The sequence below is a fragment of the Setaria italica genome, chromosome V, assembly GCF_000263155.2.
Source record: "Setaria italica strain Yugu1 chromosome V, Setaria_italica_v2.0, whole genome shotgun sequence".
In the NCBI taxonomy this organism is placed as follows: Eukaryota; Viridiplantae; Streptophyta; class Magnoliopsida; order Poales; family Poaceae; genus Setaria; species Setaria italica.
In genome coordinates, this window is record NC_028454.1 from 38,276,556 (window position 1) to 38,392,008 (window position 115,453).

General features: G+C 48.0%; 11 protein-coding genes across 18 annotated transcripts in view; 4 read left to right on the forward strand and 7 right to left on the reverse strand.

Moving 5' to 3' along the window:
* LOC101775557 (alpha-mannosidase I MNS4) overlaps window positions 1-6,339 on the forward strand; it is a 15,730-nt gene extending 9,391 nt beyond the window's left edge. For 6 of the 8 annotated variants that reach the window (XM_004970082.4, XM_004970083.3, XM_004970085.3 and 3 more), the window contains 10 exons: window positions 631-740; window positions 1,085-1,135; window positions 1,792-1,880; window positions 2,382-2,463; window positions 2,542-2,655; window positions 2,909-2,988; window positions 3,730-3,865; window positions 4,566-4,636; window positions 4,723-4,957; window positions 5,522-5,918. In XM_004970082.4, coding sequence (XP_004970139.1) covers window positions 631-740; window positions 1,085-1,135; window positions 1,792-1,880; window positions 2,382-2,463; window positions 2,542-2,655; window positions 2,909-2,988; window positions 3,730-3,865; window positions 4,566-4,636; window positions 4,723-4,957; window positions 5,522-5,911 — 1,358 coding nt within the window. In that variant the 3' untranslated portion in view covers window positions 5,912-5,918. Of the gene's footprint in view, window positions 1-630; window positions 741-1,084; window positions 1,136-1,791; window positions 1,881-2,381; window positions 2,464-2,541; window positions 2,656-2,908; window positions 3,008-3,729; window positions 3,867-4,565; window positions 4,637-4,722; window positions 4,958-5,521 lie in introns of those variants that run through there. The other 2 variants (XM_004970086.4, XM_004970087.4) reach the window with 2 other exon arrangements.
* A 698-nt stretch (window positions 6,340-7,037) lies between these two features.
* LOC101778150 (photosystem II reaction center W protein, chloroplastic) lies at window positions 7,038-7,888 on the reverse strand. The gene is made up of 2 exons (XM_004970088.4): window positions 7,657-7,888; window positions 7,038-7,559 (listed from the first exon to the last, which is right to left on the reverse strand). Exons 1-2 carry the CDS (start codon window positions 7,727-7,729, stop codon window positions 7,240-7,242), a joined length of 393 nt encoding a protein of 130 aa, XP_004970145.1. The 5' UTR covers window positions 7,730-7,888; the 3' UTR covers window positions 7,038-7,239.
* A 7,438-nt stretch (window positions 7,889-15,326) lies between these two features.
* On the reverse strand, window positions 15,327-16,076 carry LOC105914425 (glycine-rich cell wall structural protein 1.0-like). Its single transcript, XM_012846045.1, has one exon. The coding sequence runs from the start codon at window positions 16,074-16,076 to the stop codon at window positions 15,327-15,329; it is 750 nt and encodes a 249-aa protein (XP_012701499.1).
* A 7,163-nt stretch (window positions 16,077-23,239) lies between these two features.
* Window positions 23,240-25,178, forward strand: LOC101781517 (transcription factor BHLH148). Its single transcript, XM_012846165.2, has 3 exons — window positions 23,240-23,842; window positions 23,914-24,249; window positions 24,800-25,178. Exons 1-3 carry the CDS (start codon window positions 23,378-23,380, stop codon window positions 24,935-24,937), a joined length of 939 nt encoding a protein of 312 aa, XP_012701619.1. The 5' UTR covers window positions 23,240-23,377; the 3' UTR covers window positions 24,938-25,178.
* A 9,797-nt stretch (window positions 25,179-34,975) lies between these two features.
* On the reverse strand, window positions 34,976-38,425 carry LOC111257285 (MDIS1-interacting receptor like kinase 2-like). Its single transcript, XM_022826560.1, has 2 exons — window positions 35,524-38,425; window positions 34,976-35,426 (listed from the first exon to the last, which is right to left on the reverse strand). Exons 1-2 carry the CDS (start codon window positions 38,387-38,389, stop codon window positions 35,071-35,073), a joined length of 3,222 nt encoding a protein of 1,073 aa, XP_022682295.1. The 5' UTR covers window positions 38,390-38,425; the 3' UTR covers window positions 34,976-35,070.
* A 24,014-nt stretch (window positions 38,426-62,439) lies between these two features.
* LOC101778550 lies at window positions 62,440-64,804 on the reverse strand. The gene is made up of 7 exons (XM_004970089.3): window positions 64,636-64,804; window positions 64,194-64,417; window positions 64,042-64,100; window positions 63,710-63,937; window positions 63,463-63,592; window positions 62,888-63,373; window positions 62,440-62,795 (listed from the first exon to the last, which is right to left on the reverse strand). Exons 1-7 carry the CDS (start codon window positions 64,802-64,804, stop codon window positions 62,550-62,552), a joined length of 1,542 nt encoding a protein of 513 aa, XP_004970146.2. The 3' UTR covers window positions 62,440-62,549.
* Window positions 64,805-65,594: 790 nt separating this feature from the next.
* Window positions 65,595-71,267, reverse strand: LOC101778960. Its single transcript, XM_004970090.4, has 7 exons — window positions 70,988-71,267; window positions 70,016-70,372; window positions 69,513-69,626; window positions 67,443-69,426; window positions 66,846-66,961; window positions 66,610-66,701; window positions 65,595-66,094 (listed from the first exon to the last, which is right to left on the reverse strand). Exons 2-7 carry the CDS (start codon window positions 70,338-70,340, stop codon window positions 65,987-65,989), a joined length of 2,739 nt encoding a protein of 912 aa, XP_004970147.1. The 5' UTR covers window positions 70,341-70,372; window positions 70,988-71,267; the 3' UTR covers window positions 65,595-65,986.
* Window positions 71,268-73,884: 2,617 nt separating this feature from the next.
* Window positions 73,885-78,347, forward strand: LOC101782733 (myosin-binding protein 2). The gene is made up of 5 exons (XM_022826729.1): window positions 73,885-74,202; window positions 74,992-76,046; window positions 76,135-76,302; window positions 76,622-76,762; window positions 76,836-78,347. Exons 2-5 carry the CDS (start codon window positions 75,083-75,085, stop codon window positions 78,170-78,172), a joined length of 2,610 nt encoding a protein of 869 aa, XP_022682464.1. The 5' UTR covers window positions 73,885-74,202; window positions 74,992-75,082; the 3' UTR covers window positions 78,173-78,347.
* Window positions 78,348-78,637: 290 nt separating this feature from the next.
* LOC101779621 (MATH domain-containing protein At5g43560) lies at window positions 78,638-90,297 on the reverse strand. The gene is made up of 14 exons (XM_004970093.4): window positions 90,141-90,297; window positions 89,174-89,388; window positions 87,569-87,680; window positions 86,016-86,104; window positions 85,867-85,935; window positions 85,663-85,792; window positions 84,357-84,515; window positions 83,890-84,253; window positions 82,894-83,003; window positions 82,408-82,546; window positions 81,876-82,079; window positions 81,676-81,791; window positions 81,406-81,598; window positions 78,638-80,562 (listed from the first exon to the last, which is right to left on the reverse strand). Exons 2-14 carry the CDS (start codon window positions 89,349-89,351, stop codon window positions 78,775-78,777), a joined length of 3,651 nt encoding a protein of 1,216 aa, XP_004970150.1. The 5' UTR covers window positions 89,352-89,388; window positions 90,141-90,297; the 3' UTR covers window positions 78,638-78,774.
* Window positions 90,298-91,773: 1,476 nt separating this feature from the next.
* On the forward strand, window positions 91,774-95,726 carry LOC105914341. Its single transcript, XM_012845851.2, has 4 exons — window positions 91,774-92,182; window positions 92,922-93,140; window positions 93,764-93,875; window positions 94,221-95,726. The coding sequence occupies exons 2-4, from the start codon at window positions 93,058-93,060 to the stop codon at window positions 94,590-94,592; spliced, it is 567 nt and encodes a 188-aa protein (XP_012701305.1). The 5' UTR covers window positions 91,774-92,182; window positions 92,922-93,057; the 3' UTR covers window positions 94,593-95,726.
* Window positions 95,727-98,153: 2,427 nt separating this feature from the next.
* Window positions 98,154-102,583, reverse strand: LOC101780557 (cytokinin dehydrogenase 5). The gene is made up of 5 exons (XM_004970095.4): window positions 101,803-102,583; window positions 101,525-101,652; window positions 100,397-100,666; window positions 99,772-100,043; window positions 98,154-98,764 (listed from the first exon to the last, which is right to left on the reverse strand). Exons 1-5 carry the CDS (start codon window positions 102,407-102,409, stop codon window positions 98,425-98,427), a joined length of 1,617 nt encoding a protein of 538 aa, XP_004970152.1. The 5' UTR covers window positions 102,410-102,583; the 3' UTR covers window positions 98,154-98,424.
* Window positions 102,584-115,453: the final 12,870 nt, after the last annotated feature.

Consider the following 115,453-nt stretch of genomic DNA (forward strand, 5'->3'; position numbering starts at 1 on the left):
TGCACTGTTTTGATGAGTGCATTGATACCTTATGTTGTACATTTTCTACATGATTGTGATGTCTACCTTTTTCAAGGAATTTAGGACTGCTTTCTTTTTTGGTGGTTTATTATGTTGGCCAGTTAGTATGTAAGGTATATGTTATGCAAATTCTTCAAGCATCCCTCAACCCCAAGTGGTATGCTTTGTGATTGTCTTGTACTGTTATTTGAATAGTTCTAAAGTTTATGCAGAACGCTAATTAGCAATGGTATTGTGTGAGTGTAGGTATAGTTAAATAATGTCATCATGTAAAAAAATGTATATGTATATCTATGTTCAGAATACTCTATGTTAGATATTTAGAATAAAAAATGTTATATGTATATCTGTGTTCAGAATACTCTGTAAGATGTTTAGAACACAATAGTGCATACCAAACAAACTTTATAAGCTGAAAGTATGTTACCTTGCTTAACATAATACGCTGGTTATGCTTCTTGGTTGTTCATCTCATGCTTCATTTATATTGGTCATCTATCACACTTCTTTAGCTCTAAGAGCATTTTTTGGGCCTCTGACAGTGATTTTGGTACTCATTATTAGTCCATTATGCCATAATTTTTAAGTTTGCTACTTCTCTGGTTGCAGTTTTTGAGCGAGTTACAAAAAATTCAGTGCGTGGAATATGGTCACGCAGATCAAAACTCAACCTTGTTGGTGCCCATATAAATGTCTTTACTGGTGAATGGACACAGAAGGTTTACTTTTGTCTTCTCTGTTTTAAAGCAATTGCTAGCATTTTCTCATTAACAACTCTGTGATTTCATTGCATTTGTGGAGCCAGGCAGCATACTTTCAGTAATAATTATCATGTCGAGATAATGACCTGCTAGTTCTGTTTATTAAGTTGACGTGTAACTGAACCCCATAGAAATGTTCATTTTGTTACGGTATCAAAGAGTTCCCGATTTTCTTCCTGACTGGTTGCATGATACATAGATATATTAATATGTTTTTAAATTTGCCTTTTCTCTGCAATTCTTAATTTTTTAAATTGATTCACCATTACGAACAACTGCTAATGATGTTTTCCTCATTTCAGGATGCTGGAATTGGCACAAGCATTGATTCTTTCTATGAATACCTTCTAAAGGCAAGGAAGGCTACCCCCTTTTATTATTCTTGGTGTTTGTTTTTATCCATTCCAGTACCTGTAATCACATTTTCCATTATTCTTTTAAACAAAAAACTTTACATCTGCAAAGTATTCAAGGTACACCATACGATAATGTCATAAAATGAGCTAAGGCTACAGGTTCCTAAAACTTGTGTAGTATGCTCGAGTAAGTTCATGAGCCTGGGAGTTTCTTTTGTTTTTGGGTAAGCCTGGAGGCAATCATTTGTGAGAGGAATGGCTTGTTCGTTCTAAAAGCAATCACTGAACTGTAACTGTAAGGACCATTTTGGTCCTGATGCAGTGCAGAAGATGGGCTGGGGTGTTGCCCTGGAAGGCTGGAACTCTAAAAAAACAATTCAACACAATTCCGTGAAGCGCAGTGTACTCTAAGCAACTTTGTTGCTATAAATGCACGATTCTCAGGTTCCTAGTTGAACATAGTGTGCAAGTTTTAAGGACCTAACATAATCTAGTCTCAACAACTCCCAGAGTAGATTATTGAAGTTATTGTTAATCTATGTTCTTTGCTAGAGGATGGACAAAACTAGGCTGATCAACTAGCTGGTCCATTCTTCCTTTTCTTCTACTATCATGCATTTTAACAGTTAATTTTGTGTGTCAAAATCAAACAGGCATATTTATTGTTTGGGGACGAAGAGTACCTGTATATATTTCAGGAGGCTTACAAGGCTGCCATGCACTATCTCCATCATGATCCTTGGTAAAAGTCCTAATTCCTAACCATTACACTTGACCTTTTATTTGTTATTCAGAAGTTGGAAAAGCATGGTCATATTCATGAGCAAGCTGATATAAATCAAAGTAATTTGTACTCCCTCCCTTGTGTTTTTAAGGCATGCATGTATATCAAAATTCTACCTTCTTAATCTTTGACTGAACAATTGTAAATTATAGGACAAAAATCTGGTACCGGTGGATTTACATTTGAAAGTACTCTATGATATGAATCTTGTGGTTGTGAGCAATGTGATATAGAATATAATAATGGTCGAAGTATGGCTTTGCTGACCGCGTCGGTCAAATGGTGGCTTACATTTTGAAAAAGATGGGAGTATTTAGTATCTCTAGCACAAAAAAGGTGTAGCTACGTATATGTGATTATATTTGTTTAGTCCTTGGTGATTATCAGATAGTTCAGGTGAGAAGTTTTGGCTACCCCCCTTTCATTGTTTTAAACCCATGTTTGATAATTCCATACCAGGTATGTGGAGGTAAATATGAATTCTGGTGCTACTGTTTGGCCACTATTCAATAGCCTGCAGGCATTCTGGCCAGGACTTCAGGTTTGGATTACTTATATTTTAGAAGTATTTGTTGTGATTCTGTTGCACATACTCTTGCTTATGCTGCTTAGATTTAAGGTTTTAGCTGGAGATGTTGATCCTGCTATTCGAACGCACGCTGCCTTCTTCAGTGTCTGGAAAAAGTATGGTTTCACCCCTGAAGGTTTTAATCTTGCTACATCCACTGTCCAGGTAATGAAGCAAATTTTGTTCCCAAACCTTGTGGCAGGATGCGCTAACTCTTGAACTCCAAACTATCAACCTGACACTCTCATGTTACACCTAAATACAGAAAAAGGGTTGTAACCTGTAGCAAAGTTGCATGAATTGGTTGAAGGGTTAATTTGTTTCTTGTTGGCCTGTGACAGCGGCACTAAAGTTGAAGAGGAAAAGAGACCGACTTATTTATGCTTGTACTGACATTGCTGTTTCCAATGTTTCATAGAATGGACAAAGGAGCTATCCGCTACGGCCAGAGTTGATTGAAAGCACATATTGGTTGTTCAAGGCTACCAGAGATTATAGGTGTGTCTTTCTTTACAAGGTGAAGATAGAATTTATTGTATTGTATAAGCTATTCAATATTTTAGTTGCAATTGCCCTTACTGGTAGAAAGAAAAGTAGAGTTGCTTTTGGAGTGCGGTGATTGATGCTCGGGGACCTCTGGTGTAATTTTCTCAAAGAAGACCAAGCAGTAATAATGTCAGGAAGGGGATAAAGTGCACAGAATCACATTTATTATACATTCAACTAAATGTTCACATTTGCATTGTCAATGCAAGATTCACCATTCTTTTATATTTTTTCTTTAAACTTGGTCAAGGTTGCCCAAAGCCCCAAACCATTCGATGACAAATTTAATCCGTCATTGTCTACTTATGTCCTACTTGTACTAACCCAAGGTAATCCTGTAGTTGTGATTACCCAAGGTGTGTATGATATGTGTTGTGTCAAAATTCAACTCCAATCTAAGCACATGCTGATTAAGGTCATAGTACTTGCATTGCCAGTTCATGTGGCTGTTGTTTCAGTCAATTCTTGTGAACTGAAAATTCCTTGTGTGATTTCTTTAGTAGTATTGGTGTCTGACCAGTTTGATTTCTCCTAGAGATGCAAAATATCAATTCATTATTACGAAAAAAGTTGCAGGATCTAACACGTTTAACTGACGCTAACATGTTTAACTGACACTATCAGGATTTAATACTAATGTCATTCAATAGTATGCCCTAGCTTTAATGTTTTATCTTTATTATATTAATGCAGATACCTTGATGTTGGAAGGGACATATTAGCAAGCCTTCAATATGGTGCTAGATGCCCTTGTGGCTACTGCCACATATCAGATGTGGAAACACACAAGCAGGATGACCACATGGAGAGTTTTTTCCTTGCAGAAACGGTGAGCATCTCTACAGCAAATGCTGCTGCCAACTTTTCCTTTGCTGATATGGTGCTGGTATGCCGATGATGTTTCTGGCAGCGGGAGTGTGCGGAACATCCAGTGAGGAACTCATGATCTATTAGATCATATTTTAAAACAGATGATGGCAGTTGTATTACCCTTAGCATTTTGCACAAAGATGTTGGATGACAAAATAAGTTATTACTAAGCTCCACTCGTAACAAAAATATTTCTAGGTTTACATAATGTAACAAAGACCTGCGTTTGCCATTTTATCGTAAACTGCATAAGTATATGATTATCATGAGCGAACGGGCCTGCAGCCTAGTGGTTGCAGTGCTTTAGTAGCACTCCAGCAGCCTGGGTTTGATTTTCACCGTGGGGGTGAGTTTCAGGGCTGGGTAAAACAACACCCCTCGGCCCCTGCTGTTCCAGTGCCCGCATTTTGAGAGATATATGTGACCTGTAGCCTGTAGGCGCGTCCTGGCTGCACCTGGGCAGATATCCTTGTGTGGGTGGGGCCTTCGGGGTGTTTTCTCAGTCCGGCAGTGAGAAAATTCTTGTACTGTTAATACCAGGGGTGGTATTTCCCCCAGGGCCGGGTTTTTTTATATGATTATCATAAAAAAAGTCCTTGATTATTTCCATTTCAAGATTTATCCCCTTCTGCTGAAATCTAACTACGAGCGCATACCAGGTCAAATATCTCTGGCTTCTCTTTGATTTAGCCGCTGGCCCTGATAACATTGTTGAAAATGGACCATATAAGTAAGTATGATACCATGGATTCAGTAAGTTCAGCTGTTTATTCAGACTTAGAATTTGTACTTAACAGTGTATCATCGGCTCGACAGGTACATATTTAGTACGGAAGGTCATTTACTACCTGTTACTCCTGAGATAGTCTTGGTAGATGAGCATTGTTCTTATTTTGGAGCATTCTGTAATGGTGGTGCAGACCGTGGATATGGTATAAGTGCTAGTTCTATGAAGCATAAAAAAGCAAACTATACTCATTTAGATGATATCCAAACCCCTTCCAGTCACTATTCAGCATCCAACATGTTTGCAACAAGAGGTTACATCAAGGTAACTCTGATGTGTTCCTGATAAACAATTTTTCTTGCTCACTACACGTGTAAGCCTTGTTGGTAGAAAATGGGACACAGTGGATTATATTGCGTAAAGTTTAAGCTGTTTAAAGGGTCTATTGATGGGTTCCATGGGACATATAATGGTGTATGGGGCATCCTACAGTTAGCAGTTGTTGATTAATTAGAGTTAGGAAGAGATTAATGAGTATGTAGCTTGCTTTCTATCTCAATCTAGTGTATATGGCATCCTATCTTTAGTAATTATTAATTAGTTGGAGTTGGGAAGAGATGAATATGATATGACAGCAAGGAGCATATAGCTTGCTTTCTATATCAATGTAGTGTATTTGTTATTTGTTACATAAAAAGAATGTCCTATTTTTCTGGTTTTGTTCTATTTGAATGCCAGTCCTGCTAAGAGGATCTTCATGTTTTCGTCATTTAGATAATCTAATACTGTAAATACATTCACAAAATTCAGAGTGTGTTTCTATGTTTCTGTCCCAGAAGTTATGCATTATTTTTCTTTTTTCCAACCTTAACGTATCCTTTTTGATAGGGAGTTTGTCCAGGATTGACTCATGCACAGAAACTTGGGATATCATACTCTGATGAAGAGGGTAACGTCATAGAGCAGACTTCTGAAGGTCATGAGCATCACGATGAATCTGCAATAGAATCTAGCGTCCGAACCCAATCAAGTAATGTTATACTTATATCTCACCCAGTTGCAAGCCAACAGGATCAGGCTTTGGAGAGCAGCTCTGGAAATGGAGATCATGCTGATATTGTGGTAACTGCTGATTCTGATTCCATAAGCCATGATAATAATGATGGCTCACTCGGAGCAAACACTGAAGAACTTACTGAGGACACCGAGCGCACCTCCAAACATTCAGAAGATGAAGATATCGCTCAGAATTTGAATTTGAAGGAAGATATCAGCTGACCTTTAGTTCATATAGGGACCAATTTTTGTCACTTATCTGCAGAATCTTCAGGATCAAAGCTCGCTCAATGCAGAACAAGTTATTGAGCAAGCAAGGTTAGAGCCTGGTGGATGCTGTCAGTATGTGGCCCATTAACTAGTTGAGATGAGCTGATAAGGTCATGGGGCCATGGTTGCGTCGAGGACAGTGACCTACAACCTCCGGAATTGATATTTACTTTCAGATGTGTTCTTTCTATAGTATGATATTATAGGGTGGGAACTCACCAATTTGTTCTTTCTGTATTTGTTGCATAGGTTCTTTTGATCAATAGCAAATGTAAAGTTTTGTACACCAGAACTATATGAAGAGACAGTGGATACATGATGAGCTTTATTCAATCACAGATTATTAGGGCAATTCCAACCTAGACACCAATTACTTTAAATATTTGCTATGTCCTACGTGATATAAACACTATACATTGAAACTGGATGCTTCTTCAAAATAAATTCTCATCAGATACCCCTCCTCTCTCCTCTCACTATCCCGCCTCTACTTAACTTTGTACTTCTGGTAAGCTTGTTTTTAAAATGAGAAATGGTTTCCTTTTGTCTCCTCAACTCTTCTGCCACAACATTTTTCGTACATGAGCTCTAATTAATGTTGTATCTTTTTTCTTACAACATTTTTTCGTACATGAGCTGTAATTAATGTTGTATCTTTTTTCTTACATGCGCCCTGATTAATGACATAGAAACCATTTCTTTCTTGGAGCTACGCCTCTATGGTCTTGGAGCTGCACTTGGTGTAGAGGTTTAAACCACTTCCTTACAAATTTTAGACTCCAAAAATCGAGGAGCTGAAGCTAACAAGCTGTTATGTAAGTGTGGGGGACATGGACTGTAGAATTAATGACGTGAGTAATTAACATAAGTCATGTGGTTGTACATTTTCGGCCACGGTGGAGGACTGGGGTCTGTGGCGGTGTGGGCTGTGGGAATGGTGGCGCCACCGTGGAGGAAGCGAGTTGTGCCATTGTGTATTTGTGTGGACGAAGTTGAGCGTGGAGAGGGAGGGAGATGAATGTTTGTCCCAGGCTGATCAGGAGCTTAAAGGGCTTTGTCGCCTCTAAACAGCAAGAGCTCTACTGAAAGCTCAAATTTATGCAGAACGTTTCTCGTGAAGTTTGCTATATGCGCGTAATCTCCACGGATCACTTCACTCGACCGCTAACATCTCGCAAAAGTTGAAGCTTAGATACAAATAGCCATGCCCGAGTTTACACCGATGACCACCGCCATGTTTACATCCGGATCAACAACAACGGGAGGGGACGGGATACGATCTAGAGCGAGAGGCCGCCGGACTCCTCGTCCTCGTCGAGGTCCGAGGTGTAGACGGTGTAGAGCGACCAGATGAGGCCGAAGACCCCCAGGAGGATCCACCCCAGCAGGTTGTTGCTGAGCCCCAGGCTCAGCCCGGTGCCCTCCGTCGACATCCTCTCGTCCACGAGCGCCAGCGCCGGCCCCGCCGACGCGGTCACCGCGCCCGCCGCCGCCAGCAGCGACGCGCCCGCGCCCTTGGCGCTCACGGCGGCCGCGTTCCTGCCGTCCTTGGAGTAGCCGCACCGCACCCTCTCGCTCCTCGCCCTCAGCTGGGGCAGCCCTGCAAAGATGCATGTACACAGAGTTCGATCACCATGAGCTTGCAAAGCGAGCGAGCGTGTGCGTTAAAGGCGAGACCAACTGCAAACGATGCGTACCGAGAGCGTTGGGCCTGGCGATCGCGGCGCGGGCAACGACGGTGGTCGCCACGGCGGCGCTGATGGTGGCCATGGCTGCTGCGTATCCGGATCTCTCGCTGGCCGCTTGCTGGAGAAGTTTGGTGTGTTCGTGGCTCGCGTGCGCTAGTTGGCGGCCTTTTCCTTTTAAGGCGATATACACGAAATTATCGCGAGCCGATGTGGCTGCAAATCGTCTGCCGCCGCCAGGATTGGGTGAGGCACGGGATTGGCTATCCTGCACCCACGGCCTATCCGCTCGCGGCCAATCAGCGTGAGCCAACTGGACCCGTCGATTTCTCCCGTGTTAACGTATGGACACATCTGGACGTGGAATTTAGTCCAAAAAAAATCAAGCTTGAACCCGCAAAATGCTCAGGTCTAACGGCTGCTTCTGAACTTAATAAGGGATGTTAGCAAAACTTGAGACTCATGGGTTGCTTTTGGGTTTGGTCAAACTCAAGCACAAAATGAACAAATGAATGAAAATGAGGCGATCATCTTCGAGAGGCCTTTTGAGACTAGCCAAACTGCTCAAAGTCCACATCAGCTAGATTCATATTCTTCGGCTAGTGTATGAGTCACATTTGCATGCCCATTGCTTAAAACTTCACTATTGCTTGAGCTTATATATCATAGTTTAACTGACATTGATGCAAAACACGCCATGCAAAGATTATTGGACGTGCAGGCTACAAAATACACCGAGCATTGAATCTTCAGATGCTCCAGTTTACACAGGTCCGGCGTGTGAATGCCAATGAACGCTCACCCTGAAGGGATCTTGTCACGGCAAGCACATATTAGGTTTCCCTAGCATCGGCATGCCATGCCTTCAATCATCACTGTTGGAACCAAGGGAGTACAACAATTTAGGATTTAGAAAAGGGATAAGGGTTTGAGAGATAGAAAGTAAAGATCCTGTTTGGGAGGAAGGGGTTAAAATTTAGCCCTGGGCTAAAGCCCCCTCAAATGGAGTGCTAAATTTTAGCACTGTGGGATGTTTGGATGGGGGGCTAAACTTTAGCACTTTGATTGTCAAAAGACTCTTTTACCCTTATTTACCTCCTCTCCTTCTTCTTTTACCCTGCGTGTGGTGGCGGTGCTGGACCAGGATCTGCAGCCCGACGCCAGCATCGTCGATGGTGTCTCGCTTTCGCCGGTGCCGCCCATGGTCTAGGCGCCCTTCCTGGTGGCGAGTACTAGTATCGTCGGTGCCTTGGTGGTCATAGCCTTCACCTGCCACGCCGCCGCCTCCGCTCGCAGCCACGCGACATGGAAGGCGCCGTCGGAGGAGAAGGCGGCCGGGGAGGAGGAGGGGCTGCCGGCGGGGAAGGGAGTGCTCCAGGCGCGCGCTCCATGTCCTGTGGGCCGACGACATCGGCGAGGGTAGGGAGGAGGAGGGGAAGAGCGGCGGCGGCGGCAAGGACGGGGAGCAAGGATCCGGCTAGCCGCCTCAGATCCAGCCGGCCGCCACCGTCCTACTACTCTTCCCCGTCTCCCTTGCCGACGGGGAGGATGGGCCCGGCGGTGCCGACAGAGAGGGGGTTGCGGAGGCGGCGGGCTGAGCGGAGGAGGCGGGGCGGGCCGGAGGCCGCGGGGCTGGTCGGAGGCGGTGGGTCCGGCCGGAGGAGGCGGGGTCGCCGGAGGCCGCCAGGGCGGAGGTGGCGGGACCCAGTGGAGAGGAGGCCGACGGAGGCGGCAAGACCCGGCGGAGGGGAGGCTGGCGGAGGGAAGGCAGCGGTGGCAGGGCCGGTGAGGCGAGGTGGGGTTGGGCGAGGCGAGGTGGGGCCGGGCAGAGCGTGCGGGGATGAGAGAGAGGGGAGGGGAGTAGGGGGTGGAAATTGGTCTGGGAGGACCACTTTTAGTCCCATTTAGCCTATTTTAGCACCTCTTGGAGGGGCTAATTGATTATGGAGGGCTAAAGTTTAGCCCCTCCATTTTAGCTCTGGTGTTTGGGAGGAGAGGGCTAAAATCTAGCTAAAATGGGGGGGCTAAAGTTTAACCCCCCTCCCGAACACCCCCAAAAGATACTTCGTATTTTGATCGGTTTGATACCTTCAATTACCTGTAGCCCTTATAAGGTAGGGAGGTTTTGCCCCATTGTTATGAATTGGGACTCATGTTAGAATCTAACTCTTGGTTTGGACTTGCAGAAACCGAACATTCTAGTTTTGGAAACTGGATACTCCAGTTTCGCCAAACTTTGTAGTTTGACAAATTTTAGTCGTCAACATGCTCCCTGTTTTTTTTGTAAGCGTTACCCAACAAGAAACAATTTGTAGAATAAAATTATCTAAGGCCGATGATTAACAATAATTCATCGACCACACATATTTAAGCATCTTGTCGTACACATAAATAATACCTATGGGAAAGCACTCAACTTGTAGCATCTCCATCATATAAGAATTCTTAACAGTTAACTTCATAATCTTAGCATCTCATGACACGCCCATGCTAAATAATCAACACATTCTTTTAATAGGTAATTAACTTTGCCTTGTAATTGGTTTTCAATTTTTTGTTAAACAAAAATTGGCCTTAGAATGTTGCCATCTCCAGTATCTACTTCATCTAAAGGATCCGACGATGTAAATAATTGCCTTGACTTGTATAACCCATTAAAATTTTCAATGGATTCACTGGTTTCATTCTTATTTGACCAACATCCACACGCTACTTCAGCCACTGCACATTACCATCCATTTAATTACATAATGTGATTTATCCGATTCTTAATCACCTTGATATGTCAAAGCCATCCTTTGACACACTAAAAAAGCTAATAATATGAAAGATCTGAACCCATCAAACACTTAACTTTGTCTTGCTCCCAAATAATAGGAACACCAATCATATCATAGCAACAAGCCAACATAAGCCGATGCATCTCCATGCACTACTTTAACTTTGTAGTTTACCTACTGAATTAAGAATCGTGCGAAGTTGAAGGTACACATCTTGCATGAATCCAATGTCTCCCCCAGATCACACTATAGTTACCTTGCACCTCATTGATGAAGAAGGTTGTAGCTAGCGTCTTCCTATGAATAGTGAGTTCCAGAGAAGCAACCCCTTTAGCCCCAATGCGTTCAACTGCTCCCATGCAGTTGAGAGTCATATGTTAATCTTAATAAGCTCATCATCTAATTTACCTAACTTCTTGAATATGGATTATGGCACGAATTAATAACACCACCATCAACAAGCATTCCTAGCGTTCCATTGACGTGACCATTTACATACAATGGCGTTCCATTGACGTGACCATTTCCTTTGTAAATACAACACTCTTAGTTAAAGTCAAATTGAGAAACTTTGTCTTTCACAGCAACAATCTTAGGCATTTTTCTCAAGGATTTTTCGTACCATGTGTGCTATAGTTTCTGATCAACATTTTTCTTAGTGTTGAGTAAAGTAATTCGGCCTTAATGCAAGTGTGTATTGCTGAAGTGTTTCCTAATCTTTTCATAATTATACTCCTGAATTCATTCCTTATGAGTGCATAAGTAATAATACTTATGATGCATAAATATAGTATGGAAAATAATTTATGTTAACCTGTGCTACTGTTTGCGAAAAATATTTTGTATTTTCGTACAATATTTATTCATATCATACTTTATAGACTTATACTCCCCTGAATTCTTTGCTCACAACATGGAATTACCGAGTAGAAATAATTCCAATTTATGTTTTCGATGACCACTCATAAATATTTGTGGAACGCGTCATATAAGTGATGCATATATTTTTCAGCCTTTCTTTTTCCATGTTGGAACTTGGTTATATATACGGCCACTCATTCTATACTTGGTTATATATTTACTACACACATGGTGCATCTGTGCCACACACAGCACCCCCAGCTTGTGTGTTTCATGAATTGATGCATCGCCTAGGCAATACGATTGATGGCTACTCGGCCAGTGGCGGAGGCAAGGGGGCAGGCAGGGGCCCAGTGCCCCCATCCCCCTCCAATCCCCACAAATCTTCAATGTCCAATTAAAAATTTAAATTTGTGACTACATTTTGAAAAACTTAACACTACCTATCAGGATTTAAAATTTCGGCGGAATTTCGTTCGGAACTCTCAAATTCCGATCTTTTCAATTGTGACTAGTATAAAGCATTGTGGTGGTAAACTCGATCTATATATAGTGTAGGAGGTCCAGGGGTCAAATCCTGGCTTTATTTTTGTGGATTCAGATATATGCATCAGTAACCAATCTGATAGAAGATGTCGGTGCGGAATCTGACCGACAAGTAAATGTTAGTAGTTTTGCCGTGCGTTAGATCGGATGTGACCTAGCATACAATGACACAGGATTTATACAGGTTCGGGCAACCTGCCCTACGTCCAATTCGGGGTCGGTCGATCGACTGTATTCCTGAGCCCAGGTGCTCAAAGTTTGCAGTGGGGGTACAAACAAGTGAGGGATGAGAAGGAGGTGTCCGAGACCCAGTCATGCTCTAGTCCGAGTGGAGGGGAGAGATCGGGGCTCAAACGTGCGCTATGTGTTGGAGAAAATCAGAGTCTTCTATCGAGAGAGAAAGAGCGCACCTCCTTTTATAGTCTAAGGGGACGGCCTTACAAGAGAGAGAGGGATAGTGCGGCTGTTGTCTAGTCTTATCGAGGCCCACGTCGTCGAGTACGGTATGGCCACCATCCTCGGTCCCTGTTCATCTCGTCAGGCCACTCCGTTGTGGTGGCACTATGCAGGGCGTGCGCAGGGTGTGGTGCGGTACGGTCTTCTATACGATAGTTGATCTGAGTGCCTTTCCTTATCCGTTTCACCTACTTCTGGAGCCCGTACCGAGCGGGCGTCCTCAGTCGGTCCCGACCACGTTGGTCGGGGGAGCGGTGTGAGTCAGTCCAGCATATCCCCGGTCGGGGGAGCTCGGTCGGAGTTGGATTGTGGTCCCGGCCCCGACCAGGCCTTCTGGTCGGAGGCACGGTCGGTGGCCAGATCATGGTCTCGGCCTAGCGTTGCATATTTGGGCTGGCCTAGGTGTGCAGCATCGTTGCGTCTCTTGTTGGGCCAGGCGTTGTGTAACGACCTAGATTTAAATCAGCCGAGCTTACTCTTAAGACAAGTTCCCTAATCCAGTTGACTCAGCTTTTCTTGAGCTATACTGACTTAGTCTGGTTTTCAGGCCAACCTAGCGCCTTAGGGAGGGTTCATCCTTGGTAAGACGAGCTGAACACCCGGAATCCTTTAGTAAAAGTTGGAGAACAAAGCCCCTGCTATAACTTTGTTCAGTGGGACACTGGCTGGTGTTCTACAACTCTTGTTAAGGGCGTCAAAGTGGTGTAGTGGTGTAGTTCGGAAATAGGGAGATCAAGAGGCTGGAGGATGGACCTAGAAAAGGATTCTGTGGATCTCTCGGGCCAAGCGCGCCAGAGCGCGTGTGCCCTGTCTCAGAGCGCCGCCGCCGCGTGGCGTAACTTCACCGGCGAGCGCCGCCTTGCTCAGTCACCAGCCGCGACACGATGTATCAGCGCGCCTCCTCCCCAATCGCGCGCTGGAGCGTCCTGCGGGATTTTCCGCCCCGTCTCGTCTCGCCCAAGATCTCGCCGGCCGTGCCAGGTGCCCTGCCATCGCTGCGACCGAAGATTGGCCGCTGCCGCGCCAGTCCGCCTCACCTCCCGCGCGCATCTCCTTACCAGGATCCCCGACCGCGCCCCAACGCCTTCCGGCTTTTCCGTCGTACCTCAGTCGCGCTACCCACGCGCGCGCCCCACGATGATACCGCCTTCGCCAACCACCGCGCAGGCAGTGACAACTCCTTTTCTCCCCCGCCTCACCAGTAGCATGGCCCGGCAAAGCCGCTAGTACGCGCATGCTCGCGTCGCATCGCTCGCCTATCACCTCGCCTGCAGCGCCCTCACCTGCAATGCACTTCCCTCCCTCCTGCCGCACACTGGCTGAGCTGCCGCAACCAATCCGGCGCTTGACGCGACCAGGCACCCGCTCGACCTCGCCAATCCTTCCGTCTGGCAAAACCACGCCTGCATAGCACTGTCTTCAGTGCCCAATGCCGTAAGACCCTGTCCTCGGAGCTCCGCTTCGCTGGCCAATGGAGACGCCGACCAATTGCCGCCGCGGCAGAGCACTCCATTCTCTTCGATCTTATCCTCGCGCTGCTTGAACTCTTTCTCTTCCGCACAGCTATAAAAGGGGGTATCGAAGCCTCTTACTGGAGTTCCCTTTTGCCACCACCGCCTTGCCGCCTTGCTTGCTTGTTCTTCTCCAGCGCACTCGCAGCCGCACACTTCTCTGCTTCACACGCAAGTGCCGTCGCCTGAGCTCTCTGTGGAGCTCCCCTTCCGCCCAACACCCCACCAGCCGTTTCGCCTTCCCTCGCGCTGTGCTAGAGCTTACTTGTTGTCCACAAGAAGCACCGTTGCCGTCGGGAAAACCGCCAGACCTTGCCACCGCCCGAGCCTTAAACGCCCTTCGACATTTCGCCTGAGCTTGCTTCTTCCCGACCCCAAAGACTTTGTCAGTAGGCCCAAAGGTAAGCTGCTGACCCTTGTCCGTTTCGCCCGACCCCTATCTGTTGCACCCGACCCTTGTCCGCCTCGCCGGAGAGCTCGGCTGTATCTTTTTCTTTTGACCAAGGGTATCTATGTCAAATTTCGGAGTGATCCCCTGTCACTCGCGAGTTATAGGAGTTGCTTGTTCTCCTTTGTCACCACTATAAGGACGGTGGACGGGGCAGAGCCTTATGAACTATTTTTGGTGGTCGGTGGATTGCCTCGTTTGTCTACATAAATTGTTTAAGGTCAAAACGTGTTGGTGTTCGTGATCAAGTATTTGAAAATACTAATCTCATACCTAGTATGGGATGGGGAAGCCTAGTACCTGATTGAACTAGGGCGTGGCTTATACCCCTGCTGTCCCTGGAACGAGGTTCCCGTGGTGCATCATGTGGGTGCAAGTGTGGTGACAGTACGGCAAGAGGTCGGGACTATGGAGCATTGCATGCCAAGGGAAGTTTGGACCTGACACACGCCTGGGAATTGATGGGGACGGCCGACACAGGAAGCGACCCTCTGTGGTGCACGGATGTCGTGAGATTAGGTTCACCATGCATGGTTAAGAAATTCGAATTGATTCGTCTGCCTCTTACGGTTTGGGACTGCTTGATCACTATGCTACACTGAGTAAAGATGGAACATGATGATGATGTGAACCTTGATGCTTGTTTTTTAAATTGTTTGGAAACTATGTTTGTTTAGCATAAGTTGCTAACGTAGATCAGTTAATGAACTTAGAGCCTGAGCTAAAATATTGAAAGTAAGAACCTACTGAAATCGCTTTTGGCAAAACAAACCCTTCAGCCAAAGAGCCTTGCATGTCTAGAAGTTGGTGGAGTAGTTTTTCCACCGGTCGGTTAAGTCTTGTTGAGCTTAGGGTGCCTTTGGTTGGGCTTTCCAACCTGCTTTTGCTTTTGCAAAAGCTAAAAGCCAACCAAAGGACCTAAAAGCTCTACGTGCTTTTGCCCAAAAGCTACTTTTGCTCTAGTATAAAATCAAAAGCACCTTCCCCCCTGCTTTCAAGTGCTTTTGGGGTAAAAAATTACCCACCTGCCACTGATTATGAAAGTAACGATTCATTTTTTGCCCCCATCTATTTCTCCCATCACGTCTGTCCGCTCCTCCCGTCACCGACCCGTCGCCGCACCCCGCCGCCCGTCGCTGTCCGCCGGCCCACCATCCGCCGGCCCCGGACGCCGGTCCGCTTCCCGCCGACCCGGCGCCGCACCCCGCCGCCCGTCGCCACCGAACGCTGTCCGCCGGCCCGCCATCCGCTGTCCGTCGGCCCGCCATCCGCCGGCCCCGGACGCCGGTCCGCTTCCCGCCGACCCGGCGCCCCCGGCCGCCCGCCACACCCCCGTCCCCAGACGGCCGCCGCCTGACGACCCTGACCGCCGCCACCCGACGCCCGTCGCCCCAGGTTGCCGGCTGCTGGCCCGCCGTCCGCCATCCGCCGGCTCGCCGGCCGCCGCCCTCGGTCGCCGACCCACCTCCCGGCGCCCCTGGCCGCCCGCCACACCCCGCCCCCCGGATGGCCGCCGGCCCGATGCCCCCGGCCGCCCGCCACACCCCCACCCCAGGACGGCTGCCGCCCGATGACCCCGACCGCCGCCGCCCGCCGCCCGTCACCCCAGGTTGCCGGCTGCTGGCCAGCCGTCCGCCTTCCGTTGGTCGGCCGTCCACTGCCCTCGGTCGCTGGCCGCCTCCCGGTGCCCCGGCCGCCCACCACACCCCGCCCCCTAGACAGCCGCCGCTCGACGACCCCGCCGCCGCACCCCGCCGCCCATCGCCCCCGGTTGCTGGCCGCCGGCCAGCCGGCCGCCACTCCCTGCTCATCCATGTTGAAGGATGGCATCCTTGTATAGAACTTTTGATGGATATAATTTTATTTATGTGGACCAATCACTTTAATGGATGAAAAATATATAAAATTTATTTTGTTACGAGCAATTTGCATATAAACACACTCAGAGACCTTTAGGGGCATTACAGGTATTTCTTACACAACCTACAGTTTCACAGCTCCTCTAACCAAACGGTCCTCTGCTTTTCCCACAGCTGCTTTCTCACAGCTGCTTTTCCACAGCCCACAGCTCACAGCAGCTTTTCCAAAAGCCACAGCCCAACCAAACACACCCTTAGTAGCTCAGCCTTGCTTGTGGGACATCTTTCAGGTGATGTTGAAGCTCCTGAGTTTGCTGCTGTTGGCACTTAGCCTCCCCAGCTTCCTCCTAGGTGGACGGTCGAGTGGGATCCCTCCTTGGACAGCGTGGATAGGGACCAGTGATGTCAGGATCGGCCTCATCCGTGACATCCGACCTCGGCGCTAGCTCCCGCTGTTGTATCTTTCCGCTGCTTATGAACTCTGTAAAACTTTGAGGAATTTCGAACCTGAGTTGAAAAATTTATGTAATTGTCTAAGTTGGATGATCTGTTGTATTCTCTGAAACCACTCACCTTCGTGTGAGCTCTGCTAATCTGGTCCTGTAAAATGGTTCTATCGGATGAAATCCAACGGACTGCTGAGTTAACTTGGTTAAAGCATAAGACCGCATGTCAGGCAACTTATTGTTCTTTAGCTAAGCTAATCCGAGCGGTTCCACCACAGCTGGTACCAGAGCCAGGTTAGCAGGACAGAGAAGAAAATGGGTCCTAAACACCCTTTTCTAAAAGTAAAACTTGCAAGAAACGTGTTTGAAAAATCTCGTACGATCGTTAAGGATGACCTTAGTGCGAGAGGCCCTAGGGGAATTTTGGGGTTCTTTCAGGTGGCTACTACCTATTGGTTATTTTGCTAACTTCCAGCACTTCACCACGTGTATCATACGTGTGCCGAGTTCCGCATCACGAGTATGCGAGGGTTGATAGGGAGTTCTATTCAAAAGAACCTATCATCACAGTTGTTTTCGCCCACGTCTATCATACGTGCGCAGGTTCCATATGTTAACTCATGCGAAGGATGGTATGGTTCGATTCCAACGAACCTATCATCACGGTTGTTCGCCCACGTTTATGATACATGCGCATGATTCCGCATCACGAGTATGCGAAGGGTGATATGGTCCTATTCAAAGGTAACCTATTTCCACAGTTGTGATGCTGTCCATGCAGCATTAAACGCATGAGTGCCGTTTCTATAGTAAACGGTGATGAATGGGGACGCTTTCGTGAGTGCTGGCACGAAAGGTTCATGTGGTTGTGTTTTTCTGCAAGTACACTAACCGCGTTCGCATAAGGGAGACGATATTAGAAACCGACTAGATACTATAGGGAGTGACGTAATTGTTGCCTTGCCACTGGTGCCCAACCCCTGAGGGGGAGGACATTGCCGGTAGTCCATCTTCTGCTGGGTTCGCGCGAGCGGACCCGGTGGGTCTAGCCCCCGAGCCTACGGCCGACTGGGGAGTCTGTCGAAGGCTGAATTTTTTCCAAGGTCGCGAACTCTTGTGTCCCCACCAGTCGGTACGGGGCGATCCCTATTGAGGGTCGGGGCGTCCGTCTGTGCGTGTTCTCGACCGCGACTTGTGTCGTCGGTCATATTTCTGAGTCAGGATCTGGCGGCCCTAGCCTCTGAGCCCTGTTGGGCTTGGTATGGATCGGCCGAGTTTCATGCGTCACCCCATCCATGGTCTCCGCAACCAGAGGGGTTGAGTTGACGTCACTTGCCTCGATGGCTCGAGTGATGGGCTCGGTGAGCTCGTAACGGGCATGTCCGAGTGGAATCCGGGTCCGTTGTTCGCAACGGGGTCGGCATAGCCCTCGTGTGGCATTCTACTGCTCCTTAACCCGCCTCCTGGCAGATGCCCGACCCTTTCTATAGACCGACTCGGGTGGCCTGCTGGCCTCACTCGATGGAGATTCTATGGGCATGACTCGAGGTCAGGATCGAACGAGAAGTCAAGATGACCCTTTCCGCTTCTGAGCAGGTCAGGCGAGGTCCGCTGGGGCTCATCTGTTTTTCTTCCTGGCTCCGTTTGATGCGAGGAGCCCTCGAGCCCTTCGCGGACCGGCCTTCGAACCCCAGTCGGTCGCAGCTCATTTTGACTGAACCTCTATTGCTTTGTGACGCGATGCAAAGCAATGTAATGCAATGACTGCATGCATGAGATGAATGTATGAATGTACGAATGAATGTATGCATGCATGGAATGGATGAATGAATGAATGAAATGCAATGACCGTATGTATGAGATGAATGAATGTATGAATGAATGAATGTATGCATGCATGGGATGGATGAATGAATGAATGTAATGACCGTATGTATGAGATGAATGTATGAATGAATGTATGCATGCATGGGAAAGGAAATAGAGGGTTGGTAAAATTACCTCGATCGGGTTTTTAGGCATCACCTCATCCGCGGTTTCCGCAACCGGCGGGGTTAAGCTGATGCTGCTTACCTTGATGGCTCAAGTGACGGGGTCGGGGAGCTCCTAACGAGCGTGCTCGAGTGGAATTCGGATCTGTCATTCGTGACAGGGTCGGTGTAGCCTTCTACTAGCATTCTACTGCTTCTTACCTGTCTCTCGACAGATGCCCAAGCCGTCCGACCGGCTCGGGTGGCAGTAGTAGAATTCCATAGAAGTAGTTAGTTCTTTGTATTATGATGAATTTTGCAAGGAATTGAGAGCCCCTGAATGAACAATTTAAGTTCTTTGTGATCATATTAATCATGAAGGAGAGCTTGTCCCACCCGTCCTCATTTTTGCCCTTAAGTAATTCTGCTTTTTACCCTTTTCCTTTCAAACCTGCCCATTGACCGTAGGCTGCAACCTTTAGAACCTAGGCATAGCCCGCGAGGCTCAGCTGCTTGTAACCGTAGGTCGTGATGGGGTTTGATCGGTCGGGAGGTTGAAGCGTAAGTTACTTAGGGCAGTTAGAGGAACGGGATGCCCTTTCATTCGGGTGCGGTGTGTGATTGCACAAAAGTAAGAAGGGGTTGGTACAGCACCTCCGTGGAGCCCCCGAGCAACTCAGGCAGAGAGTGCTCGGACTGGGGCGCTGTAGGAGCGAGTGTCGAATGGAAATGACCGTTAGAAACCGAGTTAGGGAAAGAAACGACGTAACTACTCAATGTTCCGTGTGTTGGTGAGGATGTTGCCGTCGTCGTCCTTCAGTCAGATCACCTCAGCCACTGTGTACTGTCCTTCTTCTTCTTGTTGTTTTGCCGCGTGGAGGGACCCTAGTCCTGGACCTCACTATTGGCCTTGCCCTTGTCCCGACCGCTGCTAAAGATCGCCCCAACCGCCTCATCGCTGGAGGCATGGTTTGTGGCGATGTCGAGCAGGTCGCGGGTGGTACGGGGCTTCAGGCAGCCGAGCTTGTGGAGAGGAACGCGTTGATGACATCTGCGTTGACGACATCAGGAAGGGAGTTGCACTGCCTTGAGAACCTGCGGATGTAATCCCGCAGGGACTCGTTGGGCTCTTGCTTGCAGCTCTTGAGGTCCCAAGAATCCCTGGGATGGACATACGTCCCCTGGAAGTTCCCGACGAAAACCTTCTTGAGGCCCGCCTAGTCGTGGATGCTGTTGGGCGGTAGAAATTCGAGCCATGCCCGAACAAACTCTCCTACGCAGATGGGGAGGTACTGGATGACGAAGTACTCATCATCTGCTCCATCAGCTCGGTAGGCGAGCTGAAAGTCTTCGAGCCGTATACCGGGGTTCGTCTTCCCAGTGTACTTGACGATATCGGTGGGCGGTCAGAAGCGTCATAGGAATGACGCTTTTTGGATGCAACGACCAAAGGCTTGCGGTCCCGGGCCGTCCAGGCTGGGACTTCGGTCGTTGTACCGATCGCTCGGTTGGCCACCACGCCTGGGGTGTGTCTCCTCGTACTCTTTGATGGGTCTGCTGGGGCCCGTGCCACCTACGCTCGCTGTCGTTCGGTGGTCGTCGGTGTCGTGCTGAGCCTGGCGTCCAGTGTTGATGATGCTGCGAGCGTCACGATTTGGCCCGAGTCGCGCGCGGACGTGCAGACGCTGTGGAGCAGGTGCCGGGTTGGGCTGTAGCACGATTGCGGCACCCTGCCCCGCTCGAGGCGGCTGCTGTGGTGGGCGAACGGAGCGATTCGACAGGTGCGGCCCCAATGCCCCAGTCGGGCAAGAGGCTGCGTGCCGTTATCACACCACGGAGCTCTCTGCCTACTGAACGGTGGTGGTCTCTAGCAGCGCCCAGAGGTTCGGTGGATTGCCTGCTCCTGCGGGTTGGCAGGCTCTGGGAGGCTGCGCAGAAGCATCGCTGCGGTGACGATATTCTGGCCAGCCCGAGCAAACTGTGGGGTGTCATCCCCGTAGCTAGGATGTTGCGTTAGACCTAGCGGGCACGGCTTGGAGCACCGCTCGTCGGGTTGCACGCGTGCGACTCAGAGCGTGCCGCTGGGTGTGCCGGTGTGGGTGGCTGCTGGGTCGGCCTGTGCCAGGGCCTCCTTGTGGTGATCTGGTGGGGTGTGAGTCTGCTGAGACTCCACCACCTCCGGTGGCTGTCCCGGGGCGTCCACCATGGCACACTCCTAGGACAGAGGATGGCTGGACACCATGATGTCGCCGATGCTGGAGCCGTCGCTCTCTATCTCATTGTCGTAGAGATCGTGCAAGGAGGTGGGAGCGTAATCCGCCATTCTCACGAACTCGCATGGGTGAGGGGGTGACATCATGATCCTCCAGAGCCCCCGTGGGTACGCGTCTGCAGGGGACGCGAGACCATTGGGGAACCAGCCGCGTGGCGAGCACGGCGAAGACAGCGGGGTCCCTCCAGAGAGGTAGCGGAAAGTGTTGATCAGTGAGTACATGATAGCATCCACGTCACTCACCGTGGGGTTCGAGCCCAACACAGACTCGATGCAGAGCACGAGCGCCTCCACATCAAGATCATCGAGCGGCTCGCGGTCAATGGAGGGAGCTCCTCCTCCCGGGGATGCAGGGGTGGCCGCCTCCTTGCGGAGGCGGAGTACGCCGAGCTGATCGGTGACGAAGTCCAGATTTTCGAAGCGGAAGGTCTGGGATGGCGCGAAGACGGGTGAAACCTACATCCTACCGAGCATGGGTGCGGGAAACTCCAGCGAGCCGAAGCGAATCGTGTCGCTCGAGCTCATCGTGCCAAAAGTAGCGGGAAGGTGGGCCATCCAATGACCTGCAAAAACACGAACACACGACGTCGTCCCCACGGATGGCGCCAACTGTTGGTGCGAAATCTAGCCGACAAGTAAATGCTCATAGTTTTACCGTGCGTTAGATCGAATGTGGCCTAGCACACAATGACACAAGATTTATACTGGTTCGGGTAACGTACCCTACGTCCAGTTCGGGGTCTGTAGGTCAATTGTATTCCTGAGCCCAGGTGCTCGAAGTTTGCAGTAATGGTATAAGCAAGTGAGGGATGAGAAGGGGGTGTTCGAGACCCGGTCGTGCTCTGTTCCGAGTGGAGGGGAGAGACCGGGGCTGAAACGTGCTCTATGTGTTGGAGAAAATCAGAGTGTTCTATTGAGAGAGAAAGAGCGCGCTCCCTTTTATAGTCCAAGGGGACGGCCTTACAAGAGAGAGAGGGACAGTGCGGGCATTGTCTAGTCTTATCGAGGCCCACGTCATCGAGTACGGTATGGCCACCATCCTCGGTCCCTGTTCATCTCGTCAGGCCACTCCGTTGTGGCGGGTAGGTTGCGGCAGCACCTTGTGGGGCATGCGCAGTGCGTGGTGCGGTACGGTCTTCTATACTGTAGTTGACCTGCGTGCCTTTCCTTATCCGTTTCACCTACTCCCCGAGCCCGTACCGAGTGGGCGTCTGAGGTCGGTCGTCCCAGTCGGTCCCGACCACGGTCGGGGGAGCGGTGTGAGTTGGTCCGGCATATCCCCGGTCGGGGGAGCTCGGTCGAAGTCGAACTGTGGTCCGGCCCTGACCAGGCCTCCTAGTCAGAGGCGCTGGTCGGTGGCCGGTTCATGATCTCGGCTTGGCGTTGCACATCTAGGCCGGTCCAGGCGTGCAGTATCGCCGAGCCTCTTGTTAGGCCAGGCGTTGTGGGAAAGCGGGTCTATTGGGACCTGGGTCTATGGACCTGTCAGAAGAATTTTTGTGAAATTCAACACCATAAAATATATTTGTCAAATTTTGTTTGATTGGAATTCCTGAACAAAATTCGCGGAATTCACGGATTGGGTTACTTCTGTCCGTGAACGATAAAAACAGTGCTCAGCGGAATAAAAGAAGTTGCTACCAGCCCCCTCTAACATGAAAAAAAAATCAAATTCCTGGCTCCGTCCTGTTGGCTATTTCTTTTAATTCATAGCCAAACATAGGGCTCATAAAAAAATCTAGCCCACTTGTCGTTATACTACTCCCTCCGTTCCAAATTGTAGATCGTTTTGGTTTTTCCAGGTGCATAGAGTCCAAATTGTAGGTCGTTTTGACTTTTACAGGTGCATGAATATTATTATGCATCTAGATATAATAACTAAACATGCCCTATTTTTATTAGAAAACAAGGAGAGTCACGTGTAACTCATATGTATGTATGATTTATTCAATTCTGTTCTTGAACTCGTCTCGAATTGTGCAGCACTATTACATTCTTTTGGTTTAAACAAAATCGTATGTGACGAAGGGGGTGACGTGGAACCCTACTAGATTATATTTTTCCGAGGAGGAAGTCAAGGTATCGATAGTGACCGATCGAACGCAACTACGCGATATGCATAGATAATTAGATGTACACACGGCTTCGGCGACAAAGACACCCGCACGCGGCGGGCTGGTTCTCAATAAAGCCATTCTTTCATCGTGCACGTGCGGTAGTATAACGCGCGTGGGTGTCACTTTGCATATTGTTTTCCGTTTCAAAAAATAAACGCGCCACGTGCGTTAGTACAATATCAATATCGTACCCGCACGGTGCTTTCGAGTACTTATACTAGTCCGCTTCTCGAGGTAACAGTGTAGATAGACAAGTAGAGGAGGCGCACTGCGGCGCGTGCGCTTTCAACGTGGCCGCGTCGCTCGGGGACCGGTCAACCAAGCCGCGCGCGTAGCGCCAATTTGACTTGCTTCTGCCCGCCGTGTGCTTCCGCCTTCGATACGTATATAAGCGCGGGCGACGCGCGTGGCGCCAACGAGCAGAGCGCGCGCAGCACGCGGCGCCGGCGGCCAACGCATCACGAGACATGGCGGATCCATTCTTCTACTTCGGCCAGGACGACGCCGACTTCGGCGAGGACTACCTGATGAGCCTCGGCCTGATCCTCCCGCCGCCAGCGGCAGCGTTGCCAATGCCGGGCAGCGCGTTCGAGGCGTACCAGCGGCAGCGCGCGCCGGCGTTGCTGGAGTCACCGATGGGCCGCGGTCATCAGCACAGCAACTCCGGCGCCGGCAGCGGGGCGAACGTGAACGTTCACCGGAGGATGTTTGATTACCTGAGACGCATTGTCCACCACGACGCCGCGGCGGCCGGAACAGCTGTGCACCCGGCGCCCGGGAACGAGGAGGCTGCCACCGTGCCGTCGTCGACGCCGCAGGCGCCGCGAAGCTCGCGGTTCCGGCACATCATGCGCGAGCGGCTGCGGCGGGAGCGCGTCAGCCAGGGCTTCGCCGACCTCCACGCCCTCCTGCCCCCCGGCGCCTCGTCCAAAGTTACTCACAGCTCACCAACACACACACTGATGATCCGAGCACAGTACACTGATGGCTGATCCGTGCGCAGGGTAGCAAGAACGACATCGTCGGCGCGGCAGCGGGCTACATCTGGGAGCTCGAGGGGAGGAAGGGGTGGCTCCGCGCGAGGAACCAGGAGCTGATGCTGGAGCGGGCTGCCAGCAGCCGCTGGAGGGGAGGAGGAGCGAGGAATGCCGGCGGCGGCGGCGGGAACGACATGGTGGTGAAGGTGCGAGCCGAGAGCGGGGACCACGCGACGGCGGTGGACGTGTTCGAGGCGGTGCTCCGTCGACTCAAGGCCATGGAGGAGCTCCGGGTGACGGCGATCCGGTCGTGCTTCTGCGCCGGCGGGATGTGGATGGACGTCGGAGTGGAAAGCCACCAGGTACGCGCCTAGTTTCGTTCATGTCACGCTTTTTATGTGTATGTTGGATGTGGAATATCTTCTTAAAAATTTTGTGTGTGGTTGTGAACTTGTCCCGGACCAAGAAATGTTCAACTTCAGGCCCATGACAAGTCAAAGAACCGCCGCACACAAAATTTGATGAACATTATCCAGTCATCCAGTGACGATGTACTATTCCTTTATAACTTTCCGAGTTTATTTCAAAACAAACTTCCTCAAAACCGTGCAAACAATTAACAGTAGTGGTTCTTTTTTTTTTACAACTATTTTTTTTTTCACAACAACGGATGGTTACAATTCTGCGTCAATAGAGAGTAAACTGTTTTCCTTGCTGGCGGTGTAATTTGAAAGCAGCACTTTGTGTCCTATATGTGTCCGCCAACTGTATTCTGAAAACTATATTATACGGGGAAAAAAATAAAAGGATGGTTTTTTTATTTATATGCTGACAGGTCCACATTTGCTTCTATTAATATAGTCTTTTCTGTCAGCGTTTGATCACTAATGTTGATGCATCGTGTACATGAAGGTATCCACGCGTGAGGTGGACAAGGCAATAACAAATGCCTTGATGGAGCTTTCTGGGAACGAACTCGGCAAGCAAGATCCAAGCAGCAGCAAGCCGAGATTTAGCTGCCAAGTCGAAAGTGGTGTGCCGATGGGTTGATGTTGGTCGTTACACGAGTAGCTAGAGACGATGAATTCCTATGACACCGTTAGTTTACTAAAATTGTAAGTCGTTTTGGTTATAGATATTTATATATATGCACTAACTAAATATAGTGTATATCTAAAAAAATCAAAACAGCTTACATTTTAAAACGGAAGGAATAAGGTGAAATTTTATTTTATTTATGCAGTTACTTAATAACCGCATTGGCATTTTTTTTTTAAAAAAAGTTTCTTTACACGTCTGTTGTCTTACATGTGCCTGGTAGGCTGGTAGCTGTAGCTCGTTCCGCCTGCGATTTGCTAATGCAGTAACGCCGTTCTCGGTTCTCCTGTCACGGCACTACTGCACAACACCTCCTTCTGATGCGTGGCGCGCACCTCGCCGGCCGGCTCGCCGCTCCACCAATCCACGCACCCGCCGGCCGCCACTAGGTGTCCATCGAGTTCCGATCGCGCGCGCGTCCAAACCAATCGAATTCCCCCTCGGCACCCTGCACTTCCGATCTTGTTGCCAATGCCAAGTATGTACGGGCGATATGCAAATCCGGCCCATCTCCTGCGCGCGCTGTGATGAGCTGTTGCCGGGCACAGCGGTCTGCAGGCACGGGAGCGTCATCAGACATGCAAGTCTGCAATGTCGTGGTTTGGAGGACTCTCATGGAGACTTTGTTCTAGGCTTCAAGCATGTGCGTATGTGTGGCTCAGACATGCCGCTCGTCAAGAGGACTCTGATCGGGCACTCCGTCAATGCCACCTCGACTCCATGGTCTTGCCAATGCCGAAGTCTCCCTCCACAGCCACTACAAGTTCAGCTCTCACCTGAATTTGAACTTCATTGCTCTTGAGGTCCAATCTGATGCCCTCGTCTGAGTTCTGACACTTTGATCGAAATTTCATGCTCTGATTTGAGCCCTGATAGATCTTCAGGCTAATGATTTTTTTATGCAGGAGAGCTGCGTACCTTTGTATTAAGAAGAATGAGTAGTATTGTTACAACGTAGGCCTACCGGGGTCACGCACACGGTTTTGAAATGTAGCTTAAGCTTACATGGCAACTTATTTACATCTGTTTAAACACAAAGGTCAGGGTAAGAAACCACTAAGGTACCATTGCTTCAGCGTCGTCCTGCTGTTGTCGCGGCCATTGGAACATTGCTAAGTGTTTGGCTCCTGCCGCGCACCAATCAGCAGCTTGTTCTCGGATTAGCTCAGTTAGTTGTAGAGGATTTCTTTTTGGGCTTTATCAAAGTTTCTGTCGTTGCGCTGTTTCCAAATTGTCCAGGAGATCAACATAAACAAGGAGTCCATCCCTTTTCTTAGTGATCTGCTCATGGCTCGCCGCTTATGCACCCAGTAGTCCGTTAAAGAGGTTTCAGACAGTGAGGTGGTGTTCTGTATGTGCAGCACTGTCGAGACGATGTGCCAAACCTCCTTTGTGTAAGGGCAAGCAGCTAGCAAGTGCACTGCCGTTTCTAGCTCCTGTTCACAGAATGTACACTCCGCGTTTCCCTGTAACCCATGTCGATGTCTTCTATCAGCCGTCCACGACCGCTCCTTAACTACCAACCAGATGAAAAATTTCACTTTCATTGGTGCCCATGATTTCCAAATCAGCTTAGCGGCAACGAACTTTGTGGCTCCACAAAAGAAGGCGCGGTAGGCTGAACAAGCAGAATAGACTCCAGAGGCATCCCATCTCCACAAGACTCGGTCTTTAACTCCCTGAATTAGATGAACATTGGCTAGTTTGTGCCAGAGAAGAACATATTGTGTAAGAGCAGGAACTGTAGCGCATCCGGCAAAGTCTAGAATCCATTGCTTCTGGTGCAACGCCTGTGCGACCGTCCTTGTTCTTTTCACCTGCGGCGCGATCAAGTTACAGAGATCTAGTGCCATAATAGAGGGTGAAGATTGTCCTAGCCAAGCATCCTGCTAAAAGAGCGCTTGATTGCCGTCCCCAAGCTGTACTGAATGGAAGCCTGGAACATGTGCTGAAGAACAGTGTCTCGGGCAAACCGCAGGTGCCCCGGCCGACCCTGCCAACGCCACCCCGCCTGGCAGCCAGTAACTGTTGTTTTACCTGCGGCAATGAAGGGCATTTTGCAAAGGACTGCCCCAGGAACAAGAATCAACAGCAAGGTCAGAACCCCATGGCAGCCAGAGGACGAAGGCCCAAGGTGCAAGTCCGACAAGACCGACTCAACTACACCAGCTTGACCGAGCTCCCTGAAGGTGCGCCAGTAATGACGGGTACTTTCCTTATTTTAAATCAAGCTGTTGTTGTGTTGTTTGATTCGGGAGCCTCTCATAGCTTTATCGGGAGTAAGGCTAGGGAAAGATGTGAGCTGGATGTCGGTCACACTAAGGAACCTTATGTGATCGCCACTCCTGGAGGAAGGATAACGTCGGATCAGATTGTTATTCTTGTACCTCTCCAGCTAGGCCCCACCCTCTTCAAGGAAAACCTTATCATCCTTGACCTAGAAGGCATAGATGTCATCCTTGGTATGGATTGGATGGCCTGACATCATGTGGTTCTAGATACATCAGCCCGATCCCTCTGCATCAGCTCACCCTCCCACGGCAGTTCTACCCTATCCTTGACCCATCCTGAGTCTGCGCTTCCTTGTGCCTATCCCCTATCGGGAGCCCGTTTAGGAGGCCTCCCTATTATCTGTGAGTACCCTGACGTGTTTCCAAAAGACTTGCCGGGTATGCCACCTGATAGAGAAGTGGAGTTTTCCATAGAGTTGATTCCTGGCACAGCCCCAATATCTAAGAGACCCTATCGGATGCCACCCGCTGAGTTAGCTGAGTTGAAGACCCAGTTGCATGATCTGTTGGAAAAAGGCTTCATCCGACCCAACACATCATCTTGGGGTTGCCCTGCCCTGTTTGTGAAGAAGAAGGATGACAGTCTACGTATGTGTGTGGATTACCGACCCCTCAATGCTGTGACCGTCAAGAACAAGTATCCACTGCCACGCATTGATGTCTGGTTTGATCAGTTAGCTGGAGCAAAAGTGTTCTCCAAGATCGATCTTCGTTCTGGTTATCACCAAATCAAGATCCGACCCTGCGACATACCCAAGACAGCTTTCTCTACCAGATATGGACTGTACGAGTACCTAGTCATGTCCTTTGGACTCACCAATGCACCCGCCTATTTCATGTACCTCATGAACTCGGTATTCATGCCCGAGCAGGACAAGTTCGTAGTGGTGTTCATTGATGATATCCTAGTGTACTCGAAGAACGAAGAGGAACATGCCGACCATCTTCATATAGTTCTCCGACGGCTAAGAGATCACCAACTCTATGCCAAGTTCTCCAAGTGTGAGTTCTGGTTAGATAGTGTCAAGTTTTTGGGACACACTATCTCCAAGGATGGTATCGCCGTTGACCCCAGTAAGGTGCAGGAAGTCATGGAATGGAAGCCTCCTGCCTCAGTGCACCAGATCAGAAGTTTCCTTGGACTGGCCGGCTACTATCGGCGTTTCATACCGGATTTCTCTAAGATAGCGAAGCCGACGACCGAGTTGTTGAAGAAAGAGGTCAAATTTGTGTGGGACAACAAGTGTGAAGAGGCCTTCAAGACCCTGAAGCATTTGCTGACCATAGCCCCAGTTTTGGCTCAGCCCGACCCCTCTAGGCCGTATGACGTATACTGTGACGCCTCTGGCACTGGACTCGGGTGTGTTCTCATACAAGACAATCGAGTCATTGCCTATGCCTCACGGGCGTTACGACCTCATGAGCTAAGCTACCCAACCCATGACCTTGAGCTAGCGGCAGTAATACATGCCTTGAAGATATGGAGACACTACCTGATGGGAACCCACTGCAACATCTACACCGACCACAAGAGCCTCAAGTACATCTTCACTCAAGCCGACCTCAACATGCGCCAAAGAAGATGGTTGGAGCTGATAAAAGATTATGAATTGGAAGTGCACTATCATCCCGGCAAAGCCAATGTGGTAGCCGATGCCCTTAGTCGCAAGCACCATTGCAACTGCTTGTGGTCAACCGCCTTCACCAAGACTCTATGTCACGAGATGGGAAAACTCGGTTTGGAGGTTATTTCTCAAGGAACCCTTGGTCACATCATCCTTGACTCAGTTTTGGAAGACCAAATCCGGTCAGCACAAGTAAGAGATAAGGAAATACAACGGATCATCAGGAAGATCTCAGTAGAAGATGAGGGATATAAGCAATTCCGGCAGGACAAAACTGGAGGTGTGCATTATGGAAACCGACTAGTTGTACCCGCCGACCCCGAGCTAAAGAAGCAAATCCTAGATGAAGCTCATATCTCCAAGTTCTCAATCCATCCTGGCAGCACTAAAATGTACCATGATCTCCGTCAAGCCTTTTGGTGGAGTGGAATGAAGCCAGAAATTGCCCAGTATGTTTCAGAATGTGACACCTGTCAATGTGTCAAAGCCAGTCATTTAAAGGTAGCAGGTACCCTGCAACCGCTACCTATTCCCTCTTGGAAATGGGAAGACATCAGCATGGATTTCATAGTTGGATTGCCCCTTACATCGCAACGGTATGATTCCATCTGGGTTATAATGGACCGTCTGACCAAGACCGCACATTTCCTTCCTGTTCGCACCACCTACACAGTCAAGCAGTATGCGGAGTTGTACCTCGACCACATAGTTTCCCTACATGGTGTACCCAAGACCATCATCTCTGATCGAGGAGTTCAGTTTGTGGCACGCTTTTGGGAGCAACTACAAGCATCCATGGGCACCAAGCTTATCCGAAGCTCAACATATCATCCTCAAACCGATGGCCAAACCGAGAGAATCAATCAGATCCTCGAAGACATGTTAAGAGCTTGTGTTATCCACTATGACAAGAATTGGGACAAGTGTCTGCCCTTAGCAGAATTCTCCTACAATAACAGCTACCAGACCAGTTTGAAGATGGCACCGTTCGAAGCCCTGTATGGCCGGAGATGCCGGACCCCCTTGAACTGGTCCCAACCAGGAGAAAGACAGGTCTATGGCCCTGACTTGGTGGCAGAAGCCGAAGAGCAAGTAAAGGTAATCCAAGCTAATCTCAAGGCTGCCCAATCTCGACAGAAGAGTTACTCTGACCGGCGAAGAAGACCCCTGCAGTTCGACCTTGGTGATCATGTGTACCTTCGAGTCTCCCCGACCAAGGGAGTACAACGGTTTGGAGTAAAAGGCAAGTTAGCTCCCCGTTATATTGGCCCTTATGAGATTGTGGAGATATGTGGACCCGTTGCTTACTGGATCCAACTCCTAGAACAGCTATCGGCCATACACGACGTCTTCCCATGTGTCTCAGCTGAAGAAATGTGTCCGAGTCCCAGCAGAAATATTAGAGCAAGAGCAGCTTCGAGTAGAGCCCGACCTGACCTACGCCGAGTACCCCGATCGAGTTCTTGACCAGAAGGAAAGGCACACCCAACGCCAAGTGATAAAGATGTACAAGATCCTCTGGAGAAACGACACCGAAGATGAAGCGACATGGGAAACGGACGAGTATCTGAACAAGCGCTTCCCAGGTTTTCTATCTCGTCAAGGAGGTAAAAGCGGCACCTTGCTTTTGATGCCCGAATCTCGGGATGAGATTCTTTTTAAGAGGGGTAGGCTGTGACGACCGACCCCTAATCTTCCGAGTTAATCTTAATCGGAGCCCTTGATCATAGTCATCTACCTTGTTTTTACCGCGCCTGAGTGCTCAGCCTTCAGCCGATCCCGACCCCGGAGACCCGACCCCTCCCCATTTCACTCCTCTCCCGACCCCGGCGAGCTCAGCCCACTGTCGGATCCTGCTAAGCTTTCCTCAAACGTCCGTTCTATCCACCGGTGGACCCGCGAGATCTTTTCCCCAGATCCTCCGCGACAGGCGCACTCGAGTTGCATGCCCGCTTCAGAGTCTCCCTGCCGCGTGGCTCGTCTTCTCTGACGCCCGCCGCGCAGTTTTGTCTCTGGCTCGCGACCAAGTGGGTTCTCCCGCCCCCTTCCCCAATGGCAGCGGAAGCCCCTCTGCAACCTTTCTGCAGAGCCTCGCCTCCCGCGCCCATCATCACGCCGCCAGATCCCGGCCCCAGAGCCCGATGTCGCCCGTCTTTTCCGTCACTTCGAACACAGTCGCGCCGCCTGGTCTCCGCTACACGACGATTCCTCCGTCGCCAACCCCGACCGCGGCAGCGACAGCTCCTTTCCCCGCCCTGTCAGAAGCCGCCTGACAATCTGCTGCTCCGCGCTCGCCCGCGCGCCCGCAGCTGCCTGTCTTCTCACCTGTGCGCCCTCAATTCTAGCGCCATTAAACCGGTCACTTCTATCAAATCTTCCGCACGACGACGCCCTCCTTCCGCCAAATCTCAACCACCGGTCTACCCGCTCCTACGCCGCCCTGACGGCAGAGCCCAATGACTGCTGGCGTCACCCCCGGAGTCTTGCACCACCGCCCTCGTCGTTCAATAGCCGCCCCGGCAGAGCACTCCATTGCTTCTCCTCGGCCTTCGCGCCGCTCCCCTTCTCTCTCTCCCTCGCCGCTTCCTTTCTCAGTTTCAGCAGCTATAAAAGGAATGCACCAGTCGCCGGAATTCCCTCCGCCATTATTGCTTTCAGCCATTCTCTCTCGCTCCCTGCTCAAGCTCCTAGCGCCACACACCAAGTTCCTGAGGAGCTCTGCTCTCAGATTCTCTCTCAGTTTTCTCCAAGTCACCCAGCAGCTTGCTCCTCCGTGCTACGTAAAAGCTCTCTTGTGATCAGCAAGAAGCGCCGCCGCAGTAGCTTTCCGGTCTTAGCCGTTGTTCAAGCTTTAGTCCCTCCGCCCAAGTCTGCTTCTTTCCGACCCCAAGCTTTCCTTTCAGGAAGAAGGTGAGTTGCCGACCCCAGTCCCCTTCGCCTGACCCCTCCTATCCGCCCGACCCCGGTTCCGTCTCGCCCGACCCTGTCTGTTCCGCCGACCCTTATCCGCCTCGCCCGAGGGTTCGGCTGTGATCTTTTTCTTCAACCCGAGGGTGTATGTGTAAAACTTAGGAACTCTTCAGCGCTTGCGTCTGAGGACCCCTAGTATACCACATCCTCTAGTTTAAGGATCAGAGCATAAGTTCATTTCCAACCCTTGCCTTTTGATCTTCACCAGCTCTTTTAAACCTCCCTACCCTCCTGCTCTTTGTCGCGAGTTTCTGGGCTCAGGCGAGCCAGTGTTGCTGTTGAGATAACCGTCTATGCTAACCCTTGCATTGCATTCGTGTAGAGATGCACCTCGCTGACGGCTTCTACGAGCTACACCCGGCGCCCGAAGAAGAAGCTGTAGCTGAGCTCCTGCCCGCTGAAGCCGAAGTCGCCCCCGAAGTGGAGCAGTTTCCTTCCTCTTTGCTTGAAGGCAAGCCCCGATTGCATGAAAACCCTGTGTGATTTACCAGACTTGCGCATGCCTTCTGTAACATGCTTGTGCATTTACGTATAGGAGTTGTTTGAAACCCTAGATGCATGACTTAGTTATCCCCATGATCTGAGCACTAGCTGTTGGACCGAGTAGTTGCGTTGCTTAACTAGGAGACGGTAAAAGCCGAGTGATTCCCTGTCACTCGCGAGTTGTAGGAGTTGGATGTCTATCTTTCTGTTACAACTATAAGGACGATGGACGGGGCAGGGTTTTGGTAACTCTTTGGTGGTCGGATGGTTGCCCCGTCTGTCTATGAAATCTTGCTAAGGCCCGACAGTGGTGGTGTTCGTGATCAAGTGTTTGAAAGTACTAGCCTCATACTTAGTATGGGATGAGGAAGCCTAGTACCGGATTGAACCTAGACGTGAGCGGTCGCCCCATTGTTCTTGGAACGGAGTTTCCCCTGCTGGTTGTCGCACGTGGTGGCAAGCGTGGTCACAGGGCGGCAAAGGCCGGGTCTGTGGAACCTTGCACCAAAGAAAATGGGCCCGACACGGGTTAGGGGATTGATGGGGAAGGCCGACACAGGAAGCGACCTCCGGGTGCGAGGATGTCGTGAGGCTAGGTTCACCATGCATGGTTAAAGAACTCGAATCGATTCGTCTGCCTCTCACAGTTTGAGATTGCTTGATCGCTATGTCACCCTGAGTAAATGAGGAATCTGATGATGACATGTTTGTTGATATATCTATTCATCTTGTTTAGTTCTATGATTGCTTAGAATAGGTTGCAAAACCTAGACTGGTAAATGAACCTAGAACCGGAGCTAAAACTTGAAAATAGGGTTACTGGTGCTTTTGGCAAACAAACCCCCTTAGCCAAGAAGCCCCGCATGTCTAGAAGGAGGAGTAGTTTTTACTCCTATCGGTTAAGTCTTGTTGAGCTTAGTAGCTCAGCCTTGTTGTGGCTCCTGTTTTTCAGGTGAGGTTGCTGCTTCCGACCCCTCTTTTGCTGGCGCTTGGCCACCCCAGCTCCCGCCGGGCTGGACGGTCGAGTGGGATCCTTCCTCGGACGGCGAGGAGAGGAACCAGTGATGTCCCGGTTGGCCTCACCAGGGACGTCCGACCCCGACGAAGTCTTCCGCTAGTGTTTACCCCTGTCGTTTCTTTTTGAATCTTGTAAAACTCTGATGTTGGATTTTATGGTCGAACTAAATGGGTAAATTTGCCTAACTCAGTGGACTCGTTGTATTCTCTGGAACCACTCACCTTCGTGTGGGTTTGCTAAACTCGATCCTGTTCAAGTGGTTAATTCGGATGAAATCCGACGGCACTTCGTGTTAACTTGGATTAGGCAGGAGTGTCGCATGTTAGGCGGCTTAACCCTGCGTGATCAAGCTAATCCGAAGTGGATCCGCCACACTTCTTCAGCCATAGCCATCGTAGACGGAGGGCGAAGGACGCCAGCCTGAGGTCCAATAGACCCAAGCCACCATAGTCAGTAGGCCTGCAAACTGTTGGCCAGGCAACTGTACAGTGAGCACCTAAGGCTTTTTCTTTGCCAGTCCACAGGAAACCGCGGCGCCTTTTGTCAATCACCTCTAGGACCTAGTCTGGCATTTTCAATGAAATGAGTGTGTGAATAGGTATTGAAGTCATGACCACCCTAACTGTCGTCAGTCGGCCGGCTTTGTTCATCAACGGCGCCTTCCATGTGGGCATACTAGCTGTTACTCGACCGATCAACGGTTGGAAGTGTGCCTTCCTTAATCTACCAACTGTCAATGGTAGCCCCAAATATTGAATGGGAAATTCAGAAACCTTGGCTGGCAAAATTTCATTGATTGCTTCAATCTGCTGTCGAGAGCATGCTATGGGCGCCACCAAGCTTTTCTGAAAATTGGTGTGCAGGCCAGACGCATTTCCAAAGAAGAGTAAAATTTCCCTAACCGTGACCATGTCCTGAATTGTCGGTGAAGCAAAAAGGATCACATCGTCTGCATATAAAGAACATTGGTGCTGTATGCCATGATCGACCGGTGCAGCCAAAACACCTTGCTGGACTGCTCTTTTGAACAGACGGTGCAGCATCTCCATCAGAAGGATGAAGATCATGGGGGATAGGGGTCCCCCTGCCGTAGCCCCCTCATATTGCGAATAACACCTCCTGGCACTCCGTTGACTAATACCCTTGTTGTTGTTGTTGATACCAGTATAGATACCCAATCTCGAAATTTTCCCCCAAAACCCAGGGCTTGCAGGACCTGCAGCATGAACGGCCAACAAACCGTGTCAAATGCCTTTGAGATATCCAACTTGAGCAGCACAGAGGCTTTTTTCTTCTTGTGTAATGATCTAGCAGCTTGCTCTACAAACTTGAAACTGTCATGGATGGATCTCTTCATAATGAAGGCGCTTTGATTTACATCCACTAAGTGTTCAAGTTCAGGCGCTAGCCTGTTGGCCAAAAGCTTAGCAATAAGCTTAGCAAAACTATGTATCAAGCTAATAGACCTGTAGTCTGATGGAGATATTCTCAGGCTAATGATAGATCTAGTAATTTCTGGATAATATGGCTTAACAAGAAGTCTTATTTTGAGTCAAGAGTAAAGGATGGAGATATTCCTTACTCCTTTTGATGAAGTATTAAGAGCTTGCAAGCGCCACTGAAATACATTTCTCAACATCTAACTGGATGAATCTTATTGGTGATACACTAGTAATGCTTCAGACAACAAAAATAGCTTTACATTTCTTCACCCACTATTTCTTTGAACGTAGACGCATGAGAAGGCGAGGCTAAAGAAGAAGGTACGCGCCAAACCAGTTTCTGATAGACATCCTGCATTGATGGCCTTGATTGAGGAGAAGTTTGCAGGCAAGAAAATGCCACTTCCACAAGCAGAGCAATCTCTTCATTCTCCACCATTGACGGCAATGGAGGGCGCTGGTCCAACATATCCATTTCAAGCCTATGATGCTGTCCCAGGGAAGCAAGGGATTGCAGCTCACTAGGGTATCTCCCCATCATAATCTCCAGTAGGACGACACCAAAGCTGTAAACATCACATTTTGCCGTCACCACTGATGTGTACGAAAGCTCTGCATCAAAAGAAAGCACCAGAATAAAATTCAGAATCTATTGCGAGAAGAGTTACAATATATTTCGTGTGTAGAAGAAAAAAAATTGACCACATACCTGGGGCAATATAACCATATGTCCCTGCTAGTTCGCTCCAATTTGATGAATCAGGTTTTATAATTCTTGCAGTACCAAAATCTGAAACATAAGCCTTGAAAGTTGTGTCTAGCAACACGTTATTACTTGTAATATCACGGTGGATTATTGGCGGGTCGCATTCATGGTGTAAATAGTACATAGCTTGTGCCACATCTCTTGCAATAGTTGCCCGCTTCTGCCAGTCTAGCTCCTTTGCTGACTCCTCATTTTCCAAGATAGCATGAAGGCTCCCTCTATCAATGTAATCATATACTAGGAATTTGTATCTCGGATGGGAGCAAAACCCATACAGTTTGACAATGCTTCGGTGCCGGATCCTTGTCAACACTTCGATTTCACTATTGAATCTCTTTTCATCACTCATCAGTTCCTCAATCTGATGAAGTTTCTTCACTGCAACCGATCTCCCACCTTGAAGATGAGCTTTGTAAACAGTACCATACCCTCCTGAGCCAATGATATACCTCTCATTGAAATATTCTGTTGCCCTCATGATATCCTCAAATGCTAGTTGTCCGTCGAAATTCCACACTGAGAACACATCTATTCTGTTTGCAGATATAATATTTTGCGGTCGTTTTCTTTTCTGAATAATTGTAACTAGACCAAAAATTGCGAGAATAATAACTAAGCACACAGGAATTGAAATGACTAACAACAATCTGTGAATTCTTTCTTTATGGTGTTCGATTATTGGAGTTGAAGGGCAAGTTGGCAGACCTGAGAGGTTACCACAGAGACCTTTGTTGTGGAAGAACCATCCTGTTGAGGCATTGAGGAATAGTTGCCCCGCTGGAAGGGGCCCTTCCAAGTTGTTGTATGACACATCAAGTGTAGATAGACTAACCATGCTAGCGATGGAGGATGGAATGCTTCCACTAAATTGATTGTGGGAGAGGTTCAAGAACTCCAACATCACTAAGTTCCCAAGTTGCGCAGGTAGCCCGCCTGTGAGGTTATTCTCACTGACATCCAACACAATCTGCAAGTTCCTTAGATTACCAATGGTCATTGGCAAATTTCCACTCAAGCTGTTGTGTTTAATATTCAAGGATCGTAGCTTACTGCAGCTTCCGAGCTCTTGTGGTATCAACCCACTCAACTTATTTACAGACATATCAAGGTACTGTAAATTGCTCATCTGACCAAATTCAATGGGTATCTGACCTGTGAATTGGTTTTGTGATAAATTGAGCCGATACAGGTTGGACAAATTGCTCAATTCTGGTGGTATGTTGCCACTCAGGTTATTGGAGTGGAGTAAAAGTATCTCCAAATTTACTAGGTTGGATAACTCAGATGGCAAGCTTCCAGTTATCATGTTTTCTGAAGCGACAAACACGGTTAGATTGACACTTGAAGCCCAGGATTTGGACAAATGGCCACGAAGGTTGTTTGCCTGAAAGTTTGCTCTAACAAGCTCTGGGTATGGGCCAAAATTGGATATATCCCCTGTTATCTGGTTATAAGCCAGGGAAACTTTCTTGAGGCTCTTGCACTTTTTCAGACTTTCAGGAATAGGGCCGGTGAACATGTTTTTAGCAACACTGAACTCTTGGAGATTTCCCCCTTTGCAAACATCAGAGGGCAATTCCCCTGAGAGAGAGTTGTTTAAAAGGCTGAGCTGAACTAAGTACGTCAGTTTCGCGAATTCTGGAGGCAAAGGACCTGACAGCATGTTACTGAAGAGTGATAGCACTCTCAGTCCAGTGAGGTTCGTCAAAGATGCAGGAATTGACCCTGAAATCTTGTTTACAGATAGAAACAAAGTGTCAAGATTCACCAAAGCGTCAATCTCATTTGCGATGGAACCCACAAGCTGGTTTTCGGAGAGGTCGAGGTAATTGAGACTAGTAAGGTTCCACAAGCTAGGTGGAATGGGGCCTGTTAGCTGGTTGTTAGCAAGCTCAAGATCAAGCACATTACTGAGGTTCCCTAGAGCAGATGGTATGAAACCCGATAGCTGGTTGCTGTAAGTGTGCAGGACGGTCAATTTGGCCAAGTTGCCAAGGCTTTCAGGAATCTGACCGCTTAACAAGTTGGTACTAAGTGCAAGATTCGTCAGTGTCTTAAGTTTACCTAGAGGAGGTGGTATGGACCCTGATAGCTGGTTGTTGTAGAGTTGCAGGATGCTTATTTTGGTCAAGTTGCCTAGGCTTTCAGGTATTTCACCGCTTAACATGGTGTAACTTAGCTCCAAATAGTCTAGATTAGTGAGCTTTCCAAGCTCCTCCGGGATCGGCCCTGTAACCATATTTTGGTGGATGACAAGTTGAACCAGCATTGTCATGTTCCCAAAGGATGCAGGTATACGGCCTGTAATGTTGTTTAAAGAGAGTCGCAACTGCCTAAGGCGTCCCATGTTGCCAATCTCGGATGGTATCTGCCCATGGAGCAGGTTGCCAGTAAGATCGAGGAAGGAGAGCATGGGCAGGGAGGCGATGGCCGGTGGGATTTCTCCACGAAAGCTGTTGTACTTGAGGTCGATATATGAGAGGAACGGGAGTGCCGAGAAATTGAGCTCACCAAGTTGTCCATCGATGCCGGCGTTTGGCAGGGAGATGTTAGTCACCACCAGGGGTGAGTTGCGGCCACGGTGCACCAAACCGCAGGTGATGCCTGTCCAGTTGCTGCACGGGCTAGTTCCCTGTATCCATGAGTCCAGCGCCGGCGAGCTTTGCAGGCTGGACTTCCACTGGATGAGGGCAGCTCCTTGCTGGGACCTTAGATGAGCACCTCCATGGGACCTTACAGCATCGGTGTGCAAGAAAAGAAGGCACGACTGGGATAAGAAAAGAAGTAGATCAAACAACACCGTGGTCATCTTTTTTTTTTTTTGGTGTGCGTGTGTGAGAGAGATAGAGAGAGAGGTAGAAGGCTAGGGATGGTCTTTGGTGTTGGGGAGCTTATTTCGCTTGAACAGCTTGTCCGGACAGCGGGATGCCGGGGTGTATTTGTAGTGTCTGTCAACCAACTGATCGTTCGTAGAGCACTGTGCATAGTCAGTTGTGGGGGAAAAAGTAGTGTTGGACAGTGGGATCTAGACTGCCGAGTCCAGCCAGCTCTTGCAAGCCTTAAGGCCTTGTTTAGTTGGGGAATTTGGGAGGTGCCAAATTACTGTTACAGCACTGTAGCACACTGTAGCGTTTCGTTTGTATTTGTGAATTATTGTCCAAATATTGACTAATTAGGCTCAAAAGATTCGTCTCGCAAAGTACAACAAAACTGTGCAATTAGTTTTTAATTTCATCTACATTTAGTACTCCATGCATGTACCGCAAGTTTGATGTGATGGGGAATCTTCTTTTTGCATAGTGTCAAAGTTGGGAGTTGGGAGTAACTAAACAGGGCCTAAATTCGGTCAGGTCGATCGGTCTTCTCCCTGACAGCAACACGCAACAAGTCTAGATGCACGGATATTTGATACCTCCGTGATACCAGGTGCTAAACTTTTAGTAGTGTCACATCGAATATTCGGATGCTAATAAGGAGAACTAAACATGAGCTAATTATAAAACTAATTGCAGAATCCCTATGCTAATTCACGAGACGAATCTATTAAGCCTAATTAATCCATCATTAGCAAATGGTTATTGTAGCACCACATTATCAAATCATGAACTAATTATGCTTAATAGATTCGTCTCGCGAATTAGACTCCATTTGTGCAATTAGTTTTGTAATTAGCCTATATTTAATACTCCTAATTAGTATCAAATATCCGATGTGACAGGTGCTAAATTTTAGCGGATACTATCCAAACAACCCCGTACTACGAGAACAGAAGGAAGGACTTCAACTAAGAGAAGCTCAAGTCTTCCCCACTCAGCAACCGAGTGAACTTGCAAGGCCGGCACTCCTCCATTTATCGTGCTTATCGGGGTCACGGGGCGTGCTTGACTTCAGACTGTTGAGCTTTTCAAGTGGAGTGCTTGCCGGGGTGTGCTTGACCTAGACTTGGATTTTTCATGTGGATCCAAATATCTTATGTTCCTGATAGAGTTTGGAATGCACGCTTTTCATATATTTTTTTGGACGCCTGCATGTGTTTTCGAAAACAAAAGGTAGCCTAGTTTTAATTTTCAAGACAAATCCACTCATATTATGACCTAATTTTAAGAAGACATCGATAGGCAAAATTTAAACGATTAACTGCACTATAGTAGTTTTTTGAAATGCTGGACGGAATTGAACGCATAAGCACAGCACTTGAAGCTACCAAACAAATCATAGAAAGGGACTGGAGTGCCTTATACGTTGCAGGGACATCTTGGAGGTTAATCATGGTACGGTGGTGACCGCTGACAGTCAACACAGGTTGCAATCCCCTCGGTTCACACCCTTCTTTAACAATTGCATTGGAGCAATAGATGGTACTCATATTCCAGTTGTAGTGCCAACAAGGTAGTTACAACATACGGGAGGCATGGATATACGAGTCAGAATGTCATGGCCATATGTGACTTTGACATGAGGTTCACTTTTGTGGTGGTGAGTTGGCCTGGTCAGTTCATGACATGAGGGTGTTCAAAGATGCCATTGACAAGTTTGGAGATAAGTTTTCGCATCCACCTGAAGGTAATGACTACTTTTATGCATTGCCTCATTATTAGAACACTTGCCATGTGACTTACTGTTGACGCCGGATTTCGTCACTAGTAGAATCGGCGCCAAGAAGAGGGGGAATCGGAGAAGCACAATTGGGAATCGGCCAAATGGTGCTACAGTGTGAGATCGGCCGGTGACTTTTGTCTCGCTTTGGGTCGAATGCACCAGGGTCCCAATCGGTAATCTTTTGCCGATAAGGAATCGGCCGATTAGGAGGAAGGGCTAATTGGGCCTGTATGGGCTTGGAAAGGGATAGAAGGATAAGGTGGAAATCAGCCCACAAAGCGTGGAGTAACCAACCTAGCACGAATTGTGCTTGTAGATATTCGTTTTCTGTTTGAATTAGGGATAGAATTCTAGTCGGTTAAGAAGTTATCTGTACGGGGCTATAAATAGCTACCTTTGTAAATCTGTAATCATCAACCAATCAATACAACAAGCTACTTTTTCTTCGTACTTACTTTCGAGCAGGCGACTTCGCCATTACTTTTCTCTTCTCACGAGTTCGTGCGGATTGGCAGGGTTGCATCATCTTGATCTCCGGCCGATTCTGTAAGTTCCGTTTATCGAGTAACATCTAAGCTTTAACTTCGGGCGTATCGCTGTCGTTTCGTTTAGATTTATTCACTAGTTATCGATAATTTGCTAGATTCATAGGTTTTACCTGTTTTTCTAGTCTTTATCACCAATTATCTAGCTAGGAATCGGTAGTCTCGGCTCTTTCCATATTTTGCTATTAAATTCATCTATTGCCGATTAGATCTGTTCCTAGTGTTGTTATCATAGCTTTGTATCAATTACTTTAGTCATTCTCTATCTACAAAGCTGCAGAAATCAGGCTGTCTTATAGCCGATTTCATTACTACAGTAAATCGGCCGATTCGCTGATAAACTCTCTCGAGATCGGAAACTTAGCCGATCACGATTTCCGGACCTGATACGTGTTCTTCCTTGCCAATCAACAGGTCAGATTGGCTGGCACGCCGCGTGAACTGCACCAGGGCATTCACCCGAACAGGAGCTAAGCAGATTCTCCCGGGTCGTGTGTCGGTCGCTGGGGATTCGGTTGATCGATTTCTGGCACCAACACACTTTTGGCACGCCCAGTGGGACCAATACAACCGCCATCATGTCGAAAGCTGCTGAAGTCTCCGAAGATAACGTCATCGAGGTGACGGAGGCAGATCTGAAGGACGACCAGAAGGAAGAGCTGGACAAGTATACGGCACAATTCCGGAAAGCTTGCCTGAAGTCTTTCAGTCGCTCCAGAAGCGGGGAGACCATCAAAAAGACTCCATTCCCTGCTCCCCGCCAGATCACGATTTCTGAGGATTCGGATAAAATGTCCGATATGATTCAACAGTCTATTCATCACGCCTTCATTGACCAGTCCCCGGTACTTTCCAACATGGTGCACAACGCTGTTGTCAACTCCTTCGTTGGCGGGATACCTCAAGGGTACAGGGGACCGACATATTTTCAGCCAATTCCACCAAATCAGACTTATCCGAATTCGGCTTCATAGCCGATTCAATTTTCTGTCGGGAGTTCACGCGCTTCTGCATCATCAACTCCTTTGGGATATGGCTCCATCCAGCTGTCCCCTGCACCATTCCCTCCAGTCAGCCCATCACCCTGGGGGGCACCTTCAGCCACGGCCGGTCTGAATCAATCGGCCAGTCAAGGAAACCCTCCGTTCCAGGCATCCTTCCAGGCGGCCATTCGGCCGACCATACCACCATACCAGCCTGTCGCTCCGGAGGTCAACAAGACAGCAGAGCTCATGCTATATGATGAAACGAATGGTTCATTCAAACAGCCGACCTTTACTACACAACCAGCTTTCACTCATATACCACCTCTCAATCAGCCTCCATTTATCCAGCCTCCGACTTACCAGCATGTGCCGATGCCTCAGCCAATAATTCACCAGCAACAGCTAGATTGGTCGGCACGTATTGCGGAGGTAATGCAAGAACAATTCGGCTTGAAGCCGAAAATGCAAACTTATACCTACAGAACACCATACCCGTCTACATATGACTTATTGCCGTTCCCCCATCGGTATAAGGTTCCTGATTTCACTAAATTTTCGGGGATGGATGATACTTCGACCGTAGAGCATGTGAATAGATTCATCATCCAATGCGGCGAAGCAGCTACGCAAGACGCCCTACGGGTACGGTTGTTCTCGTCATCTCTGTCTGGTTCGGCCTTTCAATGGTTCACGACATTACCGCCAAACTCGATTATTACATGGGCCGATTTAGAGAGACAATTTCACAAATACTTCTACGCTGGGGTGCATGAGATGAAGCTGTCCGATTTGACTAGCCTCAGGCAAAGGAGTGATGAACCGATATCTTCGTACATACAGAGGTTTCGGGAAATCAGAAACAAGTGCTACTCCCTGGCTCTGACCGATGCGCAGTTGGCTGATATAGCTTTTCAAGGCCTTTTGCCCCACATAAAAGAAAGATACGCTTCACAAGAGTTCGAAAGTCTGAGCCAGATTGTTCACCGACTATCTGGGCAAGAGGTGCGTCCTTTCGATCCACGGAGAAATTTCCAGAAGAAAGTGGCGTTCCTGGAAGAGTTAGAGGATGAGGAGGATGTTGAAGTCGGACTTGCGGAGTGGATCAAGGGAAAGAAGCCGATATCATGCCCATTCGGCAAGAAGGATCCGGAAGTGTTCGGTTTTGACACAACCAAAGCCGATAAAATCTTCGACCTTCTCCTCCAGGAAGGGCAGATTAAACTCTCGCCGTACCATACAATACCTTCTGCCGAACAATTAAAAAAGATGAAGTATTGCAAGTGGCACAATGCCACATCACATGATACCAACGAGTGCAAGATCTTCAGGCAACAGATACAGTCGGCCATTGAGCAAGGCAGACTTAAATTTGAAGTGCCGGCAAAATCGGCCAAGCCAATGAAGATTGACCAACACCCCTTTCCTACCAACATGGTTGATACGGGGAAGAATTCACTCCAAACAAAAGTGCTGACGTCCGAATCGGCCAAAAAGAGTGGCGCTGTCGATCCCAGAAATCAAGCTACGCCTGAAGATGTCAAGGGGAAGCGACGGATAGAGGACGACGATGGTGAGTCAGAAGGTCCACGCATTACTTCCCAGTTCCTGCTCCAGAAGTACCAACGTCAGCATGAACGCTCAAGGTCCCGAGAAGAAGCAATGCGTCGGCACGAGGAGCACTGGAGATGCCCGTTCTTCATTCATTGTTGGGAAAATAACCTCAGGCTACCTTCGGCCGATACTTGCCCAGAATGCAACGGTCCTTATAGTGGCAATCGACCGTTCAACAGGTCTCGTTCCAGAGACGGAAGGCCAGAACCGATCAGCAGGAATTGGCGCAACCAAGATAACCAGCGCCCTCCCGTGCGTGATCGGCTGGGGGGCAGAAGTGACCGATATGATCGGTCGGAAGATAGACGCCATGATAGGCAGGGGGCAAGACTGATCGACATGACCAGTCAGACAACAAAGCCAGCGTTCACAGCCGGCTTGAAGAGACGGCGGACGCTCGGGTGACGGATGAAAACCCGTTAGGACGCGAACCGGAGTGGGAACGCGCCAGGTCAGAGGGAAGACCAATAAACCCCAGGTGGTGCCCCGACGGATTGACCAAGTCTCAAAAACGAAGAATCCAACGTCTCCGCCAATGGGAACAGCAAGAAGAGGAACAACAGAGCACGGCAGATAAGAAGGAAGGGAGGCCTCAGGTGTGGCGCCCCAAAAGAAACGATAAAAGGGACGATGAATCGGCGGGTGACGAATCGGCAGCCGAGATCGGCATGGTTTTCATACTGCCGATGGAGTTCATGACTCCCGCCGATCAACAGGACGTATCGGCGATAGAAGAACAAACAGCGCGGTTGGCTTTGGAGCCAATGATGGCCACGTTCGAGAAGCCCGAAGATGACGAACGACAACATATGAAGGCGTTGTTCCTTAAAGGGCATGTTGACGGCCGCCCCCTCACTAGATTAATGGTAGACGGAGGAGCTGCAGTCAACATCATGCCGTACGCCGTACTCCGGAAACTTGGGAAAAGTGACGACGACTTGACCAAGACAGACATGATGCTCAAAGACTTCGAGGGCAAGGTGTCAAACGCTCGCGGTGCTCTCTGCGTCGACCTCACCATTGGCAGTAAGACCCTTCCTACCACCTTCTTCATTATTAATGGCAAGGGATCCTACAATATGCTACTTGGCCGAGACTGGATACACGCAAACTGCTGCATCCCGTCAACTATGCATCAGTGCCTCGTACAATGGGTCGGCGATAACATCGAAGTGGTCAAAGCCGACTCCGCGTACAGCATTGCAGCAGCCGACACGCAGCAGTGGAGCTGCGAAACCGTCAGGTGCATATCAGGTAGGGTATGGGAGACCGATTTCCTGAAGATCACCGATTTTGGCCTACAGCCGATCCGAGCAGTCGGCTCCGAAGACTCAGAATAAATGGATCAGTTCGCCCGAGAAGATGGGAAGCTAGGGCACGGGTTCACGTCGGCCGATTCATTGGAGATGATAGATTTAGGTGATGGAACCAAACCAAGGCCGACTTTTATTAGTGCACATTTAGATCCAGAATACAAGTGTAAATTGACAAATTTATTAAAGGAATTCAAGGATTGTTTTGCTTGGGAGTATCACGAGATGCCCGGTTTAGACCGATCCATTGTTGAACATCGGCTACCCATAAAACCAGGGTATCGGCCGTACCAACAACCCGCACGGCGCTGCAATCCTAAAATTTTACCAGACATAAAAGCTGAAATAACTCGGCTAATCGAAGCAAAATTTATTCGGCAATGTCGTTATGCCGAGTGGATTTCTAACATCGTACCAGTATACAAGAAAAATGGGAAGCTACGTGTTTGCGTTGATTTCAGGAATCTTAATCAGGCCACGCCGATGGATGGTTACCCCATGCCAACGGCCGATGTACTGATCGACGCTGCCGCGGGACATAAAATCATTAGCTTCATGGACGGGAACGCAGGATACAATCAAATACTTATGGCCGAAGAGGATATACCCAAAACGGCCTTCAGATGTCCAGACCATCTTGGTTTGTTCGAGTGGGTGGTAATGACTTTCGGCTTGAAGAACGCTGGCGCTACATATCAGAGAGCTATGAATTATATTTTTCACAAACTCATTGGCCTTCTGGTAGAAATCTACATCGATGATGTCGTGGTCAAGTCCAAAAGTCACGAGGAACATCTGGCCGATTTGCGAAAAGTGCTAGAGTGTACCAAAAAGCACGGTCTTAAGATGAATCCCAACAAATGTGCTTTCGGCGTATCCGCCGGACAGTTCTTAGGATTCATGGTACACGAACGAGGCATAGAGGTCAATCGGAAGACCATAGCGGCCATCAACAAAGTCGTGGCCCCACAGAACAAAACCGAACTGCAGTCTCTAATCGGCAAGGTGAATTTCATCAGAAGATTTATATCTAATCTATCTGGACGGATTCAGGCGTTCACGCCACTTCTGAAGCTAAAGCCGGACCAGGAATTTATATGGGGAGAAGAGCAGCGCAAAGCGTTAGAAGATATCAAGCAATACTTGGTCTCACCACCAGTGTTGGTTCCCCCTCAAACTGGTAAGCCGTTTAAACTGTACTTATCAACCGATGAAAAAGCTATTGGGTCGGCTCTAGTCCAGGAGTTTGAAGGCAAAGAGCGGGTAATTTATTAAGTCAGTAGAAGACTCCTGGATGCTGAAACAAGATATCCTCCAGTGGAGCGTTTGTGCCTGTGTCTTTACTTCTCATGCACCAAACTCAGACACTATCTACTGTCGGCAGAATGTGTAGTCGTATGCAAAGAAGACGTAGTAAAATACATGCTATCGCTGCCGATATTGAAAGGACGAATCGGCAAATGGATCTTAGCTTTATCGGAATTTGACCTGCGGTATGAATCGGCAAAAGCCGTCAAGGGTCAAGTCATGGCTGATTTCGTCGCCCAGCACTGTGGACCGAAGATTGCCCTCGTAGAGCTGGCGCCTTGGAAATTATTTTTCGACGGGTCATCATGTGGGGTCGGATCAGGAATCGGCATCGTTCTCATATCGCCACGGGGGGCAAGCTATGATTTTTCTCTGCCGATAGAAACAGCCGCTACTAACAATCAAGCGGAGTACAGAGCTGTATTAAAAGGCTTACAACTATTGAGAGAAGTCAAGGCCGATTCCGTTGAAGTCTTCGGAGATTCTATGCTTATTGTGGATCAACTAACCGGAAGGTCTGAATGCAAAGATGACGTATTAAGAATTTATTACGAAGAATGCTTACAGCTCTTGAAAGAGTTCCGATCGGCAGTAATCGAGCACATCCCAAGAAACCGCAACGAAACAAACTCGCCCAGCATGCATCTGGGTATCGGCCAATTCTAGGCACTATGGCTCTAGAACTCACGGCCGATGACTGGCGTAAAGAAATTGCCGACTACCTGAAGGATCCGTCTAAAAAGGTGAAGCGACGAGTACGTTTTCATGCCACCAAATACGTACTGCTCGAAGATGATCTATTCTACCCAACGATTGACGGAGTTCTTCTCAAATGCCTTGGGACAGAAGAAGCCAAGACTCTAATGGGAGAAATCCATGAAGGGGTATGTGGAGCACACCAATCAGCACATAAGATGAAGTGGATGATCAGGAACAACGGGTACTATTGGCCGACGATCCTTGAAGACTGTTTCAAATATTATAAAGGTTGTCAGGAGTGTCAAAAGTTTGGAAATGTCCAGCGTGCACCCACATCGGCCATGAATCCCATCATTAAACCATGGCCGTTCAGAGGATGGGGAGTAGACCTTATCGGCCAAATTTACCCACCGTCTAGCAAGGGGCACAAATTTATTCTGGTGGCTACTGATTACTTTACCAAATGGGTAGAGGCTATCCCATTAAAAACCGTGACATCAGCTATCATGGCCGACTTCGTAAGGGACCACATCGTCTACCGATTCGGTATCCCTCAAACTATAACAACCGATCAAGGAACAATGTTCACATCGGGGGAACTTGAGGAATTTACGACCGATATGGGAATCAAATTGTTAAATTCTTCTCCGTATTACGCCCAAGCCAATGGCCAGACAGAGTCCTCCAATAAAGGGATAATCAAATTGATCAAAAGAAAAATCGAAGAACAACCGAAGAAGTGGCATCTATGTTTGACAGAAGCCTTATGGGCGTACAGGATGGCTTGTCATGGGGCAACTAAATTATCCCCCTACCAGTTGGTGTACGGCCACGATGCAGTACTGCCATGGGAATCGAGAGCGAGATCAAGGCGTATTTCGCTCCAGGACCAGTTAACGGCCGATGATTACTCGTCACTTATGAAAAGAGAACTTGACGATTTAACTGGCCAACGACTGAGGGCTCTGATAAGAATTGAAGAAAATAAAAAGAGAGTAGCCAGGTGGTACGATAAGAAGGTCAAAGTCAAATAATTCTCCCCCGGGGACTTGGTATGGAAGTTAGTATTGCCGATCGGGTGGAAAGATCCTAAATTCGGAAAATGGTCCCCTACCTGGGAAGGGCCGTATAAAATCGGCAGATGCGCTCCAGGAAATGCCTACATTTTGGAAACAATAGAAGGAGAGGAATTTACTAGAGCTCTGAACGGAAGGTACTTAAAAAGATACTACCCCAGTATATGGGTCGGGGCGTAGGAAATTAACCATGACACGACCACACTTAGCCGATACAAATCGGTTCAGACGCATAACTGATGCAAATCGGTTCAAATACATAGTCGACCGGATCGGCCGATTGCATTCATTCGGTACGGGCGATGGGTTACACGGCCGACAAAACACTAGTCGCCCTTAGAACAAAAATACAAAAAAAAACTAGTTATTCTTCTTCTTGGACACCTTCCCGTTCCGCTCCAACTCGTTCACGACGCGGATGCGCGAAGTCCCTGCCGCCGCGAGGACGACTGGCCGAGGAAGCAGACGGCTCCTGTCGGTGGGAGGTCGCTGGCTGCCGTTCCTCTCCACGAAGTCCAAGATCGTACGGGCTGCCGTGGCGACGTCATCTTCAAGATCGTCACGATGATGGCTCCTGACGGTTGGAGATCGACGATTACTTTCACTCACCACGGAATCCAAGACCACACGAGCTTCCGCAGTAATGTGGTCTTGGAGTTCCTCTCGGTGAGCCAGGATCAGCGCCTTGTCCTCCGACGTCAACGGGTCCTCGGAGTGAATGCACTCAATGGCGCGCACGAGCTCGGGGCTAAGACGTTGAGGCTGAAACAAAGAAGGAATAAGAAGGGACATTCTCTTCCTAGGATCTAAGGGAAGGTAGAGGTCAGGACTTCACCTGGTTAACAGAAGAAGAAGAAGCCGACGAAGCCATGACAGAGAGTCGCACCGACGAGAGGAAGAAGAAAAGTAAACCAAAAGCCAAATTGGTGCTATCGGGAGTAAGCGCCGAGGTCGGTATTTATGGAAAAAGATGCGTGGAAATCTGGTAAGGCCACGTCCCATCGGTAATAAGAAAGGCAATAAATAGAAAGGGCGTCGCGAGACACGGTCAAAGAAGATAGTAAATGTTCGTACAAAACGGTCAGTGTTTTACAGATTACCCAGAAGGGTATCGATAGCCGTGATAGCCCGACGCCGGATCTGATCGGCAGAGTCAAGAACCCGTTGGTCTTCTTCCGCCGATCCAGGGACCTCCGATGCGCTGCGATGGAGTCTTAGGGCTTCATGAGCAAAGCGCTGCCTCTCCCGTGTCAAATCGGCAATAACAGAGGGTAGCTCTTGGAGTTTGTTCTCTTCGGCACTGATTGCCTTAGTCACTTGCTCCATCTCCTTGGCAAGCTCCGCCCTCCGACATTTGAGGTGGTCTATCTCACCGATGATCGCCGGGCGGGAATCTTCTAGAACGTGGATACGCCGATGCGCCTCTTGAGCCTGACGCTTGAAAGCGTCTTCATCTTCACGAGTCTTGGCCAGTTTAGCGCGATCGGCCATATGACGAAGGGCCCTGAAGACTGGGATCCTCATGGACTCGATGAAGGCCGCCGGCGCCAGGGCCTCCTCCGCCTCCTCTGGTACTCGTCCGCTGACGTCATTGAAGAACTGCCGAATCGGCGAAGCATCTTCTACTAGTCGGCCGATGTCCCCCTGAAGGAGTGATCGGATGCTGGAAAGTTTAGCTCGGAGCCTGCGCCATGGGTTCATCGGATGAAGAAGACTCCACGATAATCAGCGCGGTGCTTGGACTAGCTCCCTGAGAAGAGATCGATGGTCGAGGAGCGCTTGGTGTGCCGATGGCCTGTGTCAGAGGATTGAATAAGTACATTACGCAAATACCCAAAGGGAGTCGGTAAGATAAGTACTATACCTCAACGGATGGGGGCGGGGGCGCGTCGATGGCTGGTTGAGTTGCTGCCGATTGTTGTATTTCCATAGGGGTGCTCTGTGTGGTCTAAGGTTAAGAAGGGTTAATATCAGAATAACAATCGGGGGCAGTAAAGCTCAGGTTTACCTGTATGGCTTCCAACAGCAACGATGCGACGGCCGCCCCAGCTTGCGTGATGGCTTGAGTATCGGCACCTTGAATGACCTGAGAAGGTGGTGCGGTCGAAGTTTCTGCCGATACGAGCACAGGAGGATCCGCCGATTCCGTACGAGCTCGGACTCGGTGACTGGTCTTCTTAGTGGTCCTCTTATGAACTTGTTTCGATCGGCCGGCAATCACGTCAACAGACGGGGCGTCATAGCCGATAAGAGGATAAGTGGTATATGGATGACTCTCTATTAGCCGTCCGCTGCGGCTGTGTGTTGGAGGGGTCCGATTCTCGGCCTGAAGAAATAATAAATTCATTAGTACTCAATCATGTTAAGAGGAATAAAAATCGGCTAAGTGAAGTACCTCGGTGTTCGGGTCGATGTTGGCCGGGTCCAGAAGGTTGCAGTATGCCGATGCTAAGTTGCAGAAAAGAAATTGCTTCCAATCGGCCCACCAGAGTTTGAACGGCTGGACAGCAAATGGAGCTACTAGCCAGTCGTTCAAGTTAATTGTACTGGAGTCTGGAATTCGGTCTCGCAACCGACTGTAATCCAGGCCAGATGTGAGCTCATCTCTAAACTTGATTCGGCCAGCAAAGTACACTTGAATCGGCAGCTCACCCATGCCGAATTGACGTGCTGCAGCGGAGGGGTTGTAGAATTCGTACGTAGGGGCATCCTTCCCCGAGAAGAAGTTGGTTGGCAGGAGTCCTGGCTTGATCAACTCTTCATAGAGATCTTCATCAAATCGGCTGAAAGCCGAATCGAAGCAAGTGGGGAGTTCAAAGACCGGGTCGTCTCGCTGATACGGAAACCAAGTGGTTGCGTCTTCATTAAATCCATTGTAGAAGCATCGAAAGTACTCGGCTACCTTTGTAGCAGAATACGCGCAACCTGGAAAAGCTGACGCCGCTTCGCCAAAGGACATGCATCGGCGACGTTCGGTAGGGTCCTCCGCCGATTCGATATTGGGGAACGTCATGTGATCCACCGGCTGCTGAGTAATTCTGCTCATATAAAGGTTTAGCCACAAGTTGATGAACCACCAGGTCCCACCTTGATTGCCGATCGGCTCTCTCTTGGATAGTCTTATGCCGATTTGATGGAGCATATGGTACGTGGCCCCTAGCAGATGTTTCCCAAGAGGGATATGGTTTCCCCTGGACAATGCTTCAGCTAAGGCCTGGGTATTGGTTGTCGGGCTGGCGGCTCTTCCGCAAAAGAAGTGCTTTTCTAGCCACATCATCAGGAAAGCTGTGTGCTCCCTGTTCTCAACGGTCCCGGTCCTCTTATTACTTCTGATGAAGCCCTTCCACCCGCCGATTCCCCTTGTATCCAGCCGATGTGACGTCGTGGCTAAAAGGTGGAAGGGTGTATCTGGGGAGGATATGTCAAGGCCGGTCAACAGGACCACATCGGCCAGTGTGGGGGTCATAGGACCGTGCCCAAATAAGAATGCATTAAGTGCATCAGACCAAAAATAAGAAGCCGCCATCACTAACGGCTCATTTTTCTCCATCTGAGATAAGGAAAGGTTGATGCACTGGCCGATTTTGAGCTCTTCCCATGAGACGCTCCTTGATGCGGCCACCCGTTGGTACCACTCCCTCCAACCTGGGGTTTCATTCGGCCAGGATCTAAAAGTGCCCAGCCAGTGATCTAAGTTCATATCAGACAGTTTGAAGGGTATCCGGTCGGTTTCCAAATTTATGAGATCTATTGGATCTGGGTTTCCCATGGGACCGAGACAAACAAGGCCGGGACTTCCCATGAGGTGAATGGTAATTCGATGCCTAACTGCCTAAAAAAGAAGGGGGGTGTAGAAAAGGAAGAAACAGATCTAAGGTGAATACATTGCCGATAGAAGAAGGATTCGGTATTTACCTCTGGGATGAAGTTCTGAGTGATCGGCGTGGTCGCCGATGCGGATGCGGATGATGGGGCCGCGATGGGGATCGCCATTGGGATCTCCGATGAAGCTCCTTCATCTGTGGATTGAGTGACGGTTGTCGCCACCACCACCGGAGATGCTACCTCTAGGGCGTCGCGTGCGGGAGAGCTGCCGGAAGGAGCCGCCATTGGAAGAGAAGAGGGAAGAGTAACAGGAGGTGGAGCTAGAAAGCTTCGGCGGCAAGGGAAAGGTGCTGAAGGAAGAAGAAGGCGCGCGCGCTGGGAAAAGAGACGTAAGCTTGAAGATGAGGTGCGGGTGAAGCGCTATTTAAAGGATGCCTGAAGGGGGGTAAAAATGGAATTTTCACCGCGCCGGCGCTTCGAGTTTTTCGGGAGTAGTGGCTGTCGTGGGCGCCCATTTCGAAAAATTGCAATGATCAGCTGGAAGACCGCGAAACGGACGGATGTTTTCACTGCGGCCATTTCGGAGGGGAAGTTATAAAGAATTTCGAAGTAAAAGACTATGTTTTACTCCGAAACTGGGGGGAATGTGTTGACGCCGGATTTCGTCACTAGTAGAATCGGCGCCAAGAAGAGGGGGAATCGGAGAAGCACAATTGGGAATCGGCCAAATGGTGCTACAGTGTGAGATCGGCCGGTGACTTTTGTCTCGCTTTGGGTCGAATGCACCAGGGTCCCAATCGGTAATCTTTTGCCGATAAGGAATCGGCCGATTAGGAGGAAGGGCTAATTGGGCCTGTATGGGCTTGGAAAGGGATAGAAGGATAAGGTGGAAATCAGCCCACGAAGCGTGGAGTAACCAACCTAGCACGAATTGTGCTTGTAGATATTCGTTTTCTGTTTGAATTAGGGATAGAATTCTAGTCGGTTAAGAAGTTATCTGTACGGGGCTATAAATAGCTACCTTTGTAAATCTGTAATCATCAACCAATCAATACAACAAGCTACTTTTTCTTCGTACTTACTTTCGAGCAGGCGACTTCGCCATTACTTTTCTCTTCTCACGAGTTCGTGCGGATTGGCAGGGTTGCATCATCTTGATCTCCGGCCGATTCTGTAAGTTCCGTTTATCGAGTAACATCTAAGCTTAAACTTCGGGCGTATCGCTGTCGTTTCGTTTAGATTTATTCACTAGTTATCGATAATTTGCTAGATTCATAGGTTTTACCTGTTTTTCTAGTCTTTATCACCAGTTATCTAGCTAGGAATCGGTAGTCTCGGCTCTTTCCATATTTTGCTATTAAATTCATCTATTGCCGATTAGATCTGTTCCTAGTGTTGTTATCATAGCTTTGTATCAATTACTTTAGTCATTCTCTATCTACAAAGCTGCAGAAATCAGGCTGTCTTATAGCCGATTTCATTACTACAGTAAATCGGCCGATTCGCTGATAAACTCTCTCGAGATCGGAAACTTAGCTGATCGCGATTTCCGAACCTGATACGTGTTCTTCCTTGCCAATCAACAGGTCAGATTGGCTGGCACGCCGCGCGAACTGCACCAGGGCATTCACCCGAACAGGAGCTAAGCAGATTCTCCCGGGTCGTGTGTCGGTCGCTGGGGATTCGGTTGACCGATTTCTGGCGCCAACACTTACATAACCAATGTATTATGAATGTGTAGGCAAATTCTACCTTGTTGACTCAGGTTATCCAAACCGACCGGGATATCTTGCACCGTACAAAGGAACCAAGTACCACCTGCCAAAGTTTAGACAAGGACCAATGCCAAGAGGTAAAAAATAACTACTTAATTACGCACATTCTTCACTTCGTAATGTCATTGAGCGGTCGTTTGGAATTCTAAAGATGAAGTGGAGGATATTGCTTGACCTACCTACCTAGCTATCCAATGCAAAGCAAAGCCATATAATTATTACGTGCATGGCACTACACAATTTCATTAGGAAGAGTTTTTTGGGGTATGCAGACTTTGATTTGGTTGATCATGATGAGAACTATGTTCCATTCCCTGAAGGATCATCTTCTGACGGTAATGTGTCAGATACACGTCATGGAGACGAAGATCAAAACATGAATGAATTCCGTGATTGGATAGCCGATGGTTTGTTTAGTAGATTATAAATGTGAACTTTTAATGGTGATTTTATTGTTGTTGTGTGGAACTGTTGTATGGATGTGTATGATCATTTGTATGAATTTTTTTTACCGAATGGAATGAACATGTGGCACAATAACGTTTTTGCCGTTCCTGTTGTTGCCACAAGAATTTGGCACCACCAGATTTTTCAGCATGGAACAGGGTGGTGGCACCACCAGATTTTGGCGCCAGGAACTGGTTTTAGCGCCAGGTTACAGGGCAACTAGTGGGGAGAGAAAACAGGAGCAGCATGGTAATCTTGTCACTGCATTTAATGTTTTTAGTCACTTTTAGTTACTTGAACCAAACACCCTTTAGTCCATGGACTAAAGTGGGACTAAGTCCATGGACTAAAAAACCAAACAGGATCTAAATTTGCATTTGTCTATCTACATTCCATAGAACATTTTGAACAATTTGAATTTGGTAGAAACTGTGTCATCACCTTCTTTTGAATTTTTTTCTCATTTTGCATTTGAGGGGTTTCATTGCTCCCTATAAACCATAGTAATTTTTTGAATTAATTTGTGTCTTTACCGTCTTTCTCATTTTGAATATGTGGGGCTTAATTACTTCCCTTGTTTTCTAAAACTTTCTACACTATATTAAATTTTGTGCAAAATGTCTAGATTTTGTCTTTTATGTAGTTCTGTCTACTTTTGCATTTTCTTCTTTCAATTACTTACTTTTATTTTTGGAGATTTTCAGTCGTCCATTTCTTTTGTAGTTTCTCTCACTTCATCCTGTGTTGGGATGCATCATTGGCTTCATCTTTTGCCTTTATTTCTGTTTGCTTTGTCTAATTCTTGTCTATTTTGATGTTCCTGTTGGGTGATTGAAATTCGGGTAAGCACCTCTTGTTGTTCACCCAACTTTTTGATCACAATAAGTTTTGGGTGACATGATGGCCTGGGCCTGCTAATGGGGGGTGGACACGGCCTCACCCCCACCCAAAATGCCATTTAATTAACCCGCCCCTCCCCGCCCCATTTTATGCGGGTACATCATGAGTTCAACGTGAGAACATAATATAATACTACATATACCAAATTTGTACTGCTAAGGATAAAATTACAATAAGAGTCATGCACACAGTAGTTAACAGCTGTGATTATACACCTAGTCAAGGCGATCATGGCAGGAATTTACAAACTCATTAACACAAATACAAAAATCCAATCCATCCTGACAAAAGAACTTTTGGTATTAGGATGTCACTTCTTCTGTAGCAGTGCATCACAACACTGTCAGAAACTCAAAGTAGCAGTCAGCACAGCACATCAGCAGAAGCAATGCAGTCAACGCGTTGTCATCTGCCAATAAGAAGTAGTGCAGTCATTTCGGCAGAAAGTAACCTTCAGAAATACAAATTGTTTATCCTAATTAATTGATAGATAATTATATGATGGAAAAGGAATTAGATGAAGCAATCTTCAAAAAGATTGGTGCACACAGATAAGGATCATTATGTTAGGTGGGTGCAGATGCAAAGATATGAGTGAAACAAGAACTAAGGAAACCTCAGTTAGTAAAAATTACCTTCAATGGTGATAATTTATACAACCAATCCTTATAGCAAATAAAAGCTTCAAGAGTTTTTGGCATCATTGAGCTTTGATTGTCACTAAGAATCCGATCACTCAAGCTGAATGCTGATTCAGAAGAAACGGTGTTGAGTGGAATTGCTAAGAAATCGCGTGCCATCGCTGACAGCACAAGGTTGTTGGAGTTTGTCTTCCACCAAGTCAGAATTTCAAATTTTTCATCTGTTCTCACTGGTGGTTCTTCTAGATATGCATCAAGTTCTAATTTTTCAATACAAGTTCTTCTCCTCTGATGCCTATATTCAGCAAATTCTTGTTCCAGTCTTATTTTTCCAAGCACTAGCACTGAAGAACAGTTCACCATGCTCTTGGACGCACCAGTTTGTGATACTACATTTGTATCATTTTGTCTAATAACCTCTTCACACTTCTAGAAATACTTGCGAAGCCACTCTTTAGCCAGATTTTGCTCAAGTCAATGTCAATAAAGTTCCTGCACACCTTCTCATAAAAGAAGTCTAGGAAGTAAACTTTTATTCTTGGATCAAGTATGCTGCAAATAACAATGACCATATTGTAATTTCCATCCTAATACTTATCAAATTTTCTCTCCATTGCTTTTGCCAAATCTGCGATAACCTGATCCTTGTGCCATTCTGGACTATTGAGAGTTTGGTGGATACAAAGCACATTATCCAGGAACATGTGGGAAGTAGCATATCTATCAGCTGAGAACGTCTTGTTAGTTTCTTCAAAAACTCCAAGGAACTCATCAATGGACTCAACTTTGCTAAACTCATCTTCAGTTGAAAATGGTTGTTGATTTCCTTTGGCATATCGCTTCAAGACGATCTTGTACTTTACTGCCTCCATAATCATGGCATGGATTGAGTTCCGACGGTTGGGAACATCAAGGACTAAACCAGCCTTTGCAGCAAGACATTCCTTTTGAGCTATCTCATTGAAATCCTGGATACGCGATGGTGATGAGTTAATGTCCTAATCAGGTCTCTTATCAACTCTATCACAACACTAGCAATGTTTATACCATCTTGGACAAGAATGTTGAGTATATGAGCACAACATCTAACAAGAAGATGCTCACCACCAAATAACATGTCAAGCTTTCCGCTTTCTTGCAAAAGGTCATAGGCTGCCTTGTTATTTGCTGCATTATCGAGTGTGATCGTAAACATCTTCTCTTTGATTCCATAATCTGTCAGAACAGTTGTAATGGTTTCCTCAATAGCTACACTCGTATGTGGATACTTCACATCCTTAAATGCAATTATCTTTTTCTTCAAAATAAAATTAGAGTCAATATAGTGGGTTGTCACACAAATATATCCCAACTTTTGGTTTGATGTCCAAAGATCAGATGTGAAGCATATGCGAGAGTTAAGACTCTGAAGTTCACATCGTAATTATGTCTTTGCTCTCTCAAACTTAGCAACACATTCACTACGAATCATTTTGTGGCAGAACCACCCTAATTAACTTAACTAAAGAACAATTAAGTCGCCTGACACGTGATCATATGCTTTAATCAAGTTAACTCGGCAGTCCGTCGGATTTCATCCGATAAACCACTACACAGGACCGAGAAAGCAGAGCTCACACAAAGGTGAGTGGTTTTAGAGAATACAATAGATCATCCAAATTAACCAAGTTCATTCACTTATTACAACATCAGGTTCGAAATTCAAACATAAATTTCAGAGTTCTTAAGCAGCGAAAAAGTAAACAATAGGAAGCTAGCGCCGGGTCGGACGTCACGATGAGGCCGATTATGACATCAATGATCCCTGTCCTCGTCGTCCGAGGAGGGATCCCACTCGACCGTCCACCCAAGAGGAAGTTGGGGAGGCCAAGTGCCACAAGCAGTAAACTCAGGGGCTTCAACATCACCTGAAAGATGTGCCACAAGCAAGGCTGAGCAACTATGCTCAACAAGACTTAACCGATGGGTGGTTCTGACCCACCAACTTCTAGACATGCAAGGCTCTTTGGCTGAGGGGTTTGTTTTGCTAAAAGCGACTACAGTAAATCCTTACTTTCAATATTTTAGCCACAAGTTCTACGTTCGTTTACCAATCTAAGTTAGCAGCTATACTAAACAAGCAATGGTTTCCAAGCAATTAAACAAGTAACAAATTTAGACCACCATCATCTTCCATTCTTACTCAGTGTAGCATAGCGATCAAGCAGTCCCAAACTGTGAGAGACAGACGAATCGATTCGAATTTCTTAACCATGCATGGTGAACCTAATCTCACGACATCCGCGCACCACGAAGGTCGCTTCCTCTGTTGGCCATCCCCATCAATCCCCAGACCCATGTCGAGCCCACTTCCCTTGGTACAAGGCTCCACAGACCCAGCCTCTGCCGTTCTATGACTGCACTTGTCACCACATGTGGCCGCAAGGGAAACTCTGTTCCAGAGACAGTGGATCGAACTGCTCACGTCCTGGTTCAATCAGGTACTAGGCTTCCCCATCCCATACTAGGTATGAGATTAGTACTTTCAAACACTTGATCACGAACACCATCACCTTTCAACCTTAATCCAATTTCATGTAGACAGACAGGATAATCCACCGACCACCAAAATCGTTCACAGAGCCCTGCCCCGTCCATCGTCCTTATAGTTGTAACAAAAAGGAGAACAACAACTCCTATACTCGTTAGTGATAGGAAATCACTCGACTTTTATCGAGTCCTATCTAAGCATTGCAACTACTCGGCCTATCATACTAGTGTTCAGGCCAAAGGGAAACTAAGTCATGCATCTACGGTTTCAATCAACTCCTGAAACATAAATGCACACACATAACAACAGAAGGTATGCGCAAGATTAAAAAAACTGGGTTATGCTCCGGGGTGTGCCTTCAAGCGGGGCAGAAGCGAACTGGTCTTCGGCGTGCACGGGCTCGACTTTTGCAGGCGGCAGCTCAGCTCCAACTTCTTCTTCGGGCACCGGGCGAAGCTCGTACATGCCGTCGGCGAGGTTCAGCTCTACACGAAATGCAATGCAAGGGTGAGAAACTTAGACGGTGATTTGAACAGTATTTGCAAGGATTTAAACCCAAACCTGTAGCAAAACTAAAGGAAAAAGGTGTGAAACCCACTTCATGGGATTCTACTCAGAACGAGGATTCCAACCCAAGTGATTTCACATTTTTCAGATTTTTTTCCTCGATTTAAGATGAAATTTCCAAGCTTCTGCCAATTTAGAACGAGTTAAAAGAGTCAGATCGGAAAAAACTTACGATCTGACCCTTACACTTAAGGAATAACTGTACCGGGGTCCTCAGATTTAACACAGAGAAGTCCTTGTAATTTTTACACAGATACCCTCGGTCAAAAGAAACAGACACAACCGAGCCCTCGGACGAGGCGGACAACACTCGTGCGAGTCGGGCGAGGCGGATAGCACTCGGGCGAGTCGGGCGAGGCGGACAGCACTCGGGCGAGGCGGACAGGGGTCGGGCGAGCTGGACAGGGGTCGGGCGAGACAGACAGGGGTCGGCAGCTTACCTCCGGTCCTACGGACGAGATCTTGGGGTTGGGAAGAAACAAGCCGCGGCGGAACGGGGAACGACGGTGTTTCGGCGGCGGTGGTGCTTCTTCTGGACAACAAGCAAGCTCTAGAGCTGCGTGAAAGGATGGCGAAATGGCTGGTGGGGTCGGCAAGGCGCGGGGTTGGGCGGAAGGGGGTGCTCCACAGAGAGCTCAGGCGGCGGTGCCTGAGCGCGAAGCAGAGGAGTGTGCGGCGGCGAGTGCGATGGAGAAGAACAATGCAAGTAGCGCGGCAAGGGCGGTGGTAGCGAAGGGAACTCCGGTAAGAGGCTTCGGTACCCTTTTATAGCTGCGCGGAAGTGTTCGGAGGAAGGGAACGAGCTCGAGCGGGCGCGAGGATAAGATCAAGGGAGAAGGAAGTGTTCTGTCGCGGTGGCGATTGGTCGACGCCTCCATTGGCGAGCTCGGGCGCGATCTTGCTCTGGTTGGGCAGCAAGGATTTGGAGCTGGGGCGAAGCGGGTTTGCTGAGCACGCGGATCTGCTAGGTCTGCGCACGTGTGTGGTCGCAGCCGTTGATGGTGGCGGTGCCATTGGTGGATAGGAGGGAGGGAAGGGCACTGCAGGTGAGGGGACAAGATGAGCAGTGCGACGCGAGCATGCGCGGGACTAGCGGCTCTGCCGGAGCACACTACTGGCTGGGCGGCGGAGGAGCTGTCACTGCCTGCGCGGCGGTTGGCGGAGACGGCAGCGTCGCAGGGCGTGTGCGCGGGCAGCGCGACTGAGGTGTGACAGGAGGACCGGAAGGCGTTGGGGTGCACGGTCGAGGATCCGGGTGCGGCGGATGCGCGTGGGAGGTGAGGCCTTGGGCGGGACGAGATGGGGTGGAGGGGCCTACAGGGCGCTTCTGCGCGCGACTGGGAAAGAGGCACGCTGATCTATCTTGTCGCGGCCGGTGACTGGGCGAGGCGGCGCTCGCCAGTAAGGTTACGCCACGCGGCGGTGACGCTCTGACTTTTGCGAGGTTACGCCAGCGAGGTTACACTCTGAGCGCGACGCACGCGCGCTCTGGCACTGTCTGGCCGATGGATCCGCTAGATCCTTTACCGGGCCCATCTTCAAACCTCTGGATCTCCCGATTTCCAAACCACACCATGTTGACTTCCTTTACGAAAGTTGTAGTACACAGGCCAAGGTCCAACTTTTGCAAAAAGACCGAGTTCAAAAATACGGTGGATTTGAAGATTCAAAGCTCCAAAGTTTGGAGGAACATCGGTTTCAGGACTTAGAGAAAAATGGCGGTTTGACTGGTTTTCAGGGGTCGGAGCTGATTTGAGTTGCAGATTTGGGAAACTTCAGAGGTGAATTGGACCAAGGTCCAATTAACAAAGCTGTTGTAGGAACTTAGTTCTCCAACTTCTGTAAAGAGGTTTCTTGATGTTCTGTTCAACCTTCCAAAGATAAACCCGCTCTAAGGTGCCATATTGGGCTGATTTCCAGACTTAGCCGGAAATGCTAAATGAGGCTGAGTTGACCAGACTACGGGACTTGTCTTAAGATTAAAACTCAGCTTATTTAATTTAGGTCGTTACACATTTGTCTCCCTATGCAGCTAAATGCGGGTTGCAATGACTCCATCCAAGGCTCAAAGCCTTCATCGTCAAACTTATTGAATGCTACATCAGCTCTAACACACCATACAATCATCAAGTCATGACTTCTCTGCTGATTAAAGGTGAATGAACCATCTATAGGCTTTTTCTTCATTGTAGCGACAAATTTGTTCCTATCATCACTAGGGACTTTTGGGCAATACTCTGCAATGTGAGTTCGAAGGTTGTTTGTACCTGATTTCCTATTTGCAGTCAACTTTGTTCTGCAGTACTTGCAAATTGCTTTTAGGACACCATCTATCTCGATCAATTCCGGCTCATAATACTCCCAGACCGGTGCCCTTCTATTTGGTGTTTGCGACGAACTGTTGCTGGTGCTCTCACTAGTACCAGAGGCCTCTAACTGATGTGAAGATATCTGTTTCAAAAAGGCATAAACGATAATCAGCAGCAATATCATACATATAAAATGCAATAACAGAAGCTAATAGTGATTGAATATATATTCTGATGAAAACAGAGTGCATGCACCAATCTCTAGTTTTTTCTTTGTGTATGCAGGCAACATGTTGTGCGACATGAACTAGGAGGAATAATGCTTAACATCGGTATTAGCAAGGTCTGATCTGTGTGTTCTGAATACTTTCCACCAGCACATCGAGCATCCACATTCAAATACTTTTCGTTCTAAATACTCTTCTAATTGATGTTGTAATGCTACATGAACTAGAGCCGATTGGACGAACAAAAACAATAAGCTTCACACTGTTAAATAAACAAGCTAAGAATAGCTATGCATGCAAGAACGAACAGGAATACAAGATTAGGAAACAGATCGTTAAGGAATCGGAGAGAAAAGGGAAGAACATCTTGATCTCTCGAAGGGATCCCATGCTGGTGTGGTTCCTGAAACGGGATCTGTTGGCATGCTAGTTGGAGGCGGACGGATCCGAGGTGTCGTCAGCAGGAGCGGCGGTGGCCGGCGGCGGCAGTGTCACCTTTCTTGTTGGAGCGTGGCACCCTCAGCTCCTACACACGGGAGCGGATGCAGCGGCGGCGGCCGACGGCACCTCCCCCGCAGATTTGGCAAGAAGAAGAAGGTGAAGGGGTGATGCGGAGGAGATTGAGGAGGGGACTGGAAGGGAAGTACCTGAATATGCTGTTTTTGTTGGAGGAGAGCGGCGGGGCAGCGGCCGACAGTGGCGGCGGCGGCACGTCGCCTTTCTTGCGGGAGCGCAGTAACCCGCCTTGCGGGACTGGTGTGCACGGGCGCACGGCACCCCATCTTGCGAGGTCAACAAGGACCGGTTCCAACCCGCTCTCAACCCGCGCTTTCACTAGACCCGTCCGGCTCTGCCTCGCTAGCCTTTAAAATCCATTCTCACCCATTCTAACGAAACCCGCATAAACACCCACCCTGAAATACCCATTTCACCCCACCTCATTAGCAGGCCTATGATTGCCCAAGTCACTGAGTGGAAGGAGGCGTCAAATCACTCAGATTTTGTCCCGTCACCCATAAAATTGAGAGACGAATTTAACCTTTCAAGCAGAGTTCAAGGACGAAATCACCCTGTTCAGTCGGAATGAAAAAGGTGCCGCGGGGAGCCAGCGAGCCTGGTATCTGGATGGCTGATGGCTCCCGTGTGGCTCGCGATCTCACGTTACGCAACCAGCAACCCCGCCGTTCTCCGCACGTACGTACGAGCGGTGCGCCAGCAGGCGGCAGGCGCGGACCGCGAAGCCGTGTCGTCCTCCGTCTGCTGCGGTGCGAGAGGATTCCAAGCGTTCGCCGCGGAGTTTTGCGGGGAAAGCGGGCGCCCAGAATCCCAGACGGATGGGCCGGAGCGGAGCGGAGCAACTCGCGCGCGGGGGTCGTGACATGACAACCGTGAACTTTAGCCAAAACTTGCCATTCGAGAAAGAGGAGAGAAATAAAAAGTTTTGGTTCATGTTCACGATCGTCGTATCATCTCTTTATTCCGCTCGAAAATTTGGGTTGGGTACAAAAGAGATTAACTAGCAGCTTAATTACACGACTAGTCCAGCAAAGCAGAACCTACGGGGGGAATTAGGCGAATCTGCCTTTGCAGGAGCACCCGCCCCGCCCGCGACTACGGGGACGGGAAGCAGGCCTCGCTGTCGAGGATGGCCTCCTTGAGCTCCCGCTGTATGGAGGCCCTGACCGGCGACGCCACCAGGTCCTCCCACACCGACCCCGCGCCGCCCGTCGGGTGCCCGTCCGGGTACAGCTCGTGCACGCAGTTGGCCTCCTCGTTGATCCGGCTCACCCGGTCCAGCAGCCCGATCTCGTCCACGTCCACCAACAGCCGGCTGTCCTTGTCCTTCCAACCGATCAGCTGCCAAAAACCATGACTCAGATCGATCTCATGCATATTATCATCAATGGATACACACGGGACCTGATCGATCAGTGAAGTATCGGACGGACCTTGGCGCCGGCGATGGTGTTGGTGCTGTAGAGCCTGGCGTTGTCGACGAGGTCGCAGTACTTGCGGAACGCGCCGGCGAAGCGCTTGTGGGACTTGAGCTGCGAGTTCACCCGCACGGCTCTCCCGGAGATGATAGCTCGCCTGATGCCCCTGGCGACGGCGAGGTAGGCGTCGCAGATGATGCCGACGATCTCGATGCGGTACGGCTTCCTCGCCCTGGGCGCTCCCTGCTGCCGCCGCCGCTCTCCGTCGGCGTCGTCATCCTCCTCGACGGGCTCCCAGTACTTCTCGGTCGTCGTCCCGTCGGCGGCGACCTTGTAGCCGACGCCCATGCGGTACCGCTGCCGGTGCACGGACCGCGCCATGGCGATGGTCTGCATCACGAAGGGCTCCCACGACATGGTGCCGTCCATGATCACGTCCCGCCCCTCGTTCAGCGCCGTCACCAGCAGCGACGCCGCCGCGTCCGTCGACGACTGGTGCACCTGGGGATCGGTGGCAGGCATGTGTGTGCATCAACTCAACTGGCCAGTGGTTGCAGAAAGAGATCGAGCAGTCGTCTGGACGCGCGTACCAGCTCGGCGGTTTGCAGCATGTCGTTGTGATGACCTCGCGAGCTGATGGCTTGGTAGATCACGTCCGACTCCTTGAACGCGTCGGCCTCCACGAGCACGGCGTTCGCCCTCGCGTCAGTCCAGAACACCCTGCACGTACGTACGCACGGCGCATCACACGGTTGTGAAACATGATGTCACTGATGTTGCCGAGTCTGCCACTGATATGTATTGGTGACAGAGAATCGGAGCGAGAGGGAGACTAACTCCTTCATGATCTGCTTGAGCACGGTGCTCTTGCCGGCGCCCATGCCGCCGCCCATCAGGAGCAGCACCGGGCTGCGGTCGCTGTGCGCGGCGGGGACCATCACGTCCGTGCCCGGCCGGTTGTCGTGGTGGTGGCAGCTTATCCCGATGGCCCTCAGCTCCTCCACCAGCGTGCTGAACAGCCTCGTCACCTTCAGCTCCCGCGTCACCCTCTCGAACCTCATCTTCCTGTTGCCCCCCAATCAAGGTTAATTTGCTAGGCAAGATTCTTTCCTCGAATAGAATTATTTTACCATCGACCGACTACTCCTGTGTTAACGGTAGTTAATTACCTGGTAGCCTCCATTACCATTCTTCTGAGTTTTCTTCTAGGCTGCTCGTGGGTCAGAACCTAGGAATGCAGGTGAACCGAACGAAAACATTAGGATACACAAAAGATTATTTCAATGGCGAAGCACTAGAATTCTGGTGGATCGATACATACCTGCGTGATTATGTGGGTTGCAAATTTCCAATGGAAGGAGAAGTAGCCGAGAATGCACTTGTCGAGCTCCTCGATGAGGCGCACGAGCAGGGCGTCCGGGTTCATCTTGTTGTGGAAGAAGGCGAGCAGGTTCTGCTCGTAGCCCTCGGTCTTCTTCAGGTAATCGTACGACAGCGTGCACAGGTGCGGGCACTCGTTCAGATCTTCGAACCCGATTTGCGTCGCTGAAAATTAACATTACGACCAATCAAAACCAAAAGGGCAAATAATTGACATGAATGGAAAATTCGTGCCTCAGCTGACTCTTTTTTCGCAGGATACTTCAATTAATTGACATGAATGAAAAAAAATTCAAAAGCAAATATGACGCCATTCGCCGTTCGTCAATGCAATAACGTAGGCAAGAAAGTAATGGCAGGCCCGAACGGTTGCGCGCGCGTACCGACGTAGTGCCCGAAGGTCTGGATCTCGTGGACGCGGCCGCCGGCGGACACGAGCAGCAGCGGCACCACCGGCTTCGGGCGGCGGTCCGTCACCGCGTCTTCCTCGCCGCGGCCGCTGCCATCGGCCGCGTCGCGGAGGAGATCGGGCGGTACGATCGGGCGCAACATGAGCCCATCTACAGGGAGGAGCTACGCGGCGTCGCCTGCGATGGGTGGCCGATGACCGGGAGGGACCTGGGGGAAATGCGCCTCCGCTTCGCCACGGAGATGCGAGCTTGAGGCCAGAATCGAGAGAGAGGGAGGGAGGGTCGGGAACTCGGGATCCAGCGCAGCGGCTGCGGAGGTGGTGGTGGTGGAAGGAGCGGAGCGAGTGCATGCATGGGATGGGCCCCGGCGGCACCCGGCAGCTGAATAGCTGATCGATTGCTGGGCCCATGCTTGTTCGTACCACCAAGAAGCCGTGCGGCCATGCGGGGAACGCGGCGCGGAGGCAACATGCTCGTTGGCACCAACAAAGCCAATTCACCTGAATGGCATGCAGCGAAGCTGTCAGGTTCAGCAGCCGCAAGGTGGTCACCAACCAAACACTGGGACCTGTGTATCATGTAGAATAGCCTTCGACATATGCATACAAAATACGAGCTTTGTTAATGTACGAGTGGTACTAGTTTCCTTTTTATCCTTATTAAATAGATTTACACATAATTAAAAGAGTATCATAGTAATTTTTTTACTCCTTATTAAATAGATTTACACATAATTAAAAGAGCACCATAGTAATTTTTTTACTATTTTTACTTGATCCCACCAAATTGGTACTCTTTAAATACTTCATGGTTCTTTCTTTGTTTCCATCGTTCGATTTTGCCGGATGGACGGCACTCTAAAATTTCTCACAAAATACATCTTCCAATTCAGGAAATAATAAAAAGAATTCAGCTTTCAGCCGAACAGGAAATGACAGTGGCGAAAAATAAATCTTATTTCAAGGAAGTATTAATTAACAGTTGTACAATTGTACCGTTCTGTCAGTACCTTCCTATATTTACAGATCGACGGGATATCACATAGCGCCTCATCCCATCACAAAAATAATAGCAAATCATATGTTAATACAACAAGGTGATGCTATAACTGAGACCCATGACTCAGCAAAGAACGGCATCCTAACATCTGAACATACCAAGAATGATAATGATAGCAGCAGCGGCGCCTTTTCAGACGAAAATACAGCCGATCGGTAGCCATGGCACATCAACTGACTGGCATTTTCCCCATTAAGGTAACTAGCATGATGGACAGAAATCTCCATATCTTGGTACTGCTCTCAGGTCTCTGAGTCGTTCTGTTCTAAGAACGAAGTAGCTCTCTTTCTCTTAGCTTCATACTCAGCTCTTCTTTTGATGGTAGCTTCCATTCACCCTTCATGGCAGCAGACCACCATGCTTTCAGCTCATCCTAGAAAAATTTAACATAGAATTTGTCATATATTCCTGATGGTGGGACCTGTGCGAATGGAAGCAAAGATATTTGCGAGAATTCTGAAGTATTTGCTATGGTATGATGGTATCTATCATGTGCCTTTTTCTGTTATCCATAATTTGCCAGGTAAGGAATTAATACCTTAGTCCGTTACAGATTAATGCTTATTTTATTAGTACCTAACTGCAATAAATTTCACTGATTTTGCTACACATGTTTCAATAGAAAATTCAACAAACCTAATATTACTTTGAATAATATCATTTGACGTGTAGAAATTCTAGAGACAATTCAGGAAAAAATAAGTGTTTGCCACTGATTCATGCATTAAGGGACAATTATAGCTTCGAAAAATAAACCTGGTTGCATCAAGGTTGGCTTAGAAATTCTGAATGCAGTGCTGCTGTATTTGGTAAACCTTCAGTTACCACCCAACTACGACAATCAAAACATCGAATTTATGTAAAGTGACATTATAATCCAAGCATTACCTCGTGGAAGTCGTGGTTGGATACAAAGCGAGAATCTACTTGACAGGTTGAATTTCTGATCGTTACCGAAAGGCGATTCCTATCCAGTGCTCCTGTAAGACAAATACATATCATTCACTCTCCTTTTCATTTAACTATTTTTTTCATTTTTTATTTTTAAGACAATACATTTTCTCTGCAAGAATCATCATGTTTTAGTTCAATCATCAAATTAAAGCAGCTTTTTAGTCATTTACCATTCAGGCGAGCAACATGGTATCCAGTGCCACCCAATGCTTCCTCCCATTTACCAAATCGTAGTCGCACAAAAAAGCCATCTAAGGTAGTGTGCATGATTGGTGATCTCAGCCATCTGTCAATCAACACAAAAGAGGATTACCCATCAGCTTTCCAGTTCTTACGATCTTCCCTAACTTAAGCATAGTTTCCAGAGTCAACAACCCTGAGGCATATCCCTGTTTATGGTTGCGAAGTCCTAACTGATTTCCTTAGAAATGTGATTCATGCAATTTTTTCTCCACTGTAGATGAAAAACAATAAAATGGCCTTGTGTGCTCTTAAGATAAGGTCAAGTTCTCTGGTCATTTTTATGGTTATAAACCAGGCAGTAGATAACAACAAACTAAATACAAGGTAACAAGGCTGTCTAACAGTATATATTTGCCCACTGTAATGTTCCCTGACATCATTATGTACATGTTCCCTGTCTTATGAGGAGAACGTATTATGAATCAAGTATACATATTCTTCATAAAAAAAATGTATGTGCTTCCTAGAATGCAGAATTTTAACCAACAGAATTCAAAGGTGGTCCCAAATATCCTGTGGAGTACCTTATTATATCCGAGCGAGACAAGCGAAGCCTATGTAAGGCTCCAAAAACAACACTTGATTCATCACAGGCAACATTGGGCATAATGCCATAAGGTACAATTTGCTTGTTATCTGGCAGACCAGCCATAACATCTGAGCTGCCTTCCTTCAATTCTATTCTTCTTGTATCAATATCTTCGGCCCATGTGTTCACTTGTAAATTATGCTGAGGAGCAGCTGTGCTCCCTCCATGATCCTGATGCTTGTGCTCAGACATGTTTCCTCTTAATTCTTCGTTACTTTGTTCCTTAACTTTGTCGTGTGCCCACAAAACTATTCTTCCATTTCCACTAGAAGATTTATGAGTTTCCTGTCCCGCCTCTAGCTCATCACGGCTATTGTAACTAACAACAAAAGAGTTTGTTTTGTGGTTATTCAGTTTGGGCATTCCACGATCACATGCGATAGCCAACCTTACTGCAGAGGTCTTTGCATGTCTAAGTGCATCCAATCTCTTTGCAAAAACAGAAGCCATTGTTTCAGATTGCTTAGGTTCTTCTGGAGGCATTGCTGGATATTTACTACTTGTTGCACCATCGCTGCTTCCTCTGCTAGTGAGGTTTTGTGCACCGTTTAATTCCTTCTCTGCATTAAAATTTTGAAGAGATGGACAATACAATTTGTCGCCCACAGCGTTTGGATTAACAGCACTGTCTGCATTGCATGGTGTTGCCTCCATCACTTCCAATGATGTTTTTGGCAAAAGCCGACTTACCCACAAGCTTTCCCCAAAACCACCTTTATTTCTTGTTGCATCATTTGAGCAACCGACAGTGCACTCATTTTGTTTTTCTTCTAGAGATTTAGAACAAAACTGACTGGAGTTCGGCAGTTTCATATTTCTTTCTAGTCTCGTTGGGAAAATGTCGATTTGATTATGAAAATTTCCTTTACTGCCACCAGAAACCATTTGTAAGCGTTCAGCAGCTAAAGTCTCAGCAGTCACATTAAGAGTTTCTCTGCCCATGCCAATTTGTTTGTCCAACACAGAATTGCTATTATTTAGTTCCAGGGCCAGTCTATTGAAAACATGTCCAGTGCCTAATTGATGGCAGTTATTTCTTGAAGTTATCATAACATTACGAGTATACAGAGACTGGAAGAGTGAATTGAAGCCAACAGAGTGCATAGGAATGCCACTGTTGTTTTGAAGTAGCAGGGGAGGTGCAGCAGATCCTTCTCCTGTACTTGCTGAAAACTTCTGATCAAGTGGAACGGCAGCAGTGGCTTCATCAAGCATGGGTAACCCATTTGTGAGTGATGACATCCAGTTAAAGAAAGAGCTACCACATTTTTCCAGTAAACCTGAGCAAGAACTCTCATTGTCTCCCCTTCTAAATCTTTTGTTTCCAAATGGCAGCTTGGCTTCAGAACATTGCGAATGCTTCCGCTTTGGCGCCTTTGTACTCGTACAGCTCTCTATGCTCTCATTGCTGTCATCACTCTCCTTTGTATTGCTAACAAAATTGCTGTCATTGTATATAACTTTTTCCTTGCCCTTCTCAAGCTTTCTGGCATCAACTCCAGGTGCTGACTCGCATTTTTCAACAGCATTGACAGCAGATGCTGACTCCCCTCTCGCAACAACAGGCTCATCCTTATGGCTTTCCTGCAGAACCGGGTCTTGGTGCTTGCCATGAGAATGAATGGCTGGAACATTACTAATTAGATTGCTATCATTGCCCAGAGTCTGAACATTTCTGTTACCTATGAAACCTACCAATTTGCCCGAGAACTCTCCTGCATCACATGAAATTCCTAAGGAAGAAGGTGGCAGTGCATTCTCTGTGTTCTTTGGCAACATAGAATCTTTCTGACAAACTGCTTTTATTAATCGAGCACGCCACGCATTAGTTGCCCAAGATCTTTCATTATGGACTGTGGTTGCACAGTAAACCTGGTTTTCTGAAACACTAGCCATGACTTTTTTCCTGGAAGGTGAACCTGTAAAATGGCATGATAAATATTTTATTCACAAACAAAACAAATTAGATTTTTCTTAATTGATTTTACAAAACGTTGAGTATTACTGTGGGAAGCATCCTCGCAACGTCTTGTTGGACAACTACCCACTTTCATGTCCTCTGGCTTATCCATGCAGCAGTTTTCAGACCCTTCTTTCCCTTCGTTCATAACATTGATCCCTTCACAGCATTCCAAAAGTTTAGCTTTCAATAAAGTAATCACTGAGGGAACTTATTACCTTCTTTTATCCTATTTGGACTATACATACATATAAATTACATGGTAGATGAAATTTCAAAAGTAAATGCAAAGATGCTAGGTAACAGAGTTCCCTAACAAACCTTAAAAAGGAGAAGAGTCTTAGCTTCATGTCAGAGGTGCAATTTGTTCTGACTAAATTAATAGAATGCCTATTCATTGAACTGGACCTTTCTAACATGATGAGCAGCTAACTAGACCACCAAAGAGTTGCCAAATGCATATCTTTGGGCCAAAAGGAAAAAGAACACACAAAGAATTGTCTTCAAACGACTAGCTTACTGAATTAGATTTTGTCTTTTAGACTTACTTGAATCTTGCTCATGCGATCTCATAGACGTAGATCGTAGGGCATCAAGGGTAGCAATTCTATTTGGGTTAGCTGTTACTCTCACTGAGCTGTCACTGCGAGTCCGTAGTTGTGATGGCATCTTTTCTGACACCTCTGGGTTATCATATATGTTATCACTGCTCTTTGCACCACCAGCACCACTTTGTTGGGGTGAAGATATTACTATGCTCAATGTATCTGCATTCCAGCGAAGAGAAGCCTTCCTAGTGCTTAGGCTGGATGCTGCAATTTTAATGCTCAAACCCTCATCCGGAGACCACACCAGCTCAGAAAGGGGGCTCATGCCGAATTTGTGGACTGCATTTACACCTGCACCTGAATGTCAACAAAATAGGCCTTCAGAACTATATATAATATGAAGGGTTCTGAATATTATATTATATAATATATAGTTTTTTCGGCATAAAGAAAAGTCCGTGAAGTAAGATAACAAATGGCTAGAACTACAAAGAGCAAGTGAGCATGGATATGTTCTCTATATAGGCACAGAATTTTTTTCCCACTTGCATGTTGCAAAGGCATACTGCCTACTGGTATATACATTTGACTAGATGTTGCAGCCACCAAGAGCTTAGTTCTTTCTCAGTAGGAGCCATACAAGAAACATTGCATTTGATAAAGTAGCTGCAGAAACTTTTATGATCTTGATCTTTCCTCTAGCAAAGAATATTTACAGCACCACTGGCAACAAATTAACAGTAGGCGAATACACCGACCATGACGTGAGAAACACACGCACCCACCTTAAGAAAAAGGAAAGCACAATCTACATCCAATCTTGATTGTTTTTATATTGAAAAAATTACAGAAAGGAACGGTGAAAGCTTTACCGAAAGCGGAGACCTACCAAAGACATCAGCATTTCAGCAACCAAAAAAGAGCGGCTAATTAAGTAATGATCTATGATGCGCAAGACAGCAACATCCGCACCTCCGGGAGTAGCGAGCCACTACTCGTCGGGTGCCGGGAACACCACGCGGCACACCAGAGGAGAGCGGCCGGCCTGCCTCTCGCGCGCGCACGCCACCGGCGGTAAGGGTGCGGCCACGAACCACGGCCTGCGAGGCTGTAGGGGTCTTGGCAGGCCGGGATCGCGGCGGAGGGCGGGCAGGGGGCGCGGCGCGGTGAATCTGGGAGCGGCGGCCAAGGAGGAGTAGGAGGAGGAGAGCAGGAGCAGCATGTCCGCACAGCCGGGGGACTGAGGGCAAATGTGTGCGGCGGAGGGGGAGACTTTGTTGCATGCGAGGGCGCCACCGCGGGGGACATGAGGCGGAGGCTGCTCCACGTAGAGGCCGCGCGGGACACAGTGCGCCGGTGCGCCGGGTCTACCGGTCCAGGGAGGGGGTGCTCGGGGAGCCCCCCAGCGAGGCAGCGACGCCGCTCGTCTCCGCTGCCCACGAGCGGCCGTGATGCGGGCGGGGCGGAGATCGGGCGGCCGTGGCTCCTCGCGCCGGCGGATCGGCGGATGCTGACCGCCGGATGGATGGAGGGTGGCGGGCTTTGATGAGATGATGAGCTGTCCGTCTCGTGGTAGGCCAGTGGGAGACGGGGACGGGATTGGGATTGGGTTGGGAATGCGATGGGGATGACGGGACGTGACGGCGGCGAACAGAGGGAAAGGATAGGAGGGATGACCGGATGACCGGATGAATGATGATTATGATGCAGTGCCCCTGCTAGGGAGTAGGGACGTGGCATCGTGGAGTAGATATATTGGATTGTGGCTAAAGAAAGTCCGCGTTTTATAGGTAGCTTGGGGCCTAAATTTAAGAGATATGTTTAGAATGGAGGATTTTAAAGAAAAATCATTAGCTTGTAACCTAAATTTAAGATCTGTTTAGAATGGAGGATTTTAAAGAAAAATCAAAAAATCAAAAAATAGAGAAATGGAAGCTAGAGGAGTGTTTGCAACGAAGGTGGCAATTTCTTTCCTCTGGAACACCGTGGCTAACTGCACATTTTGCATACAACAACAACAACGTAGCCTTTCTAACTGCCCATTTTGCATGATTGAAAAAAAAATACTCCAATCCCTCTTCCTTTGCATATGCCAAGGAAAAACCATATATTTAGACATCTTTTACATTTTTTTATTTATGACGACGTCCTTCGTACTATACCGACTTTCATGTTGGTACAATCCTAAGAATATACAACATGAGGTAAATCCCAAAGGGTAGGAATCCTTAATCGCTAGTTTACCAAACTCTATCTTACAAACTCTATCTAACTTATCTTGTGAAAGTAAGATTTAGTGTTAAATTCATTTTATTAAAAAAATAAAAGTAGTTCAAATCAGAGCACTGCACCTATTATTTGTTAAATTTTCTTTGAAAACAGACATGATGAGCTAATTTATCCTGTGAGGTCTGTGTTCCACTTATTTGAATCAAGCCACTTCTTCGAAAACCTTTTTTATAAAGCGTTTGCATTCTTCTTTTTTCAACAAACAAAGTTGAAGTTTTGCCATAAAATTCCCAATAGAACGTTGAACGAGTAGTGGTGTTGAGTTTATTAGTTGTTTTGGTGTTTGAACTGGAGTCTAGGGGAGAAGTCTCACCTCCTAGTTGCTCGGTTTTCGGATTCAGATTCCCCCAAAACTGGACCCACTTTTGTTTTTTATGTTTTTTCTTCTGATAATTTTCTTTTTGACAAGTTCATGGGAGGAGTCCCAACCTGAATTGATTTACCACGGATTCCAGCAAGCTGGTAATGGAGGATGCATGGCACTATAAGTACATTATTGGGAGAAGTCTCTTTTCATGAACCATAACCATCAAACGCCCCTTGTTATCTTGAAAAATACCAAATATTGTTGACCACCTCCTTTTAAAAAGAACTATTGTTGACCACCATGTGTGGCGGCTGCTCTATTTCGTATTTTCAATTTGCAATACCACCTACCATATTTTCTTTTTGTCATAGCTAGCCCTCATCTTAGAGCGGGACCACGAATCTTGAAGAAGTTTATTACAAACTGCTAGTATAACGAGGCAATATCGAGGAGATTGATTTACTCAACTGGAATGTATATGGACATGATTCTCTAAACACAACTTTGACTACCAACTTAATTACGAAAAGTATGTTTTTTTAGGAAATACACACATACCATTAAAGCGTTCAAACTCATTATATACAAATTAATTAGTGATAAAAAATTAGTGCATTGCCTACCATGTTTGAGTTGTCACGGGTGAATTTATTTCAGCACATAACCGGACTATTCTTCAATGTTATGCGACCGTCAATAGCAAGGCGCACGGTAACTTCGTCAATATCAATGTACCATGTCAATCTCAAGATGTGAGTAATATAGAAAAACTTATCAAACACCCCATAAAAGCTTTGTTAGAAATAGAAGAGGGAAAACATTCGATAGGGATCAAATATGACTCGACCAAAGATTTAGTAACCACAATGAAGATAAGTGATGCGACAAAATTAAATGAAGGATGAAACATGGCAAGCGCGCACCGTGTGACCCGAGCGCGGGATTGCGGAATTTGGTTTCCACCTTTTGTCTACGGCCAACGTGGAGCTGGTTAACCAGTAATACCATCATCGTCTCTTTTGTTTGTGCAAGCGTAGCCATGGTGTTACGTTATGGGAATATACTTCGCTGAGCGAGGGCTAACCACGATTTCAACGCACGCTAATGACTCGCCCAAATTCCTTTGTTTATCCATCGAGGCGACGTCACTTCTCCGCGGGCCTACGGGGCCCCGGAGCATTCAACGGACCTACTCTGCTCATCCACGTCCGCAAGCGCACCCGAGAGCTCAACCACCGAGCCGCGCCTTTCGGCCGGGGCCGGCTCGCGTCGCTGTCCGGGGCGGCCCCGGCGTGGCGACGCCACCGCCCTCGGCGCCGCCACCCCCTCTCCCCCCGCTTTCGCCTTTGGCTCCTTCCGGGGATGGGGAATCGACCGAAAATACTTATATGCAGAGAGCGAGCTGGGGAGGCAGCAAGTGGTCGGTGCTCGCCACCTTTCTGCCGAATCGTCGCCTAATACTACCGCCAGCTTAGCTAGCTAGCAGCGAGCCTTTTTGGCCGCTGCTCCCGACAAGATCGGCCTCCCGACGTCGTGCTCCTGCGGTCGCAGATCGGGATCTCGCGACTCGCGAGGCTGAATCATCCTCCAGGTGAGTTCTTGCTGGTTCATGACTCCATGGCGCAGGTTTCTGTTAGTTCTCTCGGCTGGCTCAGCTCTCAGCTTGGGAGTTTTCTGGACCGAGCCTAGCTCTGCTGTTTTCTGTTCCTTGTGCTGCGTTAGATGATGATGATAGCGGTTAGCTACTTGAGAATTTTGTTGGAAATTTGCAGCCCGTTCTGTTGGCTGGGATCATTCTTTTGAAACGAGTTGACTGGAATCATTCGAATTCTAGCTTTGGTTTCTATGGGATTTATGGCTGACTTTAGGTGGTTCTGTTACTTCTGTAGAAAGAATTGCTTTGAATTCGACGGCAAAAAAAAAATACCTCCGGACGTGTTTCGGCCTACTCTTCAGATCAATCTCCCTTTTCCGAGTTACTTGTCAAACCAATTCTCACGCTCCGTGCTGTTGTCCTTGCAGCAAAATTTGTTGCGTTATTTCGTTATTTCTGATTCGTGTGGCGTGATTGTTGTGTATTTACTCTCACTTTGCAAAATTCTCTTGGTCCTGGGTATCTGTCAATTGCCACAACGTTTGGTACAGGACGCTTTTAATTTATGTTTTCTGGTGGTTCCCAGCCTGGTGTTTGGGCTCCCTGCCTTTTCTCCACCAATGATTAGCTTTAATAATTCATCAAAATGTTATCAATGCCTCAATCGTACTCAACTTTGATGTCAACAGCCCATAAGCACTTTTAAATTTTATCAGGCAGTAGGTGTTAGATACTTCTAAGATTTAACTCACATCTTGCTCATTAACTTCGTTTGTTTCCTTGTAGACATCCTACTTCAACGCCAGTCATCTCTGGGGCTTTGGCCAGTCTTCACAGATTGGAGCAACCGTTCTGAAGATTTGACCCACCATTGGAGATGGGTACAAGGGTGCCAATCTTACGCCGAGTATCGAGCGCACTGTCCACAGCATTGCTGGAGTGGATCTTGATGCTGCTGCTGTTCATTGATGCAGTTTACAGCTTCTTGGTCACTAGATTCGCCCGTTTCTGCAGACTACCGGCACCATGCCCTTTCTGCTCCAGGCTTGATCACGTCCTGGGCAATGAGAAACCATGCTTCTATAGGGAATTGATCTGCAAAACTCACAAGTCAGAGATTTCATCCTTGGCCTTCTGCCACCTCCACCAGAAGCTTGCAAGCGCCCAAAGTCTGTGCGAAGGGTGCTGTGAGAAAACAAGCGATGATGAGATAGCAGATGAGCCTGTGATGGATGTCAATGAACTCGATAGTAATCAAAGGAATGATGTTGTGAGGAATTCCAATCCTACAAGAATTTGCTCATGCTGTGGACAACATTTTAAACAACGGAGCGTACCCTTGGCCTATAGAAAGATTGCAGAACTAGAACATACTGAAGCTGTTGGCTCACCAAAGATTTACACGGATTATTCTGTAGCTGGTCAAGTGCATGAGTCTTTGGAACCTAGAGATATTTATCACCAGAGTGATTATACATCTCATGAGAGAGACAGTCTTCTACAGATGACATCCGACTCCGAGGTTGAGGTTCCTTGTGCCCATGATGTGAAAAGTTCACACTCTTGTGAAGCCAGTGCAGTGGAGGAAGACTTGCAAGAAGATGCAGCTTGTGAACAGCCCGTTCTTCCTTCCCCTGAGGCGATCAAGGAATCTGAAAGAAAGGTTGAGGCGGAGCTTAATGTTACAGACACCCACGATACATCCTCGACGTGTCCTGGTACAGATGGCCATCCTGATAGCAGAACTGATGGGGATCGGATGGAAGAGAAGGAAAGCTTATTGACGAAATGGGCATCCCAGCATGTTCCCATACTTGTTAAAGAAGATTCATGTTTAAAAGGTATTTTGTTTCACAAACTCGGGCAATTACATATACTGCCACTTCTTTTCAATTGATAGATTCTATAATAGGGTAAATAATCATGCAGATGCCGATATCTCACAACTTCCAGCTGCAGCAAGTGATGAGCTACCTCAGACTCGTGGTGAAACTGAACCATCTCAGAGCACAAATGAAGGCAACACTGACCCATTCAGATCTCAGTTCACAATACTAGAAGAGCACTATGCTGTTTCAGGAGAAAGAAATATAAACGGTATGCTTTCTTGATTCTTGACTGTACGAATGAGAATGCTATTTTGCATCTCTCCATCTAATCCCAAAACAACAAATTTATTAGATAATCTGGAACTAGTTCATGGGCCAGAAAATACTGGCAGATCAAGTGGTGAGTTTCCCTAGAGAAGTGTGTCAGCGACTGATCTAGATATAACTGAATTGGCACCACAGAACACTCAACATGTTGCTTCAGAAGACGCACATGTTAAAGGTTTGCCCCTTTCTTTCTGAATTTAACGTTTATACACATTTGCTAACTTAGTCTAATTAAAGGACTTATCTGTTACCCCTGTCAGATGATCGCGGGGATATCTGTGTTTCACAAGCTGGTGCTGATTTCGAAACAACTGGTGAAGTTGAAGGTTGTATTAAGAAAATTGAACCCATAGGTGACATGGGGACACATAAACTGGTAGTCCAAGATCCTTCTGATAAAGGTTAGTCAGCAATGCTTTCTGTCCAACACCAATTTTTAAAGTCAGTCCTTACGTTAACTACTGTTTTGCTCAGATTGTGCAGATGAACCTCACATTCCAGCAGCCGCTGTTAAATCAGGTGGTGAAGTTTCTCAGGATCATGGTACCATTGAGGGATACCCCAAAACAAGTGAAGCCATTGTTGAAAGAAGGCCATCTCTAAGCACTCAGATTAGCATGAACGAAGCCTACAGGCTTGCCATTGGCAGCAAGAGTAGCTTGCCATCCCCTACCTTGACGGATGTGATCCTCGGGAAGGACTCTACTTCTAGCATAAACGAAGAATTAAGGTTACTGTTATCACAGCTCTCAGCTTCCAGGGGGCTCGAGGCACCATGGGTCGATCCAGGCCCTAGCCCCCGTGCATATGGACGTGGTGATGAGCTGGTAGTGCAGAACATTACCAAAAGAATTTCACTGGAGAGAGATGCATCCGGTTTGGAATCTCTAGACGGAAGCATTGTTAGCGAGATGGAAGGTGAAAGCGCCATTGACCGGTTGAGACGACAGGTTGATCTTGATCGAAAATCGATACACCTGCTCTGCAGGGAACTTGAAGAAGAGAGGAATGCCTCGGCCATTGCTGCGAGTCAGGCATTGGCTATGATCACCAAGTTGCAGGATGAGAAGGCTGCAATGCAGATGGAAGCTTCACATTACCAACGGATGATGGAAGAACAAGCAGAATATGACAGCGATGCACTTGCAAAAGCTAACGAGTTGCTCGCTGAGAGAGAGCAGCAAATAGAGGAACTGGAAGTTGAGCTTGAAAACTATAGGAGACAGTATGGAGGTGAACCAATAGAGGAACAAGCCAAAACCCCCTTTAAACAAGAAAATGCTGTTATAGCTTTCCTCGAAGAAGGCGGTCTTGAAGTTCCTATGATTAACACACCAAGGGGCACAAATTCTTTGGTGAGTTTTGAAGAGGAGAGAGCGTATATAGCCTCTAGTTTGAAAAAGTTGGAGCAGAAGCTTCAATCCTACTCCAACAGCAGCACTTCTGACGATTTATCCACTTCAGATGCTATAGAGGATGATCTCTCGAACGAAGCATCTGTTGCCGAAGACAGCTGGTTAAATCGTCAGGATAGCTCAAGGGAGACAGAGCATACTTCCTCGGGTAAGGGAGACAGCTCATCGGTATTGAATGGGGAGGTTGATCTAACCACGGTTCAGAAAGAGATTGCAAGCTTGAACAGAAGACTGAAGACGCTTGAAGGAGACCGGAATTTTCTTGAACATAGCATAAACTCCCTCAGAAATGGCACCGAAGGTTTGGTGTTTATACAGGAGATTGCTTGCAACCTGAGAGAACTGCGGGCAATTGCTACTGACAAGAAAGATAGCCTGCTGCAACATGTGCAATAGATTCCAACTCAACACGTGCATTGTGCATTTTTGTATCATTAATTAAAAGAAATTCTTATTGTAATTAGGGTGCCAGGTACTCTTGTAATTATTTCAAAGGAACTTCCAAAAAGAAGGCTTGTACCTACAGGAGGCAGATCTTTCTTTGCAAATGACAAAAAAAATGTGGACACGACCTGGTAGTGGTAGACTTTCGCAGTACCTGTTCTCCGGGTTCCAATTTTGCATCACACAGACTGAAAACACCTTGTCATGTAGTTCCAACACAGATGCTGCAAAATCCCATCACGCCTCCACCTTACCCAAGCACTTGATCATTGCCCAGAACAGCCTCACTGAAGCAAGAACTACAAAGTTCCGCAACAATGGGTGGGGCAGCGATTTATCTGCTTGGCTTGTTAACAGCAGTTACATGACAACAAAAAAGAACATATAAGCACTGTAGTATAGTGTGATGGACGCAGATGCAGGTAACGCGTTACATGATGTATCCTTTCTTTCCCATTTTGAACTTCAATGTCAAAGTAAAGGCCATGGCAAACCTTAGATTGGCACCATGGTCAGTTACAACAAGCATTATTATTACTGATTGTATACAGGCATCACCATTGCCCGTTGGCACGGCGATATAGATATTCCGGGTATTCCCCATTCACACTCCCACTTGCTAAATTAGCATAGTCCCCCATCCTATGTGATAATGCATTAGAATTAATTCCAAGGTTCATTGCTGGATTTGGATGGCTATATGGCCAAGGCTTTGGGGTAGTTGAGTCCAACCTTCCATTTGAGTAAACATCCAATGTGGAAAGTTGCCCATCTCTCAACCTATGCAGAGCATTCTGTGTGTCGTAGGCCCTCTGGTAACCCTCATCATAGTAATGGTCGGTCAAGTTAAACCGGCGAGAACTACTTACAGAAGCCATTTCAGAGTCTGCCATATTGCCTCCTGAAGAAAATGGCAAGCCAAATGTATGATATTCATGGAGCGGAGAGGCAGCCATATACGCACCGCTTTGATCTTCATCAAGCAAGTCATTGATGATATCCATGTGCGGGAATTCTTCACCCACTGGCCCCTGCTGCTGGTGTGAAACAAAACTTGCAGGAATCTCACTCTGGAACTGCGTATATTGTAGTCCACCCAATCTGCCCTGTTCTGTTCTGCTGCTGCTCACTTGCTGATGAGAAATATCTTTCAAGGGGTGCACATGCACATTGCGACTGGTTATTTGCTGATTAGGAACATCATCTTTCCACATATATTTGTTAACATCACAATTAACTTTCCTTGAGTGCCAGTTATCAAGAGCTTCTGACTTGCTAGGCCCAAACATGTAGCTTTGCTTACCTGGTAATTGGTCGTTCCTTTCAGTACAAGACGCCATGACAGATGTTGCTGTTGCATATGCTGACAATGGCTGTGAAACTGCAGTATATTGGCCTATTGAAGTTGATTGCTCAAGACTTGATAAGGTTGTATTTAGATTACCCTTACCAAGGAAAGCATGTCGGTAGGCCTGTGATATAATTGGGGCAGAAGTGGAAGACTCATCACTCGGTTGTTCAGACACAGTCGACGAGTGTGCAAGCAATGGAGAAACTTGGACTGATGGTGTAGGTGGTGTTGACCTTGGTGCCTGGAACAGTGGAGCACTTGTAGGCCTTGATGTTGGCATAGGAGTTTCGGTTCTGGGTACAGAAGTGACTACAACCCTCTCAGAAACTGTATCTTCTCGAGCTTTTGAGATAGATGTGGACAGAATCTGTCGCGATGCTGAGTTATGTTGCGAAACTTTATCAACCTGGGGTGCAGGTGATTTTTGTGCAGCTGATATGGCTTTAGCAACATTATCAAGCTGTGATGCAGAAGATTTTGCAGTTGCTGAAGTAGCTTTAGCAACTGTATCAACCTGTGGATGAGGTGATTTTGGTGGAGCGGAAGTAGCTTTACCAACTGTATCAACCTGTAGTAGAGGTGATTCTGGAGTTGGAATAGCCTTATCAACTGGCGGAGATCTCGAGGGCACCAAAGTAGCTCTCTCAATTTGTTGACTTGAACTTGATACATGTTCTTCGCACAATATTGGCTCAGGTTTAATTGGAGTGGGTGTGACAATAGGCACAGATTTAGTGTTTGTGGTGGATGTTGCCGTTGCTGGAACAGCTCCATTACTGTCACCACTTGTGGCTACAGGTAAAGACTTTGGAGGTGGTGCCTTAATATTTCCATCATTAATAGTTACCAAGGACTTCTCTGGGCCCTTCCTAACCTGAGGAGTCTTTTCCAAGGAATCAGATGAGGATGCCGAGGATGAACCTGCTGCTGCCTCAGCAGCTGCCTTCTTTTCCAAATGGGCCTTGAGTAGTTCCCTGCCCTCAATTTCCTTCTGAAACAAGCATAAATGGAAGGCTAATCAATTTATTTATCGGCAGATGAATAAAGTGGCAGGATGGCTGATCGATAAAAAGTGCTACAGAACAACTATAATATTGAAATGGAATGACTAACAAATTAAATAAAATTCCAATTCAGGAAATGGATCAGAGAACTTTTTTTTTCCTTTTAAGGACATCCACCAAGTGATGTGTTACAAATATGACTGCCAACAATAAGTTTTCAGAAAAATGTTTCGAATGTAATCTTGATGTATCCAGCTACGGTATATTCACATATCTGGAGGTGGTTCTTGCTTTCTGTGCATACAACCAAAAAGGGAGAAATTTGCACTCAGCTGATTGGAACATGATAAACAAGTGATGCGTTTTCCCGCCGAAACATTATCCACAGTATCGTAGCAAAAGCTCTTGTGTTGGCTGTTCAAATTTCAGAGCATCATATTTACAGTATCACTAATTTGCATCTTACATTTTGTAGATTTTCCAGAAAAAAAAGAACCTTTTAATTTTTACAAATTACCATAATTTCACTCTGATACAATGAAAATCTTAACCATGAACCATGAAGCAACCATTTTTTGGGAAAAAAAGAAGTATCTCAAAAAGATGATCTAAAATTCTAAATTGGAAACCGTAAGCTATACTAAGTATAATAGTAATGTAAATAGATCTGATTCAGCGAATCAAAATTGAGGAAAAAAAAAGCTAAAATTAACTGAAAGAGTGAGCTCAAACAAGGCAGATTTGTCCTAAGTGATTGAGTGAAAATTAAAGAATAATTAAACCATGAGTAGAAAATCATGCCCGACGCTTTTTGAGAAGAGTAGTTTCACCTCGTGCAGTCGTTGCCCAAGCTCACGAAGCCTATCTTTTAAGGTGAGTAGAGCAGTCTCTTGGTCACGCTCACGCCTTGGAGATGGGCCACAACCATATATATTGCGATCCGAACAGCTAGATGATGGAAGATCATCTTCATAATGGGAAGTGATTATACTGCTAATGACCCTGCTGCGCCGAGATCTCCCTCTGTACAGTTATGATAATTTATTAAATACAAGCTGTGAACAGAAGTATTGCAAACTTTAGATGAGATGCTAACTAACCTAGTAATATGGCTTGTACTGTCTAGCAAGTTATTTATTTTGCCTCGTATGCTGCTTACAGTAGCAGATACAGATGTTACCAGTGATTCAATGTCCACGGTGTCCTTCTCGCATGCCTGCACATTTTTCATGTCACTGCCAACATCATTCATTGCATTCACAGGTTGTATAATCTTGTCACACATGTCAGTTTCGCATACCTCAATTGATCCATCTATATTGTCTGACACATCTGAAGCACCATCTCCAGAGTTGTCAAGTTTTGCAGCCAACAGTCCTTCATGCTTAGAGTTCTCCCTATCATGATTTGTGATACCATCTACACCTCTTTCTAGAAAATTTGAATCAGATGACTCATCTCTTTCCTTGTCCTTAACCTTACGACTGTTCTTCTTTTGTTTGGCCTGAAATTATTGGTGTAAGAAAATCAATTTCTAAATCTGACATAATAAAAGAGAATAATAACTGAAACTCTAGAAAACAACTGAAACTTGCCATGCATCAAGCAAATCAAATAAGAGCACACCAATTGATATGAAAAATAATCATCAAGAATTCTAACAGAATAATAATTCCATAATGCACAAATTCAAGTAATTGGATGTTCTTCCAGTTAACAGACTTGTTCAAGCAAACTGCGGTAATAGGAAAGATTTCATCATGTCACCCCTGATCCCAACCACATTAAATTTGACAGGAGGAATCAAAACGAAGACAGAGGGTCTACTAAACCTGTTTTTTCTTAGCACGCTTATCCTTCTCAGTGGCACTGCCCCGCTTCCCCTTCTCATTTTCAAGGAGTTCCTCTTCACGAATAAGCTCCTCTTGTCTCTTCAAAGCAACATCTTCTTTATAGGCAACCTCAATCCCACTAACATGAAAGCAAATGTCAAGACATTGAAGTATGCCATTACATCTCTAGCAGAAAGAGAAACAAATCCAATTTATGTATAAAAAACATCTATCTATGATAAAGAACTAGAAGAACACACTTTGATGACAAAAAAAACGAAACTTGATTGAACAACTTTATAGGTATTCACAATATAAATCTTCTGGTTGAAAGGGCTAAGCATGATGTTTGACCAAAAAAAGAAGACTAAGCATGAGACGACACCACAGCAAACAAATTAAGAAAGACAAATGGAACCATAAACGGTTGACAGTAAATCAATCACACAGGAACAGTCAGATAATCAAAATAAATAAATGTTGTACCTAAATATATGAGACAGCACAAAAGTTTCAAGTATCTTCTGACCAAAACCAGTTAGGCGCCTTTCTTCACGCTCAATAGAAACTTTGTTAACTTCTCCAGAACCACCATCCTGGAAGGATGAGAATTTTTTAAAAAAAATGAGCAGCAAAACAATAAGTATAATGCACAAAATACTAGTAATGCTAGCAACCTCAGACATAAAGACCAGAAGCAGAATAGTGGATGATTGCATAATATTTATACTGCCACTTGTCACAAGAAAAGGTGTCATTTTGACTTCCAACCTCAGAGATAGAACTTCCAGGACTGAGTGTGGATTGAACAATTTAGTAGTTTAGTGAAGTTCAAGGGGTGATATGAACTTCTCAAATAATTAAACCCCACCCCCAGAAATTAACACACTGATGAGTCACTATATTTGAATGAACAAACAAGCTTGTAAGAACATAGAGATGGTCACAGTAGCAAAATATTGCCTCCGTTCGAGCGCAACAGGTTGGAGCGTAACTAATCTAAGCGAGTGTAGGGTGCAAGTTTCTTTTCCCTCCAAATGAACTAATTCGGATTTCAAAGCAAGAAAAATGGAGCGTAAAGGAACTAAGAAAATGAACCAGAACTACCCTTGGAGTACCCACTTGCATCCCTGATTGAAAAAACAAAGTTACTGTGGCCACACTTGCAATGGCTGAATGATGTGCTAGCTAGCAAGTAAAAACATTTCAAAAACACTACAAATGAACAAGTAGCATAACCATAAAAACATTTAAAAAACACTACAAATGAACAAGTAAGTAGAATAACCGAGGGAAGACCAGGAAAAAAACTAAATACTAAATACAAAATAACTACATAAATTTTGAGCTAAACTGCAATGAAACAGATGAAACACTAATGTCATAGAAAGACATAATAATGATAGAATTCATCTGCGGGAGAAAAATCTAATCTCGACTATAAAACTAAAAGGGCAGATTAATCATACGACAAGTACCTACCTTAGCACGGCTTTGGGAACATTTGTCATCTTTTGGTGACAGAGACTGACAGGACAAAGGCTCTAAAGCTGCCCTCTTAAGCAGTGCTATGAAATCACCAGCCAAAACAAACATGTCCGTATCAACATGGACCATAGGTGCTGGAAGCTCCTCGAAGTCCATTGTTGTTACTATTCCTTTCTTGCCATTGCTATGGCCCTCAAGTGCCTTCAACCCAGTATACAGAGCATCCATAACTAATGTTGAGGTGACTTCTTTCTCGAGAAAAAAATGCTTCACCACCATTTTCAATATGATGTCAGTCTTCTCTCTGGACATTCGGCGTTTCGTTTTTGGATCGATGGCAAGCCAGAAAGCACGGAAGCTGCAATAGAAAGAAAGATCAACATGCATTAGAGTATACCAAGAAATCAACAACTATTAAACCATTCATTGTTGCATAACATTCAAAAGGCTTATTATCTAACCTTGACCACTTCATGTCATCGTCAATGAGCCTGATAAGTTTGCGTCTGCGTTCTTCAACAAAGCGTCGGTAAATTTGCTCTATGTTTGTCATGTATACACGGAGTAATTCTCGACGATAAGGGCGATCGAGACAACGAAATGGTCTGTCTGCTTTCTCTCTCCAGTATCGAAGAACATAAAAGATAACAGTTACAGATTAGGTTGTGGTCAATTGATGAGGACCCAGTATCAAGAACAAAAATTCACAAATATAGCTGAGCTGAGAAAATAATGGGTGTACATAAGAACAATAAAGATAGAAGCTAAGGTTTAAACAATAGTAGGTGAAGCGACGGCCTCAAATATAAGAAGTAACACTGGACAAAATACAATAGGATACATGCTTCTTGCAATAAAAAAGGATTACAAAGAAGGTTTCTACTGCATGAGCAATTACATCTTGTAACATGACAAAGAAAGGAAAGTTACAGGTCAATATCTGAACTATCTAGAAAGCACACATACAGTCCGTTTTGGCTTAGGTCTAGAACTATCCTCAACAGTTTGTGTAGCCATAAATTATATTTAATCATTGGTGTTGACTTTGTATACTATTCCGTTGTAGTTGTAAATACACGATCTTTTCATAGATCCATTATAATCTTGAAATTCTATAAAAATGGAAACAACAACTTTAGTCGCGATTTTTTCCAATAAATGACGAGCTACAAAAGGATTTGTTTTTCCATGTCACAGCTGATTACTCTCTTTTTTTTTTCATTTTAAAGAGTGGCATCCTATGTCCACTATCTCGATCGAGGTATGGCGGTCAAAATAAATAGAATAATGATGAATGGAGAAAAGAGAAAATCCTTTAGCTGGATAAAGGGCGGATGTAGCCAAGTGGATGAAGGCAGTGGACTGTGAATCCACAATGCGCAGATTCAGTTCCCATCATTTGACCATCGCATTATTGCCTTTCTCATCATCAAAGCCTTTCGTCCATCCCATTATTGCAAATTCCAAAAATGCAATTTTCTATATTCCTAGTTACGTATGTACTTAAGGGCTTAAGGCGACGAAGAATAAACCTATCACTATATTTTTCCCCCAACAAGACCAACAATCGCTGGTGCTTCAAAAACATGGAAATTGCAAATCCTGAAGACTATGTGTGAAGTATTTCATTAGATGAGGAACTCAGGTAAAGTTTATGTTTAACCATAGGGATCCGAGGTTGTAAAGAACTTATTGATTTTAATCATGAAAACCAAAAAGTGACAAAAGGTTATAATCATGAAGCCAAAAATGTGACAAACTAGCTACCTGATAACTTGAACTTGAGCTATGATTTCAAGAACATCATCAACAAGAAAACCATCTTGAATCTTTGACAATTCCATAAACTTTTTCCATCCCCAATCATGTTCCTTCTTCCAGAATCTGTGTAAGGTGTCTGCAAAGTCACTAAGTCAACCTCTGAAGGTGGCTGTTTAGCTCAGAAGGAAGAAAACATCATTTTCAGATCACCTGAATATTTAACTTTCTTCGGATCAAGGTTGCCCACAGCTATAGTAAATTGCGCAAAATGGCTCCATCCTTAAAGCATCAAAGCTATTAGTAAGGGAATAGATGTGTGGAGAACAAAAGATAGTTTAGGCAACATAGTAGTACCAAACCTGGGAGGAGTTTGTCATGTTTAGCAACACAAAGAAACAATGACAAGTGATTGGAGACATCACATCCTTGAGGGTAAACTAGAATATACCTGCAAAAATTAACATTCGCAAATGAGCAAGGGTCAAGGGATGACTTACACAAAAGAACATCTAATCAGTATGCATCACAAACCGAGCTGCTTAACAGTTTAGACTCATAAAACTACTGGAAAACGATAACAGTAGGAGTATGCAGGATATAAGATAATTTACAATTTTACAAAGACTAGAATGCAGAAGAAAGGGACTAGAAGGTGGCCTAACAGCATGCTCCAAGCTCTAGCTTGAGTTTGGAAGTGATCAAATAAAATTAAAATCGTTGGTACAATATCCATGATGCAATAAAACCAATTTGACAAAATCCTTAGGGTTCAGCAAAGGTCAACATACCAGCAAGGCAGATATAGAAAAGGTCATACATATAAGAATGTGTGTTAAACAGCCAAGGCCAAAGATAACAGTAACAAAAAAAATATGGAAGCCAATAAAGTTATAAAGATCAACAATACTCACAACACACAACCAATAGTGACAACATTCATATTTAACAATGTCTAAAACTTAGGCTACTGGGTTTGTAGCAGCAATTCCAGAACACATGGGGTATGAAACGTACAGCCACCTTAAGGAACAACTATCTAATCATGCTGTTATATATTTCGGTTTCATGGTTTTAACAACACTGAAGCTCCATCATCAAATTTTAATAATAAGGTGTCGATCTCATTTAGACTCCTGTTTCAGTATGACTACAATGCAACGTCCACATTGTCCTCAACGGTTGTGGGAAGAACATATGGAGTTAGCTCGCTCTGTAGCAAATCGATTAGGAAGTTCGCAATATAGGCCACTTGTAAGGCTCTAATTTAAATTTACAATCACAAAGAAAGGTAGTAACTAGCTCATAGAGCAGCATTTACTAATTAGGATACCAAACAATGTAGGCAAACGTGGAGTGATCACAACTCAAGACACTGAACGAGGAATATTTCAAGATAAGCTTTTGGTGTGATATGTATATCTTCAAAGAGGTTCTAATTTCTAAATCGGTTTTTCACTTTCTACAAGACATAAGTAACCAAAGTATCAATTATGTACAAACAACTCCTAGCGCAGATTTATGATTCCTATTCGCGCTCAGTGCAGAAACAAAACTACCCCAGCTAATCAACAATCAAATTTACATAAATTAGGAAAAGCACAACTTTATGTTTACAACTAACAGTGAGGGCACTAGAGTTTAGCACTTAACACCGTTATGAAAACATTCGACATAAAACAGTGAAGAAACATGAGCCATAGAGGCAACCATTCATACATGATAGGCCAAGTGTAACCAAGTTCAATTAAGAAATCAATATCATGTTAATCTGTAACATACTAATAGCATATAAAAAACTTTAAAGAATGTGAAACTGCAGAGACATTTTAAACTAGGTTCATCACCAGACCAATAAGAAAAGAAAAGAGGGATGCCACAGCATGTTTTAGTCAGCCATCAAAAGGAAACCTACCACTTGTAACCACCAGCTTCAAATGGTTCGCTTTTCATTTCTCTCTTCTTCTCCTTTGAAAAGTTTTCTATTCTCCAAGTATATTGCCCAAATAAATCCAAAGGTCTGGGCCCTGAGATCATAATTTTCATATATGAGCTAAACGAAATGCATCCACAACTGCCATTTTACCAGTAAATTAAGAAAAAATATAAATGCCTTCGTGGGAGTTTGGAGGGTAGGGGGAGGCATGTAAGAAACTGACTACAGTGAACAGTGTCAACATCTGAACAGGGAACAAGTGCCCAGATTTGTCCTTTAGTCAACTAATCACAAAAACTGGTGCGCGGACATGATTAGCTTTTAATTGAGATAATAGTAAGACTTGCATTCTACATCAATAGGTAATCACTAGCATTGGAACAAAGTTTTCAAGGAGTTGAATGTAACAAAAAAGTAATTTATTCACAGGGCTGGGAATAACTGCATGGTATGACATAAAAAATATATAGGTTACTGCATAACTTATTTTGAGTGCATGTACCCATGTGGTTACAGTTCGACACAAATGTCTTGAGCACGAAGCACAAGACATAATGCTACTGATACTTGTAAAAATCAAACCAAATCCCGAGCACACTGAACAGCAAGCATGCAAGGTTTCAGCTGACATGGATCAATTACGCAATATTCTTTGAGTAACTTGCAAACCTCTCAAGTCTCAAGCATAAAGGTAACAAAGTAACCATCAAATATCAGCAAGGTGATATATTCAACATATATGTTGCAGGATCATTTCTAAGGCACCAAGTATCAGTGCTTTAACCAAGAGAAGTATCATCCTTTTAGCAGCTCCAGCAATATGCAAGACTAATAGTACAAGTAGCTAAGAAGCAAATTTATCATCGGACTTACCAGCTCTAGAAACTGAATCCCGTGGACTGTTTTAAGATGTAACATGCCAACATGGGAAACTCCATAGTTCAATTGGAATGCACATGGTTAAGAGTTTAGGATTCTCCAGCAACTTTTTGTTCTGCCTTCAGATATAATGCATTTCAAAATTTAGGTTGCTTTGGTTTATGATTAAGATGCAAATTAGACATTTATTACCAGAAAAGGAAAGTGTTTAACCAGATTAAGCCAAGCCACAAAAGGAGCAAGCTACTACTTTAGACTAACCATACTTGCTGCATAACACAGAAAATGAGCCAATCTAACCTAGCTTGGTCAGGATTCGTAACCTAGTTATTTCAGGTCCAAGCCACCCAAAAGTGCAATACTCAGCAGGAAGACTGCAGTACTGATAAATTTTTATACCAGTAGTGGACCAGAGGACTAAATTATGAATCATAGGAATAGTGATGTTTGTTGACGTTTCCTTCAAACAAATACTCTGAAAAAAGTTATAGACCTTTCAGTTTGGAAGTTATAATCTCAGCCCATACTGACACACTGGACCATAATTATAGATTCCAGCACTATTCTACCAGCTCCACATCAAAGCATCATAAATAACTAGTCGTCAGAAAGGGGTATCTGTTTTCTTTTTGCAGAAGATGGCATCCGTTTTTTCTGAATTTATTTTAAATGTAAGGTCAGCAACAAAGGTAGTCCATCACGCACCAGGATCATCATCATCACCGTCGGTGTCCCAAAAGGGAGGAGAAGTTGATGGAATCCCATTATCAACCTGCTCACAGGATCGCCACTCCGAAAGCGAATCACCAGAGGCACCAAGATCCTTGCTACCCAACCCAGTGCTGCTCGCAGCAGAATCATCAATTATGACAGAACCTGCCATCAGTCCTTGATGTTCCAACAATTGTCTAAAGTCACAGCTGCACATTGAAACAACAAGCACAAAGTTACACTGAATTCAGTACACTTGCAGTTCAAAGTCAACAGATTCAAATGTATGATAAATTCTCCAAACTCCCATTGAAAGCCCCAGAATTGCTAAAGCCACAGCATCCCATAAACATAGCATAGAAATTACCAACCAATTAAAAAGGTGCCTTCGATGAAGGCTCAATGTCACTGAATTTTATTGGAAAGAATGGGCAGAAAATCAAGCTAAAGTTACTACTCCAGCCAAGGCCGGCCTAGATGTTGTGCATAAGAGTTCAGTTGGAATATTTTATTTTATTTTATTTTATTTTATTTTTGGTGGAAAACAAACTGCAGCAGTACTTATTTAGGCACCGAGAGAAGCCATGGGGCGCGAAGGGGAAACTAGTGTTGAATTTAATCAAGCCCATGGATGGATGGAACGGGATAGTAGGGCGCCACGCAGCACACCAATCCACAACAAACCAATTGGAGACAGAGAGACATATCAGATTGAAACGAAATCAACTAGTAGAACCAACGGAATCCATCAAGTCTAAGCAAGCTAGGATTACTTCCCAATCCGCGTCAGCATGGATCTCCAGTTCTCCACACCACTAGCACGATTTAGGAGCGGCGGACTAAGCTACGGAGGCGTAGGATCCAGCAAAGAAAGGAGAGGGAGCGGCGGCCTCGAGCCGCTCGGCTGCTTCGGGAGCCTAAGTCTGCCTGCCCTAGTGAAGCGCGTGGGGTAGAGCTTTACCTGCGTCCGCGGCGGGCGAGACGGAGTTGCGGCGGCGGTGGCGACGACGCTCCCTGGACGGCGAGAGGAGGAGAAAGGGGAGCGGACAGGAGAGAGAGAAAGAGGAGGTATAATATTTGGATTAGGAGCTTAGGGCGTGGTGTGTTTCTTCCTCGCGCGGTCAGCTTGCTACCGCCGAGATGCGCGCACCCGTGCGCCGGATGGGGACTAGTGCAGCAGCCTGTGCAATCCGGAGGAGCCAGCAAGCCGCAGTGAAAGTGCGCGGTCCGCACGCAAAACGGCCGTAAAGGTAAAGGTATCTCCCTCCATTTTACTCCCTAGACAAAATTTAAGCGGAAACAGTGGATAGGCGAGGATGTCAAAAATCTATTTTAGACTCAAAAATCTAAAAAGTAAAAAAAATTACTTTACCCGTTTAACTTCCTGAACAAAATTTAGGCTCACTTTACTCCCTAAAATTATTTCATTTAGTTCAATCTACCCCTAATTAGATCTATCTTTTTCTGTTTCGCGTACAAGTTGAGTTTTAATTTCATATTTTGTCTGCTGACTTATAACAGAATGCTCGATGTTAGAAAAATATATTAGAATTTTTTCATGATTACTTTTCATACAATTTTATATATCTAAGATCAATTTCATATTAAATATTCCTAACCTATGAAAATAACCATGAAAAAATCTTAGTATAATTTTTTAACATAAAGCATCATGTTTTGTATCTGTTCACAAAATTTGAACTCAAAATTCAACTCATACAGAGAGAGAGAGAAAAGAGAAATCTAATTAGGGGTAGATTGGAGAGATGAAATAGTTCAGGGGAGTAAAGTGAGTCAAATTTTGTTCAGGAGTTAAGCGAACAAAGTCGATAGGTGAGGAGAGTAAAATGGAATTTTTCCTTATTTATATCAAGAAAAAAAAAGTAAAGGTATTCATCGAGCACATTATGAACCTTGGCTTAGAAATCTACGGAGTTAATTATACAAAATCAATTTATCACAAAACCACGGCTTTAATAAATCATCCAATAGAGTTACGTGGATTTCATAGCAGTAGAAGAGTATAGTGTGTAGATTTAAAAAAACAATTACAAACAACACTTTTCTACACATTACACTATACAAACAAACACATACACGCACCCACAATTCTTCCTATGAATACACACAATGTTACTCTTATAAACACCAATGAAACAATGCTACTCTTATAAACACCAATGAAGCAGCCGTCTCGTGTATACTAAAAGAATAACGCCACCATTAATTTACTAAAATAATTTCAAAAAAATACAACCACTCAAACTAAAGTCGAGAACTCAAACTAAGTGAGTAGGTTCAATGGAATTATGCTTAGTTCACCAAATCATATTTAGCATTAAACAATATCAGGATGTGGCACTTTGTAAAATATAAAATTTTGTGATATATTGATTAACCACACAGTTTTACAACTAATTGCAAACTTAGAGATATAGTTTTCGCGATGCTTTGATGCGTTAACATTACCATTACTAAACAGTTCTGATATTTTTGGCCGTTTATATTTATTTTGGGTTAATTTTTTTTTCATATAATCCCCTCAAATGTACCTATTCCGTTTATAGTTGTAAATTACACAGTTCCTATCCGGAGTTTGAACTGAAACGTCGGTCAGGCGAAGGTGCACGCAAATTCCTTGGACTTTAAGCGGAAGGGAAATGAATCCCAGTGGTGTGCTAGCTAGTAGCTAGCCGAGCTCAACCCAAATCCCGTCGCCCTCATCCGTCCCGCCGACCGTCGAGCGTCCCCCGCTCAAGGCCCCCAGTCCTCGACCGGGCTCCCCGGCCTCCTTCCTCTACCCCACATTCTCCACTGCCGCGGTCGACAACTCGATGCCGGCTGCCCGCGCTCGCCGCCAGCAGGGAGCGCGCCGCGGGATTGGGTTCGGCGTGTTCGGCAACCCGCCTGTTCGTGCGGTTGGAGTCGGGGCGCCCGCGCGAGCAACTCATCCCCCACGGCCGCCAGTTTCGAAGCCAGAAGGAAAGGACCCTCGCATTCACGGTGAGCCGCTCCTCCTGTTTCTTGCACAGATATGTCGTACATGCACAAATGGCCTAAGAACAATTGCACAATTCCACAATGCTGTCGTATAACTTGCATAAAGAGTTAAACTGGGCTATCGCCAAGGTATTTCAATTCTTCTTGCCTTGCATAGCTGCCGAAGGTTATGCTTCACGGAATCCTGTTCACTATATGTCGTGCTAAAAGTTAACATGAGTTCTGACTATTCAGAAATCAGAACAAGCGGCAATTGTAGTGACTGCATAACATGCTTGCCAAAATATACACCACTTGGACCCATGGAAACAAGAAAAATAAAAATAAGATTTTCTCATATCGTACAATATCAGTATCTTCGAAGTCCTATAAGCTGCAACATATAAGCTACAATCATAATTACTGCAATATTTCACTTTTACCCAAACTGCTGAATGATCTGGATAGATGGGATGTGTTTGACCCTAACAAAATCTTCACCATGTTCTCCCAATCTATCAATAAACGAGCTTGGCATGCCCACCAATCTCAGTCTCTGCAATGTAGCAAGAGACTGCAACCCAGTAGGAACTGTTGCTAGATTTGCACATAGCATGATCCACACTTCCAGGACACATGGCATGGCTCCTTCATCAACATCCCATTCTTCCAGTTTCTCAAGTTCAGTTATGATAAATATTTTCAGCTTTGGAAAGCCTGGACAACAGCATCTCATTACTTTTCCCTGGTATGCTTTGTTCAGCTGGAGGAATAGCAGATTTGGCAATTGTGCGAGAACTGAAAGTGGATCTTCTTCAAGTTTTGAGAAGCTCAAGCGCAGCTTTGTAAGGTTTTGTAGCTGAGCAAACCAATCTGGCAATGTCTGCAATGTTCCAGCTATGTGCAATTTCTGTAGACATGACGAAGGCTTCAGTGTTGCAATGTCAAGAGGTCTGATACCATCACCTGAGAAGATGGATAGGTATGATAGTTCCTCCAGATTATTTACTGAAGAACATAGTTTTTCTGCATCTTCATTGTTTAAGTCCTCTATAGAAAGCTTTTGAAGCTTAGTAAGGCTTGCAATCTCAGGAACAACAGCTGTACTTGCTTGCAAACCAGTTAATACCTGGAGTTTGCCAAGCTGGGCAAGTCCCATTGGGACACTGATGCTTTGGCCATCTTGTCTCATCTCTAGATTTCGTAAATTCCTCAAGCACTTGATGTGAAATGCAACTATTTTTATTTGAGTCTTCCTGATATCAAGAGTTTGCAAGTGACAGAGTTTTTGCAGTGTTCTTGGTAGCTCCTTCACTTTTGTTCCTCTTAGCCCAAGATATCTCAAGTGAAGTAGTCCTCCTATCTCTTTTGGAAGTTTTAGCACTTCGCCATCTTCCAAATCCAAAATTCGTACTAGTTCAAAGCTCTTTGCAATAATTTTGCTTTTCAATACAGCAGGAGCACTACTGCTGAACATGAAAACAGATCGCAATCTTTTCTTGTGTTCTTTGCGGAATAGCACATTAGATGTCTGCAATGAGATGCGCCGAGCGCTAGTACTTGCACATCTATCATGACAAATGACGGAAAATTTCCCATTTTCAGACAGCGAGATGGCAAGATCATGAAGAAGATCATGAACTCTGCATGCTTTTACTCTCCCACTGCTGCTAGCGACTGCCACTTCTATCATGCTTCTGTTTATGAGCTCCATGAGGTACTTCTCTGCAGTTGTTTCAAGTGTCTCATTATTTTTCTCTTGCACAAACCCTTCTGCAATCCATAGTCGGATCAGTTTCTTTCGGGAGATCTCTGAGTCATAAGGAATGACAGAGAGCAGCAGAAAACATGGCTTTAAAGGGTGTGGGAGATCCTTGTAGCTTAAAAGCAGTGCTTGCTGGACTCCCATGTCACCATTGTTTTGGTCCTTCTGAATGTTTTCCAGGACACACCTCCATTTGGTATCTGTTTTTTCCTTCCTTGACATCATGCTCCCTGCTGCAACTATAGCAAGGGGCAAACCAGCACACTTCCTCACAATGTCCTGTGCCATCTCCTTCAGATCATCTGGGCATATCCCATCTTTCAAGAAGGCCTTTTTGCAAAACAGATTGTAGGAATCTTCAAATGTCATTGGCTGAAGTCGATGGACATCACTTCTTGCATCAACAACCGGCTCAGCCACGGTGATGTTACGCGTTGTCATAAGGACCCGGCTGCCACTATCATTATTAGGCAAAACCAGCTTGATCATATTCCAGAGCCCTTTGTCCCAGACATCATCAAGCACAAGCAAAAACCGCATACCCCCGAGGCCACTCAAGAGCAGTTGTTGGAGTTGCCCCTCACTGAGAGAGCTCGCCTCTGCGGAGGGGATCCTCATCAGCCCCTTGGCCATCTCACGGAGGACACCTCGCCGCTCCATCATGTTTGAAACATAGACCCATGAACTGCGGTCGAAATGCTTCGTCACATGTGGGTGGTTGTACACCTTCTTGGCAAGCGTGGTCTTACCAACACCACCCATGCCCACCAAGGACATGACACTGAGCTCTGATTCCCCACCCAAAATGTGCTGAAGCAACACACCCAGGTCTCTATCCAGGCCAACAGTATCTTTGTCATGAAGCAGGGGAGATGAAGCTAGGCCATGGATCCAGTTGTCGCTGCAACCTGCTGGTGGTTTGGTTGGGTACTCTAACCGACGGCGGGAGATGTCACTCAGCTGGTTCCTGATGCGTCTGATCCGAGCCCCAACTTTGCTCCGTGCTCTTAGGTTACGGAGGATGCTGCAACTGCTCACCTGACTGGTGTCGAAGACATCTATGACATCCTCCGAATCAAGCATGACGTCCCTAATCTGGTGGACCCATGCTTCTGTGGTCGCGCCATCATCGCCACCACACGCCTCCATTTCGTGCAGGAAGATCTGCATGCTGTGGAGCTCATCGCGGAGCCAGCGTACATCCTGGCCTGTGGCCAGGAGGCGCTGGCCGTGGTTGGCTACTCCGGTGGTAAGCAGGGATGCTATGCCATGGATCAAGGAAGCAAGTATGGGTTCGGCCATGGGAATACCTTTGGTTCTGTGAGTTGTTGGACGAGGACGATAAGCCCAGACGACTTTTGCTGTCTCTTTGAAAGTCAATGTCAGCTGGCAGCATTTTTTAGTATAATTTTGATTTGAGGAGATATTTTGCCCCTTGTTTATGCCAAACGATGGTAAATGAAGCTCAAGAACAATTATTCCTTCGATACGAACCATACATTGATTGATCACCGGTACGTATTTCTTCAGAAAAATATACAGATGCTATACTAAGAAACTGAGAAAGCATTAAAAGTCTTGGAAAAGATCAATTAGAAGCACTGAAGCAGCTTTGAACGAGGCAACGTTTGATTGTGAGAGGGAAATAGATAGGATCAGGCGATCAGCCTATATTCCATTGTAAAGAAAATGAAGCATACTACATGATACGAAGTGTTTTTTCCTGTCATGACAAGAAGTTTCAACTTTGTTGTACATGAACTGGTACTTCAGTGATGTCTGTAAGACTGGAAACTGGATTTTTTTTTCCTTCTTTCCTAGGGTTGCGAGTTTTTTTTTCTTTTCTTTCTTTTTTTTTTGAGGCTTGCGAGTTACCTTTGTACAAAATATACTGTAATTGGCTTTTGAATGGGCTACCAGGCCACAGCAGCACATGGTGCTTCACCAGCCCGGGCCCGTGGGCCGAGTCTGGAGCTCAACATTAGGCTCCGTTTCAGCGCATTTAAGACAGACCACGCCGAGCCGGAAACATTCAGAAACATGAAATTCTTGACTGTGACTCCGTCTCCCTTGAGCTGTGATCACTGCCCCATCATGAGTTGGTTATACCTATTGGCAAAATCTAAGGGGGCGTTTGTTCCCTTTGCTTATTTTTAGCACGTGTCACATCGAATGTTTAGATACTAATTAGGAGTATTAAATGTAGACTATTTACAAAACCCATTACATAAGTGGAGGTTAAACGGCGAGACGAATCTATTAAGCCTAATTAATCCATCATTAGCAAATGTTCACTGTAGCAACACATTGTCAAATCATGAACTAATTAGGCTTAATAGATTCGTCTTGCCATTTAGCCTCCACTTATGTAATGAGTTTTGTAAATAGTCTACGTTTAATACTCATAATTAGTATCTAAACATTCGATGTGATTGGTGCTAAAAATAAGCAACCGGAACCAAAAACCAGACCTAAACCAGTGCAAATCGTGATCTGAAAACACTTCTTTACTGCGCATCAAAATTTCCCCAGCCTTGGCATCCTCCATGGTTCCATGATTCTTCTCTCTTCTGCATTCTCTTTTCCCAAAACAGGGCTACACCCAAGAGTAACGGAACTAACATGATTCTCCTATTGCATGTGCGCGTTTTCGGATCTGCTTAAAAGAATCAAAACCAACAGAAGCTACAAAACATATGCGCACGGCTAGTTTTTGATGTCACGAACCGGTCCAAAATCTGCCATCTGCCAATCACGGAATCACCGATCATCATGCTGCTGCCAACCAACCATTCGAGTTCAGAGGGTCTCGCCGCGCGCCGGGTTCCAACCGTTAGAGTACATGCTCCTTACGGCGAGTCAGCAGCAAGCTCCGGCGGATTCGCGGGCCTGCGAATTGCCAACGTCCCGATGCATTCACTCGCAGGCACTGGTCACAGCACGGAGATGACAGGCCTGCCGGTGCCGGGGACATGCATGCCGGCACCAGGCTGCGGCGCTGGCGCTGCTCATCGTACACATCGAGTTAACGGCCTGATCCGTGCTCTCGGCGCAGCAGATTGGACACGGCCCTGCATCATTCGGCCGGGACGGGGGGCGGCTCTTGAGCGCGTCAAATGGCCAGCGCCAGGACGAGGCCGCGTACAATGGAACCGTGCGTGCGCGCGCGTAGGTCAATCCGTCAGAGGCGAGAGGCCCCAGTGCCGGCGGCCCGTGTGACACACCGGCGGCGTCCGAGGACCACCGGCGCGCCAGGGGGGACTGAACCTGGCCGCGTTCCTGCCGGTGCGGCGCTGGCATGCGCCGTCCCTGTCGTCCACCACCAACCGCGCGATATCCTTCCCTTCCGTGTTTGTGTCGCCACATTCGCTATACTCCCCCCTGTCCGCCGTCAATCGGGGTCATGTAATGCGGTGCTCAAAACTGGGCCACGCGATGCTTCTGAGCTTCTGGCCTTCTCCGCTTCCATGGCGGGCGTGTACCGCGAGATGCTGCGGCGCGGAGGAGTTGAATGCGTAGAGTTGATGGGACCGCAGCGGCGGGGACACTCCGGTCACGGTCAGCTAGTGCCAAAATGCTGTACATAGTACTCAGTACTCACGAGGAATTATGTACTACAGCTTCAATTGTGCTTGTGCAGTACAAGTTACGACTTACGAGTGCACACCTCACTGAAACTTGCTCATAGAAAAGCTACTATCGACTGTCCTGTGAACGATGGCCTTCAGCTGCCTTCCTTTTTCTTTCAGAACTTCCACAATCCAGTTCGATGCTACTAACAGAACCCCCTGCCTGTAATTACCTTGTCACGTGCATGACGAACGTGTATGGCGAGATGTTTCAGACTTGCAGTGCGGCTTGGATGCGTTGAGTTGATGGCATGGCACCGCGGCGGCAGAGACATGGCACATTCCTCTGCTGTCCTAAAGTCACACTGCGCCCAACCATTTGGTCCCTTCTGCCATTCATTTTGCCCCTTCGATATTTCCTTCTCCAGCTTGACTTTCGTACTCCTGTTATCCTGTAGTCCCTGTGTGGCTGCGTGCGTGCGGTAGGAGTTGAGACTTGACATGGAGGGCCAACCAAATCCTGTCCGTTTCAAATCTGTCCCCCGTTCCATGCTACCTACTGTTTGTAATTCAATTGCCACACTGCATTGACCTGCATGGCTCATAGCCATGGACCATGGAGAACAGTGCTACTGTCAACCGCTATACTGGTCACGGATCAGAAAAAGGAAACGGAGGCAGGCGCCGGTATTTACAATCAAAAAATTTTCACCTGCCACATTGACATTTAACTGCCCTATACAGAGACCCAATCACAGGTTCACAACAGCTATGCCACCACGTGATCATCAACCACCCACATTTGTACATCAACCAGAGCTACCTACTAATATAACCAACTAAATAATCTGCCTCGTATGGTTACTGCTGTAACTACCTACACGCGCCTAAACAATCAGTAGCAGCTCGATCACCGCCATGAGCCTGCCTGCCTACGAGTCGGAGACGGGCGCCGGCGAGCCGGGCGGCGGAAAGATGCCCTGCCCCGTGGCCAGGATGGCCCTGGGGTCGAACTCGGCCTTTAGCCGCGCGAACCGCTCCCACCTCGCGGCGCCGAAGTGCTCCGCCCACTCGTGCTGCCCCTTGTGGTTGGGCAGGTACTGCTTGGCCCCGATGCCGGCCTCCTCGCAGAAGTCGAGGATCATCTGGTTCTGCCGCGCCAGCGCCTCCGTGCTCAGGCTCTCCGGCACGCCTGGCAGCGCCGACCGCAGGAACGCCACCAGGTAGAACACCTCCTCGTCCGGGGTCACCACCGAGCTCCTCGGGTCCCACCTGCGCGCGCAAAGATCACAGAGCACCCGGTCAGATCATCGTCATTGTCCAGTTCAGAGATGCAATTGCGAAGTAATAGCCTAATCGAAGCTCGAAAGGTTGGAATAAAGGATAGGAAAGCGGCGGTTTTTAGCAGGATCAGTAAATTTAGGATCGAGCTTAATAAGAGCCAGATCATAATATTATATGATTTTGAACTAAAGTAAATAGTACTGAGTTCGATTGTGAAAGGCCATGATCCATTACCATCACCAGGATCATCTGATGATTCTGTGATACGGCTTTTTAAGGTTGTTGCGAACGAATGTGCTGAAGCTGAAAGCAACAAAGAATCGGTGCGTCTACCTGGCCACTAACTGACCCCCAAAGTAAAGGTGATCGATCCGGTTCGGTTACATATCAAGCAATGACGATTTCTGACTGTGCCGTGCTCGCCGCACCGGTTTAAAATGGGTGGTCGGCGCCACCAGCCGCGCTCGAGATCGATGGCCGGCTACGGGCGTTGCATCCATGGGGAATAGAATAGGCCCTGTCGCGCAAGTGCGCGGTATGTCCGCGGCCATTCAAGGCGCCCCGATTCGACGAACGCAGCTCGGCAATTAATTAATCCGCGGCAATCTGCTGCTGCTACTACCGACTCGACAGGTGAGTAGGTGACTGCGTGCGTGGCGCCAACCATGGCGCACTCGATCGCAAACAGCTAGGCGAGCGCGAGCCCCCACCTGCGCTGCCCGTGCGCTGCCGCCCGCGCCGCATGTGAGCGCAGGGCGGCGCCGTCGGACGGCGCGGGGACGTGGCGGGCTCATGTGCTGTCCCCGTGTCTCGTGCGCTGCATGTGGGGGGTGGAAGGTTTGGTTCGCTGGAAGCGCGGGCGGGGGAGCGGAGGACGGCGACGCGCCGCCCTCCGCGTGCGTGGCGGCAGATCGCGATGGGAGCGCCGCCAGCCAGCCTAGATGAAATGCGCCGTCAACTTGTCTTTGTATAATCAATCAATGGGGTTGACTTACTTGTGCTTGTTCATGGGGTAGATGAGGATGGGCCCGCCGGCGCCGGCGGTGCGGCCGCCGAGGATGCCGCGGAAGACGCCGCGGTCGAAGTCGGCGATGCGGGACGCCGGCACGAAGAGGTTGAGCCACGGGTGCGGCACCTCCCACATGCCCTTGGTGCGCAGCTTCAGCTCCGCCTTGTGCACGCGGTCGAGGAAGTCCACGTACGGCAGGTCCGTCGTGAACACCGTGCCCGGGAGGAAGTTTAGCTCGCCCAGCAGCGCGTCCACGTCCTGAAGAATTCAAAAAAAAAAATCCCTTAGCTTTGAAGCAGGATAAAATATTCGCTTTGCTGACGGAACAAGATCTAGGAGCAATTCAAGATCCTCTTTTTCTATGATGATCTGCACGCGCATGTGACCGTCATCATACCATCATCTGGGCTACGATTATCCTATTAAACCGGCTATAACTAACTGAAAACATGGTTCCAATGATTGGCTCGCCGCCCCAAAATGGGGCGGCTTGTTATCCCACATTATTTCATTTCGCAACCAAAAACCACATTAGGAGTCAATGCAAGTACTATACTACTCCTCCAGTGTCAATAAAGAAAGAAAGGCGGCGGCAATGGACGCGCACTGACCTGGTCGACGGATGCGGCGGTGGCGTCGTCGTAGTTCTTGGTGACCTCGAGGCAGTAGAGCACGCCGGAGTGGTGCTTGAGCGAGCTGAGCTTCACCGGGTTCTGCGGCGAGAAGAAGGAGGAGCGCCAGTTGTTGATGAGGCCCTCGGCGGCGACGACGAAGCCCTCCACGTAGTCGAACCGGCGGACGCCGGCGCCGAGGGAGATGAGGCGCTCCTGGTCCGCCGTGAATTCGCTGAAGTTGGAGTAGAGCGCCCGGATCCACCGAACCTGCAGCCACCAACCACGCATTCCGGCCGTTAATTAAGCAGCTCGCTAGAATCGTTCCTCCTTAGATTACATGCCGATTAATTAGCAGGGGATTAGCTGATGGATGGTTCGCTAAGCTAAGCACGGGGGGAACAAAATCTTGCGAAAGATCCGGCGAGCTAAACAAAAAACCCGGACGAGACGACGACGGCGATGGCTAATCGGTCAGCAGAGCAAGTTGATTGGCGACGAGGACCCACGGATCGGCCCCTACCGAACCCTGGACCACCTGACCGCTGGACCTCTTCCTTTCCGGCAGACTCTGACGAACAGTGTAACGAGAAGACTGTTCCGGTTGCCGAAGCAAAGCCGGAGGAGCCAAGCCAAGCGTACGTGTCGTACTGCCCCTGCTCAGGTCGGCTATAATTAGCAACACGTACGCGCGGGGGCCCTTTTGGGACGCTGCACACGCATGTGGCAGCCGTTTGCGCCTATCAAAGGAGTTCGCGGGCGGCAGGGATGCGCTTTGCCCCCGCAGATCAGCGGCGCGCTCGCCACTTGCATGGCCGGTGTGGGCGTGGCCGAGCTCCCTGCGGGGTCGGTCACTGGTTGGAAAGCGAGGCCAGTGACACGCGCGACGGGAGGGAGACCCGGCCTGGTCCCGCACGAGACACGGGTCACGGGAAGGAAAGGGAAAGGCGGGCGCGCGCGCCCGAGCTCCCGTTCCTCTCGAACGGCGACAGATAGATGCAGATGCTGTCCTAGTAAAAAAAAATTGAAAGATGCTGTACTAGCAGTAATTGACTGCGGTGTTAGCGCGATAAAGAATCAATTGGTGCAGGTGATCTCAGGGAAGGAGAATGTCGTTGTGGTTGTTACCCTTTGGGGAGCACGCTCGAGGGCGATGCGCGCCCGCGTGATGATGCCGAACTGGCCCAGTCCGCCGAGCGCGCCGAAGAAGAGGTCCGGGTTCTCCGTCTCCGAGCAGGTCACCACCTCGCCCTTGCCTGCCAACGCGCAACGCACGTGTACGTGTCAGTCGAGCGATCCAGAGGGCTTGGGCGGGGAGCTTGGGATAACCAGGGACACGAAGCAAAGCTAGGGGGTTGATGGATGGATACTTATGGATTAGCTGAAAACGGCTAGCAGCTACGCACCTGTGACGACGTCGAGCTCGTAGACATTGCTGATCTGGGGGCCGTGGTGGAAGGCCTGCCCGCTGATGCCGGCGTTGGAGAGGGTGCCGCCCACGGACAGGTAGAGGTAGTCCGTCCACGACCGCGGCGCGAGCCCGCCGTGGGAGAGCGTCCAGTTGAGCACGTCCACCCACAGCTCGCCGCCCCACACGTCCACGTAGTGCCCGCCCAGCGCCGCCGAGTAGGCGGGCAATGCCCGCGCCGCGGCGCCGGGGCCATGGCTCATGTCCACCACCACCCCGCCGGGCACCTGCGCCTGCCCGCTGATGGAGTGGCCGTGGCCGCGCGCCGAGACGGGGAACCCCCGCGCCGACCCGTACGCGGCGCGGACCAGGCGGGCCACGTCGCCGGCGCCACGGGGCTGGAACACCGCCACGGGCTCGGCACGGGCGACGCCGCCGAAGTCCCGCGACGCCTCTTGGATGTCGGACGCGTCGATGCTGAGGCGGCCGCCGCCGCCGACGTCGCCGAGCTGCAGCAGCTCCGCGGGCGGCTCGACGGGGAGCCCCACGGTCGAGATGAGCGAGGAGATGAGGAACAGCAGCATGAACACCAGGCACCGCGCCATTGCCGCCAGCCTGCTACACGTACGCGTGCTTCTTGGCCTCGTTGGAGGTGGAGACGGGAGCTATAGCAAGCTGAGCACGGAAAGGAGAGAGGAGGACGAAGAGAAGATGAGAATGGCTGAAGTGGTGTGCGGCGGTGGCGTATTTATAGGGCGACTGGAGGGTGGTGGTGGTCTGGTGGAAGCGGAGGGGATTAATTAGACAAAGCGATTAGGGGGGAGACCGAGGAGGATAGGAGAGAGAAGGGAGTGCGATGTGCCGAGGGGAGGGAACAGAGAACACGGACGGGAGCGCGGGGGGTCTGCGAATAAACAACTCCGGAGGCGCGTCATGACTCATGCACATCAGCACATCCCTGCTGGGGAGCGCCGAGAGACTTGCCGCCCAATTTCTTTAGCTATTGACTGACCGGCTAGTGGAGTACTTGGGCGGTGCGCTTAGCTGGGAAGAATCCTGCGCCTGCCTGATTAGGATCCCTTTGGTTCGGACACTCGAAATTTTGTACTCGTACTGATGCAAGGATTTCAGCAGGAAGGTACAGAAACTGGAAGATTCACCGCGTATGATTGTACGAGTATGGTAATGGCTCTGCACCATAAAGTGTAGTTTCTGGAAGCTGTGATGAAATTCTCTCGTGTTCCAAAAGGAGTTTCGGTTCCAAGATAAGGCAGGCGTAACGACATTGCTTGTGCTAATTGACTTGATTCTGGAAGCACGAAGCAGGCAGAGTCCAGAGTCCATGGTTAAGAATATATTAACCCTCCCTGCATTGGTTCATTCCACGCCGCTGATGCAAAGTAACGTTTATTTCCTGGCGTCAATCCGCCATGTGCAAGCCGTGGAACTTTTTTCGAGTGGAGCCCCGGTGAGGAACTCGGAATTCCCAGCGCCGAGGGAGACGGTTGCCATCGGCACTCAACCAAAAGAGAAATCCTTCGCCCCGCGCTTCCGTATCTTGACCAACTTTTCAGGCCGCGTTGCGCCCGTCCGTCCTCATCTCACCGGAGGCATGCAGACGGGGAGAAATCTACAGCACCAGGCCACGGGCCACTGCATTTATCTCTGCTACCCCGCACCCAAATAAAAGTACTCCTACGTACACACGACAAATTAAATCCTCACTGCTTTCCTGACGAGGCTGCAGGCATTTTCTTCGGGACTTTACCGAAGTACGTGCTACCCAAATCTTCAGCGAGAAACGTGCAATCGCACCAACTCCTGGGTACTGAGAGTATAGGTTGAGTGCCTGAGTACAGCTAGGTACTGAGTGCAACGGTCAAACATCTCGGGTTCACCGCTGGGTCTCTTCTTCTGCTTTCTTCGGCCACAGTGGCCTACTCCTATAGTAGTCCTATGTACTAGGATCTGCCTAGCTAGGCACAGGCAGACCGATCGGGCTGGCAGAGGCACATTTCGAGGAACTCGCCAAAGTGTCGTCTCCAGGCGCAGGGATCGATTGCACAGGATCAGGCGAAGATTTGCCTCTTTTTCGCTTTCTGCTCGTCCGCTGGCACGCTCCGGCCAGGACAAGGTTCCCGGGCGCGCGAGGACGTGGTTTTTCGTCTGAAAGAGGCGCGATGGGGTGAAGCTAGCCGCCGCCCGCCGGCCGGGGCGTGCATGCCATGCGTGTCATGTGATGGAAAACGAGCAAGATCATGGTGGCGGGGTTGGATTCTGCCACGACTTGACGAGGGGGGAGGACGCTACCTAGTGGCTCGAGACGAGGTAGCGTAGGCTTTCCTGCTTTTCCAACGATGGTCCGATGGTCGGATCATCATCGATCAGCAATGGCGTCAGGTACCCTTCGATCGAATCGAGCCCAAATCGCACGCGCGCGCACGAGCTGCGGCCACTGCGAGACATGTGTGCCGCATGCACGCTGGCTGCTGCGATACACACACGGTCCGGGAGCGGATAAAGGTGGTCTGAAAACAATCGCGGCGTTCTGCGAAAGCGTGAGAGGCAATCTTACCTACTTGGGTACCATGGTATGTACGACGACTAGCCCCGAGCACGACAGCTCGGTTAGGCGCTAGTAATGCTAGCTTTCAAGTTTCAAAGCTTGAGCTTGAGCATGTGATTCAGTCGCATGTGTCATGTTAACATCAAAAACAGTGATGCGCGACGTGCATTTGCAGGGACCTGGAACTACCCCCCCCCCCCCCCCCCCTCCGGGTGGTCCAGCCGCGTATGCATGGTACGCACGTCCACGGAAGCAGGGCGGCACCCCCCACCGGAGTAAAGCGTTCGTTTGAGTGGCCAGGCCGCCGATCATATCCTTCCCGGCCGGATTCGCCATCCAGGATCCTTGAGCGATTCGGCCGCGGCATCGACGAATCGCCGTGGCCGCGCATGCACGTGGTGGTGTGCCGGCGGGCTCCCGACCTCCCGCGGCTACGTGCGTCGCTCCGCTTGGCCGGGCACTTAATGCGCGCGTCCGGCGTCCCGATCGGCTTCGACATCCTGCCTGCCGCGGCCGTCGTTTATTTCAATCCTTCTTGCTTCATTGCTTGCTTGCATTCAAGTCAAGGGCGCAGTCGCACGGCATCACCGCCACCGGTAGTGTACGTACACGTTTTAATGGAGGTCCCGGCTGCCGAATCCGGGAGATCAGACGCTGCCACCTAAGCCGCGGAGCAGTAATGGCTAGCTGCCTAGCTAGCGGCACGTAGTACTGGCTTTTTACTTGCAAGACAACGAGGACGACGATCTGATGGATGGATGTCGGTGAGTTACCACGTACGGGCCGTGTGGGTGTGTCCATGTTGCTGGAGGTGCCGTGCCGCTGTCTGGCACAATTATCACGGGACAAGGAGTCGGTCCCCCTAGCCATCCTGTTCTCGGCCGGTACAGAAATTCCACGGCGCGGGCCAATGGGTTTGCTCGGGCAGCATTGGACACGATTAAAGGCCTTGCTTGGTGCACACACCACGCGCGGTTTGGTTCATGATGCATGGTCCCGTCTTTGTCTGCACTCTGCTCCGCCAAAAACGTGTAACATGTGGGGTCAATTAGCAATTACTACTCCGTAGTTTTAGCTCCTTGCAGAGACAAAATAAAACAATGCTTGTTTTGCAGAAACAAAATAAAACACTCCTTTTATATACTCCATTCGTTTTAAGTATATGACCTTTAGAACAGCTAATTAGTTCATCCCAAACTAATTAGCTTGCAAATTGAGTGTAGCTCAGCCGGTGAGATTTCTTGTGGTGGAATATGCTCATCCGGGTTTGAGTCCTTAACTTTTAGTAGAGGTGGTGCCATCTTCTAGATTTATTCCAAGAAAAAAAACTAATTAGCTTGTCCTAAATGTTACGAGATGCAATATTTGAGGATTTGATTAAGATCCTGCCAAAATATTGCAAACTTTGCCCATCAATAATTTTCCAAATATCTAGTTTAAGAAAATAAAAAAAATTGTAGGTTAGCCTTTCCAAAAAAAATATCATAATGCTATGTGCAGTCAAGTAAAATTTAGCGGTAGCTTCCAAGAAAAGAAAAATTTAGCGGTCAAGAACCCTATACATCAGAGACCGTGAAATACCAACAACTAGCAAGATGCCCCGCGCAAACAGCACGGCTAGTTCCATACACTTTTTTAACATCGCGATCAAAATCAATTTAACATATACTCAAATTATGTCCGCAACCATCAGCTGCCACGGTCATGAACTTTGCATGAGCTTCATTATAGTACTTCCTCGGTCCCAAATTGTAGATCGTTTTAGCTTTTCTAGATACATATTTTTTCTATGCATCTCTCGACGAATGTGGTGACTTCTTTTAACACAATACACTATTGTATTAAGATAATAGATATCCCGTGGCGCGTATGTGAATACCGTTTCGAGCAAAAGGGTTCTGGCAGAAACATGTGAGTATGTGACCGGTGATGTGATCATCAACCATTTTGTTTGAGATCGACGAGAAGATGCGACCGCGGTGCTGCGGATGTCGGCATGAGGTCACGAGACACGGACGGGCGGATGGTTAAATGGTTTCGTGACATGCCTCGGTGGGGTTTGTCCGGGTCCGCAGAAGAGGGCGAGAGGTGCAGTTCGTGCTGCCGTAACGCCGATCTCTTGCCCGAGCCCTCCGCCAACGACGTCACCCGCGTATGGGCGATCGACCACTGCACCAGACGCATATCTCAACCATCAAATCCTTGGGTGACACAAGCCTTCTTGGATTTTTGGCGCATGGTCATCGTCATCTCATTCCCACTGCACGCGCCTACCGCGTTGATCGATTCGCGGGTCCGGACGAATGTAAGATGTCATGTGCGGATGTGCCGACGAGCCACGGACGAGAAGATATCGCTGCTGCATCTTTGATCGGAATTGCTTGGTTAGCTTGCGTGCATATGCATGATGCACGCAACTCGCAAAATTTAGCCATGCTGGCCCCATGCGGCAACGCTGACGTTTTCCCACAAACGAGCATGCTACTATATTGAAACATTCTGTGTTGAAGAGCCTGATCGATATATCTTGCTTGTGGCTAGCTAGCTCGGAGTGACAACAAATAATCTGGGGCACACCTCGTCAGTCGTCAAGAGGACCCCCAATGCATGCATGCGTGTACAGTACAGTCCCTGACGTACGCCTAATTTGGTGCACTCACACTCACGTAACGTATGTGGGGGCACTGACCGACCGATCGATCGATCGATCTGCGCGTTAAAGGATAGGTTCAGTACCACGTATTGAATCGACTCCTACATGCCCACTGGCGCTAGCCCACCACCACTGCTCGCCGAAAAGTACGTGCATGTAGCGAAAGAGACACAGTGATCCATTGTTTTTCACTGCGAAGGGAGAGGGGGAGAGAGCTAGCTACTAGCCGACAGCACAATCGGAGCGACATGACTAACCCCTGCCAATCCTAGATCATTCGTGGCGGGGACACTTCGGTCGTTTTCGTGCGGATTTCGGAGGGATTTGCGCGCCACGAGGACGTGATCTGGTTGGCCAGCGCGTGCTGGACCTAACACATATATACTAGACGCACACGCAGCAGTGCAGCAGTTCGTGCAGCAGGCCCCCACCCCCGGCGAGGTGATGCAAGATATGTTTCAAAAAAAAAAGAGGTGATGCAAAATTACAGAAAGTATAAAATGAACCGATGTTGCACGAATGTATAATCTAGTGCATCACTTTAAACGGGATGCCCCTAAACAAGTCCAGGGATGCATGGTTTGCTCAGCTGCAGCCACAGGTGGCGAGCAACTTGTTCGGAAAGAGGACTAGACTAAACAACGACTGCTTTCGTCGTTTGCTTATTTCTCCTTTTTTTTTTTCCGAGAATGTGTTGTTTATTTCTCTTTAGGTAGGTATATGGTTACCTTTCTTTGAGTGGGTATCGCTTCTGGATTGCGCGCGGTACAGGTAATGCAAAAGAGCTCTTTTAGTGTTTTTTTTTACCGGAAGCTTTTAAAGTGGAAATATAGGTTTTTAAACTTTTCTATCTGATTCACTTTAGGTCCGGTTATGGACAAGGATTCTCGCTCGGAGTGAATCACTTAAATATGGAGGAAAAAAATGAGGACCCCTGGTGCATTTCACTCTTTATTTAATTTATTAATGTATGATTTTTCGCGAACTGGGCATAGCTCAGCTGATAAGCTGACTATTCGATTGTCTCAACTAGGCACGGATGCTCAACCGGTGCTATTCTTTCAGTTATGTGTTTCACAAAAAATATCAATCTATAAAAATTATTCATTGTTTGTCTTTCAAGGGAAGAGTTCTTACAGCTATCTTAATTAAGCCTTATACAAAGATACATAGCAAACAATAATTGTGTTGTGTTTTTTGACTTTCAAAGTCAATAGGAGGCTGCCCCGGCCACTTGAACAATACAGAAATCCAATGTACTTACCTGAAAGTCATCAATACAATAATATGCGTTCCAATATACAAATGGTTGGGAGAATGTACCAACTGGAATTTTCTATACGAAACAAATCCAGGGGAGTATCATACATACCTGGAAGTGAGATCTCGTCCCTCATCATGCAAATCCGGCGGGGCCGTCCAACTCGTGATGCCAGCGCTAGATCGGACGGAGCAACCAAACCACAGGACAGGAGGGTGCTGTGCGTGTGGTGTGGGTCGGGCCGCCCACTATTAATGCAACGGCACGTGCAAAAAACAATTCGGGAGGGCTTCTGTTTTATAACGCTCCCACTGGCACGCACAACCGATTCATGCTCGCATGTCTCTTCCCGGAGCTGTGCGGATCGTCTCGTCGTAAATTATTGATTCAGCTTTCTCGTGAGCTAACTAGCTGTCGCTCCCCTCGATGGCCTTATTATTTTTGCAGACGTAATTATTTGGATCTGGACGGGATGATCTGCTAATGGCGACATTTCAGTGGTTGCATCTGAACTCCTTTGCTACCCCCCTTTCCCCCCAAAGATACGTGACTAATGGCCAAATTTGACTGCCTTTTGAGATTTAGATAGTATGTTTGGTTTTTGATTATTAGATTTGGAAATCTGATCTCTTGGCAAAACTATCTTGTTTTTCTCTAAACGACGATGTACTTGCGTGCTTGGCTGTACTGATAATTGCGTGACACGGCATGGTATAGTATTTGGAGGACCATGCATAATTAAGAAGTAGTATGTACATTTGCTCTATGATCTAGAAGCTCTCTCCTTTGTCACACCTTTTTCCAAAGACATGTGAGTGATGGGCAGATTTGGCTGCCTTTTCAGAGATGTAGATAGGATATTTTTTTTTCCGATTGCTAAGATTTGGAAATCTGATCTCTTGAAAAACCAGTCCTTTTTTGTTGAAAAATATAGCCATGGGACCTAACAAAGAATGAACTATTGTTTTAGTTACATTCAATTTCGGCCCTTTTATGGTTAGATGTTTGTGTAATGTTTTTTCGAAACACGATGCAGACTTAGTAGACGCTTACACAACTCGGTTAACCATTCCCTTATCGTTGAGCACTCCAAATGTCCCTGCTCCGTAATGCACACACTCCACCTCTAATTTGTTTCTGATTTTCTTTTCTGAGAAATCTTGATCCATGTATGCCTCATCACGCTACCGTTAGTCCATTACGATGTGCAAAACAACTGATGATCAGCAAAGGAATATAATATTATATTCAGTCGTGTGTGTTCATACACGATTAGTACTAGTTCTAGAACCACCACGACCGCTAGCTAGAAGCAAACAAGCATCCAGGGCCTATAGGCTAACTTCATTATCAGCTCGTGTCAGCCCCCAACAAATACGGTCAAAAAGGCCCGATTTGACACGACCAAACCTGGAAAGCGCACACAGGATTGAGGAATTCGCAACGGCTAATGACCAACGAGATTAAATTAATTAATCTCCATCCGCCCACGCAAAGAATGTGCTTTAGCGACCCGAGCAAGCTTCTAACTCGCTGTCACGACCGGGTCGCTGCTGAGTCCACGCCTGCGGCCCCCGGGTCAAAGAGTCCACGCGCGTCCGGTCTCCCAGGCCTATCTGCACGCTGACCGCCACCCCCGGCCGGCCCCACCGCGCGTGGGCGTCGCGTGGCGGCCACCGAAGCTGCCGCCGAGCCAGAGCGCCCTCGTGTCGTCCCGCACCCGCGCGGGCCGGCGCCCCCCGGTCGCTGGACGGCCGTGGAGCCCCCGTCGGCGCGGCGGTTTGCGCTCGCGGCGCGACCACCTAGACCGTCCGGCAAAGCGACGGCCGCTACACGCCGGGGCTGCCCGGATAACGGCGAAATCATCGGCCGGGACGCGTGTGCTGCCGCGGAAACTTCCGTGACCGGATGTCGGCCAGGAAGGGTAACATTGGGATGGTTTGGGCACGTGGCCTGTGTCAACGACCTGTATAAACAGTTTTCGGTACAGTTTGACCACGTGTTGACCGGATTTGACGGTGCTGTTTCCGCCCCACTACTGAACGGATACTCCATTTACGGTGGAGCCCCCCGTAGGTGAAAAGGTGTGGTTTGCGTGTACTGTTGGTGCCGGTAGGGCCAGGCTGAGACAGTGCAGCACATGTGGAGTATCTCGCCGTCGCCGCGTAGCGGGCGGTTGGTTTTGGGCGACGCCGGGGAGCCACCGCCGCGTACTGCAGGCAGCGGGAGATCCGATTACTATCCGTGCCCAACACAGGCCGGACGGCGGGCTCCAACGTGGTGCGCCGGCGGCGATGCCGATAAGGCAGCAGGCAGCCACAGCCCATAGGAGCTTTAGCTCCAGCGGCACGCGTGCTCCTCCTTTCATCAACCAGCACGCATGGCGCGGCGTGCGGCTGCTCGCTGATGACCCCTGCATTGTGTGTCCGTGACCTACACGCCGATCGCAAACGGATTAATAGCGAACCGAATCCGATCCCAAAAGAGCTTTCGACCAAGATTTGGACTCTGCATCGGCAGGATCTCGTCACATGCCGTGCTGTGCCACCACGCACGAAACCAAAGCTGTTGCTCCTGCACGCATGAGATCGGGCCGGCCCCGGCACGTCGTACTTGGTGCTGATATGACGAGATCAATGTCGAAAGTTAGAAAGACGGAAGGCGTAGCCAGAGCCACCCATTAATGGACGGGACCAAAAGGATCGGATCGAGCAATGGAGGTGGACTCAGCAGAGCGCCTCGGTGTCTGTACGTGCCCTGGTGCGCGCCTATCCGGCGGAACAGTCCCGAGTCCTTTCTCAAAAGACAGGAGGCGATCGGGAGAGGATCGATCGAGCGATCGGGTCACCGGGACGATGAGCAGAGCAGGTCTCGATGCGTGTGCGGGGCGGGGCATGAGTTGATGGCGGATGGGAATATGCGACTGCCCGCCGGCCGGCGGCCGGTCGACCATCCATGCAAGTTGAGCGCAGATCGGGAGATATGATGCCGGTGTCGATCGCAGGCTTTGCTCTCGAGGAGGAGGAGAGGCCTTATCCGCCTGCCTGCCTGCCCGTTAGCTTTGCCCATTTTCGGATCGGAGCAGGTACAGTTCCCGATAGAGATCACGGCTAAGGGCACCAGCAATGTATAGGTGCACCTCTAGTTCTAAGGTGGGATCTAGCAATGATTTGATGTCACATGTTGTATTAGCTCCAATGGATAGAATCAGGTTAAATCTATGAATATGGGACCCGTAGCCCTCCGTCTCTCTCTTCTCTCTCCCATTTTCCCTATATTATATTGCATGGGACCTGCTTCTATGTATGGAACCTGGTTCCATATAGAATCAGCTCCACAGTGTATAGGACCTGATTCCATAAAAGAGAGAAAAACATAAGACCAGCTAAGAACCACATGTTGGAGAGGCCCATGGGATGTATCGATCCATCTTGGCCCTGCCACCTCGAAAGGTAGCCTTGGTTTAGTGGCCACGGGCCACCGGAGCCCCAGCCTGAGCAAGCGATCGCGATCCTGCCTTTTGGAAGTACCAAGGAAGATATGGCAGCGGCGCGATGGCGATCGCGATCTCGTTCCAAAAGGCGGGGCTGCAGCAGGGCAAGATGTCACTGTGTCAGCGTGCACCGGGGGCTGGCAGTGCCTCCGGGCCGGCTCGCTTTAAGGTGGCAGCCTGGCAGGCAGCATGCGAGACCGATCGCCACAGGCCGCAGCCACCACAAAGAACGAAACGCCGAACGCGCGCATATTTTTAACTCGCCGCCGTCCGCCGGCGCCGGCGTCCCAGTCCCACCACCCGTTCCAGTCCCCGAAATCGCTTTCCCTCCCGAAGCCGAGATCGGCAGCAGGGCGATCTCGTGCCGTCACGCTCGCCCACGCCCCGAGTTCCCGATAGGCAGCGCGCGCAGTGGCGGCCCAACACGATAGGCTCCGGTTCCGGTCAGTTCGTGGGTGCGCTGCGACTGCGACCGGGGGGGGGGGGGGGGGGGGGGGGCGCTGGGACACAGCGCCAGCGCCAGCCTTGCTTTGTTGCTTTGCTGCTCGCGCGACTCCTATACCTGATAAGATCATAAGAGTAGTGGAGGTGACAGGCGGAACTGGATCAACCAGCTAGCGAGCGCGCTCGGTGGCCAGGCCCGATCCGAAAGCGACCGCCGATCCTGTTCGGGGAGCAGCAAAAGCGAGCAACGGAGGTGCCGGCCGGCGCACTGCCGCACAGAAGCGGCGCCGAGTCGAAACCTCGCCGTTAGCAGCGTGTCCGTGTGTGCGGCTGTGCGCCACTACCCCGGTCAGGGGAGTACACGATCTACATTGTCCCCCGGTCTCCTGTCGTCGCTACTGCAGCCCTCACCGCACGTTGAGACTGGGAACCTGTTGCGAGTTGCAGCAACTTGGCGCCTACGTACCAGTTGCAAGATCTCTTGAGGCCTCACATCTGCCGACCAGCGTGGGGGTCGGCTTGGGCTCCGATTCGATTCCTCTGAGAGGCCGGCGCGAGGAGATACGCGCTCGTGGCTGGCGGCCGGGGAGCTGCTGTTCCCGGCAGGCTATCGGCGCCGTAGTTTAGCGCAAGTGGTGGATACAGAATAGCTCAACGGGTGACTCTACGGTCTGGTACAGCTCAGTCGCCGTAGTCCGCGGTAGGATGAGGCATGAGGGAGAGCACAGGCGCAGGCAAGGGCACATGCAGAACGGTTGACTCTCCCAGTTCGATCCGGATGGTTCTCTTCTTGAGATCTCTCTCTCTCTTCTTTCCGCGATCACTAGAGGGGCAGAGTCTGCATAGACAGATAGGCTGCACGGAGAGGGTCAATGCAGTGCATCCGACAGGGACACGACCCTGCAATTCCTTTTGCCGTCAATCCTGCGTGTGCGTGCTCTTTTTTTCGTCCTGGCCGCCGTCCTGAAAGTACCCACAGGCGGCATTTCCAGAATCTTAACTCTCAGGACGGTTCGCGTGTGCAGGAGCAAAGCATCTAGCACTGCTAGGATGGCCAGGGCAGTAAGCCTCTTAGGTCGCTAGCCTTTCGGGAGCTCCTTGTTCCGTGCTTCCCTTACTCTGGTTGTTGTACACGCTCTAAGTTAGCACTTCCTACGATCTGTGACCGTGTGCGTGCGCCGGACCGGCCCGTGTTGTACTAAACTTTTTGTTTCGATCTTTCATTAGCTGGAAACGCCGACTAAATCACCGGCATTTTGCTAGTTAAGACACAATTGGGGCACCGGGCACGTCAAATCATCCGCCTGTCTTGTCTGATCCACTGAACATGGGTTTGTGTATATCTTGTTCGAGGAACATGGAACAAACACACGGTCCATTTGGATAGATGCCGGCGATGAGCAACTTGGTTTGCGCTAGTGCAGACTTTCAGTCTATGCAATTTGCATTGCTTTCAGTGCAGCACTATACAGACTTTCAGTCTCGCAAGTTGATTGCACCAGGACGAACTTTCTTTCAGTAATGCAATGCGCTTGCGTGGTTGTGCTAGAGTGAGACACTTGGGGTGTACTGCTTGTTTGTTCCTCGCCCACCTCACCACTCGGTTCTCTGAATCTCTCGAGGTAGTGTCACAACCCACGACAACTACCCGAATCAGTAGACTTGTCTCAAGTTTCAGAGGGACTGGAAGTGGAGTAGTGTGTTCGGATTCTGATTGAGTGTGATGGAATTGTGGTGTGCTTGAAGCTTGTGTGGACTTGGTTTGTAACATGTGGTGTGTTGAAAGCTTGGAACTCGGTAATGTTATAATAATGTATTGACTACTGACACTTTGGGCTTGTTTTGCTTTGCAGTAAGGGATGCTACTTGATGCTTGGATATGCCAAATCAAGTAGGCATTGTGTATGTGGAAATCATATTGGGCTCCTGCATCTATTTGTGGCTGATCTGTGCAGATTGAATTTTCTTTGATCCAAACTTTTGAATCAAATTGACTGGGAACTCAATCTAAAACTGAATGATTTTCGGGCTTGATTTGCAATGGAAATCTAGCCATTTCAGGCTTTATACACAAAGAAAATCTAGCTAGAACACTACTTGTGGTAATCTTGCCATGCGAACAAGTGGTTTGCTTGTTACATGCCGCCGACCCTGGTGGACCGCCGTCGAGGACCATCACGGAGATCTCACTCGCCGGCGCGGGAGCCGATGAACGTGCGAGCGACCACGACGTAGAAAAGGCGCGACGAAGATGCCGGAGAAGACGACGATACGATACCCGTGCAGAGCTGATCCTCTGCGTGGCCCCGGTGGCGCGAGGCGGACAGGGAGGGCGGCGGCGGCAAACTCCGTCGGTCCCCACGCAGACGCAGTGCCGCCGGTCGAACGGCGAGGGCGCACGCGGAAACCACGGCGAGAAGATTGTGCACGTGACGGGGATGGCTTTGATCCGCGATTGCGAGCCCGTCCTCGACGACGAGCCGCCGCCGCCGGACGACGGGAGGGAGCCAGAGCGCCGCCTGTGTGATGGAGGGCTAATGTGAGAAAGTTCCGGTCGAAATAGGGGCTGATATGAAAATATCCGGATCAAGATTATTAATTTCGGTCCAAATTAGGGGGTTATGTGAAAATATTCGGATCGCGATTAATAATCACGATCCAACGAGGGGCTTATATAGAAATATTTAGGGCCCAGTTTGCAAATGTATCGCCACCGCCCACCAGATCCTGCTGGCCTTGCCTCGGTCCGCCGTCGCCCGTCGGCTCGCTCAGCCGCTCCGCCTCGTCGTCTCCGTCTCCACCCACCTCCCTGCGAGACCCGAGCCCGCGCTAGCGCTTCGCGACCGCGCCAATGCTGGGGCCAGGGCCTTCCGCACCCGCACTTGGCTGGTGGCGGCGGCCGGAGGCGAGGAATGGTGTCCGTGGACGGGGTGCGCGCTGGTCAGGCGGCGGAAGGAGCATGGCGTGCCGCCGCCGATCCGGAGAGGGGGCGTGCGCTGTTCACCTTCCCGCCGCCGCCATTCGGCTCTTGAGGAGACGAGGGCGTAAGCACCCCGCTTCTTTGGGACCCTGAACTGATGGCCTTGGAATGGGGGACCGGATTTGCTGGGCGCTGGGGCGGTGGACAAGGAGGAGGAGGAAGGGAGGCAGCCGGTCGACCGGCATCCATGGTACTGAGCAGTTCGCGTTGAGAATGGTTTCACACTGTTGGGTTATAGAATTTTCGGGGTTG

Excerpts from the sequence above, each read along its gene's own strand:
- LOC101778150 (XM_004970088.4), bottom strand. The coding sequence starts at position 7,729 with ATGGCCACCATCAGCGCCGCCGTGGCGACCACCGTCGTTGCCCGCGCC. Across the intron at positions 7,560-7,656 it reads CGCCAGGCCCAACGCTCTCG|GGCTGCCCCAGCTGAGGGCG; the intron begins GTACGCATCGTT and ends GCATCTTTGCAG.
- LOC105914425 (XM_012846045.1), bottom strand. The coding sequence starts at position 16,076 with ATGCCATCCTTCAACATGGATGAGCAGGGAGTGGCGGCCGGCTGGCCG.
- LOC101781517 (XM_012846165.2), top strand. The coding sequence starts at position 23,378 with ATGGCGGATCCATTCTTCTACTTCGGCCAGGACGACGCCGACTTCGGC. Across the intron at positions 23,843-23,913 it reads CCCCCGGCGCCTCGTCCAAA|GGTAGCAAGAACGACATCGT; the intron begins GTTACTCACAGC and ends ATCCGTGCGCAG. Across the intron at positions 24,250-24,799 it reads TCGGAGTGGAAAGCCACCAG|GTATCCACGCGTGAGGTGGA; the intron begins GTACGCGCCTAG and ends GTGTACATGAAG.
- LOC111257285 (XM_022826560.1), bottom strand. The coding sequence starts at position 38,389 with ATGACCACGGTGTTGTTTGATCTACTTCTTTTCTTATCCCAGTCGTGC. Across the intron at positions 35,427-35,523 it reads ATATGGTTATATTGCCCCAG|AGCTTTCGTACACATCAGTG; the intron begins GTATGTGGTCAA and ends CTTTTGATGCAG.
- LOC101778550 (XM_004970089.3), bottom strand. The coding sequence starts at position 64,804 with ATGTTGCGCCCGATCGTACCGCCCGATCTCCTCCGCGACGCGGCCGAT. Across the intron at positions 64,418-64,635 it reads GACCTTCGGGCACTACGTCG|CGACGCAAATCGGGTTCGAA; the intron begins GTACGCGCGCGC and ends GTTAATTTTCAG. Across the intron at positions 63,374-63,462 it reads TGCTGCAAACCGCCGAGCTG|GTGCACCAGTCGTCGACGGA; the intron begins GTACGCGCGTCC and ends ACCGATCCCCAG.
- LOC101778960 (XM_004970090.4), bottom strand. The coding sequence starts at position 70,340 with ATGAGCCCCCTTTCTGAGCTGGTGTGGTCTCCGGATGAGGGTTTGAGC. Across the intron at positions 69,427-69,512 it reads TTGCGAGGATGCTTCCCACA|GTTCACCTTCCAGGAAAAAA; the intron begins GTAATACTCAAC and ends GCCATTTTACAG. Across the intron at positions 66,962-67,442 it reads TCTCGCTCGGATATAATAAG|ATGGCTGAGATCACCAATCA; the intron begins GTACTCCACAGG and ends GTTGATTGACAG.
- LOC101782733 (XM_022826729.1), top strand. The coding sequence starts at position 75,083 with ATGGGTACAAGGGTGCCAATCTTACGCCGAGTATCGAGCGCACTGTCC. Across the intron at positions 76,303-76,621 it reads AGGAGAAAGAAATATAAACG|ATGATCGCGGGGATATCTGT; the intron begins GTATGCTTTCTT and ends TACCCCTGTCAG. Across the intron at positions 76,763-76,835 it reads CCAAGATCCTTCTGATAAAG|ATTGTGCAGATGAACCTCAC; the intron begins GTTAGTCAGCAA and ends TGTTTTGCTCAG.
- LOC101779621 (XM_004970093.4), bottom strand. The coding sequence starts at position 89,351 with ATGGCAGGTTCTGTCATAATTGATGATTCTGCTGCGAGCAGCACTGGG. Across the intron at positions 86,105-87,568 it reads GAAGCTGGTGGTTACAAGTG|GTATATTCTAGTTTACCCTC; the intron begins GTAGGTTTCCTT and ends TAATTTTTGCAG. Across the intron at positions 84,516-85,662 it reads GCTCAAGTTCAAGTTATCAG|AGAGAAAGCAGACAGACCAT; the intron begins GTAGCTAGTTTG and ends TCGATACTGGAG.
- LOC105914341 (XM_012845851.2), top strand. The coding sequence starts at position 93,058 with ATGTGCAATTTCTGTAGACATGACGAAGGCTTCAGTGTTGCAATGTCA. Across the intron at positions 93,141-93,763 it reads TCACCTGAGAAGATGGATAG|ACAGCGAGATGGCAAGATCA; the intron begins GTATGATAGTTC and ends TCCCATTTTCAG. Across the intron at positions 93,876-94,220 it reads CTGTTTATGAGCTCCATGAG|ATCATCTGGGCATATCCCAT; the intron begins GTACTTCTCTGC and ends CATCTCCTTCAG.
- LOC101780557 (XM_004970095.4), bottom strand. The coding sequence starts at position 102,409 with ATGGCGCGGTGCCTGGTGTTCATGCTGCTGTTCCTCATCTCCTCGCTC. Across the intron at positions 101,653-101,802 it reads CGAGCTCGACGTCGTCACAG|GCAAGGGCGAGGTGGTGACC; the intron begins GTGCGTAGCTGC and ends GCGCGTTGGCAG. Across the intron at positions 100,044-100,396 it reads CCGCCGCATCCGTCGACCAG|GACGTGGACGCGCTGCTGGG; the intron begins GTCAGTGCGCGT and ends TGAATTCTTCAG.